General features: G+C 57.3%; 4 protein-coding genes, 1 non-coding gene and 1 pseudogene across 10 annotated transcripts; 2 read left to right on the top strand and 4 right to left on the bottom strand.

Moving 5' to 3' along the window:
• The first annotated feature begins 3207 nt into the window (after positions 1-3207).
• Positions 3208-39461, top strand: PRPSAP2 (phosphoribosyl pyrophosphate synthetase associated protein 2). Of its 5 annotated transcripts, XM_066264404.1 has the most exons (12): positions 3219-3332; positions 14274-14369; positions 14610-14760; positions 15625-15677; positions 18086-18152; positions 21018-21190; positions 23837-23952; positions 27092-27147; positions 29187-29335; positions 31276-31346; positions 33286-33432; positions 38750-39461. In XM_066264404.1, exons 3-12 carry the CDS (start codon positions 14642-14644, stop codon positions 38906-38908), a joined length of 1110 nt encoding a protein of 369 aa, XP_066120501.1. In that variant the 5' UTR covers positions 3219-3332; positions 14274-14369; positions 14610-14641; the 3' UTR covers positions 38909-39461. The 5 variants fall into 5 exon arrangements, with proteins under 5 accessions (XP_066120499.1, XP_066120501.1, XP_066120504.1 ...); XM_066264402.1 differs by lacking the exon at positions 14274-14369 and having other exon boundaries at positions 3208-3332; XM_066264405.1 differs by lacking the exons at positions 3219-3332; positions 14274-14369 and having other exon boundaries at positions 15600-15677.
• LOC136322698 (tubulin alpha-1A chain-like) lies at positions 8442-12564 on the bottom strand (annotated as a pseudogene).
• On the bottom strand, positions 28118-28193 carry TRNAV-GAC (transfer RNA valine (anticodon GAC)). Its single transcript has one exon. It is a non-coding gene; the product is annotated as a tRNA-Val (tRNA).
• A 4432-nt stretch (positions 39462-43893) lies between the features above and the next one.
• On the top strand, positions 43894-106236 carry SLC5A10 (solute carrier family 5 member 10). Of its 2 annotated transcripts, XM_066264401.1 has the most exons (16): positions 43894-43939; positions 44203-44432; positions 50083-50154; positions 50465-50569; positions 50946-51005; positions 52394-52498; positions 56508-56613; positions 56980-57060; positions 58491-58696; positions 63176-63311; positions 96724-96831; positions 100289-100439; positions 105037-105205; positions 105333-105548; positions 105760-105817; positions 105908-106236. In XM_066264401.1, the coding sequence occupies exons 2-16, from the start codon at positions 44283-44285 to the stop codon at positions 106003-106005; spliced, it is 1821 nt and encodes a 606-aa protein (XP_066120498.1). In that variant the 5' UTR covers positions 43894-43939; positions 44203-44282; the 3' UTR covers positions 106006-106236. The 2 variants fall into 2 exon arrangements, with proteins under 2 accessions (XP_066120498.1, XP_066120497.1); XM_066264400.1 differs by lacking the exon at positions 43894-43939 and having other exon boundaries at positions 44163-44432.
• FAM83G (family with sequence similarity 83 member G) lies at positions 58711-89777 on the bottom strand. The gene is made up of 6 exons (XM_066264399.1): positions 89670-89777; positions 88528-89210; positions 73946-74113; positions 65766-65890; positions 63855-65100; positions 58711-59256 (listed from the first exon to the last, which is right to left on the bottom strand). The coding sequence occupies exons 2-6, from the start codon at positions 89062-89064 to the stop codon at positions 58861-58863; spliced, it is 2472 nt and encodes an 823-aa protein (XP_066120496.1). The 5' UTR covers positions 89065-89210; positions 89670-89777; the 3' UTR covers positions 58711-58860.
• Positions 106237-106251: 15 nt separating the features above from the next.
• Positions 106252-137567, bottom strand: GRAP (GRB2 related adaptor protein). Its single transcript, XM_066264397.1, has 5 exons — positions 137385-137567; positions 124907-125004; positions 118249-118371; positions 109989-110157; positions 106252-107559 (listed from the first exon to the last, which is right to left on the bottom strand). Exons 1-5 carry the CDS (start codon positions 137460-137462, stop codon positions 107374-107376), a joined length of 654 nt encoding a protein of 217 aa, XP_066120494.1. The 5' UTR covers positions 137463-137567; the 3' UTR covers positions 106252-107373.
• Positions 137568-137887: the final 320 nt, after the last annotated feature.

Raw genomic sequence — 137887 nt, 5'->3', positions numbered from 1 at the left:
AGCACCCACCCTCTTCAGACCACTCTCATGTACCAAGTCCAAAAAGGAGCTACGATCTTTGAGAGAGCCAACACTCTGATAAGGGGTTATCCCACTTCAGCTGCCAACCGAGCAAACAAGCTATATCAAACCTATTACTCCCAGCTTGAAAAATCAAAACCCTGAACCCCTCCTGCTCAAGGACCAGTCACTTTAAATACCCCTCTCCTTTCACCTGCTCCCCTACGCTTCAAGGTTCAGGGTGACATCCCAGTTGGTCGCCTCCCCTCTAACCTCTGCGACATCACAAACTATTCAACTTTCCGAAGACCATTACAACCATTGAGTTAACTGTCAAGTCTCTCCAGAAGCAAACGGATTATTTCCTAACCCCGTTCGATTCACAGGACCCCCTACTCTTACAGCTTCACAACATAAATGCTCCTATCCCACCACACGACTCTATTCCTGGCTCACTACCCCTTCCACACGGTTGCAATGCTCAGAGCAGGCCTCTGACCATGTCTCCCCCCTAGTGGGGGCTGCACTTTCCTCCACCTTGACCATCTGGAGTTCAGAGATGGATGGAGGAAACCGATCCCTTGTCCATCTATTCTCTAGTCACCTCTCAGTCTGTCTCACCCAATCAGGGTCTTTCTACTGGTGTGGGACCAACACCTATAGGTGCCTCTCAACTAGTTGGATGGGAACCTGTACCCTAGTCTGTCTCACCCCAAATATCATATCAACCTAATCCTTCCCCATGAGCCTCTCCCAGTTCCTAGTACTCTACCCGTCAATCAAAGAACCAGACGAGCCATACAGGTAATCCCTCTTCTTGTTGCCTTAGGAATCTCTACAGGAGCAGGTTTGGGGAGCGGGGGGCACTGGCCACTGCCCTGTCTTATTTCCACTCTCTCTCTCTGAAGACCTCCAAAACTCCCTAGGAGAAATCGCCTCCACTCTAGTAAGACTCTGAGATCAACTTGATTCCCTAGCCGCTGTCACGCTACAAAATGGCCACGGCCTTGATACCTTCATGGCAGAAAAAGGAGGTATTTGTGTCCTTCTAGGGGAAGAGTGTTGCTTCTACCTCAACCAGTCAGGGCTGAATAGAGACATGGCAACCAAATGGAAGGAACGAGCTCAACGAATCCATGAAAAACAAGCCGAATGTTGAGATCAGTGGCTCTGCACAAACTGGATGTCTGACTACTGCTTACCATTTATTGGTCCACTCACTCTCGTATTTGTCATTTTAGCTTTTGGGCCCTGTCTCCTATGCCTATTCTCTAGCTTATTACAGAACCACATGCAGGCCTTCACCAGCCAGAAAATTGGAGAAATCTACCTAGCTCTGCACACCAACCCTGAAACCTGTAAGCTATTTCCTGCCGAGGAAGGAAGAAGGGCATAGCCACCAAATGTGGACTAGCAAAAGCTTTGTTCAGAGCACATCCCAGCGAAGTTCACTGGTCCGTGAGACAGGGGCCCGGAAGTCATACAGCTTCTCCCCGGGGAAGAGTGTGTGTGTGTGTGTGTGTGTGTGTGTGTGTAATTTATAGCGTTGGTAGGGTGGTGGCGGGTTGATATGACGTGGTGAATTTTCATTAGCTGACAGTTGTTCTTTTTCAAAGTGCTCCTGGGCCGTTTCTTTTGACGGGCATGGATGTGGGTGGTCCCAGCCAAAGTCCCCGGACCTGGTTCCTCAGGTGACCCTCCCCCATTGCCAACCAACCTCACAAAACCTATAACTCGCCGGGCAGAAAAATCCGAGCCCCTAGGATTGCACCCCTAAACAGCAGGAAGAAGTTACAGAAGAGAGACCACCGCCCCTATAACCCTACCCTGCCTTCTGCATTCTCGATTTTTTTTTATATGTTATACAAGAGTTGAGAATAATAGGTTTCAGTTCTTCAGGCTACGAACATAAGTCTTATTTCTTTAAGTTTCGATTTATCTTTCCCCGCCATTTTGTATATTCCAACCGTTTGTTCTACTCAATCACCTTTTGACATCTACTTCTATATAAGGCAATAATCCATACTAAGCTAAAACTTCCACATAACTGCCTAACTACTCCTACCAATGACAGGCGGCCGCATGTCCTCCTTCCTCCCCTAAATGCCTTTAAAATTGCTGTACCCACCATAAACTGGGCTGCTGTCCCTTACGAGACAGCCCGGCAGGTTTTCTTTCAATAAAGCCTATTACACTGGTCTTTGGGACTCCGATTGATTCTCTCACATAGGTCAAAAAAATTTGACGAAACTGTGCTTGTAATATTTATTCATTTCATAAAACTCATTAGACACTTGATGAAATATATTTCAATTTCCTCGTATTTGTTGCTTCAGTAAACAAACATTTAACGGTAAAGAGAAAAAGTGCCAAACAACCAAGCTGTCCTTGGAAACATCTTAACGGTTTTATTGTGGGTTTCTGTCAGGTATTATTTAATACGTTTTCATTAATATTTTAAAACTCTTATAACATCATCTAGTTTTGTGTACCTCTTTTATGGTTCTTATTTAACTATTAAATGCATGAAGTAATAAACTTCCTTTTGGTATATCTTTTTTTTTTATATACTTAAACCGGTTACTTGGGCAGAGAACCAGTTGTTAAATTATTTGAATCCCACCACTGGCTCTAATCCCAAATATTATATTCAGAGCACACTCTTCAATCCTCCAGACCCTGCCTCTGGTTTTCACAGCTGCTGCGGGGCTCCAGCGGTCCAGGACCCCAGAGGCGGGGCCGCACCCGCCTCTGGTTGCATCAGAACCGGAGGCCAAGCGTCAAGGTGGTCGCCTCTGTAGGTAGGCCACGCGCACACAGCCCTCCGCCAGGTGCCTCCGCAGACTCAGTTCTTGGCCCCGCCTCCTGCCCATCGAGGCCCCGCCCACAGCCTTCAGCCGGTGCCTCCGCGGACTCAGTTCTTGGCCCCGCCTCCTGCCCTCCTGCCGGCCCTACCCACAACCCTCAGCCTGTGCCTCCGCAGACTCAGTTCTTGGCCCCGCCTTCTACCCGGCCGCGGCCCCGCCCACAGTCCTCACCCAGGTGCCTCCGCAGACTCAGTTCCTGACCCCGCCGAGGCCCCGCCTCCCGCCTGCCCGCGGCCCCGCCCAAATTCCCTCTTAGCCTGGTGCTCCCGCAGACTCAGTTCCTGGCCCCGCCTCCTGCCCGGCCGAGGCCCCGCCCCTGCCCCGCCCACAAAGCCTCGCAGTCGGCGCGGACGCACGCCTTGCGCAAGCCGTCGCCATTTTGCTCGTAGAGACGTCGCTGGGAGACTCGGTCCTCTCTTCCTTCGGCAGCCGAGGCTGCTAGGCCGGGGCTGGGGTCGGGGCCAGGTAGGCGGGGCGGGGGCCTGCGACGAGTGGCGGCGCGGGGCATCGCGGGGCGCAGGTGCCAGGGGCCGGAAGCGTGGGTGGGCGCGAGTCCGAGCGCGGGCCTCGCGCCCCGGCGCCCCTCTCCCCAACCCCCTCCCTCCTCCCCTTACCCTCTCCCTCCTCCCGGGTCTCGGGGTCCGCGGGGCCCCGGCGTGGCGCGCGGCCGGCGGGAGCGGAGCCCGGATGGGAGCACCTGCAGCGGGGCGCCTCGGAACGCCCTCCTCCATCCCGGCCCCCAGCGCTCCGCAGCCCTCGGGCCATGCTGGTCGCGGACGTTTCTGGACTGGCCCCCACGCCCGCAGCCCCCCACCTGCAAACGATCTTTGTGTTCCCCTCGGGCCTCACCCGCAGCGGCAGAGAGAGGACCTCCGTGCAGTTTTTAAGATACTGCACTTTGAGAGATGTTTCCTCCCCCCCCCCCCAAGTACACGACACGGGTGATAAAAGCGTGTTTTCCCGCTGGCGCCGTGCGGGTGTTTAGAAGGAGGAAATGCAGAGGGGAGAGGTGCGGCGTGAGGAAGTGGGCTTTCCGATGTTTAAGAAATTTTAAATTCACAAATAAAAGAATTCAGCCACATTGTGAACCCCACAGTGTAAATCCTACCCTTCTTGTCTGTGTGTGCCCTGCCCTGGATTGGACCGTCGTTATTACCCAGTTCTGATTAGAGAAGACGCAATTCTGTTCTTCTCTTAACATTTCTTTTGTATATGTCCCAGATATTAAAAAAAACAAAACATAGTTTTACTGAACAATTTAGTTTTCATTTAAGTTTTGTTTTACTTAATTACCCTATCACGTCCAGTGTTCCTTCTCAAAAAATCTTGGCACTGACCACTTCTGAGCATGCATATAGCTTTGTCTTTCTTTCTTACCTTGGGGTCCATTCCCAAATGGGAAATACTGGACCAAAGTTAGGTGTTCTTTCTTAGAGCACTGGATAGAAATTGTTTTCCAAATAAGGCGTATTTACAATAGCCTTTTTTTCCCCCCAAAAAAATCTGGGTCTTTGTCCGTTTTCACTAACAACCTCACGCAGAATTCGGTGGGGTTTCAACCCATTTTTATTTTTTTTTACTTTTTGGTGTGTGTGGTGTTGGGACACAGGCTGTGCAGCCTGCTGCTGGAATATAGAGCTGTCTGTACTCTACGGAAGACTGAAAACTAGAGTCACGTCTTCGGCTTAGAGACCCGTCAGCCTCCAGTAGGTTTGTTTCTTCCTCCCGGAGCCCCGCTTCCCCTGCTTGATTGACTTAAGAGTTCAGGGCACTCAGGAAATGTGTTAGCCCGTGAGGAAACGTCCTGGGATCACGGGCATACACGATTATTCAGGTCAGGTTGGACAGTTCTGATTTTATTGCTGGCATAAAAAAGGCAAGGTTTATTTGAGGAATGCCACTAATGAAAACAAATCTTCGTGCTTTTGATAGCTTTCCACTTTGCAGAGTACTTTCCGTTCCGTGGGTTCATCCTTGAAGCTCTGAGGGTATCTTTATTCAACAGACGTTTGTTACTTAACAAACATTGGTGGAGCCTCTGCCACATCCCAGGTGCTGTTCTAGGCACTTGGGTATACAGCAGAGAATAAAATACTTAAGACATCTCTGCTGTTCTGGACCTTAACTTCTGGCGGGGGAAGCTGTTTTTTTACCAAGTGTCTATCTCTTGTCAGGAAGGGGGAAGGCTGAGGCTGGTGAAGCCATGTGACTTGCCCAAGGCTTAGCTAGTAACAACCGGTGACTGGAAGGCAGACTCCAGTCTGCAGGTTCCTACTCTAGCTCTCTTTAGGCAGAAGGTATTTGCATAATGGACTCTTTGGAAGGAAAGCAATGCACTAATGTGTGAGCCTTCTTCATTGGAAATACACCAGTGGTTTTGAAATTGTTGGCATGTCCGAAGCTAGTGGTTTTTCAGTGTGGTTTCATTCAGGAGATCTCCAGATTGTCAAATCTCATTCGGAGAGAAGTGTGATTGGCGTTTTGAAAGGTGCTGGGATTCTCTGAAAAGGGTGATGATAAATCTTTGTTTATTTTTAGTTTCTCTTACCTAGGCTTTCATACATGTGATAAATCTCACATTCTAGAGTAAATTTAGGAAAATGTAAAAGCAACTAATTTATGGGGAGAAGAGTGGGAGTGCTTGCTTTTGTGTGTTTGTGTATGGGTGATTCTAAAGAATCTATTTTTAATTATAGTTGACATATAATTTTTTTAAACTGACTCTTATTTAAATTTAATTTTATTTATTCATTTTTAGAGAGGAGAGAGAGAGGGAGAGAGAGGAGAGAGAGAAGGGGGGAGGAGCTGGAAGCATCAACTCCCATATGTGCCTTGACCAGGCAAGCCTAGGGGTTCAAACCGGCGACCTCAGCATTTCCAGGTTGACGCTTTATCCACTGCGCCACCACAGGTCAGGTGACATATAATTCTTATATTAGTTTAAGACGTATGCCATAGTGATTAGACGTTTATATACCTTATGAAGCGATCACCCCAATGAGCCTAGTACCCATCTGACACCCTACAGTTAGTCCAGTATTATGGACTGTATTTCTTATGCTGTACTTGACACCCCGTGATACTTTAATAACTGATCATACGGACATCTTAGTCCCAGTCACCGTTCTCACCCATTACCCTCCAACCCTTCCCCTCTGGCAACCAGCAATTTGTTCTCTGTGTCTGTGAGTCTGTTTCTGTGTATTTTATTTTTAGATCCCATATGTAAGTGAAATCATATGGTATTTATCCTTCTCTCTGACTTTTAAATTTTTTGGCGGACCCTCCATAGTGTTTCCCCTAGTCTGTACCAATTTACAACCCTATCAGTAGTTCATGAAGATTCCCCTTTTTCCACATCCTTGCCGATATATGTTTATTGATTTATTGATGACAGCCATTCGGACAGAGTGTGAGGTGACATGTCATTGTGGTTTCAGTTTGCACTTCTCTGGGGATGAGTGATGTTAAGCAACTTTCCGCGTTGACCATCAGTATGTTATCTTTGGAGAGATCAGGTTCTTTGCCCATTTTAAAAATTACATTGTTTGGGGGTTTTTTGTATTAAGTTGTATACATTGCTTAAATATTTGGACATTAACCCCTTATTTTATGTATCTTCTCAATTGGTGAGTATCTTCTCAATTCAACTCAAATAGGTTGTCTTTCGGTGTTGTAAATGGTTTTTAGTTCAAAAACTTAGTTTGATAGTCTCATTTGTTTATTTTTAAGTTTCCCTTGCCTAGGAGACATAGCCAAAAAAATGCTGCTAAGAGCATTGTCAGAGTTGATTCCTATGTGTCAGAGTTTACTCCTATGTTTCTAGGAGTTTTATGGTTTCAGGTCTTACATTTAAATCTTTAATCCATTTGAGTTTATTTTTGTATATGGTGTAAGAAAGTGGTTTGATTTCTTTTGGGGGGAGGGAGGTGTGTCTGTACAGTTTTCCTAAAACCATTAATTGAAGAGATTCTACTGCCCTGGCTGGTTAGCTCAGTCTTGTTAAGAGCGTCATCCCAAAAGGACAAGATTGTGGGTTCAATTCCCGGTCAGGGCACACATGGGCATGAATGCACGACTAAGTGGAACAACAAATGGGTGCTTCCCTGCCCCCTCCCCTCTCTCTTCCTTCCTTTACCACTCTCTCTCCCTTCTTCTCTCTGTCTCTTTAAAAATCAATTAAAAAAAACTAAGCCCTGGCCATAGCTCAGTGGGTTTGAGTGTCGTCCCACTGGCGGAGGTTGCTGGTTCCATCCCCGGTCAGGACACATACAGGAACAGCTCAATGTTCCTATCTCTCCCCATGCCTCTCTCCAAAAAAAAAAAAAAGAGAGAGAGAGAGAGAACTGTTCTGTATGTTCTTGCCTTCTTTGTCATACATTAGTTAACCATGTAAGTATGGTTTAAGTTCTGGGCCCTTTATTTGGTTCCATTAATCTGTATGTCTTTTTATGCTAACACCATGCGGGGTTTTTTGTTTTGTTTTGTTTGTTTGTTTTTTTACAGAGACAAAGTGAGAGTCAGACAGAGGGATAGATAGGGACAGACAGACAGGAACGGAGAGAGATGAGAAGCATCAGTCATCAGTTTTTCATTGCGACACCCCAGTTGTTCATTAATTGCTTTCTCATATGCGCCTTGACCGCGGGCCTTCAGCCAACTGAGTAACCCCTTGCTCGAGCCAGCAACCTTAGGTCCAAGCTGGCGAACTTCTACTCAAACCAGATGAGCCTGTGCTCAAGCTGGCGACCTCTGGGTCTCGAACCTGGGTCCTCATTCCGACACTCCATCCACTGCGCCACCGCCTGGTCAGGCCATGTGGTTTTGATTACTGTAGCCTTGTATAATTTGTTATCAAGTAGTGGGATATTTTGAGATATGTTCCCTTTATCCCCACTCTGCTGAGAGTTTTGATCATAAGTGGATGTTAGATTTTGTCATATGCTTTTTCTGCATCTCTTGATACAATCATATGATATTTATCTGTCATTTTGTTTATGTGGCATATCATGTTGATTGATCCAGGGGCATTGAACCAGCCTTGCATCCCTGGAATGAATCCCAGTTGATTGTTGTGTATAACTTTTAATGTATTGCTGAATTTTGTTTGCTAATATCTTCATTGAAGATTTCTGCATCTATGTTCAGCAGAGATATTGGCCTATAATTTTTTCTTGTGTAGTGACTTTGGTTTTGAAATTAGGATAATGCTGGTTGCATAAAATGAGTTTGGGAGTCTTCCCTCTTGATTTTTTGGAATAGTTTGAGAAGGATAGATGTTAGTTCTTCTTTGAATTTTTGGTGAAATTCATCTGTGAAGCCATCTATCTGGTCCAGGGCTTTTGTATATTGGGAGCCTCTTTTTTCTTTATTTTTTTTTTGAACTCAGAGAGTACTTTATTCCACCCATCAGAGAAATGGAGAGGTTGGATCTGTAACAAGGCATCCTGTTTTAAAGCATAGGCCAGTTTGTACTATGTACGAAGTAACTGATAAGACCACAAACAACTTTTCAGTGTTTAAAAGGGATAAGCCTCCTGGCAAAAGCAGCATCTTTGTGATTAATTAACTTTACTATTCCTCTTTTTTATCTTCACCCTCTCCTTCAATAGAATCTATACCATCCTCCTCATAACCCTTCTCAAGGGCAGCCCTGTCCTCCTGGGCTTCAGAAAAGTCCTTCCTCTGGCCGTCACCCATGTACTGGTGAGCAAAGGTCCGCTTGTCGTACATTAGGTCACACTTGCGGTAGCGCGAGCTCAGGCTACAGAAATAGCTGTGGTGTTGCTCAGCGTGCACACAGTTCCCTGTTCTTGGGCCAGGTGTCCACTAGGAACCACAGTGGGTGGCTGGCTAATAATTAAAGCCAACTTAGAACAGTGGAGCACCAGTCCACAAACTGATGGTCCACTTGGTCTTGATGGTGGCAACGGCAGCATTGACATCTTTAGGAGCCAGGTTGCCCTGGTACCACAGGCAGCAGGCCATGTATTTCACCCTCTGGTTGGTTGACGCAAAGCACACATCGGTGATCTCTGCTACAGAAGAGTGTTCATGGCAGAGATGACAGGGGCACATGTGGCCAGAAGGAAGTGAATGTAGGGATGGGGAACCATGTAGGTCTGGAAATCAGTCAGATCGACATTCGTGCCCCAGCAGTTTGAGGGAAGCAGTGGTGGAGGGCACGGTTTGGCGTATCAGCCTCTTCTGGTTAGCATAGCTTAGGCGTTCAGTAGCAAGGTTTCTGCAGTCGGTGTGCATGGCCTCGTCGTCAGCCATGAAGGCACAAAGTGCTCCATGGTGTGGTTGGTGAGGATGGAGTTGTAGGGCTCAGCTGCAGTTGTGGAAACCAGTATGGTTGGGTAAGTGGAGACTTCCTGCCGTTTCAAAGGTGACGATCCATCAGCAGGGAGGTGAACCCAGAACCAGTTACCCCCCCACAGCTGCGGGAAACCAAGAAGCTCTGAAGACCTGTGTATTGGTCAGCCAGTTATTAACAGCACCTTCTTTGCCTCTGACAAGCAGCTCAGGGTGGAGGAGTTGGCAGTAGGTACCAGTGTGAACTTCAGTAATGACTGTGGGTTCCAGGTCTGTAAACACTGGCTATCTCACTGAAGAAAATGTTGAGGAGTCATCCCTCCCTCTCCTCTGTCACACACAAATGGTCTTCTTTTTCTTTAGTGGGATAGAGGGAGGAACAGACATACAGGAAGGGAGAGAGATGAGAAGCATCAACTCATAGTTGCAGCACCTTAGTTGTTCATTGATTGCTTTCTCATATGTGCCTTGACTGCGGGGCTCCAGCTGAGCCAGTGACCCCTTGCTCAAGCCAGTGACCATGGGGTCATGTCTGTGAACCCACACTCAAGCTGGTGAGCCAGCACTTGAGCCAGATGAGCCCATGCTCAAGCCAGTGACCTCAAGGTTTCGAACCAGGGTCCTCAGCATCCCAGGCTGATGCTCTATCAACTGCATCATTGCCTGGTCAGGCTGAAGGTTCAAAACCTGATGGCCATCTCATGCATGTTACTGTATTTGTTTGTAGGTAACTAAAATGTTATGTTTACTCATATGTAGCTTCCATTTACCAAGCATATTGTATGTATGGGGCATTGTGTTTAGTGCTGGACAGAAATTAGTTTACAGTAACTCGGTAACGTCAGTATTCACAGCTGTATGGATGAGGGAAGTGAGGCTAGAGAGGTTTTTTTGTTTGTTTGTTTGTTTGTTTGTTTTTGCATTTTTCTGAAGCTGGAAACAGGGAGAGACAGTCTGACAGACTCCCGCATGCGCCCGACCAGGATCCACCCGGCACGCCCACCAGGGGGCGACGCTCTGCCCACCAGGGGGCGATGCTCTGCCCATCCTGGGCGTCGCCATGTTGCGACCAGAGCCACTCTAGCGCCTGAGGCAGAGGCCACAGAGCCATGCCCAGCGCCCGGGCCATCTTTGCTCCAATGGAGCCTTGGCTGCGGGAGGGGAAGAGAGAGACAGAGAGGAAAGCGCGGCGGAGGGGTGGAGAAGCAAATGGGCGCTTCTCCTGTGTGCCCTGGCCGGGAATCGAACCCGGGTCCTCCGCACGCTAGGCCGACGCTGTACCGCTGAGCCAACCGGCCAGGGCTAGAGAGGTTTTTAATTTTTTTTTTTTTGTATTTCTCTGCAGCTGGAAACGGGGAGAGACAGTCAGACAGACTCCCGCATGCGCCCAACCGGGATCCACCCAGCACGCCCACCAGGGGCGATGCTCTGCCCACCAGGGGGTGATGCTCTGCCCCTCCGGGGCGTCGCTCTGCCAAGACCAGAGCCACTCTAGCGCCTGGGGCAGAGGCCAAGGAGCCATCCCCAGCGCCCGGGCCATCTTTGCTCCAATGGAGCCCTGGCTGCGGGAGGGGAAGAGAGAGACAGAGAGGAAGGAGGGGTGGGGGTGGAGAAGCAAATGGGCGCCTCTCCTGTGTGCCCTGGCCGGGAATCGAACCCGGGTCCCCCGCACACCAGGCCGACGCTCTACTGCTGAGCCAACCGGCCAGGGCCAAGAGAGGTTTTTAAAAGGCTAAGGAAGTAAAGTGTCGACCTGGAATGCTGAGGTTGCCAGTTCAAAACCCTGGGCTTTCCCGGTCAAGGCACATATGGGAGTTGATGCTTCCTGCTCCTCCCCCCTTCTCTCTTTCTATCTCTCTCTCCGTCCTCTAAAAAGAATAGATAAAAATAATTTTTTTAGAAATAAAAGGCTAAGGAATTAGGTAACTTGTACAAGGCACAGTGAGTCAAGGGGCAGCAGTAGCTGAGATGCAAACACGCATTTGCCTCCAAAGCCTGTTTACGAACAAAGTGCGGGAGAATGAGTTTTGTTTTTGTTTCCTTTTCCAGACGTGTATTGGTTGAGAGATGGTGTTAGCACCCACGTGAGATCTCTTCCAGCTCTTGAGTGTTGATTATTAAATACATTATTTCTGTCCTTTATGACAGCCACGCTGCCCTGCACTAGGCTGTAAAGCCGGGTGAGCAAGCGTTTTCTGTGGAGGGCCAGGTAACAGATGCCGTTATACCTACGGTTTGTGGGCAGAGAGTGTGGCTGTGTTCCGTTACACTGTCATTTACGGAAATGACCTTTGGAGGGACCAGTCTGACCCGTAAGCAGCGGTTTGCTGACCCTGCTTCAAGGCTATTTTTTTAAAGCATTTTAATTTTATTTATTTATTTATTTTGTGACAAAGAGAGTCAGAGAGAGGGACAGACAGGAAGGGAGAGAGATGAGAAGCATCAATTCTTTGTTGCAGCACCTTAGTTGTTCGTTGATTGCTTTCTCATATGTGCCTTGACTGGGGGGCTATAGCAGACTGAGTGACCCTTTGCTCGAGCCAGAGACTTTGGGCTCAAGCTAGTGAACCTTGCTCAAACCAGATGAGCCCATGCTCAGGCTGGCGACCTCCGGGGTCTCGAACCTGGGTCCTCTGAATCCCAGTCCGACACTCTATCCACTGCGTCATCGCCCAGTCAGGCTCAAAGCTATCTTTTTAAAGTATAATTTCCATTTTTTCCCCCAGAGAACTTTCCAGTCCTTAAGGACTTACCTTTTTATGTGGGCTTTGGTGGAGGTCAGGGTGCAGCACCCACAGGTCTAGATCCGGGTGGGGTGTCGGTGCGGTCCTTCCCAGCTTCACAAGAACAATGACTGAGACGATTCCTGACCGCCTTACTGTGAAGGGCAAACTCCCACGGTCATGTAGTTTCACTGACAGCTTGGGAAGCGCATTGCATCGAGGCAGTCACTTCAGAAATATCCCCAATGGCGCAGCCTCTACACTGTGTAGAGTCTGCAGTGTATCAGGAACGCAGCGGGCACAGGGGGCACAGTGAGCAGATGCACATGGCCATGCTCTTCTGGCACAACCATTGCTCCTGTTTTTCTTGGTCATCTTGGAAGCCAGGACCCAAGAGCCTGAAGTTACTTTCCATGGTAGACACCAGTGGTCTCCCTGGTCTCTGTAGGGCTTTGGTCAGTTGTGCATGTTTCTGTCTGTAATTCCTAGACTCCAGGTAGAGCCATTGTAATGCTCCGCATTTCCCATTGTGGAACGCCCCTTAAGAGGTGTGCTCTGTGTGGTGCAGTCTCCTGGCCTTCTGGCGTGACTGTAACTCGCACTGCCTTCATCACTCCATGGTTCCCTTGTTGCAGGCACTGCAGGAATGTGCACATGGGCACAGGGAAGCCTGCTCAGGATGGTGACCTGCAAAATTTGGCATATCTGAGTCATAAAATACTGGCAGCAGTTAAAAAGGACATGGGAGGGCTCTTTTTTTTTTTTTTTTTTTGTATTTTTCCGAAGTTAGAAGCAGGGAAGCAGTCAGACAGACTCCCACATGCACCCAACTGGGACCCACCGGCATGCCCACCAGGAGGTGATGCTCTGCCCATCTGGGATGTTGCTCCGTTGTGACGGGAGCCATTCTAGCACCTGAGGCAGAGGCCATGGAGCCATCCTCAGTGCCTGGGGCCAACTTTGCTCCAGTGGAGCCTTGGCTGCGGGAGGGGAAGAGAGAGACAGAGAGGAAGGAGAGGGGGAGGGGTAGAGAAGCAGATGGGCGCTTCTCCTGTGTGCTCTGACCCGGAATCGAACCTGGGACTTCCAAACACTGGGCTGGTGCTCTACTACTGAGCCAACCAGCCAGGGCCGGCAGCTTCTATTTTCTTTTTTTTTTTTTTACAGAGACAGAGAGTCAGAGAGAGGGATAGACAGGGACAGACAGACAGGAACAGAGAGATGAGAAGCATCAATCGTTAGTTTTTCATTGTGCATTGCAACACCTTAGTTCATTGATTGCTTTTTCATATGTGCCTTGACCGCGGGCCTTCAGCAGACCGAGTAACCCTTTGCTCGAGCCAGTGACCTTGGGTCCAAGTTGGTGAGCTTTTGCTCACACCAGATAAACCCGTGCTCAAGCTGGCAACCTCAGGGTCTCGAACCTGGGTCCTTCAGCATCCCAGTCCGACGCTCTATCCACTGCGCCACCACCTGGTCAGGTGGGAGCCTCTGTTTTCTAATGTGAGCTGTCAAGGTATATTGTTTAACAAAAAAGCAAAATTATAGGTAGATTTTCATGATTCCTTTTTATGTTAGAAATGTATTTTTGTATATATATTTTATAGGGGCCCCACATGTGTGAATGTATACAGCACGCCTGATGGTGTCCATACCAAACTAATAAGAACTGGGCTGGTGGGTGTGGCAGAAGTTGGGGCAGAAGTCTGTAGCCTTAGGTATCACGTGTCTGTTTTTTTATTTTACCAGGGGATATTACTTGTGTAATTAAATTTTAAGAATAACAAAAAAGATCTGTCTGGCTTCAGCCCTTCCGTAATCTCCACCAGCCTTCCCTGCGCCACCCCAAGTAAACGGCTGCAGAAATGCAGTGGGCGGGCTGCCACCCCAAGTAAACAGCTACAGAAATGCAGTGGGCGTGCTGCCACCCCAAGTAAACAGCTGCAGAAATGCAGTGGGCGGGCGGGGAAAGCCCCTGCCCATGGCCTGCTGGATTGTTACTGTTGCGTCCGCTGGGCCCCGACTGGAAGGGAAAGGGCGCATTAATGGCCAGTGGGATTAGAACCTCAGCTCCCGTGAGTTTTTGTTTGCACTGTTGCCTGTCACGTGCATGATCACTTGACTTTCCTGTAAAGTTATTATGTGGTTGGCCTTGTGGTCTGGTAGCGGAAAACGAAGATGACAAGGTCAGCTGTAGACATGACTTCAGGCGTCTGAGAGGCAGCTGCACACCCAGGGGAGGTGTTGCGGTGCACAGGTCCTCCAGGAAGAGCTGGGTGTGGACGGGTCACTGAGTTATTGTTTAAGGATCAATCAGTCCGTGTCCTTGCTAATGGCTCTGCCATTTTTCTGTGTGTTAATCCAGGAGGAATTTTGTTGTCAGAGAATAAAAGGAGGTTGTCCATAATTGACTTTAAGCAGCAAACAGTGTAACACTGAGCTCTTCAGCTCCGCCTTTCTTGTAAGTGTATCACTTATTCCCAGTGATCATGAAAACCGATTACATCATGTGATGACATAGTACCATAAGCTTGGAGCCCTAAACTCTTAAGTGGACTTTTTATTTGTCCTTATGTATTTCATGTAAAAGACTCCATTATGATGAAAACTAATTTCCTTCAGCCGAAATCATTTACTATTTTTAAAAAATCCGTTCAGGTGTATCTCCTGTCATAGTTCTTGATGTCTTATGTCCTTCCAGGCTCTGAGAAGGCGAAGACCAAGAAGGCTTTGATGTTTTGTGTGGCGCCACCTGAATTAGAAACCAAGATGAACATAACCAAAGGAGGGCTGGTGTTGTTTTCAGCAAATTCTAATTCGTCGTGTATGGAGCTTTCAAAGAAAATTGCTGAGTGAGTTATAGTCGTCCTGTTTATATCTGTAGTACGTGATGTTTTAATTTGACAGTCGGATTAGCACTGATTATTGAACTTGAAAGAAGACAGTTCATCTGCATTTCATCTGTGCATATTGCGGGCTGGCCTTCCTGTCAGCCATCGAGACACCCTGTGCGTTCATTCCGCATAGCTGACCGAGTGCCTGACGAGTGCTGGGCGTTGTGCTGGGCGCTTCCTATGTAAAGACTATTTGCGTATAAAGAACAGTGACTTGGATACCGTGTAGCGATAGTTGATAGATTATAGTTCAATGAAATTTTAGTTATTTTAGGTCTTGATTTAAATACTGGGGATTAACAGTGAACAGTCAAAATCCTTTCTTCTTACATTGAGATGAATCTAGACAGGAAGCAGTTCAGCAACATAAATAAGACAGTGTCAGGTGGTGGTCAGCACTCTGAAAAGAATGGATGCCCAGAGGCCTTTGACACTGAGGGGCTGGGATGTAGCTTGAGAAACTTGAGTGAGTCACAGAGTGAAGGTCTGTGGGCAGAGCCCTGCCGGCAGAGGGAGCAGTTGGTGCAAAGGCCCTGTGGTGTGCATCAGGAGCCAGTGCCCCAGAAACATGGGTGGTGTGGTAGAGAGCACAGGAAGTGGGCAGTGAGCAGGCAGGGCAAGACCACGTAGACCTTGGGTAGGCATGGGGTGGGGGTTGGGGGGTTAGGTAATAGAGCGACAGAACAAGTTGGTATTGACTTTAAATTTTATAATAAGACTACCTCTATTTATTTTTATAAATTTATGGATCATCCTTAAATAGTAAAGATGTTGAGTCTATTCTATTACCTTTTCAGCTTTCCCCCCCTTTCTCTTCTCTAGGCGGCTGGGGGTGGAAATGGGCAAAGTGCAGGTTTACCAGGAACCTAACCGAGGTGAGCCATCTTTGACGTGCGTAACATTGATCTTTTTGCAGAGTGTGACCCACTGGCTCAGGCCGTCATCTGCTACTGAAACAACTGGATTCAGGGTCTAGGTAGTTCCATTAGCAAGGAAGTCAAGCAGGCAAGTGGGTGAGAGTGGTGTTCTATCTCCACCAAGACCAACTACGTAGTTATAGAGCCCCGAGCAAGCTCCATCTGGGCTCCAGTGCCAGGTCTTAGGCCTCCTGGAATAAAAACTGCCTGGATATAGGAACCAGCTGGTCCGCTGACTGGAAACATTGTCTCAGTTGTTGGTTGAATTCATGCCACCTTCCGCAGGATGAGTATATCCTGTGTGGCCTCAGTACTAATTGGTGGTGGTTCTTTACCTCTCTGTAAGCTGCCATGGGTTAGACTTCGTGAAATCTTATTAAGAAATGCTTTTTGCTAGTGATCTGTCATTGCATAAACATCTCAAGTTGTAAAAGTCATTTATTATTTAACTGTTGTAATTTCTATATTCTAGCACATGATGTTGGGCTGCTTGCAAGAGTTTGAGAGTCAACTTATCCTTAGCAAGTTGTATAACCCTTCCAAACCGCAGATAATTAGGGCTGCTTGAGGATTAAATGGGGTAATTTGTGTGCCTAGCACAGCTCTTGGTACATAGAGGGTGGCCAGTGAGGTCCCTCTCGTTTCCACCGTAGGTTTTGTTGGGTATTCCGTATTCTGTAACTCGGAATAGACTCGGAAGAGGCACGGGCTTGCTCCTCCCGTTTGTTCTGCCTCTTTCCTGTCTCAGCGGCCCCGGGAGGCCTCAGTAGGAACAGAGAATACGCAGAGAGCGTGTGCAGAAGACCCTGCTGCTATGAGAATCGGACGGTGTCCTCTGTCTAGTCTGGAAGGGAGGGCTGGGGAGAGCTAGTGGTGAAGACTCAGGAGGAGCTGGGTCCACCCTGCAGGCTCGTGAGTGAGGGGACAGGAAGTACTTGTATCTGTGTGAAGGGAGGAGGGAACAGCCTACGGATTCCTTCCGTGACCAGACTTTGGAGAACTGAGTTCAGGGGTGATGTGAGGTAGGAGGGCTCAGACAGAGGAGGGCAGGATTCGATTCCAGATCGCTCTGACTGAAGCTCGTTTTCATTCCATGGTGCTGTGTTCCTTTTCAAACATGTATTTCGCTTTTTCTAACATTTTAAATGAAAATATTCAAACATACAGAGAAGTTGAGTGAGTAGTATACAGTTAATATACCAGTGTTTACCACCTAATTCAACAGTCAGCATTTTGCTGTATGAATTTGTATGTGAAGTAAGTTGCAGACATCCAGACTCTTAACCCCAGAATGCTTGGTCATGCACCTCTGAAGAACAAGGACTTTATTCTACTTAAATACCCTGCCGACATCACATTTAAGGATGTTTGATAATTCTTTAATCAACTAATGTCTACTCTATATTTGCAACCCCTTAGTTGTCCTTAAGACCCTTTTGTAGCTGTTTTTTTAAACCAGGTTTCCTGGTTCAAGCACTGTATTTCTAATATCTCTTTCATTTCTTCTCATCTACAATTTCTCACCTTTTCATTTTTCTTCCCTTGACATTGACCTTTTGAAGAGGTTGTCTTGTTCTGTTCCGGGTTTGTCTGATTGTTTCCTTGTGGCTTATCACACACTTTTTGAGAGTAGGGATATTGGACTTAATTTATAATTGCTCTCACATTATTATAATATTTTATGGCTAATAAATTTCTTTTTAAGTTATTACTATTTTTAAATTTTATTATTATAAGTGAGAGGAGGGGAGATAGACTCTCACATGTGCTGAACAGGATCCACCTGGCAACCCCTGTCTGGGGCTGATGCTTGAATCAGCTGAGCTATTTTTAGTGCCTGAGGCTGATGGGGTGACACTTGAACCAATCAAGCCACTAACTGCAGTAGGTTAAAAGAGAGAGAGGGATGAGAGGGAGGGGAAGAGAATCAGATGGTCATTTCTCATGTGTGCCCTAATTGGGAATCAAATCCAGGATGTCTATATGCTGAGCTGATGCTCTATCCACTGAGCCAGCCATCCAGGGCTGCTAATAAATTCTTAATTGTTGCTGGTTGAGGGAATGAGTATATAATTTCCTATAAAGATACTATACTCAGAGTGGTACAGTGCTTACTAGAAGTGAGAAGGGTAGATTTACTGGTTTCAACTCAGAAATGTAATTCTATCTTAAAGATATCATGTAACCATGTTTAAAAAGTATGACTAATGGCAGTATGTTTATTATCTAAAGCTAATCTGTTTTGTAACAGTTTCAGTTTTCATATTTTGTAACATTGGAGAATGTTGAAAATTCTTTGTGTATTTTTAAAAACATAAATTACATACCTTCTTCAGCCCTCTCCTTTTTTTTCCTTTTCCTTCCAGAAACAAGAGTACAAATTCAAGAGTCCGTGAGGGGAAAAGATGTTTTCATCATTCAAACTGTTTCAAAGTAAGAACTAAGCCAATAGAAGTGTTGTTTTTTGGGGGGGTTCCTGTTTGGGCGTGCGTGTTTGAGTAAGAGTTGGCTAGACAGGAAGAATAAGATAGTTTTAAAATTGGTATCTTACTCTGCTAATTTTTCTGACTTAACTGCTGACTGTTGTATGTTCTCTCAGTGTTGCTGAAGAGTGCAAGTAACCAAGCACAGTGGTCCTCCACTTACCACAGGGGACACGTTCCAGGACCCCCAGTGGCTGTCTAAACCTGCAGACAGTACTGACTCCTACAGATGCTCTGTTTTTCCTATGCGTGGCATACACGTCTGTGGTAAAGTGTGATTTATAAATGAGGCCCAGTAAGAGATTAACAGCAATAACTCATAATAAAATGGAGCAATTATGATGACACATTGAAATAAGAGTTACGTGAGTGTGACGTCTGTCTCTCTCTCTGGCAACTGATCTGATCACTCAGATGGCTCGCGGAGTGACTGATGGGCAGTTGTCACATACAGCATGGATTTGCTGGACAGAGGCCTGATTAACGTCCCAGCTGGGGTGGAGCAGGGCAGTAAGAGACTTCATCACACTGCAGAGTAGCGTGCCATCCGGAACTTATAAATTGTTTATTTATGGAGTTTTTCATTTAATATTTTCCTGCCACGGTCGATTGGGGATCACAGGCCACAGAGAGAGAAACGGTGGGGTGGGGTGGGGGCGCTGGGTTGGAGCAGAGACTTTTGATGACAACAGAGCCCCGTCCTCCTCCACGGCGGACTGCAGAACACAGAACAGCTCGTGTTGCCTGGCTCCTGGGTGTTGGCTGTGTCTCCCCAGAGACCAGTGTGGGCCATCTGGACACATGTTCAGAGAGCGTGTGTGTGATCTGAGGGGACAAGTAAGCACTGAAGGCCGAGCTGGACTTAGCATTCAGGACATCAGAAGGATGGCTCTGGAATCCTCCCCATTTTCAAGTCCTTCTATTGATTTCCTTTTTATTTTTACTTTTTTTTTGTATTTTTCCTAAGTTAGAAATGGGGAGGCAGTCAGACAGACTCCTGCATGCGCCCGACCAGGATTCACCCGGCATGCCCATGAGGAGGCGATGCTCTGCCCATCTGGGGCGTTGCTCTGTTGCAGCCAGAGCCATTCTAGTGCCTGAAGTAGAGGCCATGGAGCCATCCTCAGCAACCGGGACAGCTTTGCTCCAGTGGAGCCTTGGCTGCAGGAGGGGAAGAGAGAGACAGAGAGGAAGGAGAGGGGGAGGGGTGGAGAAGCAGATGGGCGCTTCTCCTGTGTGCCCTGGCCGGGAATTGAACTTGGGACTCCCGCACGCCAGGCTGACGCTCTACTACTGAGCCAACCAGCCAGGGCCTGAGTTTTGAGATGTCTTAACAGACAGTTGAGTGGAATCATCAAGTAGCAGTGGAATTTGTTAGGTTGGAGTCGAGAAGCTTGGGCTGGGGCTCTACATGTGAGAGTCTCCAGTATTTCTAAAGCTGTGACATTGGATGAGAAGCCCAAGGGAGGAGGGAGGAAGAGAGGACAAATGAACGCGAGTTAGGACCAGACGTCAGGAGAAGAGAAACCAGCAGAAGATACCAGGAGAGATGGGGAGTCCTGGAAGCAGGGGGTAGGGGGCATAGCTGTGTGTGACCCGCTGTTGGGTGAGTGGGAGAAGGGCTGAGCACTGGCCTTGTGATGTAACCACATGGGGGTCCTGGGTGACCTGGGAGAGAGGCAGACTGGATGAAGTGGAGGTAGTGAGGGCAGACAGCTTTCCTGAGATCTGCCGCGCAGGGGATGTGCCTGCGCGTGTGTGCGTGTGTGTGCGTGCGTGTGCGCGTGCGTGTGCGTGCGTGTGTGTGCGTACATACGTACATATATAAGGTCTGCCGGAAAGTTCTGTCCATTTTTGGAATAAAACAAATTACGAATTTTTCTTACCGTCAATAAACTTTATTAAATAATATAATTGCCATTGTTATTAATGATTTATTGCCAGTGTGAGGGCAATTTGTATATCCCATTTTTGAAAAGTGGGATATTTTTCTTTTATCTTTTGATGCAAAAAATTGAACCAGTGCTTGTTTGATATCTTCTTCATTTTTGAATTTTTTGCCCTTCAAAAAATTTTGTAAGAACAAAAACAAGGGATAGTCGGAGGGTGCTAAGTCCAGGAATATGGTGGATGCGACAAACATGCTTCTGTAGCATTTCTTCCTTGTTGAAATTCGTAAAAATTACAGTGGCGTAAATGAACTTTATCAGTAGCCATGGGTACACTATGGCTTCACACATAAGGCTGACGTGAATCAACTTTGTTTTAGTTAATTTGCTACGTCAGTATGTATATATTAAGTGATAAAAATAGAGAGGCACACATGCGCCAAATAAACGTGCTTACGTGTCGAAACTTGTGATGGAAACGGACAGAACTTTCCGGTAGACCTTACATATGTGCTGATGTGTACGAGCCCAGGGAGTGTGACACATTTATGATGGAGGCTACAGAGGGAAAACTGCTGCAGCGATACCTTGCAGTAGGCAAGAGAAGGTGGGGACCGCTGTGTAATTTGGAGGGCTAATTTCAGAGTCACTTTGGTGTGGAAAATGTGTCCCTCTCCCTCTCTGATGGGCAGGGCAGGTGGACTTCTCAGATGCAGTTGCACGTGGTGGTGGGAGCCTGTGGCAGAAGTAGGATCACTGGCTGGGGGGGAATGAGGGGGGCGCCAGGGGGTAGAGAGCAATGGATCGGTTCCTTCTCATGCCTTGATAAGTCTTGGTAAGGCATGAATTGCTTATACTCTGTTGGAACGGGGAGCTCTTATCAAGTGTCTTACCCTCCTTGCTGGGACTTCTCTCCTGGGCTGCAGGGACGTGAACACCACCATCATGGAGCTCCTGATCATGGTCTATGCGTGTAAGACGTCCTGCGCGAAGAGCATCATTGGCGTGATCCCCTACTTCCCGTACAGCAAGCAGTGCAAGATGAGGAAGAGAGGCTCCATCGTGTCCAAGCTGCTGGCGTCCATGATGTGCAAAGCTGGTAGGGAGGGCAGATGGCTGACCACTCACTGGGAACCTGGGAGTTTTATTTTACCTTAGAAATTGTAAAGCATTTTAAAAGCTAAATTAGAATACTGAGTGGAGTAAAAACGGCGATACAGATTTTGATGTTAGTGCAGAGAATTCTCTCCTGTTCCCAACTCCCCAAAACATAAAAGTAGTGAAAACAGCCTATTTTTTCCTAAGTTCTTTATTTAAAAATATTGAAATGACAAGTTAAAATCATAGTAAGTCATTTTCAAAGGGAGAAAAGGCACTCGGAACAGACAGTTGTAACACAGCAACTTTTTATTTTAGTCTCTTCCCATTTCCCAGGACAGGCTGGTGTACCTCGCAAACCATGTGCGTCATTTCGTGTCGTGCATTTTCAGGTCACATCCTCAGTGTCTCTCCCTTGTTTCTAAATAGTCTTCAGAGCTGTCAGTGTGCCTGTGTGTGCGGCCTGTGTGTATATGATTATAGAAGGCCCAGTCACAGAGCGTTTGCACAGAGAAAAGAATAAAAAGTCCTATAGCGCTACATTTTAACTCACACCCACTGTAGAATAAATTTTCTACTGTAGCATTCCAAAGAATTCAAAACCCAAACCCAGCAACCTCGAGAGCATCCCCCCCGAGACTCTGTGGGGGGTAGCTCACTGGCGGAGCAGGCTGCTGACCTGACCTGGGATGGTTCTTCCTTCTCCTCGAACCCGGCTCCTAGGCGGAATGTTGGGCTTACTTTCCGGCTCTTTTGGAAAGTTTTGCTTTTCAAATTTCTTCTGATTAAACTTTTATAGTGATTATTTCAGATATCCTTTCATGAGCCAATGGGTGAAGGTTCTTCGTTTTTTCTAGTTACAGGTTGTACAGTTTGCTTTAATATCTCAAGACAGTATTTGTTTTAGCTTGGCTTTGCCGTGCATACTAAGGAAACTCTAAGGAGATATAATGTGCTGTAGTATAATTATTAGAAGTATTTCTTTGTTACTATTATCTTTGCTCCTTTAAGACTTCAAATTGATGTGAAAGTCCTGCATCTCTGTGTGAGGAAATCCACCCTGTCTTTCCCTCTGGAACAGGAAGAGTGCAGTTCTCCAGGTTTCTACCTCCCTCCTGTCTCCTTTACTGCTCACACTGAACACTGTTCTTGACATCAGCTGGGGGTCCTACAGTTTAACTAAATCTGGCTCTCTCTACTTGGAGAGAGAGATTAAGGGCTCAGTCCCACAACACTGCCCCACCCCCTTCAGACGCCAGTTTTAAGTTTAGGTCGTCACCTGTGCTTCCAGCCTGTAGTCTGTAGATCTGAAGTTTCCATCACCCCCTTCTTGGGTTTGGTTCATTTGCTAGAGCAGCTCTTAGAACTTAAGGAGATGGTTAACTTCTGTTTACCAGTGTATTATAAGGGTACAGACCAACATCTGGGTGGAGAGATTGTAGGGCATGGTCTGTGAGACTGAGGGTGGAGCTCAGTACCCTCTCCGGATAGACTACTCTTCCCAGTTAGTGCCTCCACCTGGGCATGAACTCGGGAGGTCGAAATCCTTGCTGCTGGGGTGTCATGGAGGCTTCTCATACACACAGTCCTTCATTAACTCCATTTCTTTTTTTTTTGTATTTTTTTTCTGAAGCTAGAAACGGGGAGAGACAGACAGACTCCCGCATGCGCCTCCCACATGCGCCCGACCGGGATCCACCCGGCACGCCCACCAGGGGCGAAGCTCTGCCCACCAGGGGGCGATGCTCTGCCCCTCCGGGGCATCGCTCTGCCGTGACCAGAGCCACTCTAGCACCTGGGGCAGAGGCCAAGAAGCCATCCCCAGCGCCCGGGCCATCCTGCTCCAATGGAGCCTTGGCTGCGGGAGGGGAAGAGAGAGACAGAGAGGAAGGAGGGGGTGGGGGTGGAGAAGCAAATGGACGCCTCTCCTATGTGCCCTGGCCGGGAATCAAACCTGGGTCCCCCGCACGCCAGGCCGACGCTCCACCGCTGAGCCAACTGGCCAGGGCCCATTAACTCCATTTCTGACTCCTCTTCCCTCTCTGGAGGAAGGAGGACGGGCAGAAAACACTAAGCTTCTGAGTGTGGCTTGTCTTCCTGGTGCAGCCCCCGCCCAGCGCCACCGCGTTAGTGCGAGAGACGCTCCTGTGCTCTCATCACTCAGGAAGTCTCAGGTTGTAGGAGCTCTGTGTCAGGAACTGGGGGCAGACTCCAGTGTATGTGTTTTCTGTTATCCTAGTCCCACACTAAAACATCTGAGATAGGAGAAAGATGCCGAATTTGTTTTTTTGGGGGGGAGACAGTGAGGGGGAGAAGCGTCAGGTCATAGTTGCTTTCACTCAGTTGTGCACTGAGCTTCTTCTCCGTGCTTTGACCGCACTGTGTCAGTGCCCCTTGCTCAAGCCAGCGACCCCACGCTGATGCCCTCAGAACAGCAAACTTGGGGTTTCAAACCTGCCACCTCAGCATTCTGGGTTGATGCTTTATCCACTGCACCACCACCCACCAGGCAAAAGATACTGACTTGTTTTGATGAGAACAATTTTTAATAGTAACTTACTATATATAGCATTCTATTTTATACAGTACTCATAGTTCAACTGGTTGTTAAACTCTTTATGTGTTTGTGTCTGCTTTATTTTCAAAGGTCTGACTCATCTTATAACAATGGATTTACACCAGAAGGAAATTCAGGGCTTCTTCAATATTCCTGTTGATAATTTAAGAGCATCTCCCTTCTTGTTACAGTATATTCAGGAAGAGGTGAGCTAGCTCAGACTTCTTATTTTAACATACTCATTAAGGTTGAAAGACATTTCCATGTCCCTGGGCTGTCCATAAAGGAGTAAAACCTGATCTATTCTGCTTAAAGTACCATTTACTTTAGAAATGCAACCCACTATATATTAAAAATCTTTTTTTCTTCTTTTAAGTGAGAGGCAGAGAGACCGAGACATAGACTCCTGCATGCACCCAGACCAGGATCTACCCAGCAACCCCGTCTGGAGCCAGTGCTCTGCTCATTTGGGGCTGCTACTCCGTTGTTCAGCAACCAAGCTATTTTTAGCACCTGAGGCAAGACCATGGAGCCATCCTTAGTGCCCGGAGCCAACTTACTCAAATTTGAACCATGGCTGTGGGAGGGAAAGAGAAAGAGCAAAAAAGGAGAAGGGGAGAGGAAGGGGTGGAAAAGCAGATGGTCACTTCTCCTGTGTGCCCCGACCAAGAATCAAATTCGGGACATCCACATACCGGGCCAACACTACCACTGAGCAAACCAGCCAGCACCTAATTCTGTCTTCTGAACTCCTAGAAGTTGGTCATGGATGTATCTTCAATTATAATTATCAGTAGCACAGATCATTTCAAGTGTTCTACTTTAATGACTCCAGAGTAGACTGATATTTTAATTATTTTCTTAAGGGTTCGTAATATTCTGTTCTTAAAAGAGCACTGGGCTGATTGTCTTTTAACAAATTGGTTTCTTTAGTACATGACTGAGATACAGTAAATAGTTGTTTGTACTAGTTTGGAATTTGACAGTTACCTTGGATTCAGATTTGGATGGGTATCATCGTTGTACTATGAAATGACAACTTCCTGATGACTATAAAAATGTCCTGGCCCTGGCCGGTTGGCTCAGCGGTAGAGCGTCGGCCTGGCGTGCGGGGGACCCGGGTTCGATTCCCGGCCAGGGCACACAGGAGAAGCGCCCATTTGCTTCTCCAACCCTCCCCCCTCCTTCCTCTCTGTCTCTCTCTTCCCCTCCCGCAGCCGAGGCTCCACTGGAGCGAAGATGGCCCGGGCGCTGGGGATGGCTCTGTGGCCTCTGCCCCAGGCGCTAGAGTAGCTCTGGTCGCAACATGGCGACGCCCCGGAGGGGCAGAGCATCGCCCCCTGGTGGGCAGAGCGCCGCCCCATGGTGGGCGTGCCGGGTGGGTCCCGGTCGGGCGCATGCGGGAGTCTGTCTGACTGTCTCTCCCCGTTTCCAGCTTCAGAAAAAGACAAAAAAAAAAAAAAAAAAAGTACTTATATGACATTATCAGTATTTGCTGGCACATAGAAATGAGCTAATCACCTATTAGCCTGGGTCTTTTTTTTTTTTTTTTTATAAGAGAGGAGAGGGAGAGAGGAGAGACAGAGAGAGAAGGGGGAGGAGCTAGAAGCATCAACTCCCATATGTGCCTTGACCAGGCAAGCCCAGGGTTTCGAACCGGTGACCTCAGCATTTCCAGGTCGATGCTTTATCCACTGTGCCACCACAGGTCAGGCTAGCCTGGGTCTTTTCTTAAAAGAGGTCTTTGGGGCTCATACCTTGATAATACTTTTTCCTGGGTAGGTGTTTTCATTTCCACAGGAGAAATATACCTTGAAGTTTTCTCAGCCCTGGTTGGTTAGAACATCGTCCTGAAGCACAGAGGTTGTTGGTGTGATCCCTGGTCAGGGCACATACCAAGAGCAGATGTATGTTCCTGTCTCTCTCTCCCTTCCCCTCTCACTAAAATCAATAAATAAAAAATTGATTTTAGGCCTTGGCTAGTTTGCTCAGTGATAGAGCGTCATCATGGCGTGTGGATGTCCTGTCCCAGTCAGGGCACTCAAGAAAAGTGCCCATCTGCTTCTCCACTGCTCGCCTCTCTCTCTCTCTCTCTCTCTTTTTCTCTTTCTCTCTCTCTTCCTCTTCCTCTCCTGCAGCCATAGCTCGATTAGAATGAGTTGGCCCTGGGTGCTGAGGATGGTTCCATGGCCTCTGTTAGATTCAGGGAGTACTGGGGCTGCCAAAGAGTGTAACTATTGAAGGTACAGGGAGTGCTGCAAAGAGTGTAACTATTGGCCCTGGCCAGTTGGCTCAGCGGTAGAGTGTCGGCCTGGCGTGTGGGGGACCCGGTTTGGTTCCCGGCCAGGGCACATAGGAGAAGCTCCCATTTGCTTCTCCACCCCCCCCCTTCCTCTTTGTCTCTCTCTTCCCCTCCTGCAGCCAAGGCTCCATTGGAGCAAAGATGGCCCGGGCGCTGGGGATGGCTCCTTGGCCTCTGCCCCAGGCGCTAGAGTGGCTCTGGTCGCGGCAGAGCGACGCCCTGGAGGGGCAGAGCGTCGCCCCTGGTGGGCGTGCTGGGTGGATCCCGGTCGGGCGCATGCGGGAGTCTGTCTGACAGTCTCTCCCCGTTTCCAGCTTCAGAAAAATACAAAAAAAAAAAAAAAGAGTGTAACTATTGAAGGAACAGTAAGTGCTGATATGGCTCCTGTGAGGCTGGGAACAAAGAGGGTCAGAGACCCTTATCAGAAGTTTAGGTTTGAAATTCGCCACTAAGCTAAAACCGGCCCCTGTTGCTATGCTTCGTGTGACCTTCCTAGCCAATAGCTAAACTACCACATCTGCTTCTGTACTATGCTTGCTCACTTAGGATATATAAGGGCCTGACTGTAAGCTCCAGATGCGGCTTCCGTTTGCAGCCCCTTGTGGGCATCGTGTCTCTGGACATCTTGGGAGTTCGCCCCTGCGCAGGTTAAACTGGCCAATAAAGTAACATCTTAACTCCTGAAAGTCTCCGACATTTGTTCTCATACCCGGTGGATGCTACAGCCTCCAGGTGCTAAAAAGAGCTTGGTAGCTGAGCAACGGAACAGTGCCCCAGATGGGCAGAGCATCACCCCCTAGTGGGATTGCCAGGTGGATCTCCATTGGAGCGCACACAGGAGTCTGTCTCTCTGCCTCCCCTCCTCTCACTGAATAAAACAAATAAAAGGGAAAAAAAATAAGAAATTTTCTGTTTGGAAAACTTTCACGTGACCAGATGACATTTTTTGAGTTCATTGTACTGTTTCTTTTTATTTGTTGGGTGTTGGGGTGAATAGCCTTGTGGGATCCTAACGGTAATTCCTGACCTCTCATCTGTTCCAGATCCCGGATTACAGGAATGCGGTGATCGTAGCCAAATCTCCAGCCTCAGCCAAGAGGTAGGTGGGAGGCACGGCTGAGTGCCCCTCGGCCCTGTGTAGGGGTCCTGTCCTCAGTCATCCCAGTCTCTGCATTCAGCCTCAGTGGCTCCCACTGGTGCCCTGTTTTTATTTCATGGACTGATAGTTTAAAAGGTTGTCTGCCAGCTCTATTTATTAAGTGTTGATTCCTTTTCCTTCTTTTTCCAACACCCTTCAGTGAGCACCAGTCACATTTCTCAACCAGAGCCTTCCAGGTCGGGAGTCTCAGCATAGCGCTTCCTACTCCCGGATTGGCAGCTGCTTGTTGCTGACCTTCAAATCTGGCACTTCTAATGCTAGCAAATACACTTTGTGGTGTTTACTGTCTTGAACTCAGTAATTTATTAACAGAATTGTATCCAGGCCAGTGGCCACGTACTGGTATGTGTTAAAAGGTGGTATGTGTTTAGGCCAGGGCCTAAAAAAGCTCTTTCGTTTAACAGAACGAAAACACCCTGAGGCATTCAAATGGGGCAGTGCTGACCGATCCCAGGGACCTGGGGGACCTAGGGGAGCCGATGAGTCACGTGGGGCTGGGGTTTCGGACACAGCATTCCCTGGGGGAGCCACTCCCAAGAAGGAAGAGCAAAATCAAATGTAGGAACTAGGAATGAAGTCTTTTTCTTAAACATGCTTTATTTTAAAAATTTTTTTTTTTTTTTTTTAGTGAGATGTGGGGAGGCAGAGATAAACTCCCGCATGTGCCCGACCGAGATCCACCCAGCATGCCCACCAGGGGGCGATGCTCTGCCTATCTGGGGCATTGCTCTGTTGCTCAGCAACCAAGCCATTTTTTTTTTTAGCTCCTGAGGTAGAGACCACAGAGCCATCCATCCTCAGCACCCAGAGGCCAACTCGCTAGAACCAGTTGAGCCATGGCTGCAGGAGGGGAAGACAAAGAAGGGGGGGAGGGGGAGGGGTGGAGAAGCAGATGGGCGCTTCTCCTGTGTGCCCTGGCCGGGAATCGAACCCGGGACTTCCACATGTCAGGCCGACGCTCTACCATTGAGCCAAACGGCCAGGGCCTAAAAAAGCTCTTTTAAAATTACTTTCCACAATTGAATATCGTTGCCCACTGCATCCATCACTGCTGAGTCTTGTGGAATGAAAGAAAGTGTGGGCGCTTTTATCCTGGACCACGACTCCGAATACTGAAGGGCACAGGAGCACTTGCACGCAGTAAGGCGTTGATAAATCAAGGATTGCAGATAGGTAGTTTTCCATTATAAATTAAGAAAGGCATTTAGTATATTAATTAGGGACATTTGTGGTAAACTCGGACCTCGCCCTGTTCTTAGAGCCGACCTCCCAGTGCAGCCAGGGCTGTGCCCACGCACGCTTCCTTCAGGAAGCCTGTCATCTGTCTGACTGCTCCTCTGCTTAAATCACAGCAGCAAAATGACTCATTCGGAATAGAGACATCTTTTTTCTTCTTCTTCTTTTCCCAAGTGAGAGGAGATAGATTCCCACATGTGTCCTGACCCGGATCCACCTGGCAACCCCTGTCTGAGGCCAATGCTCTGCCCATCTGGGGCCATGCTGGCAGCCCAGCTGTTTTTAGCACCTGAGGCAGAGGCTCCATGGAGCCATCCCCAGCTCCCAGGCCACACTGGAGCCAGGCGAGCCATGGCTGTGGGAGGGGAAGAGGGAGACAGACAGTAGGGGGAGGGGTGGAGAAGCAGATGGGCTTTCTCCTGTTCTCCTGTGTGCCCTGACTGGGAATCGAACCCAGGACATCCACACGCTGGGCCAATGCTCTACCACTGAGCCAACCAGTGGGGCCCACCAGAGGGATGTGTTTATTCCATGCAGTCTTCGTACTTTGTCCTGGAGTCTAAGACTCAGGTTATTCTAATACCTTCTTTTCATTAATCTTTTGGGAAACTACATTTTGTGTCCTTTTACTGCTTCTTCCATCTACGTGAACAGAGACAGGGCTGCTTGATGTCTGAACTGTCTCGCGCTCTCCCTCAGGGCCCAGTCCTTTGATGTCTGAACTGTCTTGCGCTCTCCCTCAGGGCCCAGTCCTTTGCTGAGCGCCTCCGGCTGGGGATTGCAGTGATTCACGGAGAGGCGCAGGACGCGGAGTCCGACCTGGTGGACGGCCGGCACTCCCCGCCCGTGGTCAGGAGCGTGGCGGCCATCCACCCCAGCCTGGAGATCCCCAGTAAGTGTGCTGGCCCTCTTTTCTGCTTCTCTCTTTGATTTTAAGGCTGACTTAATTTTTTTCAAATAGGAATTACTTGTTTTTTTGTTTTTGTTTTTTTTGTATTTTTCTGAAGCTGGAAACGGGGAGAGACAGTCAGACAGACTCCCGCATGCGCCCGACCGGGATCCACCCTGCACGCCCACCAGGGGCGAAGCTCTGCCCACCAGGGGGCGATGCTCTGCCCCTCCGGGGCGTCGCTCTGCCGCGACCAGAGCCACTCTAGCGCCTGGGGCAGAGGCCAAGGATCCATCCCCAGCGCCCGGGCCATCTTTGCTCCAATGGAGCCTCGGCTGCGGGAGGGGAAGAGAGAGACAGAGAGGAAGGAGGGGGTGGGGGTGGAGAAGCAGATGGGCGCTTCTCCTATGTGCCCTGGCCGGGAATCGAACCCAGGTCCCCCGCACACCAGGCCGATGCTCTACCGCTGAGCCAACCGGCCAGGGCCGAGTCTTCCACTTTTAATTCTTCCATTTTAAAAAAGATTCTGGCTACTTGGAGTCCCTTGCATTTCCATATGAATTTTATTATCATTCATTTCTGCAAAAGCAGCGGTTGAGACCGGGACAGGACCTGCAGTGACTCTGGGTCCCCCTGGGGGCACTGGCGCCCCAACAGCCTCAGGCTCCCTGACCTGGGAGCAAGGCTGTCTTTGCCTTCAGGTATCTGCAGTATCTCCTCCTGGTGTGGGGTAGTTTTCAGTGTGTGTGCAAGTCTCTCGCCTCCTTAAAAAATTTATTCCTGCCTGACCTGTGGTGGCACAGTGGATAAAGCGTCAACCTGGAAACTCTGAGGTTGCCGGTTCAAAACCCTGGGCTTGCCTGGTCAAGGCACATGTGGGAGTTGATGCTTCCTGCTCCTCCCCCCCCTCTCTTCCCTCTCTATAATGAATAAAAAAAAAAAAAAAAAAAAAAAAAAAAAAAAAAATTTATTCCTAGGTATTTTATTCCTTTAGATACTTTTTAAGTAGAGTTGGATTTTAATTTCTTCTTAGAGTTGCTCAATGCTGGTATGTGGAAACAGTTGAGTTTTGTGTGTTAATATTGTTACCTTTCAACTCTGGTGAGTTTGTATGTTAGCTTGGGTAGTTTTTTTTTGTTTTTTTGTAGTTTTTTTTTGTATTTTCTGTATGTAGAAGCATGTCGTTTGCTAATAGAGATAACTTGACTTCTTCCTGTCCATGTGGCTACATTTTATTTCTTTTCTTGTGTAAGTGCCCTGGTTAGCACACCCAGGCCAGTGTGGAACGGCAGTGAGGACAGTGGACGTCCTCACAGCTCTGTATCACTACGTCCAGACCTGGGCTCGCACAGTGCAGACGTAGGGACACAGTCGTCTGTCCCTGGTCCTAGGAAAACGTGGTCAGTCTCTCACTGAGTCACTGATAGAGCTCTGAGGTTTTCATGGTTGCCATTTTATTTTATTTTATTTTATTTTATTTTATTTTATTTTATTTTATTTTATTTTATTTTTATGATAGAGACAGAGAGAGGGACAGACAGACAGGAAGGGGAGAGAGATGAGAAGCATCAATTTTTTGTTGCAGCACCTTAATTGTTCATTGATTGCTTTCTCATATGTGCCTTGACTGGGTGGGGGGCTGCAGTAGAGCGAGTGACTCCTTGCTCAAGCCAGCAACCTTGGGGTCAAGCCAGTGAGTGACCTTGGTGTCATGTCTATGATCCCACACTCAAGCTGTGATGAGCCTACGCTCAAGCTGGTGATCTCGGGGTGGTGATTTATTCACTGCGCCACCGCCTAGTCAGGCTCATGGTTATTTTTTATCAGTAAGGAGGTGCCTCTGTTTCTAGTTTCTTGGTTCTTTTTATCAGGAGACATTGACTTTTTAAATGCTTTGGCTTTTTAATATAGAAACGTGTGTGTCTGTGTTTTGTCCTGACCAGTGCTGATCCCCAAGGAGAAGCCCCCGATCACCGTTGTGGGCGACGTGGGCGGGAGGATCGCCATCATCGTGGTACGTGAGCCTCTTGCTATCAGTTGTCCTGTTCACCACTGTCACTGTGTTTGCTTGTTGTTAATTGTGTGGGTAGAAGTGTGGTGTCACTGTGTTTACTTGTTGTTAATTGTGTGGGTAGAAGTGTGGTGTCACTGTGTTTACTTGTTGTTAATTATGTGGGTAGAAGTGTGGCCAGGAAGTCTCATTTAAGTTGCAATGTCTTGCACTAAATATTTATGTGGATCCAAAAATTGAAAATTGTTATTCTTAGTTTATTAAGAAATCGCTGCCTGGCCTGGCCTGTGGTGGTGCAGTGGATAAAGCGTCGACCTGGAAATGCTGAGGTTGCCGGTTCGATACCCTGGGCTTGCCTGGTCAAGGCACATATGGGAGTTGACGCTTCCACCTCTTCTCTCTCTCTCTCTCTCTCCTTCTCTAAAAATGAATAAATAAAATAAAATAAAAGAAAAGAAAAGAAAAAGAAATCGCTGCCTGACCAGGCGGTGGCACAGTAGATAGAACATCGGACTGGGATGTGGAGGAACCAGGTTCAAGACCCTGAGGTCCCCATCTTGAGTGCAGGCTCATCTGGTTTGAGCAAAGCTCACCAGCTTGAGCCCAAGGAGTCCCTCGGTCTGCTGTAGCCCCCTGGTCAAGACACATATGAGAAAGCAATCAATGAACAACTAGGGAACTGCAACGAAGAATTGATATTTCTCATCCCTCTCCCTTCCTGTCTGTCTGTTCCTATCTGTCCCTCTCTCTGACTCTCTTTGTCTCTCTCTGTCTCTGCCACAGGAAAAAAAGAAAAAGAAATTGCTGACTGCTTAGTTAACTAAATATTGTGCAGCTGTTTGTCATAACATGAGGAATTGTTTGGTGATCAAAATAGGAAACAAAGTTGCCCTGGCCAGATAGCTCAGTTGGTTGAAGCATTGTCCTGAAGTGCAGAGGTTGTCAGTTCGATCCCTGGTCAGAGCACATCCAGGAACAGATTGATATTCTTGTCTCTCTCTCTCTCCATTCCTCTCTCTAAAAATAAATTTAAAAATTAAAAAAAAAGAAACAAGGCCTGACCTGTGGTGGCGCAGTGGATAAAGCATCGACCTGGAAATGCTGAGGTCGCCGGTTTGAAACCCTGGGCTTGCCTGGTCAGGCACATATGGGAGTTGATGCTTCCAGCTCCTCCCCCGTCTCTCTCTCCTCTCTCTCTCTCTCTCTCTCCTCTCTAAAATGAATAAATAAAAAAAAAAGAAAAAAAAGTGATTATAACTGTTTAAGACACACATCCTGCCACACTTCACAGAACCAGTGCTCAAAAGGAGTACATTTAATGCCTGTATAGTTTAAATAAGAATAAAACGAGAACACAGGGGTCCTCGCCACTCAGCTTAGAAGCAGAACATGGGCGTGCGCTCTGTTAGAGCCTCTGGGCTTTGTCCTGTCTCCCCCCCCTGTTGTCAATTGTCCTGTCCCCCCCCGTTGTCATTGTCCTGTCCCCCCCCTGTTGTCATTGTCCTGTCCCCCCCCCAGTTGTCATGCATGCCCTTTACTGTCCTTACATTCTGCCGTGAGTACATGTATCCCTAAACTCTACATTCTGCGTGTTTTTGATGTTTATATGATGAAGTCTGTGTACTTTGTGACTTTTTACAAAATTGGAGCACCAGCATGGTGCAGGCCCAGTGCTGGATGGAGGGTACAGAGTTGGGGACCCCAGGAACACCACGTGTGGGAGGGAGATGTGACAGCGGTTGTGACAGCCGCAGATTTGCTGGGAGGGGCCCCGAGAGCCCAGTGGGGGTGGTGACAGGGCCGTGCTGTCTGGACGTCTCAAAGCGAAGCAGCAGGTCTTACGGCCCTCACATCGGTCAGACCCCTTCCTTTTCCTGCTTGTCTGAACCCACCTCGCAAAAGGGATGGTGGACGTTGTTGTGCTCAATCTGGGACTTGGCAGGATGACATCATCGACGATGTGGACAGCTTTCTCGCTGCAGCGGAGACCCTGAAGGAGAGAGGGGCATACAAGATCTTCGTGATGGCGACCCATGGCCTGTTGTCTTCAGATGCTCCCCGACTGATCGAAGAATCTGCCATCGACGAGGTAACCGCGCCCGCCTGTGTGTGGGCACAGCTGCCCTGCTGCTCCGGCCCCCGCCTGGTCCGTAGTCACAGGGGGGAGGTGAAGGTGAAGAAGGCACTCTTTTGTGGTTCTGAACGGATTAAATGGGTTGTGTTTGTGTTTCCTTTACTAGAAGCCTCTGTCTTTCCCCCTTAGTAATACTTAATGGTCCTGATAGCTCTCATAAAAGCAGTAGTAGTCTGTGTGACCTGCCCAGGGCTGTGCACACACCCTCCCTGAGCCCTGGCAGGGTCCACGTGGGCGCCCCTTTCAGGGAGATGAGAATTGTGCATCAGAAAAGGTAAGTGACTGGAGACCACTCAGTTCCTAGCCTGGACATTTGGATCTCTCTCCCAGGGCGGCTGCTCGGGACAGGAAGTCTAGAGAGGAAGGCCAACAGGGCTGGAGGGAGGCTGTCCAGGTTTACTGACCCTGCTTTGTGAGGGATTGAGTGTATAAACCACATTTTTATTGTCTCTGAAGGAGAAGAGCTGTCCCATTTAGACCCTGGGTATTGAATCCAAGTATCATAGTTGTACTCTTCACATTGGGTCTCCTTGAGCCTGACCCCAAGGTCATCCCCTTTGATGGGTTCAAGGTTCTTTTTTTTTTTTTTTTTTTTGTTGTTGTATTTTTCTGAAGCTAGACATGGGGAGAGACAGACAGACTCCCGCATGCGCCCGACCGGGATCCACCCGGCACACCCACCAGGGGGCAATGCTCTGCCCATCCGGAGCGTCGCTCTGTTGCGACCAGAGCCACTCTAGCGCCTGGGGCAGAGGCCAAGGAGCCATCCCCAGCGCCCGGGCCATCTTTTTGCTCCAATGGAGCCTTGGCTGCGGGAGGGGAAGAGAGACAGAGAGGAAGGAGGGGGAGGGGTGGAGAAGCAAATGGGCGCTTCTCCTATGTGCCCTGGCCGGGAATCGAACCCGGGACTTCTGCACGCCAGGCCGACGCTCTACCACTGAGCCAACCGGCCAGGGCCTCAAGGTTCTTCAGTACAGACAAGAGGCCAGACTTGCACGGCTCTGATCAGTCCAGCCTCCTCCCTCAGCTGGACAGAAGGGACTAAGAACCCAGAATGACATAATTAATACGGAATTCACATATTAAGTAACGTGAGAGGACTTAAGGCACAGGGCCGCTCTCACCGGTCTGTCCACGGGCACAGAGGGGGTGCTCACAGGCGCTGTGTGTGGGCCAGTTAGAAACCGCCAAGCAGAGGAGGGCGGAGGGGCTGCTGGAGCCAGGCCTCTGAGGCAGAGGGGACACTGGAGGAAAGGCACAGAGGGGACACTGGAGGAAAGGCACAGAGGGGACACTGGAGGAAAGGCACAGAGGGGACACTGGGGGAAAGGCACAGAGGGGACACTGGGGGAAAGGCACAGAGGGGACACTGGAGGAAAGGCACAGAGGGGACACTGGAGGAAAGGCACAGAGGGGACACTGGGGGAAAGGCACAGGGGACACTGGAGGAAAGGCACAGAGGGGACACTGGAGGAAAGGCACAGAGGGGACACTGGGGGAAAGGCACAGAGGGGACACTGGAGGAAAGGCACAGAGGGGACACTGGGGGAAAGGCACAGAGGGGACACTGGGGGAAAGGCACAGAGGGGACACTGGGGGAAAGGCACAGAGGGGACACTGGAGGAAAGGCACAGAGGGGACACTGGGGGAAAGGCACAGAGGGGACACTGGGGGAAAGGCACAGAGGGGACACTGGGGGAAAGGCACAGAGGGGACACTGGGGGAAAGGCACAGAGGGGACACTGGAGGAAAGGCACAGAGGGGACACTGGAGGAAAGGCACAGAGGGGACACTGGGGGAAAGGCACAGAGGGGACACTGGGGGAAAGGCACAGAGGGGACACTGGAGGAAAGGCACAGAGGGGACACTGGAGGAAAGGCACAGAGGGGACACTGGGGGAAAGGCACAGAGGGGACACTGGGGGAAAGGCACAGAGGGGACACTGGGGGAAAGGCACAGAGGGGACACTGGGGAAAAGGCACAGAGGGGACACTGGGGGAAAGGCACAGAGGGGACACTGGGGGAAAGGCACAGAGGGGACACTGGAGGAAAGGCACAGAGGGGACACTGGGGGAAAGGCACAGAGGGGACACTGGGGGAAAGGCACAGAGGGGACACTGGAGGAAAGGCCTAAGTCAGCAGGGCAGGCGAGAGTCACAGTGGAGCACCGAGGGTTGAGGCCGCCCCTGCAGCTTCTCTGCGCCCCTGTGAGCACCGGCACCGGTGTGCAGGCTGGAACGGGGGCAGGAGACCGCGGCTGAACCAGCTCCTGCGTCCACGCTGGTCGGGAGCGAAGGTTTCTCTGTACGCGGACACAGACCGTGGCTGCACAGGAGCTGGCAGGTGAGAACAAGGTGGAGGTCACAGCAGGGTCACAGAAGTGAGAGTCAGAGGAGGAAGAGGCTGACTCCCATCTTCCAGAAGAGGGTGGTGCGTGGGGTTGCGGAGCAGGACCCGAAGTGCTTGTCTTTCTTTTTGTAAATGATTTACTGGGATGACGTGGGCCATAGCGTCCTGCTGGTCTCAGGTGCAGACTCTAGTACGTGGTCTGTACTGCACTGTGTGCCCCCCCAGAGTCTTTCTGTTCTTGAATTGAGAGTTGTCAAATGAAATGTGCAGAAGAGGCCTCTACACGGACAGGACGTGATGCTGCCAGCCGGGGGAGGGGACGAGGAGTGACAGTGACAGCACGGAGGACCTCCTCGGGCAGACTCGAAACACGGGTTAAACTCGGGGCTTTCTGAAAACTGCTGAATTGTACACATCAAGTGGGTGGGTTGGCTGTTCCCAGAATAGAGCACTGTGATTTTCAGTGTTTGAGAGGAAACTGATAGAAAAAATCGGTAGCACTTGATCTGCTTGCACAAAATATTATTAATTTGTTCCCCTTTAAAACAATGGGTGAATTGTGTGGTATATGAATGATGTGTCCATTAATCTGTTATTTTAAAAAATGGTTAGAATAAATTTGGGAAATCCATTTCCCACCGAGGGTGGATATTGAGTAAGAGAAACGGCTCACAAGGGCGCTGCATGGTGTGCTCCGGGAGGCGTGTGCAGCGGGCTCAGGCCCCCGCCCCCGCCCCCGGATCCCGGCACGCAAGCGGTGTGGATGGTGCGGAGGACTCCGTCTGACCCCGGGGAAGGTGTTTCTTTCTCCCCTTTGGGAACTCTTTTCCCTTCACAGGTGACGAACCTTACGTAACCTCGATGTTTCCATTTTTTGCCAGATAATGCCGCGCGCTGGTCTGAGCAGCTTCTGATTGTCCGTCTGTTTCAACAATCTCCTTTCTTTGTGTGCTGCTCTGTTGTTCTTTTGGGTTTTTTGCAAGAGAGAGAGACAGAAAAAGATGAGAAACATCAGCTCTTACTTGCGTCACTTTAGTTGTTCATTGATTGCTTCTCACATGTGCCTTGACTGGGGGGCTCCAGCAGAGACTCGTGCTCAAGCCCTTGACCTCTGGATTTGGAACCTGGGTCCTCAGCATCCCAGATCAGTGCTCTGTCCACTGTGCCACCACCTGATCAGGCTGTGTGTGCTTCTTTGTTATAAATTATCTTGACCCTTATTTTGGAAGTAGGGAATATATACATATTATAAATAATAAAAATTATTCTCCTTCCCTGTTTTCTTAAGAAGACTGAATATTTTAACTTTTTTCATTTGTAGCCGTTGAAAAGTGCTTTTCTCCTTTTTTCATTTTTATCAAATCTTTTAAAAATAATAGCTTTATTGAGGTATAGTTCACATACTATCCAATCCACCCATTTAAATTTTTTATTTATTTATTTATTTTTTTTACAGAGACAGAGAGAGAGTCACAGAGAGGGATAGACAGGGACAGACAGACAGGAACGGAGAGAGATGAGAAGCATCAATCATTAGTTTTTCATTGCGTGTTGCAACACCTTAGTTCATTGATTGCTTTCTCATATGTGCCTTGACCGCGGGCCTTCAGCAGACCGAGTAACCCCTTGCTGGACCAGTGACCTTGGGTCCAAGCTGGTGAGCTTTTGCTCAAACCAGATAAGCCCGCGCTCAAGCTGGCGACCTTGGGGTCTTAAACCCAGGTCTTCTGCATCCCAGTCCAACGCTCTATCCACAGCGCCACCGCCTGGTCAGGCCAATCCACCCATTTAAAGTGTATAACTTGGGCTCTGGTTGGCTGGCTCAGTGCTAGAGTGTTGGCCTGGTGTGTGGAAGTCCCAGGTTCGATTCCCGGCCAGGGCACACAGGAGAAGCGCCCATCTACTTCTCTACCCTTCCCCCTCTCCTTTCTCTCTGTCTCTCTCTCTTTCCCTCCTGCAGCCAAGGCTCCATTGGAGCAAAGTTGGCCCGGGCGCTGGGGATGGCTCTGTGGCCTCTGCCTCAGGCGCTAGAATGGCTCTGGATGCAACAGAGCGGCACCCCAGGATGGGCAGAGCATCGCCCCCTGGTGGGCGTGCCGGCTGGATCCCAGTCGGGCGCATGCAGGAGTCTGTCTCTCTGCCTCCCTGCTTCTCACTTCGGAAAAATACCAAAAAAAAGTGTATAAGTCTGTGGTTTTTAGTACATTCACAGAATTGTACAACCATCACCACAGTCAGTGGTGACGTCATGCTCATTTCTTCTCTGTGCACCCAGCCCTGGGCAACCAGGTCACCTAATCTGCGTTCTGTCTCTCCGTTCACGTAAGGGATGTTGTATGGGGGAATCATGCCATCTGGTCCTTTATGTCTGCTCCTTTCACTGAGCGTAATGCTCATCTGTTTGCAGCCTGGACACTTTGTTCCTTTTGCTGAGTTATGCAGCAGGAACCCACTGTCACCTCCCCATTCATGGGATCTGGGCCGTTTCTGCTTTCTGACTGTCATGCATTAGTGCTGTTAGGGACATTCACATACAAGCTTTTGTGTGAATGTGTGTCTTCACTTCTCCTGGGCAGGGGTGGAACTGCCAGGTCACATGGTACCTTCATGTTTAGACCTTGAAGGAGCTGCCAGACTTTTCCAGCTCCTCTGAGCTGCGCCCGCTCCCACCAGACCAGCAGTGCAGGAGGGTGCCAGCTCCTCTGTGTCCTTGCAACACTTCCGTTCTTTCTGCCCGTAGCTGTCCTGGTGGGTGTGGTCTTAGCAGGTCTTACCCTGAGAGCCAGGTGGCAGACACACTGAAAGCGTGCTGGAGGTCAGGTAGACCCAGTGCCTTCAGAGACTTGAGAAGAGCTGGATCAGATTTTCAGGTCAGACCGGGAAGCGGTGTTTGATGCTCGTGGTTTTCTCTCTTGATTCGAAGGTGGTGGTGACCAATACGATTCCACACGAGATCCAGAAGCTGCAGTGCCCCAAAATCAAAACCGTGGACATCAGCATGATCCTGTCCGAGGCCATCCGCCGGATCCACAACGGGGAGTCCATGTCCTACCTCTTCAGAAACATCGGCCTGGACGACTGAGGAGCCGTCCGGGCAGCGACCCAGGGCCAAACTGGAAGTGGGGGCGGGGACTGGGAGTCTCGCCTTGCCTGGCGCGGCCTTTCCGAGGGGCCGTTTGTGTCGTGTTCCTTTGTGGTTAATACTATGAAGATAGACCAACTTTTTATGTCAATTTGGGTGTTTGTGAGTTTGGGCAATTTTTATAAAAGAAAACCTCTAGTCTCCTCTTAAAATAAGTTAAGATGTTGTTTAACTATTTAAAATGTAACTTGGACCAAGACATTTAAGCTCACAAACAGCCTTTTTCCAAAATTGTTGGGGCCCAAGTGCTTAAGAAATTTAATAGAATAAAACGGTCTACCGTATGATCCTGCCATTGAAAAGCCAGAAAACTAGACTGTCGAATCCAGTAAATGACATTTTTAGAAATGCTTTTATAGACAAGCATATGGAATATGTGATCGTTATTTATTTTCTGCAACAAAATAAGAAATAAAAACTTACTGTGTTTGTGTGTCATTTTTTACACTTTGTGTTTTGGCAATTGTTTTATAATTAAAATAAAATGAAAGCTGAATATACACTTTGTGGAGTTGGAAATGTTCATCACCTTGATTACGTTTTTGCTTCTGCATCTGACTAGCGGTGGTGCGGTGGATAGAGTATCAACCTGGGACACTGAGGTCCCAGGTTTGAAACCCAAGGTCACCGATTTGAGTGTGGGATCATAGACATGATCCCAAGGTCACTGGCTTGAGCAAGGGATCACTGACTTGGCTGAAGCCCCCCAGTCAAGGCACATGAGAGAAGCAATCATTAAAAACAATTAAAGTGAAGCAACTACGAGCTGATGCCTCTCATCTCTTTCCTCCCCTCCCCCCTTCTTGTCTCTTAAAAAGAAAAACTCGGCCCTGGCCAGTTGGCTCAGTGGTAGAGCGTCAGCCTGGCGTGCAGGAGTCCCGGGTTCGATTCCCAGCCAGGGCACACAGGAGAAGCGCCCATCTGCTTCTCCACCCCTCCCCCTCTCCTTCCTCTCTGTCTCTCTCTTCCCCTCCCTCAGCCAAGGCTCCATTGGAGCAAAGTTGGCCCAGGCGCTGGGGATGGCTCCATGTCCTCTGCCTCAGGTGCTAGAATGGCTCTGGTCGCGACAGAGCTACGCCCCGATGGGCAGAGCATCGCCCCCTGATGGGCATGCCGGGTGGATCCCGGTCAGGCACATGCTGGAGTCTGTCTGACTGCCTCCCCGTTTCCAGCTTCGGAAAAATGAAAAAAGAAAAAACAAACTCAAAGTGAGCCTCTCTACTTAGTTGTAGAAAACAGCTTGGAATGGCTCGTGAAGGGAGCGGGAGCAGGGTCCGAGTGCCCCTGGGGCCTGCAGAAAACGTGGTCATTCTCATCACCCACCCCTCAGTCCCATGTCCTCTCCTGAGCAGGCGAGCGCACGCCCACACCCTTCGGAGCTCTGCCGTCGCTGAGACAGTCCTTTGTACGTGACAAGGGGACACGTCTCCATACTTTCTGCAGTTTGCTCTTTCACTTAAATGCATCATCTGTGTCATAAAAGCCACCTCCTCTTAATGATCACAGCATTCCATGATTCACTCGAGGTGGACTTGGAGGCAGTTCCCAATGTTCTGCCACCTTGCCCTTTCTCACCCCTGCTGCCGTGGACACGTGTGTTTCCAGAGGGACAGGCAGGCAGGTGATAGCTAATAGGAAGACCCAGTAGGTCCTGTCTGTGTCTCTTGCAGAAACGGGAGTCACTGATGAGCCAGCCAGCTCGGGAGTGTCATCTACCAGCCGGAGCAGTCAGCTGGGCAGGTGCCCCTCGTGTCTGGTTCTCACCACTCATCCACCTGGTTGAGCGGAGGCACTGAGAAAATAAACCCAGAGATGTCTCTTCTCCCTACGCCCCCCCCCCAGAAAAAGAGAGATGGTTCCAGTCCTCCTGCTTTGGCCCCGGCCAGCCCCTCTCCCACCCAACCCCCACTCCTCCAGATGTTTTTCGTGAGTCTGGGCTGTAACATGAAGAAACAGATACGACTGTGTCACTTAACGACGGGCATAGGTTCTGAGAAGTGCGTTGTAGGTGATGTCATCGTGTAAACATTATAGAGGGCACTTACCTGGAGCCTACCTAGGGTCTGGGGTGTAGACACCGCAGGACACACACTCCGTCCTTGACCGAAATGTTACAAGGCGTGTGACTGTTTGGATCCTTGCACAGAGCTCCTGCGAAGCCCTTGGGTTTTCCAGACTGAAGAGAGGGCCTTTTATCGGGGGGCGCCTAGATAATTTAAGGATAAGGCATGGTCCCCTGAAAGACCAAGGCACGATTAGAGGGGAGGGAACCTCCAGTGCCCCGCCCCCAACCTTCAGGAGAAGAAAGGGGCTAGAGGTGGAGTTCGTCGCCAGTGGCCCATGACTTAGATAATGAAGCCTCCATAAAAACCCTACACAACGAATGGGGTGGGCAAACACACCCGTGTGCCAGGACGGTGACTGTCCCCAGCTCCACGGGGACTGGAGCGCCTGTGCTCAGGGGACCCTTCTGCACCTCTGAACCCTTCCGAACCTCGATGCGCCTCTTTATCTGGCTGTTCGCCTGTGTCCGTCCTCCCTTTTGTAATAACCAGTAATGGTAAAGTGTTCCCCCGAGTCCTGAGAGCGGTTCTAGCAGATGATCAATCCGAAGAGGGAGTTATGGGAGCCCCCCTCCCCCAACTTATAGAGACACTTGGTCAGAATTATGGGAGGCCCAGGGCTTGCAACTGGTGTCTGAAGCCGTGGGGGCGGGGGGACAGTCTTGTGGGACTGAGCCCTTAATTGGTGGAGTCTGGGCTAACTCGGGTAGACGGTGTCAGAATTGAACTGAATTTCAGGACACCCAGTTGGCGTCCAGAGAGATGGAGAATTGGTTGGTGGAGAAAGTGCCACACATTCAGTGTCAGAATGGTGTTTGAAAATCGTGATGTGAGTTCTTTCTCTTGGGATGGACTCTGCTTTCACGGGGTGATATGGTCGGGTTCTCTGCTGGGCGGGCCCCCGGCGTTCCGGTGCCATCCTGGGTGAGCTGGCGGGGAAGTTGTATCTGTGGGTGTGGTCACGGTGGGTCGGATGGGGTGGGGATGTACAATGTGACTGGGCTTGAGTGTGGGATGTCACCCTCGTGTCCTCCAGTGCCACTCTCTCCCTGGCCCCGCCAATCGGCTCCTCCCAACCCACCCCCTTTGTCCAGGAATTTTTATCAGAAGCGGGTGGGAGGTGTTGTCTCTAAATGATTTATTTCCTTCTGAGACCCAGGCTGAGGAAAGGGGACCAAATACTATTGTTTTTCTTTTTTCTTTTTTTAAATGAGAGGAGGGGAGATAGTGGGACAGACTCCCACATGCATCCCAACTGGGATCCACCAGGCAACCCCTGTCTGGAGCCGATGCTTGGACCAACAGAGCTATGCTCAGTGCCTGGGGCTGACGTTCCAACCAGTCAAGCCACTGGCTGTGAGAGGAGAAGAGAGAGAAGAGAGAGAGAAGCAGATGGTCACTTCTCCTGTGTGCCCTGACCAGTGATCGAATCCAAGATGCCTGTATGCGGGGCCAATGCTCTAACCACTGAGCAAACCGGCCAGGGCCTCAACTGCTTCATCTTTAGGGGACAGGTTTAATAAATCAAATCTGGGTCCTTCCAATAGCTTCATAAATGACCTTTTGATTGACGGTACATTTCTAGCAATGGCTTTGGAAGTAAATGCCTTCCGAGGGATTGGTTTGTCGAAGGCAAAGGTATTTGGGTGGGGGGGACGGGCAGTCTCAGCCTTCCTGGCTCTCCTGTAAGCAGCGCCTTGATCTCTTTCCTCTGTCGAGTCCTGTGTGTGAAGGGGTTAGTCATTAACCCCTCTCCCACCGCTTGTTACTGAACAACAGGCTCAGCCGGTTCCCAGGGGCAGCTGCTCACCCATGAACACCTCTGGGAGGGCTGAGTGTCCTGGTTGAACGCCAAGCGCATGGCAAAGCCACAGGCCATTGTCACTGAGCTGCCCGCCTGGCTTGTGCACGCTGACTTTAAGTAGTGAGCAAGTATCGGGGCCGATGGCATCTGATGGAAGCAGAGCTGCCGGCAGGGACGAACTGGGGGTCAGATCTGGCCAGAGCTCAATCCCAGCCTTGCCTCTGAAGGGACTGTGCTACACCCGGTGGCTCAGCCTCCTGGCCTCCATCCCTGTCATGTGTCACCTGAGGTGGTTTGCTCAGCACACAGGGGTCAGTGTGCAAAAAAATAAAGAAAGAAAAGGTCAGCACAGCCCTCAGCCTCAGGCAGATGCTTGCTAGATAGCAGGTCCCTCCGTGGTCCTAAGAAGACCACGGGGACCCGAAAAGATGGTCAAGATGAGGGGCTTGGGCCTGTCTCACCATTCTAGAAAGAGAGGGAGAGAGGAAAAAAAATTGGTGACAAGTCTTTATTGCCCAACATAAGTACATTCAGGGGCCAGGACCGTTGTGGCTGGAAGGACACCGTGTGACGTGAGCATCCCCACTCAGGGTCCTCGGCCATAAAGCATGGACCTGGAACACTGAGGTCACCAATTTGAAACCCTGGGCTTGCCCGGTCAAGGCACAGACGACAAGCAACCAATGAACAACTAAAGTGAAGCAACTACGAGTTGATACTTCTCACTCCCCTCACCTCTCCCTCTCCTCTCTGTAAACTCCGTAAAGAAATGGTAAAAATAAAAATAAGATACTCCCAGCCCAGAGGCTGCAGAATAAGGTCTGCTCAGAGGCCAGGCATCTGTCCCCAACCTCCCAGGCCTCTTTTCTTTATATTTTAAATTGTGTGTGTGTGTGTGTGTGTGTGTGTGTGTGTGTGAGAGAGAGAGAGAGAGAGAGAGAGAGAGAGAGAGAGAGATGGATTTGTTGTTCTACTTATCCATGCACTCATTGGTTGACTCTTGTATGTGCCCTGACCTGGGATCAAACCGCAGCCTTGCAGCGTTGGGACGATGCTCTAACCAACGGGGCTCGTTGGCCAGGGCCCTCCCTGCTCCTTCTCCAGGTCAGGTGATAATGGATCACCGAGCGCTTTCGGGGACCGTTCTGATTGCCTTTGGATCTATCTGCTGAAGTTTACTTTTCCCCAACTTCCCCTGAACTGAAGGAGGCTGCCTTTCTGCTGTCTCCACAGCGGGGGTGGGGCGGGTGGGGGGGGTGCGTGGAGGAAACAGGCTGGACTTTGCAGCGGTGTCCCAGCGCAGGGCCACGCCGTGGGCTGCAGGTGCCATGATCTTGCTGGTTTAATGATCAATTCCTCCCTGCCAGGAAGTCCTCTTGGACCCGGCTTGGCCCCCACCGCGTTCCCTCCGGCTCAGAGAAATCACCGTGGCCGGTGGCGGAACAGGATGGTGGAGCGCAACGACACCGGCGACCCCCTCGCCCCCGGGTCGCACAACGCCACCGGCGACCCCCTCGCCCCAGGGCTGCAGCTGAGTGTGGCCGACATCGTCGTCATTGCCGTGTACTTCGCCGTGAACGTGGCCGTGGGCATATGGGTGAGAGCACTGAGCTGGGGCCTGGAGACCGGGGGCCGTCCCCATGGCAACGACCTCATCTCCCCCCCCCCCCCCCCGCCCCCCGCCCCGCGGCGGACGGCGCACACTGAGCTCCTGCTCCCCGTCCTGGGGTGAATTTGTTGGCGACCTTGACTGACTTCCTTTCTCCCTGTTTGGGCAACTGGTTCTCCACCCACAGAGTGGGAGGAAGAAGGTCTCTCTAAGGGACAGATGTTCTGGGGAGCCCGCTGGGCTTTCCTGGGGCCGGGGCCCTGGGCAGCATGTGTCTACCCGGCCTCCGTCTCCTCCACGCTGGGTGGGCTCACCAAGTGAACATCTACCTGGACAACAAATCACAGGGGTGCCCGGCTGTACCCCAGACCTACTTGCTGGGCCAGGACCCAGAGGTGTGGAGGGGCGCTCCAGGCCTGGGTATCTTATTTTTATTTTTACCATTTCTTTACAGAGTTTACAGAGAGGAGAGGGAGAGGTGAGGGGAGTGAGAAGTATCAACTCGTAGTTGCTTCACTTTAGTTGTTCATTGGTTGCTTGTCGTCTGTGCCTTGACCGGGCAAGCCCAGGGTTTCAAACTGGTGACCTCAGTGTTCCAGGTCCATGCTTTATCCACTGCATCACCACAGGTCAGGCGTGTGTCTTGATTTTCAACAAGCTCCCGGGGGCACCTGTGTTTGCCACCTTGCCTGATTCAAAAGCCAGTTTCTCTCACCCTTGATAAGAAAGAGTCATGCCCTGGCTGGTGGGCCCAGTGGGTAGATCGTCAACCCAACAGGCATATGGACGTCCTGGGTTTGATCCCCGGTCAGTGCACACATGAGAAGCGACCATCTCCTTCTCTCCCTCTTCCCCTCTCGTAGCCAGTGGTTTGATTGGTTCGAGCATTGTTCCCAGGTGCTGAGGATAGCTTGGTTATTCCAAGTGTCAGCCCCAGGTGCTGAGGATAGCTCGGTGGATTTGAGCATTGGCCCCAGATGGGGGTTCCCGGGTGGATTCCAGTCAGGGCACTTGCAGGAGTCTGTCTCTCTATCTTCCTCCCTCTCACTTACAAAAAAAGCGAGAATCACGATCAGAGCCCATCACAGCACCCAGGGGAGTGGTGGAGCACCCAGGGGAGTGGTGGGGCATCCAGGGGAGAGGTGGGGCATCCAGGGGAGAGGTGGGGCACCCAGGGGAGTGGTGGGGCATCCAGGGGAGAGGTGGGGCACCCAGGGGAGAGGTGGGGCATCCAGGGGAGAGGTGGGGCACCCAGGGGAGTGGTGGGGCACCCAAGGGAGAGGCAGGCCCGGCTGGGCAGGCGCCACGCGAGTCACCCGTCCTCCCCCGGCTCAGGCCAGGGCCAGCTGCATGGGCAGGAGAACCAGGCTGCGGGCGGGGGTTGCACGGGGGGCCTCCTGTTAGTCTGTGACGCTGATCCCTGAGGCCTTCCGGACCAGGAAGTCCATGCGGGAGACCAGACAGCTGTGGGTCTGCAGAGGTCAGGCTTCCTGTGATGCACCGGGGGTCCCCAGCCCCGCAGCCTGGAGCCCCGACATGCTGTGGTCTTCATCTCTGGGGAGAAAGAACAGCTCTTCTGATCTCCTTGGGCTCCAGGACTAGCGCTGAGGACTGGGGAGAGGGCAACGACTGTGTCCCCTGCTCTGGACCCTAGAAAATGTCTTAGTTTTCTGGGCCTCAGAGTCTTGATCTATAAGATGGACACAGCACCACCCATGTCCTTTAGTCCCAAGTCCCTGAGGTGGGGGGAGCTCTAAGAGGTCCCCATGGGATGGGACCTTGCTGTTGCTGCTTTCATAGGAGGTTGTGGGGATGGGGGGGTCATCGTGGTGGCTGGAATATTAGTGGTCTTTGTTGTGCTAATTGTAACAGCAATAACAGCAGCAGCAGTAACTGAAGTGGATTCCTTTGTGATTAAAGGGTAATCACAGCCCTGGCTGGGTAGCTCACTTGGTTACAGCGTCATCCCGTTACACCAAGGTTGTGAGTTCGATCCCCAGGTCAGGGGGCACATACACGAATCAACCAATGGCCCTGGCCAGTTGGCTTGGTTGTAGCGCGTTGGCCAGTGTGTGAAAGTCCCGGGTTCAATTCTCAGCCAGGGCACACAGAAGTGCCCATCTGCTTCTCCACCCTTCCTCCTCTCCTTTCTCTCTGTCTCTCTCTTCCCCTCCCGCAGCAAGGCTCCATTGGAGCAAAGATGGCCCGGGCGCGGAGGACGGCTCCATGGCCTCCGCCTCAGGCACTAGAATGGCTCCGGTTACAACAGAGCAACGTCCCAGATGGGCAGAGCATCGCCCCCTGGTGGGCATGCCGAGTGGATCCCGGTGGGGCACATGTGGGAGTCTGTCTCTGCCTCCCCACTTCTCACTTCAGAAAAATACAAAAAAGAAAAAAAAGAATGAACACATCAACAAAAGAAACAACAAATTGATGTTTCTCTCTCTCTTCCTTCCTCTCTTTTCTAAAATCAATTTTTAAAAGTGGTAAATCACAGTGGTGACCATCGGGAAAGTTGGGCTCCAGTTCTGACTCTATACTCCGGCCTCAGTACCCCCCCTCCCAGCATGAATCTGGGCACCCACCTCCCTGGGCTGTTCCAAGGAGCACAAGGGGCCCGTGGACATATCTGGTGCCAGCCATAGCGGGCAATGCTCCTGGGAGAGTTGGGAATTTAGAGGGGGCACGTGTGTGTGTGTGTGTGTGTGTGCGCGCGTGTGTGTGTGCACGGCACAGAATGGGCAGCAGAGGCTTTCTGGATGAGAGGAGGCAAGAAGAAGGCGGAGACGTCAGCGAGAGCTCTTGCAGGAAGTGGGGGTGAGGATGCTTTCCGGGAAGCACGTACCTCTGTAAGGTACCTCGGGCATCTGAGGCCAGGCCCTCTGCTGCCCTGGGATGCGGGCCCATCAGCCCTTGCTGGTCAGGATCCATCTCTCCCAGCTCAGCTTGGCTGTTGCCCAGGCGATGTGAGGTTGTCCCCCACCCCCACCCCCGGGGCCATGCCAGTCCAGCTGCGTTCAGCTGGCAGAGAGCTGTGAGCATATGCGGGAAAGAACGAGGCTAGGTGAGGAGGGTGCAGGAGTTGGGTCCCACAGGGTTGTTAAGTCCTCCTGACCCAGAGGCCGACCACAGCAACCCAGGAGGGCACAGCCCTGCAAAGGTGCCACGACAGTGAGGTTACGAGACAGCCAGGAGACAGCCTTCAAGGAGGTGTTCCTGGAAGAGAGGCTCTGAGCTAAACCTTTATACCCATTAAGGTGCCTATTAACAAGTGACAGAAAACCTGTCCCATCCTGAAAAGTCCAGCAGCGGGGAAGGCTTCAGGTACGGTGTGATCCAGGGGGTCACAGTATCATTGCGGTTCCCTCAGCCTCCGCCGTGTGGAGCTCTGTCCTGAGCCCCGTCTCCCTCAACAAGGAGACAAGATGCCCAGCCTAGTGGGTGAGCCTGGGTTTCATTCTGACTCCAGCACGTACCGGCCAGGCATGCTTCCACCTCTGAAGCCCCGGCTTCCTTGTTGGCGATACGGGGATGGTCAAGGAACCTACTTCATGGGGCTGTTGTGAGGACTAAAAACCTCACCGAGGTAAAGCACCGGAACCGGAACCGGAACCGGAACCAGCTCGGCCACAGAGGGGCTCTCGGTGGGTACTAACTAGGCTTTCACGTGGCGACACAGGCCCCGGAATCCCGGCTTCCTCGCTCGCCTCCCGGGAGGCCAGGAGCAATCCCAGCCACACCCTCTTCACTCAGTGGCTGTCCCTGACCCAGGCCTGACGGCTAAGGAAGGTGATGGGCTCCGGTACCCAGAGGCTGGAGGCTGAGTGGGGACCACTCAAGCCAGTTGCCGAGAAAGAGGAGGCTTGCTTAGGAAGGGAAAGGGGACTAGGAGGCAGTGGGCAGTGCCCACGACGTCCTTGAGAGGTGAGCTGGCAGGTTAGGAAAGAGCGTGGGCGAAGGCGGAGCAGCCCACACAGCCAGCTGGGTGCGTGTGTGTGTGTGTGTGTGTGTGTGTGTGTGTGTGTGGCCGTCCTGGTCAGACTGAGTTTTCAGACCGCACTGCGTTCAGGAGAGCTGACTCGCGGGGGACAGAGAGGAGGGGGGCGCTGGGGCTGGAGACCAGCAGCAGAGAAACCACACCAAAGGGTGTGAATAGCAGGTCTTGAATGTGGGCAGTGGGACAGTGGAAGTCAGGAAGGAAGAGCCTGGAGTCAGAGGTGGATGAAGGTCAGTTGAGGCCCGGGTGCAGAAGGAAATATTGGGCCCCTTAAAAAAAAAGAGAGAGGGCCCTGGCATGATGGCTTGGTTGGTTAGGGCATCGTCCTGAAGCGTAGAGGCTGGTTTGACCCCCGGTCAGGGCATATGTAGGAATAGATTGATGTTCCTCTCTCTCTTTAAAAAAAAGAGAGAGAGAGAGAGAGATAGGGAAAATAAAAATACAGGTTAACTGTATTTTTAAATACATAAAAAATATTATGTACTATTAATGTTAGAATTGCACATAGGAAACCAAACTTGGTGTCATTAGAAAAAAGTGTCAAGTTGGGGTTTTGCAGGGCCCTTCAGAAGTCCGGGCCTAGGGTGCGTGCCTGATGCGCCCGCCGTTAAATCCGCCTCTGACTATAGTGATGGGTATTTTGTGGCCCAGACTCTGACGCTGTGATGTGTATGCTGTGAAAAGGGAACGAAAGATACGTTTGTAAATACACCACCTGTGCTCCTCTCCAAGTTCCTCCTGTTCTCCAGTTCGCTCCTCTCCTTTTCCTCCTTTCTTTCCTTTTTCTTTTCTTTCTTTTTTCTTTTCCTTCCTCCCTCCCTCCCTTCCTTCCTTTCTTCCTTCCCTCCCTCCCTCCCTCCCTCCCTTCCCTCCCTCCCTCCTCCCTCCTTCCCTCCTCCGTTTTTTTCTTTTTTTTAGTGAGAGAGACAGAGAGAGAAGGGGACAGACAGGGACAGAAATGAGAAGCATCAACTCATCGTTGTGGCACCTTAGTTGTTCACTGATTGTTCATACGCACCAGCTGCCTGGTGTGTGTGTGTGTCTCCCTCCCCCAGGCTCAGAGCGCCCCCGGGGGACTGAGCCAGGGTCCCGAGTAGGCTAGAAATAACTGAAGCCCGGGAGAAGCTGACTGCTGAGCCCAGGGGTGGGGGGAGCGAGCTGTGGCTGGGGACCTGGCTGCTGCTGCTGCTTTTTTTTCAAATATTGTTGAGAAAACAGCTGTGTCAGGCTTGCTCTCTGGTTTCCTGGCTGCAAGCTCTGTGAAAAGCTACTGGGTGCTTTCCCTTGGGGGGGGGTTCTCCCAGACCGCTCCCCTGCCACCGGGAGGTGTGGTTCCCTGGCTCCCTTGGCTGCCACCGGGAGGGGCCGTGTTCCTGACCCCTTGCCCTCCACCGCGAAAAGCAGGTTCTCCTCTGTTTATTCGCCCACCCGGCTCTGCGAGCCTCCCATCAACAGGGCCGGCCCGGCGCTTTCTGGCTCCGCAGTTCCTCTACTGTCTGCCCGAATCCAGTGTGAACCGGCCTGGCCCTGGCCACCGGCCTCACCCTGAGCCACGGGGTGATTGTCCAGTGTAGTTTTTGAGGAGCGGCCAGACTTTCCCCAGCCACGCACAAGGATTCGGTTTCTGCTCTGTCTCCGCAGTCCTCCTGTCGAGCCAGCAGGAACACCGTCAGGGGCTACTTCCTGGCCGGCCGGGACATGACCTGGTGGCCGGTGAGTGCACCCCGACTCCTCCCCACCCCCTTCCCATGGGGGCTGCGTCCGGCCTCCGGGTCCACCCGTGCCGGCCTCCCGGAGGTCAGTGCCCCGGCCAGCTCGAGCCGGTGGTGATGGGGCGCAGGCTGAGGCTGCCGGGGGTCCCCCAGCTGGGGGTGTCAGGGTGGGGTGCTGGAGATTGTGTGAAAGGCAGGGGCTCAGGGGTCTGGGTGGCCCACAGCTGACTCTCCTCTCCCTCTGTGAAAGGTGGGGGCTCAGGAGCCTGGGTGGCCCACAGCTGACTCTCCTCTCCCTCTCTGTCCTCCAGATCGGGGCCTCCCTGTTTGCCAGCAGCGAGGGCTCAGGCCTCTTCATTGGACTGGCAGGCTCGGGCGCGGCTGGCGGCCTGGCTGTGGCAGGCTTTGAGTGGAATGTGAGCTCCCAGGGAGCGGGTGCAGGCTGTGCGGAGGGCACAGCCATCTTGGAAGTCCCTGGATGGGGGTCTCCTCGGAGTCCACCCCTCGATGGCCAGGGGCCACCTCCCAGCAAGTGGGGTCAGCCGAGGGCCGCATGTGTTCCATGCAGCACTGTTCCTGGGAAAGTCTGGTCTTAATGCTCAAATGCTGGACAGACCAGCAGGAGCGGGGCTGCTAGCCTTGGTCGGGGCCATCTGGTTACGGAGGTGTGAGGAGGGGAAGGGGCCGCCCTGGGTTCGCACGGCCAGCCAGGCCTCCGGACCCCTGGTCCCACTGGAGCGGGGCTGGTAGGAGCCGAGCCCACTGCCCTCACCCCGTCTCTGTTTCCCGCAGGCCACCTACGTGCTGCTGGCCCTGGCCTGGCTGTTTGTGCCGATCTACCTCTCCTCGGAGGTGAGCCTGCCCCCGGGGCTCCGGGCAGCCTTACCTGGGTCTGGGCCCTGGTTTGACTTGGCAGTGGTGACGGGCAGGGCCCTCTGGCTTCACTCTCAGTTGGTGAACCCTCTGAGCTGTTTGCTATCAGTCCAATTGCTCTTATCAGCCTGCAGAGGCAGGTCCCTGGGACGTCAGCCCAGGCACCTTGTCAGCTGGTTTCCACGGCCCTTGCGTGCTGCTTCCTGGGGGTGATTCCCCATCTACCCGGGTTCAGGGGCTGCACACTTGGGCTGTACATCTGGACAGCATACATGAAGAGCACATCTGGGTGGCTCATCAGGGCGGCACACGGGGCTGGCACACCTGGCTGGCTCACTGGGCAGCACTGTCCTCAGCCCCGCCCACTCCTTTAGCCCCAGCTGAGCAGCCACTGAGTCTCGGGGAATCTCATTTCCTGGCTTTCTCTCCATCTGTCCCCAGCTCTGCCCCTCACAGCCACCTTCCCCACCCGGCTTCGACATAGCTCATGGGCTTTGTCCTAACAGCATCCACACCTGTCCCTCTGTCCCAGCCACGGCCCCTCCAATCCATTCCTCACTTCAGCCTTTCAGGAGCCAGCGTAGGCCGGCTACCCCGCTGCCCCAAACCCTCAGGCTTATGGTGAGAGCCCTTGTGTCCCGGACATCACTGCCCAGTGTGGGCCTGGGCCTTGCCCTGAGGACCCCCCTAGCTGCCCAGTGTGGGCCTGGGCCTTGTCCTGAGGACCCTCCTGGCCGCTCAGTGTGGGCCTGGGCCTTGCCCTGAGGACCCTCCTGGCTGCCCAGTGTGGGCCTGGGCCTTGCCCTGAGGACCCTCCTGGCTGCCCAGTGTGGGCCTGGGCCTTGTCCTGAGGACCCTCCTGGCTGCCCAGTGTGGGCCTGGGCCTTGCCCTGAGGACCCTCCTCATCACTGCTCAGTGTGGGCCTGGGCCTTGTCCTGAGGACCCTCCTGGCCCCGGAGGCTGGGCCTGGGCCTTGTCCTGAGGACCCTCCTCATCACTGCTCAGTGTGGGCCTGGGCCTTGCCCTGAGGACCCTCCTGGCCCCGGAGGCTGGGCCTGGGCCTTGTCCTGAGGACCCTCCTCATCACTGCTCAGTGTGGGCCTGGGCCTTGTCCTGAGGACCCTCCTCATCACTGCCCAGTGTGGGCCTGGGCCTTGCCCTGAGGACCCTCCTGGCCCCGGAGGCTGGGCCTGGGCCTTGTCCTGAGGACCCTCCTCATCACTGCCCAGTGTGGGCCTGGGCCTTGCCCTGAGGACCCTCCTGGCCCCGGAGGCTGGGCCTGGGCCTTGCCCTGAGGACCCTCCTGGCCCTGGAGGCTGAGCGTGGCCCAGCAGAGCACTCAGCCCTGCCCCGCCCGCCTCCCCAGATTGTCACCATGCCCGAGTACATCCAGAAGCGCTATGGGGGCCAGCGGATACGCATGTACCTGTCTGTCCTGTCCCTGCTGCTGTCCGTCTTCACCAAGATCTCGGTGAGCCGCCCCCGCCCCCAGCTTCTCGCCGGCGTCACCGGGAAACGCCCCGCTCCGGGGGCCCCTCCCACGGGCCTGGCACCCTCTCATCCCTGTCTGCCTTGCTTTAACATCTGGGGAGACGGAAGCCCAAAGAAGGGCGATGGCTTGACCTGGGGCCACACAGCGGGTTTGTGACCGCTGGCCCAGGGCCCCCGGACTGGTAGGCTCAGCAGCCGGCAGCATCGGGGGGAAGGGGAACTTAGTTCTGTGACTCCTGATTCACCTGAGGTTCTAACGTCGGGGTTCTCAGGGGGTGCCCAGTATCGGGGGGTGGTGCTGGGGGTCCTGGTCTGCCTCTGGCCAGTCTCCCTGGGCCTGCAGGAGTCAGGTCTGCCGCTAGGGGGCGCCGAGAGCCCTCGTGGTCTGGGCTGAGGTTCAGAGGCTGCAAGGGGCTGACCTGCCTGTCACCTGGGGCTGGTCAGCTCCGTCACTAACTGACCCCCAGCCGTACCCTCCTGGCCTTGGGGTGCCACCACAGCGGGGACTTCCAGGCCTCTCTCCCTGGGGGGGGGGGGCTGACCCTGGTCCCCCTGGGAGGTTCAGAGCATCAGAGCAGGAAGCCCACCAGGACGTCACTCAGGACTTGGATGTTACAATTTACATGTTAGGAAACGAAGGCCCAGGGACGGGATGTGACTTCTCTCAAGCCCTCTGGTGCTTCCTGGCAATGCAGGGCCTGGTTCTCATTCCCCTGGGGCCATCCAGCCCCCTGCTGCTCTGCCTTCTGAGGGCACAGGAGGGAAGCTTGGCACACGGGGTGGCAGGAAGTGCTCAGTGAGACCTGGTCTTCTCCTGATGGGGGAGGAGAAGTCCCCCTGGGCCCTCCCTCCTCAAGTCAGCTCTGGGACCAGCAAAATCCAGACATGCTGGCCACTCTGTGGAGGGAGTGGACACCTTGCTGGTCAGCCGGGAGCTGCGGGCAGGGCTCCCTGGAAATGAGGCCCAGGGAGAGGGGACAGCTCACTGGGGTCTGACCTGGCACCTGGCCTGCTCCTCTGTCCACCTTGGGCGTGGGGACAGTGCGGGGTGGCCCCTCTGCAGACCCCCAGAGCCTTGTCTGGGCCTGGCCTGTGCTGTGCACCCCCAGGACCCCCTGAGGGCTCACAGGCCAGTGTCGCTCCACCTTCTGTACGAGGTGCTCTGAGTGTTGTCAGGGTCCTTCCTTGGGGTCCCCGTTAGAGACCAGAGGGACCTGGCTCTTCAGTTTAGCCTTCTCCACTCGGACTGCCCTCCCCCTCCCCCACTCCACACCGCCCCCCACCCCGGACCGGTCGTCTCCCCTGGAGTTGGGGGGGCAGAACTGAGTGAGACCTTGCCCCGCCCCCCAGGACCGGCACCCCAGGGGGAGGCAGAGGCGTTCGGGGGGGGGGCCAGTGTGGACTGAGTGAGACCTGGCCCCGCCCCCCAGGACTGACACCCCAGGGGGAGGCAGAGGGGTTCACAGGGGGGGCCAGTGTGGACTGAGTGAGACCTGGCCCCGCCCCCCAGGACTGACACCCCAGGGGGAGGCAGAGGGGTTCACAGGGGGGCCAGTGTGGACTGAGTGAGACCTGGCCCCGCCCCCCAGGACTGACACCCCAGGGGGAGGCAGAGGTGATCACAGGGGGGGCAGTGTGGACTGAGTGAGACCTGGCCCCGCCCCCCAGGACTGACACCCCAGGGGGAGGCAGAGGGGTTCACAGGGGGGCCAGTGTGGACTGAGTGAGACCTGGCCCCGCCCCCCAGGACCGGCACCCCAGGGGGAGGCAGAGGTGTTCACAGGGGGGGCCAGTGTGGACTGAGTGAGACCTGGCCCCGCCCCCCAGGACTGACACCCCAGGGGGAGGCAAAGGGGTTCACAGGGGGGCCAGTGTGGACTGAGTGAGACCTGGCCCCGCCCCCCAGGACTGACACCCCAGGGGGAGGCAGAGGTGATCATGGGGGGGGGGCAGTGTGAACTGAGACCTGGCCCCGCCCCCCAGGACCGGCACCCCAGGGGGAGGCAGAGGCATTCACAGGGGGGGCCAGTGTGGACTGAGTGATACCTGGCTCTGCCCCCCAGGACCGGCACCCCAGGGGGAGGCAGAGGCGTTCACAGGGGGGGCCAGTGTGGCCCTCAGAAGGGTGGCATTTGAGTTGGGTTCTAATGGAGGAAGGAATAGTGACAGAGGCCTGGGGATGGGGGCTTGCAGGATGGGTCTGGGGGCGACTGGGTCTGGAGGCCGGGGCTTAAGGGTCTCAAAGTCGGAGGAGCTCCTCCCAGAAGCAGGGAGCCGGGGAGGCTGACTTCCGAACAGTGAGAGGCAGAGGCGGGCGAGGCGGGCCCGTGGAGGCCAGTCTGGTGTAACCAGTCAGCTAGACTTAAAGGGCAGGTGGCCAGAGCCCGCAGGTCAGGCACACAGGCCAGCGCTCTGCTCTGAGGGTAGCTAGGGTCCAGGGAGGGGTCCTTAGCCGTGGCTGGATGACCACCAGGTGGAAGGAGGGGTGCTCCCTAGGGCCCCCCCACACCCCTCACCCCTCACCCCTGGCTCTCTCGCCCGACATCTCCAATCTGACCTTGGCAAGAGCCACCCCCCACCCTGGACCTCAGTTTCTTCTCGGGTCCCATGGGGGCTCCCCCCACCCCCACACACGCTGCCTAAGCCAGGGGCCTGCTAGCACCCTGCCGTCCACGGAGGAGGAGGAGAAGGAAGGGAGGAAGGGAGGAGGAGCCTGGGCCGGGAGGTGCGGGAACACGGGCTTCAGGGGCCATCGGTGTCCACCTGGGCTCCGTGTCCACCTGGGCTCCACGTCCACCTGGGCTCCACGTCCACCTGGGCTCCGCGTCCACCTGGGCTGTGTCCACCTGGGCTCCGTGCCCACCTGGGCTGTGTCCACCTGGGCTCCGTGTCCACCTGGGCTGTGTCCACCTGGGCTCCGTGTCCACCTGGGCTGTGTCCACCTGGGCTCCATGTCCACCTGGGCTGTGTCTACCTGGGCTCCGCGTCCACCTGGGCTCTGCGTCCACCTGGGCTCCGTGTCCCCGAAGCCTGGGGAGGATCAGGGGGTCCACCCGCTTTGCTCCCAGCAGGGTGGCAGCTCTCGGCTGGACCGGGCACGGGGGTAGCAGCTCAAAGGGGGGGTGCCCCCTGGCCTGGCTGCTCCTCCCCACGGCCTCTCCCCGCCTTCTCAGCAGTCAGGAAGCTCTTGGCCAGCACAGAAGGGCAAGTTTGGCGACTTGGGGGGTGGGTGGCAGGTGGGGTCCTTTTCCCAGCCTCCCCCCACACCACCCCCGGTCCCACAGGGCAGGGTTCTGCCCTCCTGCTCCCTGGGCGCCCATCCACAGTGGGGGCGGAGCATGGTCCGGAAAGCCAGGGCTGGGTTTAGTCCAGCCCCTGGGGACCAGCCTCAGCCTAGCACATGGTCCTAACTTGAGTTTCAACCCCAGCAAGAGGCAGACTGCCCATTTCCCCAGCCCCCCGGCACACATCTGTTCTTTTCTCGGGGGGGTTCTAATAGGGAACAGAACAGGAGGTGTCCCCAGACAGATTCAGGCCTGGAGACCGAGGCACGTGCACCTGTTTTCTGAGGCCTACTAGCCTTTGTGCGCCTCCCCCAGGAAGCCCTCCTGGACTACTCCTTACCAGGGACCCCCTGGGAACCAAGGGGACAGGGCTCTGCTTGTCACATCCTGGGCAGAGGCCAGACTCCACAGCAGTGCTGCTCCCTGGTGGACACCTGCCACTAGGACTTCATTAACAACAGCCACCGTCTCCTGCATACGGCCCTCCCAGAGCCAGGACTTCCTTCCTCCCTCACCCAGCCCCTGGCAGGTAGCGGGGAGTCTCCCCTCCTCACCCAGCCCCTGGCAGGTAGCAGGGGAGTCTCCCCTCCTCACCCACGGGCCCCCGGGTTCACTCCGTGAGCTAGCGGCATGGCAGGGGCCCACGCCCAGCTCAGGGCCTGCGGTCACCCCGGGCCTCCACACCAGTCGCCTCTCCCACCCCAGATCGACCTGTACGCGGGGGCCCTCTTTGTGCACATCTGCCTGGGCTGGAACTTCTACCTGTCCACCACCCTTACGCTCCTCATCACCGCCCTGTACACCATCGCAGGTACGGCGCCCAGGCCGGGCCAGGCAGGAAGGGACCCTGGAGCAAGGCGGCCCCGACCCCGACCCCGGGCTGGGTGGACGTGCCCCGGAATCTGAGGGGCTCGCTGAAGCCGAGGGGTGTGAGCAGCAGGCAGAGGACCCCCCGTGCCCACAGCCCGGGACACGGCCGGTGTGCTCAGACAGAGACCTGCCTGCCGTCGGCTCTGCAGGCTCAGACCCTCGGTCGTACCGCTCACCCATCTGGGAAAGGGCAGCGGCCACGTGGCTGCCCCTCCTCCCTGGGGACTCCGGCCCCTCCAGCCCGGGAACTCCAGCCCCTCCCCCCTGGGTACTCCGGCCCCTCCAGCCCCCTCGTCTTCTCCTGCAGGAGGCCTGACCGCTGTGATCTACACAGACGCCCTGCAGACGCTCATCATGGTGGTGGGGGCTGTTGTTCTGACCGTCAGAGGTGAGCACGGTGAGCCCTCTCGGGGCTGTGTGTCAGCGAGGGGGGGAGGGGACCGGCTCATGAGGTCAGCCATGAGGCGGTCAGCCCCCCGCCACCCTTCCCTGGACGGTGGAGGCTGTCATCCGCTCCTCGCCAGCCCACGCCACCCAACGGCACGTTGGCCACTCACTGGCTCCTGGATGACTCGGGTCTGGCGCAGGGCTGACCCAGGAACACGACCAGCCACACCTGCCCTGGCTCGGGGCTGGGGGTGAGGTTAGACCCAGAGCGGAGGTGCAGACACACAACCGGAGACCACAGGCTGCCTGGGTGTCCACTCCGACTGTTCAGGGTGATTGTGTGCCAGGTCCCAGGAAGTGCTTCAGCCCGCTGGACCCAGTCGGGGGGTCAGACAGACCTGCGACCCTGGTCCGGGGACAGGGAGGAAGCCCAGAGGGCTGTCCCACGGGGTCTCTAGACCCCCTCCCTAGATGAACGTGGGCAGAGCTGGGAGGACCCCACAGAGGCTGCACAGAGGCCTCTCGTCTCTGCCAGACCCGACTCTGGGACCCTGTGGCCCGAATTCCTGCCCCTCCTGGTGTGTCTGTCGTTCGCCCTGGGCACTCACCCCAGCCCGGCCTGGGTTCCAGGCAGCAAACGTGCTGGGGACCCCAGAGTCTGGGGCAGGTGGGGGGGCAAGCCCTGGGCTGAGATGGGCTTTCACTGTGTCCACCTCTTCTCAGGCCAGGGGCCTGTGTCCCTAGAACCCGCTGCAGGAGTGACCTAGGCAGCCAGGCCCGGTCCAGTCCGGACAGAGCGGGTCACTGTAGATACAGCAGAAGCCATAGGTGGGCCAGGGCTTGCCCACGGAGGGCCGGTGCTGACCTAGACAGGAGCAGTGTGGCGGGTGACTCTGGTCTGGGCTGAGAGGAAAGACCGCTCCCTGGCTTGAGGCCCAGCCGGCTGACTGGCCGTGTCCTGACTGGATCCCCCGGGCCTTCCCTTTCTCGATGCCGAACCGCGGGCCATTCTCAGCTCCGCCAAAATCACGTCCTCCCGAAGCCCCTGGGTCAGCACTTCTAACACCAAAACTCCTCCGACTTCCTCCTCGGGAGGTCCTTACAGAGGCTGAGGAAAAAATACGCCGAGGGCTTCCTCCGATCGAGGGACAGAAGCCTTGCCCAGAGGCCACAGGACACTGGGATGCCCACGTGCAAAATGCTCGTTTAATAGTATTACTTTAAATACATATAAAATAGCCATTCGAATCGACCTCTTTTCAAAACCCTCTTCCTCCCCGCGCCCTTCCTTCCCCTGGAAAAGCTCGAGTGGGAAAGTCAAGTCTGATGCAGCAGAGCTTCCTTGGGAGGTGGGGGCCGCGGGGGCTGTGGGTCAGGGCCCCCAGCCCCCAACCTGTCTCTCTCCCACCCCGCCCCGCCCTGCCCTGCCAGCTTTCGACCGGATCGGTGGGTACGAGCACCTGGCCGCAGCCTACGCTCAGGCCGTGCCATCCAAGACTATTGCCAACACGACCTGCCACCTGCCACGGGCCGACGCCATGCATATGTTCCGAGACCCCCACACGGCGGACCTCCCGTGGACCGGGATGACCTTCGGTCTGACCATCATGGCCACCTGGTACTGGTGCACTGACCAGGTGGGTGTCCGCATCACCGCCTGCCACCTTCTTGCCTTCCGGTGGGGGTGGGGGCGACACGGAGGGTCCGGGCGGCCCGTCTGCCCATTGGTGGTGCACGGCGAGCCTAGCCTAGGGTGGAGGCCGTGGACAACCTGGCTCCAGGCTTGGAGAGGGACAGGGCGCTAGGGTTCCTTGCGGTCCTGGAGGGCTTGGACCTTCCGTTTAGAATCGGATGAGGCCCACTGGCTGCCGCCCGTCCTGGCCTTCAGGTGCTTCGACTGGGACAGTTTGGAGTAGGGGATTCCAAAGGGACTCGGACGCACTTCAGTGGCCCGGTCATCAGTTAGGAGACCGGCGGTGTTCCGGACCAGCCTTGGGCTCCTGGGATCGGGCAGTGCGTGGGGCGCGGGGCTGCCCTTGGCTGGCCAGTAATGGGACCCCGCTTTCCTGGTCGAGCTCAGGGCGCCCTCCGAGACGGGACAGTACCGCGGGGACCCTGGGCTCCTCGGCGGCCGTGGGCATCCATCTTTATCCCTGGTCCCCGAGGCGGGGACTCCATGGTGGTGGAACTGCTGGTCCTGGGGGGAGAGAGAACAGACAGGGTGATGCCCCAAGGAGCACGGCTGTCCCTTCTTCCCACAGGGCTCTGGCCAGGTGGGCTGCCGGCCGTCAGCGCACCTGACCCTGGACAAGTGTTTTGTGACTCTGTGCCTCAGTTTACCTGTGTGTCCTATGGGAGTAATTCTGCCTTTTGCGGTTGTTGCCCCGCCCCAGCCCCCTCCACTGTAAGCAGGGCTGGACCGGGTTGCCAGGGGCAGTGCCTCCGTCTGGGCCTGGAGTTCTGCTGCGTGTGTGTGTGTGTTTTTTTGGAGTCTGTCTGACTCTGGTCCTTTCTGAGCTGCACACACACCAGGTGGCCTCAGGCCACCACCTCCGCTCTCCAGGTAGAAGCAGGCAGTGGCCCCGCTCTGCTTCCCCAGGGGGACGGCGGGCAGCTCCAGGCAGCACTGGGGTGGGGGCACAGGCCTGGTGACTGTGCCTCTGCCCGTGCCTGGCAGGGCCCCACCATGGGGGTGAGGCAGCCAGGCCCGAGGCCGGCGTAGCCTCGCTGGTCACTGCAGGCCTGTGGGGACAGCCGCCCTGCAGCGTGGGCTCCGTCCCCTGGCTGGACACTGGGGCCCGGAGAGCCGGACGAGACCTGCACCCGCGTGGCTGACTTCTCACAGGGCCGCGGCCTGCCCTGTGACAGGGGGTGCTCGGTGTGCTGACAGACCCTCCCTGGGCCGTGTTGGAATGAGTCAGAAACCCCGAGAGGCGGGGCCTCCGTTTCCCCACTTGGAACATGGTGATCCCTGGTTCCCACATCGGCTCTGCCTCCCGCATGGGCCTCCGTGGAACATGTGACTTCACAGCAGGTGTTTGTCCAGTTTCCCTGGGGGGGCTATGAGCCCAGGGGACTGAGGGGCTCGCTGCGGGCCCGTGCTGGGGGCGGTGCCCGGGCTGCCCGGCTGAGCCAGGTGGTGTCCCTTCACCCGGCACCTCTGGGCAGGATGCCATTCAGATTTCCCCATGACGGCCAAACGGGCCTGGCCGCGAGGTCAGGGCCGCAGGGGCCTCACTGCCTAGGAGAGGGGACTGGGTCCCCAGGGCCACCGGGCGGGGCCCGCAGCCTCGCTCAGCCTTTCCGCCCATCCCCCTTTTGCTTCGTCGGGGTCAGCCTGTTGGGAAGCCAGGCCTTCGTCCAGAGCGCCCGCAAGGCAGGGACTGGTCCACTGGGTCGCCCCCCGTCTGGTCCTCCTGGTCCCACTCTGCTGTCACCCTCACTAGCAGCTGGGGACTCTGGAGGACGCCCGGAGAGCTGATGATACTCAGGCCGGGCCAGGCCGTCCAGTCTGGTCAGCGCGGGCGGCATCTCTGTGTACGAGGGCCGCAGGTGGTTCTCATTCAGACTCTATCTCCCAGCTCATCCACAAGACACAGGCTACACGCTCATTATCGGGAACAAACAAACCAATAAAACAGGCGGCCGGATGGGGCGCCCGCCTCTGGTTCTCCGCCGGACCAGGGCAGCAGAACCGGTCCTGCCGGCCTCCCGGGGCCGGCCACCCCGAGCGCAGAACAAGGCACTAGAATGCACTAGAATACAGCGTTCAGCGACTTAGGGGAAAGGCTCCCCTTCGCCCATCAGGAGTGGCCCTTGGTGCCCGTAATGACGGGATGTCGCGGGGAAGGGGCTACAGAGAAACATGCTTAGACCCCTCCTTGTCCAGACTGGGAAACTGAGGCCCAGAGTTGAGGCAAGGACTTGTCAGCCAAGTCACCAGAAGCTGGCGGAGAAGCAGGACTGATATCTGCGTGTCCTGCCTCGCCGGGGCTGCCCCCCCGCCCCCCTCCCAGCCCCCCCCAGCCCCTGTAACTCCTGGGTCACCGAGAGCCAGCGTGCAAGGGCGGTGCTGGGAGCCGGACATCAAAGCAGTGTGTCTGACTGCTGGTAGCGCCCTACACAGCAGAAGAGCAAAGGGAAGACACTGACATGTACAAGTTACAAATGGCACAACGCTGTGAAGATACTTAAAAAGCACTAAGGCCCTGGCCGGTTGGCTCAGTGGTAGAGCAGCAGCCCCGCATGTGGAAGTCCCGGGTTCGATTCCCGGCCAGGGCACACAGGAGAAGCGCCCATCTGCTTCTCCACCCCTCCCCCTCTCCTTCCTCTCTGTCTCTCTCTTCCCCTCCCGCAGCCAAGGCTCCATTGGAGCAAAGATGGCCCGGGTGCTGAGGATGGCTCTGTGGCCTCTGCCCCAGGTGCTAGAATGGCTCTGGTCGCAACAGAGCGATGCCCTGGAGGGGCAGGGCATCGCCCCCTGGTGGGCATGCCGGGTGGATCGGGGAGCTACCCTCAGGATGGAAAGCCCCTGACCTCTGCCAGGGACACAGAACAGCTGGGGCCAGTGACCCCCACCCCCAGCATGTGCATGAATGTGCCAGCCGCTCTTATGAGGGTGCAGCAGATGGAGGGGTCCCCTGATGCCATTCTAGCCAGGGTCTCCAGCCCTGCCTGTTGCTGGGTGACAGGCTGGGCAGGAACCACACACCTTCCCTACTCGACAGGTGGGAAGACTGAGACCTGGAATGATAGTACCTTGGCCCCAGCTGCTCGACCAACTAGGGAGAGCTCTGCTTCTGGGGACGGGGGGGGGGGGGACGGTCAGGGAGAGCTCTGCTTCTGGGGACAGGGGGGGACGGTCAGGGAGAGCTCTGCTTCTGGGGACGGGGGGGGGACGGTCAGGGAGAGCTCTGCTTCTGGGGACGGGGGCGGGACGGTCAGGGAGAGCTCTGCTTCTCGGGACAGGGGGACGGTCAGGGAGAGCTCTGCTTCTGGGGACGGGGGGGGGGGGACGGTCAGGGAGAGCTCTGCTTCTGGGGATGGGGGGGACGGTCAGGGAGAGCTCTGCTTCTGGGGATGGGGGGGACGGTCAGGGAGAGCTCTGCTTCTGGGGACGGGGGGGACAGTCAGGGAGAGCTCTACTTCTGGGGATGGGGGGGACGGTCAGGGAGAGCTCTGCTTCTGGGGATGGGGGGGACGGTCAGGGAGAGCTCTGCTTCTGGGGACGGGGGGGACGGTCAGGGAGAGCTCTGCTTCTCGGGACAGGGGGACGGTCAGGGAGAGCTCTGCTTCTGGGGATGGGGGGGACGGTCAGGGAGAGCTCTGCTTCTGGGGATGGGGGGGACGGTCAGGGAGAGCTCTGCTTCTGGGGACGGGGGGGGACGGTCAGGGAGAGCTCTGCTTCTGGGGATGGGGGGGATGGTCAGGGAGAGCTCTGCTTCTGGGGACGGGGGCGGGACGGTCAGGGAGAGCTCTGCTTCTCAGGACAGGGGGACGGTCAGGGAGAGCTCTGCTTCTGGGGACGGGGGGGGACGGTCAGGGAGAGCTCTGCTTCTGGGGATGGGGGACGGTCAGGGAGAGCTCTGCTTCTCGGGACAGGGGGACGGTCAGGGAGAGCTCTGCTTCTGGGGACAGGGGGACAGTCAGGGAGAGCTGTGCTTCTGGGGACAGGGGGATGGTCAGGGAGAGCTGTGCTTCTGGGGATGGGGGGGATGGTCAGGGAGAGCTCTGCTTCTGGGGATGGGGGGGATGGTCAGGGAGAGCTCTGCTTCTGGGAATAGGGGGGATGGTCAGGGAGAGCTCTGCTTCCGGGGACAAGGGACGGTCAGGGAGAGCTCTGCTTCTGGGAATGGGGGGGACGGTCAGGGAGAGCTCTGCTTCTGGGGACGGGGGGGACGGTCAGGGAGAGCTCTGCTTCTGGGAATGGGGGGGACGGTCAGGGAGAGCTCTGCTTCTGGGGACGGGGGGGGGGACGGTCAGGGGTCACGCTTGGGCTTCGGGGTCTTGGGTCTGGCTCTGAGTAGGGCAGCACCTCATACCATCACCTCACCGGGCAGAGGTCCTCCCGGGCACCCCGAGTGGGGCCGGGACTCACCCCCCTCACCTGCCCCCAGGTCATCGTGCAGCGGTCGCTGTCTGCCCGCGACCTGAACCACGCCAAGGGGGGCTCCATCCTGGCCAGCTACCTCAAGCTGCTGCCCATGGCCCTGATGATTATGCCGGGCATGATCAGCCGCGCACTGTTCCCAGGTAAGACGGCGCTAGGGGGCTGGGCCGGGGCTGCAGAGGTCACCAGGAAGAGAGGCAAAGGGTGGCGACCAGCAGCTCCCTGGCCTGGGGGTGCAGGGAGGAGAGTGGAGTGGTCCCCAGGGCCGTGACGACGGGACTGACAGAGAGGGCTTGGCCTCAGCCCAGAGGAGGACCAGTGACCGCTGTGTAGGGGGGGGGGGGACGAGTATCTCTCCGCCACGCCCATTTCCTCGTCTGAAAACTGGCACTGACGTCCTACGGCACCGTGGATCTGAACCCTCTGGGTGTGTTAGGTGCATTTCGCTCAGCGCCAGGAGCTGGCACAAGCTGCCTTTGGGGGGTACTGGCTGAAGGTCTCCAGCACCTCCATGTGTGTGGCCCTGGGTGGCTCCGACCCACTCCCCTCCCACCCTGTTCAGTGGCCTCCTGTGTCACAAGGAAGGGGTCTGGGCCAGGGACAAGAGAGCCCAGCAGACGGTTTCTCTGGGTGCTCAGACCAGGTAGAGGGGCTCGGACCCCTGGAGCGAAGGGACCCCAACCCACCTGTGCCTCCTTGTCCATGGAGCTTAAGGCCTGCATCCTCTTCAGAGAGCCTGCTTCCTCCTTCTCCCGACCCTGGGCCCACGGTGGACCACACAGGGGCTCACCAAAGGTCCCGTGGGTCATGTGGGGGGCACTCAGCTGCCGGTGGGGGGGCTGGGCCGGCCCGTTGGCCGCCTGCTCGGAGTGGCGCCTCCGGATAGGGGCTGGGCGCTGCCTCACCTCGAAGTACTCGTCCGACACCGAGGAGGAGGCCACCGAAGGCCGCCGGGGGCCGCGGCCGAGGCCAGAGCTGCCCGAGAGGCTGTCCTGGTCACTGAGGGTCACGTAGTCATCATCATCTTCCTCCTCCTCCCGACCCAGCCCGTTGGGGACCACCACCCCCTCGCCATCGGGGTCACCCTGGGTCGCTGACAGCGGCCGCTGGGGCGGGGCGGGGGCCGGGCCCGGTGTCCTGGGCAGCCCGCAGTCTGTCCTGTTCCGGGGGACCCCCTCTCTCGGGCTCTCGGGGGCCCAGCCCACAGCACTGCTCTCCTGGGCGAGCACAGCGGCCACAGGCACCGTCCGGGGCTTGGGGACAGGGGGCTGTGGCTTGGGGTCCTCCCGGGGGAGGCCGTTCTTGGCCGGGGCCTCGTCCTGTGGGCGGCCAGGCTCCGGGCAGGGGCCGCAGTCCTGGCCCTGCCTCCACAGCTGGGCGCCGGCCTGCGAGGTGTCGCGGATCTTGATGCGGTTGATCTGGCTGGGCTGGGGGTTCCAGATGTTGGGGTCGATGATGTTGATGTAGCCCAGGATGTCGGTGCCCGGCTCGGGGTCCGGCTCCACCCACGTGGGCAGGTACTCGAACATGTTGGCCCGTTCCAGGTGCAGCAGCCCCGGGTGCATGGGCAGGGCTGGCTCGGCGGGGTCTCCGGGCTGCTCGGCCAGGGCCGGGCCCCGCAGCCCCGGCGGCCTCTTGACCTCCTGCTTCTCGGAAGAGACCTTGGCGATCTCCTCCGCGCTCTTGGCCTTGACCAGCGCGTACTTGGGGTTGATGAGCTTCTTGGCCATGGTGCCCGAGGGCGCCAGGGGCACCACCGAGGGCAGGATGATGGGCTCGGGCTCCGGCTCCTTGTCCATGGAGATGCCCTTGAGGCTGACGCCGTGGGACAGGAGGTACAGCTCCTGGAACTGCCGGTCGAACGTCTCCACCACCTGGCCGGACAGCACGGAGATGACGTTCCGGTCCGTCCTCGCGGCCGACCACGTGAAGCTGCAACACAGGGAAGAAGGGGGTGCTGCCTGCTCAGGCGTGTGGGGGGCCGGCTCCCTGCCTCCGGCCCCGGGCCCTCCGCTCGGACATCTGAGAGAGCCACCAGGATGGGATTGCTAAGTGAGGAGGGGGACAGAGGACAGGACACAAGGCCTCGGGGCCAGGGCGGAGTCTGGGTCCGCAGCGAAGTCACTGACACCAAGCCCTCTCCCGCCTTTACGAAACAGCACAGTGCTGCATTCCTCTGGGGGTAACACACCCCGTGAGGGCCACTCACAGAAGGCCCAGAGCAGCCCTGGACGCCTGGTGTCTCTGTTGGCACCACCCACCCTGCGACGCTGGCCCTGGCAGAGCAGGTGCACAGAGCTGGGTGGGTCACGGTTGTCCTCATCAGGGACAACCCCCCCCGTGGTCACACCCCCCACTTGCAGGCGGCTGACACCTCCAGGCGGAAGCGCGGCTCACAAGCAGAAGACCACCTCGCTGCCTCTGGAGACGGGAGGGTGGCGAGCAGGCGTGCCCTGGCCCAGCTCATGCCTCAGCAGTTTTGGGACCAATGAACCGGAATAACCAGGGTGTCATCCCGGGAGGATTAAGGGCAGAAACCTGCTGGGATTCCAGAGCCGCCTCTGCCCCCGGCCCCCCCGGGGAAGCCAGGGAGTCACCTGTAGGAGCCGCACATGGCTCGGTCCCCGTCCACGAACATGAACTTCTGGGCCAGGGCGCCCTTGAACTTGGTGGCCGACCGCGTGAAGAACTCCGTCCCCCCGCTGCTCCGGACCCGCAGATTCTGTGTCGGGGGCGACAGGAAACAGAATTGCAGGGTCACAGCCCCGACCACGCCGAGGGGAAGCCCAGCCACCTCTGCCTGGGGCTTCGTGTGTGGGGGCTTCCAGGGAGCTTGGGTGGGGAAGGGTGGGGTGGTGGGGTCTGGAGAGAGGAGGCGGTGGCGTGGGTGAGCGCTGCAGGGCCCGGGCCCAGGTGGGAAGTGCTGGGATGTGAAACCGAAGAGGGACAAGGTGCAGCGCAGACTGACCGTGGCCGGAAGGCGTCTGCAGAGCAGCCCAGCCCAGGCGGGATGAGCCCCGCGCAGCCAGGCCAGTTTGGGGAAATGCTGTGGTGGTGGGAGCTATTGCAGGGTCCTTGCACCGGAGGGGGATGTGGCCACAATTAAGGAAGGTCCTGGTGAGGGCTGGGGGTCATGTAGGGGGCAGACGGGGGTCTGCCCTAAGCGATGTGGGTCGTGCACTCTGGCAGACTGGTGGTCTTCCCAGGAGGAGTGGCTGGTAGCCTCCCCCTGGGCCTGCATCACGTGGCTCTCAGCGACCTCTGCTGACCTCTGCCGACCGAGGGCAGGGCTCCCGGCAAATTCGGCTGCATCTCCGGGGGGCACACACAGCCTGGTGCCCAGGAGCAGTTCAGAAATGGTCCCGTCTCTCTCCTCACTGGGCCTGCCACACCTCAGGAGCAAGCCAGGGGCCGTGAGAGATTACAGGAGGAACGAGACCCAGAGAGAGAGAGGGAGGGGGGTCTCTTGGGCGCCATGAGCAGTAACATCAAGTCCGAGACCAGCCCACTCCTGCCCTTCTCCGGGCTCGGGCCATGGAGCGCGTTCTGTCCCTGGTTCGAAGTCTCCGAATATCTACAGGCTGGGCTCTGTGGGGCCCCAGTGCCAGCTCCCCTCCCGACAGAATGAGGCTCTCGCCCTGAGGGAGGGGCCGGATGAGCCAGGCTGACGCTGAGCTGCTGAGGGAGTGGCCGGGAGGACTGGGCTCACGGGTGCAGACATCGCCAGGGCAGTGTGCTAGAGACAGGCTCCTGGGTGCCCCGGAGAGCCAGCTCAGGAGAGGAGGCCTGTGGACAAGCCAGGGGGTTCATTCTTTTTTACAGAGACAGAGAGTCAGAGAGAGGGATAGACAGGGACACAGACAGGAAATGGAGAGATGAGAAGCATCAATCATTAGTTTTTCTTTGTGTGTTGCAACACCTTAGTTGTTCATTGATTGCTTTTTCATATGTGCCTTGACCGCGGGCCTTCAGCAGACCGAGTAACCCCTTGCTCGAGCCAGCGACCTTGGGTCCAAGCTGGTGAGCTTTTGCTCAAACCAGATGAGCCTGCGCTCAAGCTGGCAACCCTGGGGTCTCGAACCTGGGTCCTCTGCATCCCAGTCCGACGCTCTATCCACTGCACCACCGCCCGGTCAGGCCAGGGGTTTCATTCTTTTTTTTTTTTTTCTTTTTTTTTTTCATTTTTCTGAAGCTGGAAACCGGGAGAGACAGTCAGACAGACTCCCGCATGCGCCCGACCAGGATCCACCCGGCACGCCCACCAGGGGCGACGCTCTGCCCACCAGGGGGCGATGCTCTGCCCATCCTGGGTGTCGCCATGTTGCGACCAGAGCCACTCTAGCGCCTGGGGCAGAGGCCACAGAGCCATCCCCAGCGCCCGGGCCATCTTTGCTCCAATGGAGCCTCGGCTGCGGGAGGGGAAGAGAGAGACAGAGAGGAAAGCGCGGCGGAGGGGTGGAGAAGCAAATGGGCGCTTCTCCTGTGTGCCCTGGCCGGGAATCGAACCCTGGTCCTCCGCACGCTAGGCCGACGCTCTACCGCTGAGCCAACCGGCCAGGGCAGGGGTTTCATTCTTAACACAGGTTCTAATACATGTAACACCCGCCCAGGGCAGGAAACTCCCTCCGGAGTCTCCTGACAGATCTGCTTGAATGCTCCCTGGGACGGGAGTCTCACTTTCTCCTGAGGGGCTCCACGCCAACTCTTACAACTCCTGTGATTTCTCTGTCCCCTTCTCCCACTCACTGGCCTCCGCGTATGGATGGCCTGCTCGTTCTCCCGCTCACCTCACCGACCCCTGCTGGCATCCGAGCTGCGGACGCAGAGAGCGCTGTGATGAGAATCCCACACTGGAGGGGATGAGGAGTAACCCCAGCCAGGAGGGGCGGGGAGAGGTGGACACGCGAGGGACAGACAGGAGGGTCAGGGTCAGCGTCGGGGTCAGCCCTCCAGACACAGGAGCACAAGGGCCTGGTGGCGTGAGCAGCAGTCTGCTCTAAGGACTTCAGGGGAGATGGGTGGGCAGCGGAGGCTGCAGGTGAGCTGAGCTGGACGCTGAGGTCAGGACCCACCCCCCACCTGCTCTCCAGGGCCTCACTTGGCCTGGGGGGGGTAGCAGGAGCCACAGGAGGACTCGGAGCGGGGAGTCGCGACGTCGAAGTCACACCTCAAGAAGAGGCCGGCGTCCGGCAGGGGACACGTGACTGCACGGGGCACACGCAGGCCCTTTGCCAGGGCAGGGGCAACAGGGAGAAGGAGGGGGCGGGTCTGAGAGCGGAGGTGTTTGCCCTCCGCCCCCACCCGCAGCCTCGGGCGCTCCTGCCCTCTGTCCCCCTGTGACAGCTCCCAGAGCCCTCCGCTGGAGGCCAAGGGGCCGATCTGCACGGACGCCCCGCCTGGCCACGGGGTGAACGGCTGTCTTGCGGTTGGGCCGGGCCCAGAAGGCGGCCAAGCCTCCACGCCCCACGCCAGCTCCGCCGGCCCCCCAGGCTGCTGTGTGCACACAGCCAGCTCAGCAGGAAGCTGGCCGCGGCCCAGGACAATTAATTAGTGCTCGTGACTGTGTACCCAACACAGAGCACGCTCGGGACCAGAAATCGGAGCAAAGATCCTGGAGGCGGTACAAGGCCTTCCTTGTCGCCGGGGCCCAAGCACAGTCAGCTCTACAGCTTCCGCGGGCTCCTGGCCCAGCACCCGGAGAAGGCCCTGGCCTGACCACAGGCCTCCTGGCTGGCTCTCCGGGGCGCCCGGGCGCCTGTCTCGAGCACACGGCCCCCGCAGCGCCTGCCCCCGGGACCTCGGCTCCTTCCGGCATGCCCCCCACTCCTCGCTCTGCCTTGGCTCCGTGCTCCACTCACCAGTGTCTGCCCCCACCCACCCCAAGTCTGGGCGTGATGGAGGGTTCAGAGGTCATCGCCAACACTCGGGGCAACTCGACCCGAGGGAGGTGCCAGGTTTGCCGTGTGGCTCTAAGCACGTCTCTGGCTCTTGGCCTCCCTGTCGGCATGCTGGGGGCGCCTGAGTCTAAGGCCTGCTCGCCTGGGGCTCAGCAGCTCCTGGCAGCTGCCCCTCCTCCTCCCCCTGCCCCTCCCCCTCCCCCACCTCCGATCAGCTCCCAGGACTCTTTTCCGGGGTGGGCCCCACCCCATGGGGCCTGGCCCCGATGAGGTAACGTCTCCGGAGTCAGGACTGGGGTGAGCAGCAGAGGCTCCCACAAAGCCGCATTGTCTCTGGGCCCCATGATACTGCTGGCAGAGGACACAGTGGGCAAGGGAAGGACACCTGGAAGAGTGGCCACTGAGCGGACCCAAGTGGACGCCCTGAGCAAGTCCTCGGGAAATGTGGAGCCTCGGTTTCCTCCTATCTGAAAGGGGGCAGGGATGGGTCCCTGAGCGGGTGTCAGGGGAGGGAGGATGGCCGGGCAGCACGTCACCGGTTCCAAGGGTGGCTTCTGTCCCTCGTGTATGTGGGGCAGATTGGGCTGGACCCTGAGGATGGAGCGAATCTGCAACACTGTGTCCCACACGCCCTGCCAGGCCTCCTGTGCTCATACGGAGATGTGACCTGATCGTGGACCGAGTCCTCCAGAGCTCAGGCCGTCAAACAGGGCTGCAGCGCTGGTGCCAAACACCTCCGTTTCCTCATCTGAGAAATGGGCTGCCCCCTTCCCTCCGCCACAGCTCTGTTGTGAGGACTGAAGGAAGCCACCACGCATGCCGGTGCGGGCCCAGAAGGTGCCTGGCACCCATGGGTGCTCCGTAAATGCAAGGAGACAAAGTGAGCTGTGATTGGGCGCACCAGGGTGTGATCCCTTCCGCTGGGGGTGGGGGCAGGCGGGGGACTAGCACAAAAGACCGGAAAATACCTGGAATATGGCATGGTGGACTCAGTTGTCCATGATGACTGGGCAGGCCCAGAGAGAGGAGGAGTGACTTGCCCACAGTCTCCCAACGGGCGGGTCCAGCCCCCTGGGACTGAGGACAGCCCCCAGCTATACCGTGCCCCCACCCTTTGCAGGGGCCTGCTGGCATCTCCTCGGCCTGAGGAGGCGTGGGGAGGCCCAAAGAGACGTCCTGGCCAGGCCAGGCCAGTGACAGCAAGCTCAGGCCAGGGGCACCGAGCTCAGGACGGAGAAGACCCATGTCCCCATGGGCTGGGTGCCTGGACAGCCTCTGCTCTCCCCTAAAGGGCCTGTTTCACCCCACAGTGGGGGGGTACCAGTGCTCACCCCGACCTTCACCCGGCGGTCGCGAAGCTGGGATGGGAAGCGCCTTTGGGAACCACTTTGGGGACGGGGGCGTGGCCCGGGCTAAGCCAGCCGGCACTGCTGGGACTCTGGGCCAGGCGACTCTCCACGCAGGGGCTGTCCTGTGCGTCGTAAGCTATTTAATAACCTCCCTGACCTGGACCCGCCACATGCCGGCAGTGCCATCCCGTCGTGACCAGTGAAAATGCCATCACTGGACACTGCCCAGTGTCGCCAGCCCGGCAAACACCTCCGCCGTCTGAGCAGCACTGCCCCACGCCCTGAACCCAGCCTGGGCGCCGGTCAGGAGCCGCACGGCGAGGAGGGGCCGGAAGGACGCTGGCCGCCAGGAGGAGGCCGCCTGTCCGGTGCGGCCCCGGAGTGGCCGAGTCCTCGCCTCCCCACCGAGTGCCTTTCTTCCCACAGACGCCCTGACGGGGACGTCTTTGTTCACCGGGAACGGCTCAGCCTTTTGTGCCCAAGCAGCTGCTGGTTTTTCCAGTTCGGCTGCACAGAGCCGACTGGCTCTTCAGCACAGCTGGGTCTCACAGCTCCCGTCCTTACGCCGAGCTCTGAGCCCCGAGCCCCAGAGCCTGGCTCCCACGGGCACCTGGTCTCGCCCCCAAATGTGATTCGGCCGTGAGGCCTGGGTCCTTCTGAAGGCCTGCTGCCTGTTTGTCCCATGGGGCTGTCCTTCCCAAACTCTCCGCCTGGTGGAATGTCAGGGGTCAGGTGCCTGGGAGGGCCGTGAACCTCATCCCTGGGGAGATGCCAGAGCGTGTCCTCTGACCTCCCCGGACAACCAGGATGTGCTGGTGGGAGCTCCCAGCTCAGGAGGCTGGGGAGGTGCTGTCTGGAGCAGGTGCCCGAGGGTGGCCCCCAGCCAGACCGCGGCTCACGGGAGGGAGTGGAGGCCCTTTGGCACGCGGACCAGAGCTGGGGGTCTCATGGGGGAGCTGTGCCTGTCCCCCGTCAAAGGGTGGGAAGGGAGCTCGTCACTGAGTGTCCTGCCCGCCCTCCCCAGGGTCTCCGATACTCTTCACAGCAGCTCTGACAAGTCAACGGCTGTGGTCTCACTTCTCAGGCAAGAAGACTGAGGCCCAGACAGTCTGTGTCTGTCCAAGGCTACAGTGCAGGTGGCACAGCTGGGCTCTGGCCTGGTTCCCAGTGTTGCCCCCTAGACTGGCGCCCGACACTGCCGCGGTCACAAGGATGACCCCACTGTGTGCCTCCCGTACGCTGGGCCTACAGGACCCAAGGACAGGTTGCAGCAGAGCCGGGCAAGGGTGGCAGGTGGCCGAGGGCAAGCCCAGGATGACGGCAAAGGAAGTACTCCCAAGACAGGCCCGGGCCCAGCTGGCCTGCGGGCAGGGAGGTGGGCCGTGTGGGCAGGCCCCAGACTAGGTGACACTTGGCTAGCCTCCAGCCACCCACCCAGGCTGTGGCTCGGAGGCGAGAATGAGGCGGCCAGGGTCACACATTCTTTCCCAGGAAGGCCGTGGCTCCTGGGCAGGTCACCCTGAGGACCCTGCCACCTCCCCTAGTATAAGGAGGTGGTTAGCAGGGCAGGCTGGGCCAGGGCCACCCCCCCCAGGGGGACCTCCCTCTTCTGTAGCCCCAGCCATGGCTTCCTTCTCAAATGGGAGTCAGGGGAAGTCCTCACACTCCTCTCCCCACCCCTGCCCAGGGCCTGGGGTTTATACTAATGTCTTGTTATTACCAGAAGCTGCTCAACTCCCCCTTAGCTCATAAGAGCCTTTTTATGACCATTGTCTCCTCTAATTTCACCCTCAAACAACTCTGTGAGACGTGATTACAGCCATGTGGCACCAGAGGCTTCGGAGAGGCGGGGCCACGCGCCCCAGTAGTCCCAGGGCAGCCCGCCCCGGCAGGTGCAGCCTCGGTCATCAATGTCGGCCCCCAAAGGTCGGTGTGCCCACCTGCCCGGGCCGGTTTCTCACCGCCAGCTTTGAGGTTCTGCCGACTTAGAGGGACGCGGGGACAAGGAGGCCAGTCACCACTTCCCTCCACCTCTGCCTCTGTCCCCATGTGTCTGGGGGGAGGGGACCCCAGTACAGATGGGGGAGGGGACCCTAGTATAGATGGGGGGAGGGGACCCCAGTACAGACGGCCTCAAGGCCCCTTCCGGCTCAGGCCCCCAGCCTGCAGTGCTGAGCCCCCCCCCCCCCCCCCCCGAGCGCCGGCCACGCTCTGGGCCTCCCCGGCTGGGGCTGTCCTGGGAGCCGGTCCTCGGTGCTAAAGACACGGTGGGCAGTGGGGTGAGTGAGCATGAGGCTGGGAGTCGACCCACCACAGAGACCACATACAACGTCCCCACAGCTCGAGGGTGGCCACTCGGAGAGCTCACACCCACTTGAAAAGACTCCCTTGGGATTGGATGGGTGGGGGGCCGGACAGAGTTTGTAAAGGCTGACAAGTGACAGGCACGGGGGCCCAGCCCTTGTGAAGTGGCCTGGGTCTCCCCTTCTCCCGGGGTTTTGCTCGGGTCACAGGCCCAAAGCCCAAGGAATCCACGCCTGTCGGAAGCTGTTCTCAGCCGGAGGGCTCTGGCGCTGGCCTCCCAGTGGCCCTTTCTAACTTTCTAGCCGTGAGTGACACCTGGGTGAGTGCCATTTCCTCATCTGGGGACGGGAACGGCTGGGCTGTCATGCGGAGTGAACACGTTAACCGTGCAGAGTGCCAGCGCCGTAGACGGCTGGTCACAACGCCCGCTGAGCTGTACTCTCCCGGGAACGCGGTGCCGTAGAGCGGGCGCCAAGCGGCGTCGGGGCGGAAGGAGGGCTCCCTCTGCCTCCGAGGCAAAAGCACCGAATGCCGGGGTGTCTGTGCAGAGCAGGCCAGCCACACTGGCCCACACGCCCCTCTGTCGGACCAGTGAGATCCTGGAGCCCAGAGAGGGGAGGCGGTGTGCCCAAGGACACACAGCAAGGCAGTGCTGAGAAGCCAGGCCCACAGTGACCCCTCATCCCTGCTGCAGGGTGTCCCCACCACAAGGACCTTTCTACTCTGTCCATTTTAACTCCACAGCTGTCCAGGAAGCCTTCCCTGACCTCAGCCAGCCCAAGGGACCTTCCCCGGTCGGAGCCAGATCCTACAACCTGTGGGTGGACACTCTAGAGACAGAGTCTGGCTTAAACTTGAGGAAGAACTTCCTGGGAGTCAGGTTCTCCAGATAAGATACGAGCTTCCTGATGCCAGGGGAGTGAGTGCCCTGTCACTGGAGGTGTGGGAGCAAGAACCTGTGAACCAGCAGGGCATGGGGGGCGGCCCTCCGTGTGGGTTCTAGCACCTGCCTGGCAGGCCCTTCCCCCACGTGTGTCTTCTCTCTGCTGGAGGCAGCTAGTGTCCTGTGGCCCTCGGGGTATTCAAGCGGAGGCCAGGCGGCCACCTGGCAGGAGACTCCAGGACCAGTGAACTCTGTGTGCCCGGCCCAAGGCGGGGTCTCTAGGAAGCAGGTGCACCGAGCGTTCGCTGGGTGACGCGCTGGCCGCCCCCGGGCAGCCCACTCACCCGGAGGTGGCCCAGGTGCATGCGGGCCCGCTCGCACATGTGGAGGAAGTACTTGACGTTGCTCTCGTCCAGGATGATGTACACGGCCACCTTCCTTTTGAAGCCGGCGTCCAGCAGGTCTTTAAAGATGTCGACGTCAGTGAACATGTCCATGACCACGGCGATGACCTAGGAGGAGGGACAGAGGCGGCGCGGTCAGGCAGTGCGGCCGCCGGGAGGGGCGGGCAGGCAGGCGCCTTGCGGGACAGCACAGCCCCCTGTGCCCGCTGCCCCTCTCTCTGGGGGCCGCTCCAGCCCTGCTCCCCCGAGAGCCTCCGAACTGGCTGGGACTGGGAGAGTCATGGGCTGGGAGCCTTTCCGGCTCTGAGACTCTAGGCTCGGGATTCCATCCTGAAGACACAAGACTCTCGATTGCTGGCGGCACAGGCAGGGACTCGGTGACAGCAGGAAGCAGGGGAGAAACTCGCTGGACCCGCCTGCCGTTTCCCTAATCCAAGCTTCAGAGAGGCCAGCTGGTCTGGGGGTGGGGGGGGGAGTGTCAGAAAGCCTCAGCAGGAGCTGGGAGGAGCTCGTGCTCCTGGTCTGGGACTCAGAGAGGGTCTGCCCCCCCTCCCTCCCCCAGGGTCTCCCTCCTGGTGAGTGTCAGGGCTCAGCTCAGTGGCCCTGCTTCCGTCTCCTCCTGGCTGCATTCCCGAGCCCAGCAGGTCGCCCACCGCTCTCCACGGCTACCCCACCCCGGGGTGCTGAGCCAGGTGTGTCGACGGCCAGGAGCCAGGGCAGCAGCTGGGACAGCCACTCACTGAGGTCACCCCGTGTGGCCCGGGGTTGCGTGGACTCTGGCAGGCTCCTTTGCTGCCCAAATCAGCACACGGGCTCTTTCTGTCATCTGACGATTTCTGCCCACGGCAGCTGACCTTCCCCTTCCTGGGCCTGGCTCGGGGCAGAGCCCCCGAGGTCAGGGTGCACCTAGCCCAGCCCAGCCCAGCCGTGGCCCAACGCGGTCAGGGACATGCCCGCGGCCTGAGGAGGGCAGAGGTGCAGGACATGGTGGGGCAGTGTGGACAAGCCCGCCGGCCTCGAGGGTGGACATGGTGGGGCAGTGTGGACAAGCCCGCCGGCCTCGAGGGTGGTGAGGACATGGTGGGGCAGTGTGGACAAGCCCGCTGGCCTCGAGGTGTGGACATGGTGGGGCAGTGTGGACAAGCCCGCCGGCCTCGAGGGTGGACATGGTGGGGCAGTGTGGACAAGCCCGCCGGCCTCGAGGGTGGTGAGTAGGCACTTGGAGCTGGTGGGGCTCAGTGCCCGTCCGGCACAGGCCTCTGGTTTCTCCCCTCCCCCGTCCCTGTCCCACTGGGCAGCAGAGGGGAGCCTGCCAGGCAGGGCTCAGGACTGCTGACCCAAATAGACGTCCAGAGCTGGCGCCTCTGCCCTGTCCTTGCTGTGGGAAGCTCCTGACCTCCTGGCGGAGCCGGGGACGGGCTCTGGGTCACACACACGGAGCTGGTGATGCTCAGGCTAGGACCTACGCGGGCTGGGCAGGCCCCCCTCGCTGGGATCCGCAGACACAGGGTGACGCCCAGGGCCTGCGGGCGGTGAGCACGCACATTCCCGGGGGACGCAGCCGGGGTCCTCCCCGCCCGTCGGGGACACCGCTCTGTCCTTGAGGCCTCCCAGAGCTGTCCCAGGGTGGGCAGAGGAAGATGCGGATCCTGCCCACGCAGGGGCTGGGGTCAGCCAGGGAGAGAACCAGAGGAGGGCAGACACTGGCACCAGACGGGGAAGCGCTTTCTGGCCAGAAGTTAGGCAGGGGTCTGTCTTGAGAGGGAGTGACCTCCCCGTCCCACACGTTTAAGGAAAGGCTGGAGACTGCTCGGTGAGGATGCAGTGACGGCACAGATGACACAGTGTCAGAGCTGAGGGGCCACCCAGCCTCGGATTTCACAGTCGAAGGCAACGAGACCCGGAGGTGGGTGGGGTGGCAGCACTTTCTCGCCTGGGACCCCAAAGCCCCAAAGTCACCCCTGGGATCTCCTTGGACGAGCCGCTCCGGCAGGTGAAGAGCCTGACGTGCCGCCTGCCCCCCCAGGAAGGGCGCAGCCCACACGCTTCCCTTGGAGGCAGCCTCCCCCCCCCCCCCGCCCGCCACCGCGGACGGGTCGGGCCTGGTCCCAGGCCCCGCCCGCTGGGGCAGATGGGGGCTTGCCCGGGGCCTGGGACCGGGGGACGTGCCCCAGCAGGGCCGCTGCGTCTTCGTCCCGCTCCACGTCACCCTTGATAGGCACGGTGTCTGGTCCACGGCCATCTGCTGCCGGGCGGGACCTGTCAGGGCCTGCTCCCCACGGCGGATCCCTCCTGGGGTTCCTGGGGTTCCCGGGGTTCCCGGGGCCGGCACAGCTGCCTCCCGGCTTCGAGCTTGGTGCCAGGGGTGGGCAAAGGAAGGCCTGGACTGGCTGCCAGCGATATGGGTGGGGAGGGTGTGCTGGGTGCTCCCCACGGAGGCCCGGACAGCTGGTTCACAGAGCCCCCAGTGCTTTCTGGGTCCTGCCTGCTTTTCCCCGTTTTGTACGTGGGCAAGCCGGGGCCAGAGACGCGAGATCAGAAAACCCAGGGTCCCACACCCTGGCCCAGAGCAGCTTCTGCCCGAGACAGGACAAGCTGCTGCCGGGCCTTGCGCCACGTGAGGGTGTACAGTGGCCCCAACAACCGCCTCCTGGTCAATCCTCACACACGCGCTACAAGCCAGCAGATATTCCTGCCTTACAGACGAGGAGGCTGAGGCACAGAGGGGTTCACTCCCGTGCCTGACTAGCTACTTGGTTTGCCCAGCTTGCCGGTGACGGTGTGAGCCCACAAAGGGCAGAGCGCCCCGCCCCTCGCCCCGCCCCAGAGTCTGGGCCCAGCATGGGGCACAGACTATAAGGAAGGCCTTTGGGAGCTGTTGTCAACCGAGAACAGGACGTAACGGCTTGGGTTACGGGGACGAGGGAACTGGGGACAGGCCACAGCCCCTCCCGAGCCCTCAGCCGGCCGTCCACCAATGGGGGTGTGGCCGGGCTCGCTCAGTCTGGCCAGCTCACACGTCTGAGGCTGGAGCACGAAGCCGCTGGCCCTGCCCAGAGGAAAACCCCAGCCTCTTCCTGCAGCCCCGGGAGGTGCTGGGCAAGGCCAGGACTAAAGCGTGGAGAAGACAGAGGGGAGGCTGGAGTCGGCGGGCTGCCCGCCCTGGCGTGTGTTAGGAGACTGCACATCGTTCACAGGGCAGCAGCCTGGGCCCCAGCTCTGAAGCTTGCTGTCTGACCATGGGCACCGGCTGTGCCTATGGGACCCCTGGACCAACTGCTGGGTCCTGGGCACGGGGGATGGCTGGCATGCACGTGTCCTGCACTCTCGGCCTGGCTCACCGTGGGGCGGACAGGGCGGCCTCAGCCCCACAGCCCGGAGTCTGCACGGGTCCCGCGGCCGGTTCCCCAGGGGTCGTCGTGTCTCACCAGCAGGAAAGCCCCCTCAAAGACGCAGCCACAGAATAGGGGGGCGGCCAAACACCATGCAAACCACACTGGTCCCCGGCTCCAAAGAGTGGCCGGTGGAGGCTGGAGGAGGCTGGTGGAGGCTGGAGGAGGCTGGGCCTGTGGGGGACCGCCGTCCAGGGCTGGGGCGGAGGGGCGCATCGGCAGGGGCTGGTGCCAGCGCCGGGCTAGCGTGCACCTCGTACCCCATGTGCCCCCACGTCCCCCTGGGGGGGTGCGACACGTGCAGGCCCCCCCTCCCCGCAGCCCCACACCTCCCTCTATCTTGCCGCACACGCCATCCAGCAGGTCTGCATCCAGCCGGCCTGGAGGGGGCCCAGACCCCCCAGCCCTCTCCAAGGGGCGGGACAGGCTCTCAGGTCTCCGCCCCGTCCCCCCACTGACCACCTGGCGGATTCAGAATCTCTGAAATATCCTTAGAACGGGTGGACACCCACCTCCGCTGGAGAGAGGCTGACACACTGTGGCCTGGAGAAGGGAGGGGACCAACCCCCGGTCTCACCAGGGGCCAGCAGGGTGGTGGACACGGGTGTCCGGCCCAGGCCCCGACACCCCAGCTCAAGCACCTCCATCACCCAGGGGCTTCCTGCAGGAGGACAGCACTTGAGGGAGGGGTCGGGGTCTGAGCCCCAGCCTTGGATTTCACAAGAAGGTTACGAGACCCGGAGGTGGGTGGGGTGGGGTGGGGTGACCCGCCACCCCCACCAGACATGACCCGAAGCCTGTGACAACAGCGGCTGCCGCTGGCACTGAGGGCATGGCCCAGGGACACTGGGTGAGTGCCCCGCCCATCCTGAGCCCCGGCAAGCACAGAGCCGGACCGGGGTTGGAGCTCCGGGCTCCAGGACGTGGCGTACGGCGTTGGGTGCGCCACGTCCCTCTCTGGGCCTCAGTTCCCTCGTCTGTAAAACGGGGAAGGCGGATGTGCTGCCCAAGGCCGTCCCTGCTGGGGGGTCCTCAGCTCCCTGTGCCCTTCCCGAGCGGCGGCACGGGCTCTATCCAGACTGTCCTGCTTGGGAGCTACGTGACCTCGGGCACGTGCCTTCGTCCCTTGTCGGGACAATGGTGCCCACCCGGCACGGTCTGCTGGAGGGTGAAGCGAATTAATGCAGGGACCCGGCTGGCACAGGACCCAAGAGCCCACACTTAGCAGACGACAGCGGCTGCTTTCCTGAGTCCTCCTCGTGATGCCGACCCGAGCACTCACCAGACCCATAGCAAGCACCCTCCAGGTGGACAGACCGGGGGGGGGGGGGGGGGGGGGGGGGGGGGGGGAGCCACCACCCACCCACCTCCTGCTCCCCTCTGCGCCCGCTGGAAGGCGGCACCTCAAGGGAACAATGCAGGGCACGCCACAGGCTGTCCATACGGTGGAGACCACGGCCATCAAGACATAGGATTCGACGCCCACGTCCAGCCGTGGCAGAACAACACAGCCAGCGCTCAACCGCTTGCCGTAATAATTAAAAACAGACAAGATCTATGAAACCACAGACGGGCGGCACTGCAAGTGTGGTGGTCCCCGAGAGCAGGGGAACGGGGGGCGAGCCGCGGGGCTGCCTGCCCCCCTCCGTCCGGGCTGCGCGTGGCGGGGGCTGGGGGCGGGAACTGCTGGACCCGTCATCTCCTTGGGTTGAGGACACAGGGTCTGCTCAGAATTCGCAGGGCCGCGTACTAGACAGGACAGGGCGGCCAGAGACTGGCAGAGGGTCCCCCGAGCCTTCTGCTGGTGACCGAGCAGCAGGTGCAGGAAGGACGCCACGGAGACCGGGACAGGACTGCCAGGAAGGGGCGGCTGGAACAACGACCAGTTCCTACAGGACCCGGGGCGGCTGGCCTCCCCTTGGCCAGAGTGCAGACCGCTCAGACTCAGGATCCACAGGAGAGCCCTCGGGAGGGTCCAGAGTGGCCGGCACATGCACACAGGCTCCTGATGGGGGCTGCCAGGCCAGACGGCAACCACTTCAGGCTTTACACGCCCTGTGGTCTCTGAAGAAGCTACTCAGCTCTGCTTTCTGCTTTTCATTATTATTTTTATTATTACTATTATTATGATGATGATGATGTTTATTTTACTGGTTTTAGAGAGAGGGAGGAAGGGGGAAAGAGAGAGAGGGAAACAGGGGAACATCGCTCTGTTTCTATATGTGCCCTGACTGGGGATCGAACCAGAAACCTCTGAGCTTCAGGACGACGCTCTAACCAATTGAGCCATCCGGCTGGGCTCAGCTCTGCTTTTCTGCAGAAAAAGCCATGGGCAGCACGGAGACAGCACATCAACAAATGTGTATGTCTATGTTCTGTTATTTACAAAAGCAGGCAGCAGCCCAGATGTGAACCACGGTTTGCCAACTCCGATCCTATACAAAGTCTGCTCTGGTTGCACCTGATACAGCGTAACAGCAAGCCGCGAAAGCATTACATTGTTTCCAAGCAACTTCATTGCGTCTTGGAACCAAGCTCCAACATCTCTCTCTCTCTCTCTCTCTTTTTTTAATACAGAGACAGAGAGTCAGAGAGAGGGATAGATAGGGACAGACAGACAGGAACAGAGAGAGATGAAAAGCATTAATCATTAGTTTTTCCAATTTTAGTATATGTGCTGCTGAAGTGAGCACTAATCATTAGTTTTTCATTGTGACAACTTAGTTGTTCATTGATTGCTTTCTCATATGTGCCTTGACCAGGGGGGCTACAGCAGACCGAGTAACCCCTTGCTCGAGCCAGCGACCTTGGGTCCAAGCTGGTGAGCTCCACTCAAACCAGATGAGCCCGTGCTCAAGCTGGCGACCTCAGGGTCTTGAACCTGGGTCCTCCGCATCCCAGTCCAATGCTCTATCCACTGCGCCACTGCCTGGTCAGGCCAAGCTCCAACATCTTTAAAGAATCAAACTTCAGCACTCCACAACATAACATTGTCTGCTAGCTAATAAAAAATCACCAGACACACAAATAAGAAAATAATGACCCTCATGAGAAAAAAAAATATCAAAATTAGCCCTGAATGAATACAGATGTTAGGTAGAACTGGCATCTCCAGGCATGAAAACAGTTATGACTGTATCCTGTATGTTCAAAAAGTTACTTAGAGTCAGGGAAAAAGTTTTGTTTTTTGGTTTTTTTTTAAGAGAGAGAGAGCTCGAGAGACAGGAAGGGAAAGAGATGAGCAGCATCCACTTGTGGTTGGGGTACTTTAGTTGTTCATTGACTGCTTCTTATATGTGCCTTGATGGTAGGGAGGCTCCAGCTGAGCCACTGACCCCTGGCTCAAGCCAACGACCTTGGGCTCAAGCCAGGAACCTTGGACTACGAGCTAGCAACTCTACACCTACACTCAAGCTGGTGATCCCATGCTCAAGCCGGATGAGCCCGTGCTCAATCCTGCGACCTTGGGGTCTCGAACATCGGCGGTCCGTCTGCCACGCCACCACCAGTCAGGTGGAAGATATTTAAAAAACAAAACAAAACACCAAACTGAACTTCAAGAGGTGAAACGGTTCCACAGTTAAGATGAAAAACACGGGATGGGATTAACAGCTGACCAGACACGAGAGAGAAAAGATGAGTGAACTTGAAGACATAGCAATCAAGAGCCATCCAAAATGACACACAGAGAAGGAGATTGGGAATAAAAACAACAACAGGATCAGAGCCTCAGTGAGCTGTGGTCAACTTCAAAGGCCTAACAGAAGCGTAATTAGAGTCCCCGAGGTGCCCGGCAGAGGGTGGGGGAGAGACGGAAGAGCCTTGGAAAAATAATGGCCAAGCCGTTTCCACACTGAAGACTAGTGTAGGAAGTCCAGCGAGTCCCAAGCGGAAGAGACAGAAAGGAAGCCACACCCAAGCCCATCCTCGTAACCAGGTCGCTTTTCTTTTTTTTCTTTTTTTTTTTTCTTTTTTCTGAAGCTGGAAACAGGGAGAGACAGTCAGACAGACTTCCGCATGCGCCCGACTGGGATCCACCCGGCACGCCCACCAGGGGCGACGCTCTGCCCACCAGGGGGCGATGCTCTGCCCCTCCTGGGCGTCGCCATGTTGCGACCAGGTCGCTTTTCAAATCGGTGATAAAGAGAAAAGTCTTAAAGGCGGCCGGAGGGGAAAAGGACCATCCCACACTGAGGCGCCAAGCTGAGCGGGTGTCCCCTCGGCATCGCTGCAAGCCAGTGGACATCAGAGCAACGCGCAGTGTTAAGGTCCTAAATGGAAAAACTGTGACCCTGGATTCCACACCCAGTGAAAACAGCTTTCAGGCCCAAAGGCGCAGTAAGCGCCTTTTCAGACTTCCGAGCGCTGGGAGACTCCCTCTCCCACAGACCTACACTACAGGGTCACTGCCCCCACTTCCGGTCCACAGGGAGGGCGGAGGCCCCACCAGGTCAGCGGTGGCCCCACCAGGACAGCGGTGGCCTCCGGAGTGGAGGTCTGGCCCCCACCCCTCCCTGGGGATCTGGAACAGAGACGGCAGTTGCTGCTCTCCAGGTCTCCAACCCTCTCCTCCAGCAAAACAGCTGGGGCAGACTGGGCTGTGCTGCCTCAGTTTCCCACATTCCTGACACGGACCTGCTCCCCCACCCCCCGTGCTTGCAGGATTAATGAGGTGCCACCAGGAAGGTTCTGCAGGCACTGAGGATGCTTCCCGGGTGGCCTACGGCTAGGAAGCTGCTGGCCTGGGTGGCCCTACCGGAAGCCTCGGTCGCTCTTCTTGGGAACATTGCATGACCTGAGGTCTCTCCCCCCCAACATTCCTCAGCTCTTGCACCCTCCCCACTCTGGAATATCCTATCGAGACAGAAGCCTCATTAGGGCCAATTAAAGAAGGCTCAGGCCTCCTGAGTACCAAAGGGCCGAGGCAGGACGGGGTCACAAAGCCCATTCTGGACCCGCCCAGAGCCTGGCGAGGAGGAGGCCCCAGCCGGGCGGCGGCGTGGGGCCCTGCCCTTAGTTCGACAGACATCAGCCTCCTCCCAGCCGCTCAGGAATGCCGCAGAGCCCGGGCCGGGGAGCCGCCAGGTGGCCAGGTTCGCCTTGTGGACGGGACAGGAGGACACGCTGGCCCCTCTCCCCGCTGGCCCCTCTCCCCGCCAGCCTCCAGAAGCCGCGAGCCCTCCGAGTGTCCAGGCTTGACGGGTGCAGGGTCCAGCCAGGCCGACCACCCCCATTGTTGTCAGCTGTCGGACTGGAAAACCTCAGGGTCATACACTCACAAGCCTCTAAAACCTGCGCTCCTCCCGGGTCCAAGAGGGACAGACCCTGGAGTTCCTGTGCACCCCGACCGCCCCTCCCAGAAGACTGACCTAGAAAGGACTTGGCCAAGATCACACGGGGAGCCAGGGCAGGGCTGAGGCCCCTTGAGTCCCCTGATGCCCACATCCTCTCTACTGCATTTCATCGAGCCCCTGCTTGCATGCCTCCCGGGCGGGGAGCTCACCACTTCTCAACCCAGACTTCTCCCAGAGAGAGGCCGCCAGGAGATGGGTGAGGACCAAGGTGGAGGGAAGGAGGGCAGAGAGCTGGCATTTACTGAATGCCAGCTCCACGCCAAATACCACACACACCAAGTGCTTTACATACCCCCTTTTGTCCATTTCAATCTCACCGCCACTTGGAGGCAGGTGTTGTCATCACCGTGACAAGAGGAAGACGGGACGGAGGGTCAGGGAGGCCAAGCGACTACCTCAGGCGGCACATTAGATGCCAGCGGAGCTAGGGCTCGGGCGTGTGTCTCGGGTTCCTGAGTCTGTCTGTCTGTCTACTTCCCCATGTGGCACTGAGCCCGGAAGGCCTCAGAGCCTCGGGATCCTTCGGACCCCACGGAGGCGGCGGGCGCAGCCCACCCCGGCCAGGGCCCGCCGGGATCCAGGGGATACATTGTCCTGGTGAACTCAGCGTTCTGTGGGCGCTCACAACTCTGCCTCGAGACAAGTGCCCAAGCCCCACGTGACAGATGAAGAAACTGAGGCCCAAGGTCAGGTAGCAAGAAAGTGGGTGAGCTGGGTGGGTGAGCCTGGGGCCTCTGTCTGCTAGCCCGGGGCGGGGGGGGGGGAGGACTCTTGGCTTTAGCATGAGCCTCTCCAACCAGGGAGACTGGGGTTCTGTGGAGCCCCGCGCAGGCTGGCCACGCCAAACAGCCCGGTGCGACCTTCCGCGGGCCCCGGCCGGCTCTGAGCCTCGGCACTGTGCTCTGTGACGGGAGGATGACACAGGCCCCGCCTCACAGGGCCGAGGGCGGACAGTGCCTGCAGGGGGAAGGCTGTCCTGTCCGCCCGAGAGCTTTGGGAGTGAGGCGTGCACCCAGCCCAGAGGGGCTAGCCCCCCTCCCTGTCCCTGTCAGAGCTGCTCCTGGGGTCCCCCAAGATCTCAAGTAAGATGCAGCCTGTCGGGGAGGAAGCCTTCGCAGAGGACAGGAGCCAACACCCCACCTGGCCGGCGAGGGCCCTGGGCCCTGGGCCCTGGGCTGGGAATGACCAGGGGAGGTGGGAAGACAGCTCCCCGACCCACTGCGTGCTCCTGGGACAGCTGACCGGGCCGCCTGGGGGCCTCTCGAGGTGCGGACGGTGTCCCGGTGCCACCGGCTCAGGGGCAGTGAGAGCCTTCCCTCCCGGGCACCCGGTCCACAACAGTCCCAGTGTGGTCAGACTGCGGTCCTTCGTGCGGAGCCCAGTGTCTGGGAGCCTGATGGGGCCACGGAGAGCGATGACAGTGCTTCCACTGTCCTGGGTCAAGCTGGGGAAGGTCAGAGAGGCCCCGGCACTCCCATGAGGGGCTTGGCTCGGGAGAAACAGCCAAGGTGCCGCTTCTCCTGGGAAAAGGGGCCTCGGAGCCTGCAGATCTGAGTTCCGGTCCCCTGCTGACCCGAGTTCTGGGCCCCTGCTGATCTGGGTTCCGGGCCCCTGCAGACCCGGATTCTGGGCCCTGCTGACCCGAGTTCTGGGCCCTGCTGATCCGGGTTCCGGGCCCTGCAGACCCGGATTCTGGGCCCCTGCTGATCTGGGTTCCGGGCCCTGCTGACCCGGGTTCTGGGCCCCTGCTGATCCGGGTTCCGGGCCCTGCTGACCCGAGTTCTGGGCCCCTGCTGACCCGGGTTCTGGGCCCTGCTGACCCGAGTTCTGGGCCCCTGCTGACCCGGGTTCTGGGCCCTGCTGACCCGAGTTCTGGGCCCCTGCTGACCCGGACTCTGGGCCCCTGCTGACCCGGGTTCCGGGCCCTGCTGACCCGAGTTCCGGGCCCTGCTGATCCGGGTTCCGGGCCCTGCAGACCCGGGTTCTGGGCCCCTGCTGATCCGGGTTCCGGGCCCTGCTGACCCGAGTTCTGGGCCCCTGCTGACCCGGGTTCCGGGTCCTGCTGACCCGGACTCTGGGCCCCTGCTGACCCGGGTTCCGGGCCCTGCTGACCCGGGTTCTGGGCCCTGCTGACCCGAGTTCCGGGCCCAGCCCCTTCCGTTATCAGCGCTGTGATCTCAGACGAGTTATCTGACCTCAGCCCACCAGGCCCCGGGTTTCTTCGTCTGCAGACCTACTGTGTGGAGCCGCTGGGGGGGGGGCTGCAGTGTAGGTCACGTGCCCACCCAGCCCCTGGTCTATCGCTGGCATTTGATCAATGCCTCAAAGCGCTTTTACGCCCCTGGAGCTGAGCCCCCCGGCCAGGATTCCGGTGTGTGGCCGCGAGGCCCCGACTGGAGCAGACGTGGGGGCTTCATCAGGCATCACGAACCCTGGTTCCTGTCCCTTCCTGCTGTGTGGCCCTAGGCAAAAACCTAGACTTCTCTGGGTCTCTGTTCCCAAGCCCTGGCCTGGCTGGAACAAAGTCCGGCTCTCCTTGAGTCCTGGCCATTCTTTCTCCCTCAGCTTCCTCCCCCTCGCTCTGTGCCGTGCCCGGCCCCGGGGGCCTCGCCCCGGGCTGTCAGGCTGGTGAAGGGCTCCGAGCCCAGCCTCCCACACCCCCACGTCTCTCCAGCTCATCCCTTCCCAGGCGTGAGGCTACAGGCCCGCCTCTGGTATGCAGCTGAAACCCCCAGCAGGTGCTTCCCCAGATAAATCACCGGCTCCCGGGGGCAGAGGGCTGGGCAGGACGATCGGGAAGCCGGAGCCCAGGGGGCTGGGAGACGTCTCAGCGAGCACACGCTGCCTGCTCGGAGCCACGCAGCCAGGGGAGGCCTCCGAGGCCCAGGGCCCAGCGTCGTCCTGCCCAGCCCAGCCCAGCCCGGCCAGGCGCCCCGGGGGAGAGTCCGCCGCAGTCACCGGGCAGCCAGGTGTCAAGGCCTGAGGGACATGAACAGTCCTCAGTGCCTGTCCCCTGCTCATTTCATAGATGAGGTGCCTGGGGCTCAGAGGTGCCTGGCTGTGGCAGGTCACACAGGTGGAGGGCAGAACGGGGACCCGACCCCGGGACTCTTGGCTCCTTGGACTGTGGCCTCTTCATTCCACTCTAGTTTTTTGGGGGAAGGGAGACCTGACAGGTACGGTCTCCGTGGCCAGGCGGAGGGGTTGGTGGGCTGGGCTGCCCTGGCTCAGAGACAGCAGCTGCAGGCCGAGTGCCGCACGATCCACCGTCCAGGCGGCTGGACAGCGAGTCCCCCTCCCAGACCTGGGAAGCGGGGGGCCGGGCGCTCTCGCTGCGCTGGTAGCAGTGGGGAGAGGGGAGGAGGAGGGTGAGGGGGTGTGGGGAAGAGAAATGACTTATGGGAAGAGAGAGGGCAGGAAGAGCTCCCAGGCCGGCGGCCAGGCAGAGGGCTCGTCAGCGTTCGTCAGCATCCCTGGGGGTCACGGCCCCGCCCCTTCGAGCCTGGGAAGCCACCAGAGCAGGGGCAGGGGACATGGGAGGGTGGCAAGGAGCTGGGACGAGCTGCCCCTCCCTGCCCCGTTCTAGAGTCTCAGGACAACACAGGCCTGGTCCCTGCCCCTCCACCCGAGGAACCAGCTGGGCGAGTCGGCAGGCCTCAGTCTCTACATCTGAAAAATGGGGCAGATAACACTCCCTGAGATTATAACGTACCGCGCGCTCGATGAACAGTCACCATCATAACAGACGGCTTGAGCATGCACCACGGGGGCCGGGGGTCCCAACGTCGATGTGACAGGGAAGTGGGGGGGGCTGGGAAGCAGGGCTCGGCGGGACCCCCGTGCCGTGGGGTGCGAGCAAGTCCCTGCCTCCTTCGTGTCTCAGTGTCCCACGTGCAGGAGGAGGCGCTGGGCCCCGCCTGCCTCTGAGACCCTCCCTGGGAGGCTCCTGGCTGTCTGAGAGGGTGTCCGTCTCGGCAGGGAGCCCCCTGTCTTAGAGGAGTGGAAGCAGCAGGCCGTGGCGACCCACTGGGGGCGCGAGCTGCAGGGAAGCCTGGACTGTTGGCCCCACAGAGACTGAGGTTCAAAACCTGACGCGGACTTCTTCCTGGCTACGTCACCGGTCAGCCTGCAAGGCTTTTGCCAGGAGCAAATCAAGTTATGGAAGGGCCCCCCGGGAGCAGGTGCAGCAGCTGGGCCTCAGCCCTGGCCACAGACTCACAGGGAGGCTGGCCTCGGGCGTCCCTATCTGGGCCCATCTCTGGGCCAGGCTGTCTGTCTGTCTGTCTGGGGGAGATTAGACTCGGACGGTTGGTTCTCCTGCCAAGCTGGGGTCCAGCGTCCGCCGCCCTCCTCCTCCTGGTGGGGAGGAGAGGAAGGGCCTGGTGGCTCCGGCACGGCTGGTCAAGCCTCCTTGGCCTCAGTTTTCCCAATTTTAAATAGGGGGGCGGAGGCTGTAGGTAAGGGCATCCCTATAGGCCCTCCCAGGGGCCTGGGTCCCATGACCCCAAGTCAGGCACCCACGTGGGGGGTTGGGTGGGTTCTTCAGCTTGGGAGCTTAGGAAGGCCCCTTCCTCCTCCCCCTTCTCCTCCTCCTCCTCCAAGTCTTCCTCAACTCCCTTCACCTGACGGAGCCTCACCACAGCCAGAGACACAGCTTTTGTCCTCACAGCCTTGCTCCCCGGACCAGAAGCCAGAAGCCCCAAGGCTGCCTGGGAGAGGCTGAGAGCCAGGCTTCCCGACACAAGCCCTCTGACTCAGTCAGCCCCCCACCCACCCTCAGGGGCCAGAAACTTCCCGTTTCTGGAAACCTAAGCCCTGGCCGTCTCCTCAGCTCCTGACACACCTCTGGTTTCTCTGGCCCCAGCTGTCCGTCAGCCAGGACGGTCCCCAAAGCCAGCGTCCGGGTCTCAGACCATACGCTGCCCACTCTGGGCCTGGAACGGGGGAGGGGTTAGACTCCACGCGCAATGTACCCAACCCAAGGCCAGGACAGACTGCCCATCACGCGCTGCTCTGCACCACTGAGCCCAGACCTGGCTTCAGAACCCTTCTCAACACAGCCCGACGAGGCAGGCTTCAGCCATCATGTCAGAACGCGCTTTCGGAACCAGGAAAAAGGGCTCTTCCGCTCAGCGGGAAGAAACACCATCTATCTGCTCAAGGTCACGGCCTGTCCAGCCACGCCACGGCTGTGTCCGCAAGTGGTGACAGTATGTGTCAGTGGGTCAGCTGAGTGTGGTCACCCACCCCGGGGACACTGCCCAGCTCGGCAGGGGTCAGGAAAGGGAGGCCAGACAATATGCTGCAGCATTAAACTCAACCCAGGTGGTGGACAACCCTCAGCTGAACTCACTCCGTTCCCAACGCTGAAGACCAAGCCTCCCCCCGCCCCTCTGGCTGAAAGGTTCTGCCCCTGCCCAGCTCGTGGAGAGGCTCAGAGAGGGTGCCTGAGAGGAAGCCACATCCTTCCTTTCCACCCCGACCCCTGCAGCACCTTGTTCTGGGAGCCTGTTCCTCAGGCCCTGGAAGTCAGAAATACCCCACGAGAACACACCAAAGCCCTTTGAGAGGCGGCGGGACCCAGGCACCCTATCCCTCCCAAAGAACAAGGAAGGAACCCCAGAAAAGCAGGAAGTGAGCCAGCCTGGACCCACCGGGACTACGGGGGACTCTCCACACTGGGCTCTGAGGGAGCCACTGAGGTCGGGTGAGGCTGGGAGGGCAGGGCCAGCTTCCTCTGGCGGGTGGGGGGGCTCCAGCCCGGTGGCTGACTCACCTTCTGGGCCTGGCTGATCATCTTGCGCACCACCTCTTTGATGTGGGCCTGCCCGTCGATGGGGGGCTGCATGTAGACGCTGGCCCGCGTCACCCCGCGGTAGGCGATGGTGTCGGGCCAGCCCAGGTCCAGCTGCGGGATGGAGCGGTCTGACTTCTGCGGCCAGTACTCCAGCGAGGGCGGCGGCTCCGGCTCCGCCCGCGTCGGGGCTCCGTCGTCGGCCCCGCCGGCCGTCTCCTCGCCGTCCCTCACTCCTCCGCTGTCCTCGGGCCCCTGGGCGCAGCCCGAGCCCCGGGGGTCCTGCGAGCCGGGGTCGTACACCTCGATGGTCTCCAGGATGCGCCTGAGCTCCAGCTCGGACAGGAAGTCGCGGATGTTCTCCCGCCGCAGCACCTCGTAGAAGGCCTCGGGGCCGCGGGCCGCCAGGGCCTCCAGCGCCAGGCGCTGCTCCTCGCTGTAGAAGAACTCGGGCTTGGACTCGCTGGAGCGCCAGTTGACGTGGCTGTTGTCCAGACACTGCACCTGAGAGAAGGCCATGGTGCCGCCGGGCCAGCGCCTCTGCCCACCGGGGGAGCAGGAGACGGAACTCTCAGCAAAGTCGGGGTCCCAACTCCAGCCGGGCAGGGACGCAGCGGTCGCCGTGGGGCCTCCGGGCCGCGCCTGCTCTTCTGCATATAAGGGTCCTGAAGGAAAGAACAGGCGATAATGCGGGAGGCAGGTCAGAGCGCGCGCAGGACTGGGGCAACAGGGCAGGGCTGAAAAACAGAGGAGGCGGGTGGGACACCTCCCCAGGGCCCGGTGACCTGTATCCGGACCGGCACGGGGCACGCACATCCTAGGAGATTTCTGGAGCTGCCTGAAGTTCTAAGCTACTGGTGCCGGGGCACCGGGGCTGGCAGGGAGCTTCCCACAAGTTTCCAGTAGGGGAAGGCAGGAGACTGAACTCTAACTGGCACTGGCCCTGGCTCAGGGACGCCCTCATTCCCAGGGCTTCCGGGAAGGAAGAGTGGAGAAGGTCTTAAAAAATCCCTGGACGCCAGGGACAGGCAACCCAAGGGGCCCGCCCGGAGGCGGCGAAGGGGAAGCGCGCCCGGGAGTGCTAGGCGCCAGGATCTGGCGTGCGGGGCCGGACACTCGCTTACCGGGTGACCGCGGGCGCGTCGCAGAGCCGGCGAGGGAGCCGCGCGCGCGAAGGCGGAGCGGTGCGCACAGGCGGCGGGCAGGTGAGGAAGTGCCACACCGCCCACCGGCCGCCACCTGAGGTCACGTGCGGCTCGGGGGCGGGGCCGGAAACTGATTCAGCCCGACAGGGACCCGCCTCCTCCGCTGCCCCCAGTCCCAGGTGGCCGGATCGTGTAAAGTTCAGGGACCAAAGTCCGAGGGAGTTCTTGGAACGTTGCGGCCCAGAGAGGGACAGTGTACTTCCCGAGGTCACACAGCAAGTGAACGGCTTAGACATTCCCTCTGTTTTCACTCCCCCCAGGCGTGTTGGTAACCCTGGTCCAACCTATGCCACTGCCACTTCCCAGGGGGGATGGGAAGCCCATAGAGATGGAAATAGAGTTGGGGGTACTCAGCTGGGGGGTCCCCAAGCAGGGGTAGAGCGAGCGCCCTCTGACTCAACCTCAGGAGCCTTCGTGGAGCTTGGTGCGGACAGAGCAGGTGCCCCAGTTTTTCGTGAGAAACACGTGCTTCCCACTGGGAGGGGTCCCGCGCCCCCAGGACTGGTCCTGCAGGGTGAGCATGCCCCACCTATGTTGAGGGCAGTCAGAGCTGCTGTGGGCTGGGGTCAGACCCAGCGCTCTGCCCAGCGTCCCTGGGGCTTGGGACCCGGTTATGGGAGGTGTGGGGACCACATCTGAGAGCAGGCTGCCAGGGCAGGGACCACGAAGCCCATTAAAGCCGGCCAGACAAACAGCCCGCACTCCATTGCACGCCACAGCCGGTCGGTCGGCCAGGCACCGGACCCAGCCCTTCCCCCCTGGCCCCTGGCCCCTACCTGTCGCTGTGATGGGGCTGTCTGAGGACACTGCTCAGGGCTGCTGGGGCTGGAATCCCTGCTCCCCGAGGCCCTCACTACCATCCACCCTCCGCCTGTCAGACCTCACCGAGTCCACTGCTCAGAGCAGTGACCGCTCTCTCCCAACCCCAGGACCCCTTGTGGTCCCCATCACTCACCCCTCAAACCTCAAGTCCTGCAGTCCACCCTGACCCCGGGGTGCGGGAGGCGTCACGTTCTGTCTGAACACAGTGACCCCAAAGACCAGGCCCCTGTACCTCCCTGAACACAGTCCCACAAGTGCCCCCACCCCGTCCTGGGGTGTGAATGCAGGCCTGCACCCTCCTCCCCAGGGAACCCCCTGGGTGAGCGCTGCTGGGAGCTCTCCAGCCTGATTTACAGCCTCTTGGCCGCTGGGGACCCAGCACAGGACCCTATCTGGGCCTCTGCCCCTGCTTTGTTCACCCCAACAAAGGGCCTGGGGCAGGGGGGTCGTGAGGGGAGCTGTGGCTCTCAGCGGGCAAAGGCCCCTAGCCCTCTGACGCCTGCACTTCCCTGCCCATCGCTATTGACACAGGAAGGTGCTTAAAAAAAAACAAACAAAAAAGATCCCAGAGAGCTTGCGAGCAGCCTTTACCGGGCCGGTCCCCCAGCGGTGTCATCTTGTGTGACTGCAGGGCCAGGACATCACAGCAAAGGTCCATGCAGGTGCGACCCAGGGCTTGCTTGGATTTCACCAGTCCGCCTGTGCGTGTGTGTGTGTGTGTGTGTGTGTACACGTGTGTTTGCTCAGATGCACACAGCCTCATCGCGTGTGCACGTTTGTGTAGCCACTGTCACGGTCAAGATGGAGAACTCTGTCACCACCAGGCTCTCTCTCTTCAGCCCCAGGGCCACCGCTGACCTGTTCTCGTCCCTGGGACCCATCCAGGTCAGTTTGGTTTGAGAGCTTGCTCCTCTCTGTGGCTGATGGGTGCCCCGCGGTGTGGACGGACCACCTTGTCTGTAACCATCCCACCTGCTGCAGGACATTTAGATTTCCAGTCTGGGGCCATTATGCACAGAGCTGCTACGAACGCCAAAATGCCTGTTAAATTACGTATATTTTACATCCCCACCAACAGTGCACGGGCGGTTCCGTTTCTCCGCATTCTTGTCAACATGTCGTGTTGGCACTGTAGTTTGATTTTAGCCATCCCTGTAGGCATGTACCCGTCTCTTATTGTGTATAATTTTTTTAAGTTTTTTTTAAAAATTATTTTATTTTATTTATTCATTTTTAGAGAAGAGAGAGAGACAGAGAGAGAGGAGAGAGAGACAGAGAGAGAGAGAAGGGGGGAGGAGCTAGAAGCATCAACTCCCATATGTGCCTTGACCAGGCAAGCCCAGGGTTTCGAACCGGCAGCCTCAGCATTTCCAGGTCGACGCTTTATCCACTGCGCCACCACAGGTCAGGCCATTGTGTATAATTTTTGACTTCCCCAAAATGTAACTGTTGGCCTTACTGATAATATAAACAGTCAATTAAGCCTGACCAGGCAGTGGTGCAGTGGATAGAGTGTTGGACTGGGATGCAGAGGACCCAGGTTCGAGACCCCGAGGTCTCCAGCTTGAGCGCTGGCTCGTCTGGTTTGAGCAAAGTTCACCAGCTTGGACCCAAGGTCACTGGCTTGAGCAAGGAGTTACTCGGTCTGCTGAAGGCCCGCGGTCAAGGCACATATGAGAAAGCAATCAATGAACAACTAAGGTGTCGCAACGAAAAACTGATGATTGATGCTTCTCATCTCTCCGTTCCTGTCTGTCCGTCCCTGTCTATCCCTCTCTCGGACTCTCTCTCTGTAAAAAAAAAAAAAAAAAGAAAAAAAGAAAAAAACAGTCAATTAATACATATTTTGTATATTATATGTATTATATACTGTATTTATTTGTACAATGATGTAGCTAAAGAAAGGAAAATGTTATTAAGAAAAATCCCACCTGACTGGTGCTGGCGCAGTGGATAGAACGTTGACTTGGGACACTGAGGTTCCAGGTTTGAAACTCAGAGGTCACCTGCTTGAGCGTGGGTTCACCAGCTTGAGCCCAAAGGTCGCTGGTTTGAAGCCCAAGGTCTCTGGCTTGAGCAAGGGGGTCACTGGCTCAGCTTGAGCCACCCCCACCCCGGTTAAGGCACGGAGGAGAAAGCAATCAATGAACAACTACAGTGATGCAATTACGAGTTGATGATTCTCATCTCTCTCTTCCTGTCTGTCTCCCTCTCTCTTTCACTCTCACAAAAACAAAACAAAACAAAACAAAAACCTAGGGAAGAGAAAATATGTTTAAAGTATTTATTGAAAGCCTGACCAGGCGGTGGTGCAGGCGATAGAGTGTTGGACTGGGATGTGGAGGACCCAGGTTCAAGACCCCAAGGTCTCCAGCCTGAGCGCGGGCTCATCTGGTTTCAGCAAAGCTCACCAGCTTAGACCCAAGGTCGCTGGCTTGAGCAAGGGGTTACTCGGTCTGCTGTAGCCCCACGGTCAAGGCACATATGAGAAAGCAATCAATGAACAACTAAAGTGCCACAACGAAAAACTGATAATTGAAGCTTCTCATCTCTTTCCGTTCCTGTCTGTCTGTCCCTATCTATCCCTCTCTCTGACTCTCTCTCTGTTTCTGTAAAAAAAAAAAAAAAAATTATTTATTGAAAAAAGTCCATCTGTAATTTCAAACCCATGACCCCGTGTAGTTCAAGGGTCAAGTGTATGATGTGATAAGCTGCAATCTCTGTGCTGCACTTTAGACCCTAGAACTTACTCACCTCGTAGCTGGAAGCTTGTACCCTTTGATCAACATCTCCCCTTTGCCCCTCGCCTCTGGCAAGCGCCACTTTGGTCTCTGTTTCTGCGAGTTTGGCAGTTTAAAATTTTGAATGTAAGTGATGTCCGTCAGCCTTCGTTTGTCTGTGAGGTCCTTCACTCAGCACAATTCCCTCTGGCTTCATCCACGTTGCTGCGGATGGCAGGAGGTCTGGTCTTTCTCACGGCTGAACGCTACCCTGCCCTGTACATAAAATCCTCTGTGTCCAGTTATCTGCTGATGGACAGTTAGCTTGTCTCCATATTTTGACTATTGTGAATAATGAAGATGGGAGTCCAGCAGTCTCTTAGAGGGAGTGGCTTCATTTCCTAAGGATATAGATCACAGGATAGTTTTACTTATATATTTATTTATGTTCTGAGGAAACTCCCTGTGGCCGTGGCTGCTCCGGTTCGCGTTCTCACCAGCGGTGCACCCGGGCTCCCTTCCCTTTGCTCACATCCTCGCCATGCGGTGCGTGTGTCAGCTCTTGTCTTTTTGATGATAGCCACTGATTCGCACTCCCCCGGTGATTAGCGGTTGTGAGCGCTCTTTCCTGTACCCGTGGGCTGTGGGGCCTGATTATTTTGGGGAAAATATCTATTTGGTTCCTCTGTTCACTTTTAAATCAATTTTTTTTTTTTTTTTTTTTTTTTGCTATTGAGTTGTAGGAATTCTTTTTCCCAATCCGTCTCGTTTCACTGGTGGCTCCCTTGGCTGTGGGGAGGCTTTTTCCTTTTATCCCATCCCACCTGTTTACTGTTCTTACCTTTGTTTGCCTTCGCTTTTGGTGTTGAATCCTCCCTCCACCCCACCCCACCCAAAAAGAAAGAAATTGTCTTCAAAAGCAACGTCAAGGAGCTTAGCCCCAGGTCTTCTTCTAGGGGCTGTAAGGTCTCAGGTCTTGCGTGCAGGTGTAAGGGGGTGAGGGCGAGGGGTGACGGGCGGGGAGGTGCTGCGCGTCCCCTGGTCCCTGAGCCCGGTGGCCGCAGGGAGGGAGACTTGGGGGGAGGGGGGGGAGCAGCTCCCATGCTCCCGGGGTGGCCCCTGGCCGGGTGTGGGAGCCAGTGGGGAAGCGCCCAGACCCACAGACGCTGCTGCACGGGCAAACCCAGCAGCCTCTGCCCGGCTCCCCAGCCCTCGCGGTTGGGCACGGCTCGCTCCTGAGTTGGCACATTCGCGGGACATTGTTTAACTGGCGACACCTCTGCTGTGGTCACAAAGGAGGGGTTGTTCTTTCTTGAGGTTCAGCACAAACACGAAGGCAGGCTCCCCGAACCAGCCGCGCTCCGAGGCGGGGCCCCGCGTGCCAGCAGCCGGCAAGGGGCTGGGTGAACTCAGCCAGGATCTCCTGACTCAGGCTTTCTGAGCTATTATACGGCTGTGACTCTTCGTCCGTCCCTCCCGGGAGGGCTGGGCCCTGCAGGCGCCAGAGGCCGCCAGTCCAAGCCCAGAACTTGTTGGGAGGGGCCCGCCAGCTGTCCTCTGAATGCCAGGCCCCAGTGGCCCCAGAGCCCTGCCAGGGGCCCCCTGGGCTTTGACCTTGTTCTGGTTCTGGTTGTGTATCCCAGGAGAATGACTCCTTTTCTGTCCCCGAGTTCTCTCATGGGCCCAGCTGGCCGGGGTGGAGGTGATCGGGCAGGGAAGCTGGATCACGCCGTGCCTGAACTCCTTCCTGGCTCTTTCTGGGCTCCTTTCTCCTTCTCCTTCTTTCCTCCTGTGCCTTTCTCCCTCCTCTCTCCCTTGCTCATTCACTTGTTCATTCGCACATGTTCCCAAAACATCTCTGGGCCCAGCCCTGAACTAGGTGGTGCCTGGGACAGAGATGACTCAAAGCCATTGTCCACCTTCAGAAGCTCCCAGTCTGGTAGGGAAGGTGAAAATATGCAAGCCAACTTGTGTGATCCAACCCTTGGCCCAGGAGCCTCTGGGAGGCAGCGGCTCTGCCCTGGGGGAGAACAGGGAGAGAGTCGGAAAAGTCTCCCAGGACAAGCCCTTTGCCACTGACCGAGGAGCTGGGGACAGACAAGGGCAGGGGTGGGGCACGGGGGAGGGGTGGGGGGCAGGGAGGAGACGTCTGCGGAAGACTGGAGGAGTCAGGGGCCGGGTGTGTGAGAGAAAACACAAACAGGTCAGGGTGGCTGGAGCTCAGGGCCCGCGGGGAGGACCCGGGACCCACGGGCAGGGACGCGGACCGCTGTGGAAAGGCTTTTTTTTCCCAAAGAAGCCACGGGCTCCTCCGGGGAGGCGGCGTTGGGGGGGTTCCTGAGAAGTATGGGGGTCGAGTACAGCTGTCATTTCAGAAGGATGGAGAGGATGGGAGGGAGGCAGGCAGTGAGGAGCTGGTACCCGGGTGTCAGGAGGAGGGGAGGACGAGCCCTGTGGTGCAGAGTGAAGTGGGCAGGGCAGTCCATCCATTGGTCTATCGATGGCAGAGAAGCCATGGGACTGAGGGCTGGGGGAGGGAGGAGGGAGCAGGGGGGGCCATCACTGGACGAAGAGGGGGGAGGGGAGAGATCCGATTGGACACACTGAGTGACTGACGGATGCAGGGAGCAAGCCCCCCCCCCCCCGAAACCCAGGGCTCCAGAGAGGCTGGACAAGACGGGAGGTAGGGTCCTGAGGTGAGGGACGACGCTGCCCCAGCCCTCCTGCCTGGAGGAAGGGGCCGGAGACACACACCTTGCCTCTGTGGGCTGGGCATCGAAGGAGCGACCTTTCAGCAGGGTCGTTTGGGGGGAACAGTGCTTAGCCCAGGAGTTAAGTACCCTTCCGCACAGGGCGCACCGAGGCACGGAAACCCCGGTGCCCGCCACGTGGAAATCTCCCAGTTGCTCCCCACGCCTGTACCGGCCTCTGTGGCCGGCACCTCCGTTCCCGCCCCTCCTGGTCACATCGAGCAGCCCTGTTTCTGAGCTGTCCCTGGGATCGCGTCTCCTCCTCTGCTCTGCGCTCCGCGGGCTTCTGGGGAGCATCTCGGGCGGGGGGACAGGAGCCACAGATGTTTATTTTTTTATTTTTTATATTTTCTGTATTTTTCTGAAGCCGGAAACAGGGAGAGACAGTCAGACAGACTCCCGCATGCGCCCGACCGGGATCCACCCGGCACGCCCACCAGGGGGCGATGCTCTGCCCACCAGGGGGCGACGCTCTGCCCACCAGGGGGCGATGCTCTGCCCCTCCGGGGCGTCGCTCTGCTGCGACCAGAGCCACTCTAGCGCCTGGGGCAGAGGCAGAGATGACGCGGGCTCCGGCCAGGCCTCTGCCCTCGGCCGGGCCTTGCCCACCCCGGGCGCTGGCGTCTGTCTGAAGGGGCGCCACGGCCCGGGTGTGGAACTCAGGGCACCTCTCCCGCACAGATGACGTGGGCTGCGTGGTGCCGTCCGAGTGCCTGCGGGCGTGCGGGGCCGAGATCGGCTGCTCCAACATCGCCTACCCCAAGCTGGTCATGGAGCTGATGCCCGTCGGTGAGGCTCGGGGTGGGGGGTCTGGGTGGAGGACCCACGCGGGCGGGCGGGGGGCTGTGGGGGCCGTTCTGCATCCAGCGGGGTGCCGGCTGACGTTCGGCAGGCTGTTCCGCTCCGCTCCTCGGGGAAGAGAGGAGAGTTGGCACGATGGAGGACACTCACAGGACACTCACCATGCCAGGCCCCCCCTGCGGCTTCCTCCGAGGGGCCTGGCATGCCGTGACCACCCCCGTTTCAGGGACGGGGAAACCGAGACCCAGAGAGGTTCTGTGGCCTGGTCAAGGTCACATGGCAGGTGACCCGTCTGAGCCTGGATAATCTGCCTCCAGAGCTGGTCCCCGTGACCTGTGCTGCGCTGACCTGTCCTGTCCCTTGAGAAGGGGTGCCACTTTCTGTCCTCTCTGGGTCCAGGGGGTGCCCAGCCCTGGTACGACCCGCTTCTCTCCTTGACAGGGCTGTGAGGTAGAGTTATTAGCGGCCCCTTGCAGATAAGGAAACTGAGGCACACAGCAGGGTCGGGGAGCGCTTGTCCGAGGCCATGGGGTGGCTGAGGCACAAACCCAAGTCTGCCTGGCCCCCCACGCCCGCCGCCCCCTCTGCCCAGGGTTCAGGAGCCCAGGCACCTGGTTACCCTTCACCTTCTGCCTCCCTGGAGGGTGAAACTCTGGGGCAGGCTGGGGCCTTTTCCAGGTTTCTCGTGGCAGCCGTGGTCCTGCCCAGGTGACGTGGGGCGACACGGGGTCCCAGTCCCAGGAGGGATGCAACAGAGCAAGGTGTGGGGGGTCCCACCTCAGCAAAAGAAGAGGAGGTTCCCCAAGAGCCTCTGCAGCCCCATCTCACGTCGGAGGTCCTCAGACCCTGTCGTCCCCACCCCACCCCCCCGGCCTCCCCAGTGGGAAGCTCACATGGCCCTGCCTGCCCTCCCCACCTCCCCAGGGAGCCAAGGCCCAGGGGACATTAGTGCACAGATCTGGGATCAGATCTTGGCTCTGCTACTTGTTGGCGGAGGTATTTGGGGCATGTCACTTCCCTGCTCGGAGAGCTGCGATGCGGTGTCCTCGTTCTGTAAACCGGGGGAGAAGCACACCCACCCGCCCCTCAGCCTTCTCCCGGGGACTAAACGGTCTGCGTGGCCCCAGTCTTGGCTGCAGCGTGGGCTTCTCCCCTCTGGGTCCTCCTTCTGTCCTGTTCTCGAGCCACAACCTACCTACCCCCCTCTCTCTCTCTCTCTCTCTCTCTCTCTCTCTATCTTTCGGCCTTCAGCTCCCCCCTGTCTGAAAAAATGGGTGGAGAAGCCCCGAGTGCACCCAGCTCTCCCAGCAGGAAAAGGAGGGCGGAGAAGTGTTTCTGAGAAAACACTTTTCTGAACTCGCTTGCCTCTGGACCCCGCCCCAGGTCAGCCTGACACCTGGACAGTGGAGACCGTGGGCTGCCTGGGAGCCACGCCACCCGGCTGGTGGAGCCTCTGGAAGGGGCCCTGTCAGACTGACCCTTGGGCAGTGGAGACTGTGGGCTGCCTGGGAGCCACGCCACCCGGCCGGTGGAGCCTCTGGAAGGGGCCCTGTCAGATTGACCCTTGGGCAGTGGAGGCTGTGGGCTGCCTGGGAGCCACGCCACCCGGCCGGTGGAGCCTCTGGAAGGGGCCCTGTCAGACTGACCCTTGGGCAGTGGAGGCTGTGGGCTGCCTGGGAGCCACGCCACCCGGCCGGGTGACCCTGCACCTGTGAGGTGGGGCCTCTGGAAGGGGCCCTGTCAGACTGACCCTTGGGCAGTGGAGACCGTGGGCTGCCTGGGAGCCACGCCACCCGGCTGGTGGAGCCTCTGGAAGGGGCCCTGTCAGACTGACCCTTGGGCAGTGGAGACTGGGGGCTGCCTGGGAGCCATGCCACCCAGCCGGGCGACCCTGCACCTGTGAGGTGGAGCCTCTGGAAGGGGCCCTGTCAGACTGACCCTTGGGCAGTGGAGACTGTGGGCTGCCTGGGAGCCACGCCACCCGGCCGGTGGAGCCTCTGGAAGGGGCCCTGTCAGACTGACCCTTGGGCAGTGGAGGCTGTGGGCTGCCTGGGAGCCACGCCACCCGGCCGGGTGACCCTGCACCTGTGAGGTGGGGCCTCTGGAAGGGGCCCTGTCAGACTGACCCTTGGGCAGTGGAGACTGTGGGCTGCCTGGGAGCCACGCCACCCGGCCGGTGGAGCCTCTGGAAGGGGCCCTGTCAGATTGACCCTTGGGCAGTGGAGGCTGTGGGCTGCCTGGGAGCCACGCCACCCGGCCGGTGGAGCCTCTGGAAGGGGCCCTGTCAGACTGACCCTTGGGCAGTGGAGGCTGTGGGCTGCCTGGGAGCCACGCCACCCGGCCGGGTGACCCTGCACCGGTGAGGTGGGGCCTCTGGAAGGGGCCCTGTCAGACTGACCCTTGGGCAGTGGAGACTGTGGGCTGCCTGGGAGCCACGCCACCCGGCCGGTGGAGCCTCTGGAAGGGGCCCTGTCAGACTGACCCTTGGGCAGTGGGCGAGGACAGGCAGGGAGTCCGCGGAAGTTGGGGGGTGGTTGCGGGGGGTGATCAGACACTTGGAGAAAATGGGTAAGAAGAAGCCTTAGAGGCGGACTAGCACCCAGACCCTGTGAGGGGAGGTGGTCAGCCGGAAGCCATGCGGCACTGAGGCCTCCCTCTCTCAGCCCCTCTCTGGCCCGGAGCCTCCTGCACGGCTTGGCACACAGCCTGCCTCACCACCGGCTCCAGGGGGACCCCTCACTCACTCCCAGCCAGTCCGCAGGTGGATGATGCTGTCCCTCGTGGGAAACCATATCACCCCTTACACAGGGCCCACAAGGACGGGAATCCCCCGTGCCCGCTGGAGCCCGCAACACACAGGAAGTCCCCAGAGGCTGGGCCGCTGCTCCCTGCCTGGGGTGTGACCTCCACGCCCGAGAGCCCTACCCCCGGGCCTTCTCACTCCCCAACCTACCCCAGAGTCCAGCCTCTGGCCTGCTGTGCTGTGCATCCCTGGGCACCTGTCTTTCCCTCTCTGAACTTTCACTTCCTCATCTGCCAAATGGGTTAAAAGCCTGCCGTCAAGTGAAGTCATGGGTGCAAATATGCTTTCTCCGCTGCAAAGCTCTGCAGAGACCAGAGGGCTGGTTGTAGCACTGACAGCAACAGCCACCATTAGGAGCTGGAGCTACTGTGGCCAACAACCGCAGGCTCAAGAAGCACATTCAGAAGTCGTCACAGTCGGTCCTGGGCCCCCCTGGCCTCCTGATTTGGGGTCTCTCTGTCACCCCCTCGAACACATCAGCTTCCTCCCTCCCCGTCCTGCGCTAGCAAGGGCCTCGTGGGGGTATAAGGAGCAGCTCTGCCAGGAGGCGCCATGGGGGGGCTTCCCACAGCAGGGGCTCATGGGGGCCAGGGCGGGGCCAGGCCGGGTCCCAGCAGCCCTCTCCCCGTCTCTGGCCCCCAGGCCTGCGGGGACTGATGATCGCGGTGATGATGGCCGCACTCATGTCGTCGCTGACCTCCATCTTTAACAGCAGCAGCACCCTCTTCACCATGGACATCTGGAGGCGGGTGCGGCCTCGTGCGGGCGAGCGGGAGCTGCTGCTGGTGGGACGGTATGGTGGCCGGGCGCGGGCACGGCTGGGAAGTGGGCACCCCCGGCCGCAGGCCGGCCCGGGCGGCCCCCGTGGAGGCGGGCTGCAGGAGAGGAATAGGAGTTTGCCGGCTGGAGAAAGGAGGATGCCAGGAAGGAGGGGGAGGCCAGAGTCTCCTGTCCAGCCCACCTCCCGACTGCTCTCCGGCCACCCCTCCAACAGTCCCAGCCCTCGGAGCCCATGAGGGACCCCGAGCAGCATCTCCCAAGGAGGGCTCCCTCCCCCCCAACTGCCCCAGAGACCTTTCCGACTTCCCCAAGTCTGAGCCCTGAGGCCGAACGCAGGAATGACCATGCTCAGGCCAAAGCTGACCATCCGGCCCCGGTGCCCCTGGCTCCTGGCCCCACGGACCTTCCGCCCATTTCCTGTGAGCTCTGCTGGTCTCTCCTTATCACCTTGATGACCCACCCCCAGAGCCCCCTCTGCAGCCCTTCCTGACACTGCTGACCGAGGAATGAGTCCCTGTCCCCTCAGTGCCTTCCTCGGGGGACTCTAGCCAGGCTGCAGCGAGCACCTGGGCCCCTTCACAGATCCGAGGTGTCTCCCCTGTGCCTCTCTCCACGGGGGGGCAGTCAGTGGCTGTGCCCGCCCGGCCCTCTGTCCTCATGCCCGGAGTCCTTGGGGGTGAACCCAACAGTGTGTGTGTGTCTGACGTTTGGGTCCTCTCCTGGGACACCCTCCCCCACCCAGTCTCCCACTGAACCGTATGGCTCCTACCCTGCTGGGTGAGGGGCCGGACCCCGGTGCACCCTCTGCCCAGGAGCCCATGGTGCCCATGGGCAGGGCGGGGACTCCCCCCACCCCCAGCTCCCAGGCAGCTGTCCCGGTGACGGTGACGCAAAGCCAGCTTCTGTCAGAAGGGCCCTGTTGGGACACGCCAGACAGCAGGCAGGCGTGAGCTCATCTGCAGGCCTGTAGCCTCCAAAACAAGGAGCCTCTCCCTCCTGCTCGCAGGTGCTTCCGTGCGGGCACCGCCCCCGAGCACCGCCCCCCACCCCAGCCTTCCTTGCTGGTCCTGGAGTCCAGGATGCACAGACTTCTTTCTCGGCCTTTCCACGCTCGGCCACCCTGGCAACGGGGACCTGCACGCCTCCCCAGAGCCCTCTCTGGCTTAGGAGGCCGGTGGCCGCCGTGTCTGCCCTGTGACCCCTGTGGCCCCTGCCCACGAATTTCCAGCCTTCCGAGAAGCAGGCTTCTCTCCTGCTCTGAACCCAGAGTCCTGAGCCGGTGCCCCTCTATGCCAGCTCGTCCCCAGCCTCGCCACCATGCCCTTGACCCTCCTTCCCACCCCTGCTACCGAGGCGAGCCCCACCCGCCCCTCCTCGGGCTCTGCCAGCCTCCTCCTGGCACGAGGTGGCCCCTCTCGGGGCCCCAGCTCTCTCAGCTGCAGCCAGCCTGGTGCAGTGCAAGGGCCCAGAGCCAGCGTGCACCTCTACCACGCCTCCCTCCTGAGGCACTGGGGGGACCCCCCCCCCCCGCCCAAACACCTCCAGGCTCCTGCTCCAAACAGCATTGCTCAAGCTGTGTCCTAGGCCATGTGAGGTCTCGGATCCAGGGAGCCTCGGTCTAAGGAGACGGGCTCGTACTGGGGCAGCAGAGAGCTCCCAGGAGCCTGGGGAGGAGGCCCTGCGGGACAGGGACCGGCAGGGGCATGCTGGCACCCCCATGGTCTTATTGGGTTGGGGTAGTGGCCAGAGGAGAGGTCACAGGCCTGGGGGTGCCGGCCCCAGGCCTGCTTCCGTCTTCTGCTCATTTGTCTCCCTCCCCTGCTCCCCTTTCTGTCCCCTCTCCTCTTTATCTTTGCCAACAGTACCCGAGGCCTCCCTGGACCCTTCCTTGAGCTGGGGGTCCAGAGAGATCTCAGAGGACCGCCACCCCAGTCTCAGGCCTTGAGGGCTCCCAACAAGCACAGCTGTAGCTAGGAGCCCCAGAGAGGACCAGTCATCCTGTAGCAATGTGGGGGGGGCAGGGGCGGTTAGGCATCCTGAGCTGGGGGGGGGCAGGGGCGGGAAGGCATCCTGAGCTGGGGGTCAGAAGGGACCTTAGAGGGCGCTGGGGCCAGGGCCTCACTCCAGGCGGGGCTGCAGAGACCCCAGGTGTCCTTGTGTCCCGTGCCCCCCCAACCTCCCACCCCCCACACGGAGAGGCTGAGTCTGAGGTCAGACTTCAGGAGCCCCTGTGATGGGGGCGGGGCTGCAGAGACCCCAGGTGTCGTGTGTGTCCCGAGTCCCCCCCCCAGTCCCCCCCCAGCACTGAGAGGCTGAGTCTGAGGTTGGACTTCAGGAGCCCCTGTGAGGGGGGCGGGGCTGCGGAGACCCCTGGTGTTCTTGTGTCCCGTGTCCCCCCTGCCCCCCCTGCCCCCCCCCCGCACGGAGAGGCTGAGTCTGAGGTTGGACTTCAGGAGCCCCTGTGAGGGGGGTGGGGCTGCAGAGACCCCAGGTGTCCTTGTGTCCCGTGTCCCCCCTGCCCCCCCTGCCCCCCAGTCCCCCCCCCCCCCGCACGGAGAGGCTGAGTCTGAGGTTGGACTTCAGGAGCCCCTGTGATGGGGGCGGGGCTGCAGGGGTGTTAATGGAGCCTGCCTGTGCCTTTGAAGAGGGCAGTGCCCGTGCCTGCCAGGCTAAGGGTTAATTAGTCTTAATCAAGGTGGCACCTCCTTCCTCCACCCTCTCCCTGAGGCCTGAAAAGCAAACAAGGAGGCAGGCAGGGCAGGCGGGAGGACCCCCCCCGCTGCGTCACACAGCCTTGTTCACCCCTGCTGTTCTGTTCAGGGTTCCAGGGGGTCTCACCCACCACCCCCTTTATTCTATTTATTTATTTATTTTGTGGCAGAGACAGAGAGAGTCAGAGAGAGGGACAAATAGGGACAGACAGACAGGAAGGGAAAGAGATGAGAAGCATCAATTCTTCATTGCAGCTCCTTAGTTCATTGATTGATTTCTCGTATGTGCCTTCATGGGGGGCTTGGGAGGGGAGCTACAGCAGACAGAGTGACCCCTTGCTCGAGCCAGTGACCTTGGACTCAAGCTGGTGAGCTTTGCTCAAACCAGATGAGCCTGCGACCTCAGATGAACCTGGGTCTTCCGCATCCCAGCCCGACTCCTTTTTTTTTTTTTTAACATAGAGAGTCAGAGAGAGGAATAGATAGGGACAGACAGACAGGAATGGAGAGAGATGAGAAGCATCAGTCATTAGTTTTTTGTTGCGACACCTTAGTTGTTCATTGATTGCTTTCTCACGGGCCTTGACCACGGGCCTTCAGCAGACCGAGTAACCCCTTGCTCGAGCCAGCAACCCTGGATCCAAGCTGGTGAGCTTTTTTAAATTTTTTATTTTTTTTATTTATTCATTTTAGAGAGGAGAGAGGAGAGAGAGACAGGGGGGAGGAGCTGGAAGGATCAACTCCCATATGTGCCCTGACCAGGCAAGCCCAGGGTTTTCGAGCCGGCGACCTCAGCATTTCCAGGTCGACACCCCATCCACTGCACCACCACGGGCCAGGCCAAGCTGGTGAGCTTTGCACAGCCAGATAAACCCGCATTCAAGCTGGCGACCTCGGGGTCTCGAACCTGGGTCCTTCCACATCCCAGTCTGACGCTCTATTCACTGCGCCACTGCCTGGTCAGGCCCAGCCCGACTTTTTTTTTTTTTTTTTTTTTTTTAATTAATTTATTTATTTTTTACAGAGACAGAGAGAGAGTCAGAGAAAGGGATAGACAGGGTCAGACAGACAGGAACAGAGAGAGATGAGAAGCATCAATCATTAGTTTTTCATTGCGCTTGCAACACCTTAGTTGTTCATTGATTGCTTTCTCATATGTGCCTTGACCACGGGCCTTCAGCAGACCGAGTAACCCCTTGCTGGAGCCAGCGACCTTGGGTTCAAGTTGGTGGGCTTTTCCTTAAACCAGATGAGCCTGACCTCAAGCTGGCGACCTCGGGGTCTCGAACCCGGGTCCTCTGCTTCCCAGTCCAACACTCTATCCACTGCGCCACCGCCTGGTCAGGCCCAGCCGGACTCTTTATCCACTGCGCTGCTGCCTGGTCAGGCAACCCACCACCAATTTTAGGAACGAGGGCTCCTTCATCCCCAGGGCCTTCTCCTTCTGGAAACCCTCCTGGATTGATGCTTCCTCTGGGCTCCCTAAGCCCAGCCCTGAGCACAGGGTGACAGGCTCATCTACTTTCTTTGCTCAACTCTTGAGTCTTGGGCAGTGACCAAGGCCCCTCTCAGCACCAGGTCTGTGCTCCTAGCACAGTGCCCGGTCCTCAGGTAGGCTCTGGTTGCATAGTTTGTTGAATGAACAGGTGGACCATGTCTCTGCTGTGGAGGGGTCCTCACTTAGAGGGGGATGCAGGCAGGAGCTGAAAGGCATCAAAGCAGGATGGGGGTAGAAGGGGCTCACTCTGGCTGATGGAGTTCTCATGGGCAGGGTTTGGGGCAGGCAGGACTGGCCATGACCCTGGAGGAGTGGACCATGGGGCCAGCAGGGCACAGATGCTAGTGTCAGTGAGCCGGGTCCATGGGGGAGGGTGAAGGAAAGGCCCTGCCTGCCCGCAGGCTGGTCATCGTGGTGCTCATCGGCGTGAGTGTGGCCTGGATCCCCGTCCTGCAAGGCTCCAACAGCGGGCAGCTCTTCATCTACATGCAGTCGGTGACTAGCTCCCTGGCCCCCCCGGTGACGGCGGTCTTCGTCCTGGGCGTCTTCTGGCGGCGTGCCAACGAGCAGGTGGGGTGCGGAGGAGAGCTGGGGGGGCAGGCTCCTCGGCCCCCTCCCTGGGCTGGGGGGCAGCCCGTTTGGCTCTCCCTGCTGCCTGAGGCTGGCCCCAGCTGCCCCTGCTCCCTCCTCTCCCCAGGGGGCCTTCTGGGGCCTGATGGCGGGGCTGGCGGTGGGCGCCACAAGGCTGGTCCTGGAGTTCCTGTACCCGGCCCCACCCTGTGGTGACGTGGACACCCGGCCGGCCATCCTCAGCGGCATCCACTACCTGCACTTTGCTGTGGCCCTCTTCGTCTTCAGCGGGGCAGGCGTGGTGGCTGGGAGCCTGCTGACGCCGCCGCCCCAGGGGACGCAGGTAAGCCCTGGCCGAGCCCTGGGCACCTGACCCCTGACCCTCTCTGACTCAAGGATTCTCTAGCTCTGGGCCTCTCCCCCCCCGCCCCCATCTAGCCCTGGGCCCCGGGGGCCTTTCTGAGCTGTCTGCCCGCTTTCCTCACTGACCCCGGATTCTGTCTGGGTCCACTGAGTCCACCCCACCCCCACCCCTGTCCCGCCACACCCTGCAGATCCAGAACCTTACCTGGTGGACTCTAGCTCAGGACCTGCCCCTGGGAGCCAAAACAGGTATGCAGGTGACCCTGGGTCCGCCCTCTCACTCCCACCCCTGGGGCACTGGGTGACCCTCCTCTGTTCCTCTGCTCCCACCCCCTCCAGGTGACACTCGGACACACGCTTTCTGGGCCCGCGTCTGCGGCTTCAATGCCATCCTGCTCCTGTGCGTCAACATCTTCTTCTACGCCTACTTCGCCTGAGGTGTCCCCCACCCTGGGCAGGAGAGCGGGGGTCCACCCTGTTTCTCTGATGAGGACACCACAGCGCAGAGAAGGGTGGCTGCCCTCACGGCTACGTGGCAGGGTCTGTGCTCAGGGACTGGCCCCAGCCGGCACAGCAGGAGCCCTGAAAAATCAGGGAGGAAATGAGGGAAAAAAGAAGGGGATACTTCAAAAAAAAAAATAGTAGTCGCAATGGGAAAGAAAACTCGATTTCTGACCCTCACACTGTGTTCCCGGTTTTATTTTGAGAATGTGGGTCCAGGTTAGGGGCGGCACAATCTTGCCGGAGCTCAGGCCACCCCTGGGCAGAGGGGACGCCCTTCCCGACTCAGACGCAGCCCCCCTCCCGAGGCCGCCCCCATCCTGGCTGTGGCCGCCGCCACCGGAGCCTCCTCTCCCTCCCTCCCTCTCTCCCTCCCTGCCCACTGCCCACTGCCCCTCCGTCACCAGCCTGGCCCTCCACGCCGGTTCGAGCTCCCCTCACTCTTCCTCTGCCCAGAGGTGCCCAGACTCTGCACAGGTTGCTTCGGACCCCCGGCTGGGTGCACGTTCTGGGCGGACACCTTGTCTTTTCTCAAGCTGGGGGCACCCCCGCTCACACTGCACACCCCGTTTCTGGATGCCCCCGGACTTTGAGTTCCAGCTCCGACCCCAGTTCTCACCTGGCCTGTGGCTCCCCCAAGCTCCTCGGGGTCTGGGCAGCACCCCGGGCCTCGAACCAACAAGCCTCTTAGGGGGCTGCGTCCCGGGTTCTCTCCGCCAAGGCCGCCCGGGCCAAGGGGGCAGCTGCCTCCGTTTCTTTCCCCTCTGCGGCCCCTCCCCCAGTGTCCCTCGTGGGTGGGGGTGCGGGGTGCCCGTGGGGCACTGTGGAAAAGGTGGGCTCCACCTGGAGGCTTTGCAGCGAGTCCCAGCCAACAGCACCCTCGCCCCTTACACCTCCAGGGTCCTTTGAAGGGAGGGGCAGGCAGGCCCAGTGGGTGGTCAACCCAAGGTGAACCCACAACCCTTTCTGAGGATGGGGCCACTGAGGGTGACGGTGGGCGGGGCCTCTGCCAGCCCAGCCTGTGATGCCACAAGGCTGCTGACCACTGGAAAGAGGCCGCGGGGGCCCAGGGAGCTGCCCTTGCCTGGCGGGCACCGAGCATCACTCGGCGGTGGGCACCCGGGGTAGCCGGTTCATGTGGAGCGGTAGGGGGCTGGGCTGGGCAGTTCGGGGGCCCGTGCTCCTGGGCCAGGCCCTTGGCGGGGCCCCACGGGACCTGGAGGCGGTGTCCACGGTATCGGTCTGGACTTCAGTGCCCAGCGGACAGACGGCCGGCCAGTCCTGCCCGCAGGGCCCCCGTGGGGTCAGAGGTGCACCTGCTGGACGTAGCTCCGCGGGAAGAAGCCGACGTGCCCGCAGAACCGGCCTCGCCACCAGTGCGGGTCCAGGCGGTCCAGGACCTCGATGAGGTCCCCTCGGCGGAAGCTGAGCTGTGAGGCGTCCTGGGCTGAGAAGTCAAACTGGGCCTGGGCGAAGCAAGCCTGGGGCGCCTGCGAGGGGAAGACGCTGTGAGCGCCCGGGGGGCCCTCCCGGGAGAGGCGGTTCCCGCGGGTCAGAAAGGGGAACAGCTGCAGGGCAGGGTACAGGTTGGACTCGCTGGTGCCTCCGAGGCCAGGGGAATGGCCGCCCCCTGCCTGCCTGCTGCACAGACGCGGTGTCTACGCAGGACATGACTGTCCCGGTGGCTCAGCAGAGACCCGAGTCCCCTTAGCTGAGGGGCTGCAGTGAAGTCCCTGCCCGGCCTGGGGTCTCCTTTCCCTGGCTCTGCCACAGCCAGGATAATTTTTTTTTTTTTTTTGTATTTTTCTGAAGCTGGAAACGGGGAGAGACAGTCAGACAGACTCCCGCATGCGCCCAACCGGGATCCACCCGGCACGCCCACCAGGGGCGACGCTCTGCCCCTCCGGGGCGTCGCTCTGTTGCGACCAGAGCCACTCTAGCGCCTGGGGCAGAGGCCAAGGAGCCATCCCCCGCGCCTGGGCCATCTTTGCTCCAATGGAGCCTCGGCTGCGGGAGGGGAAGAGAGAGACAGAGAGGAAGGAGAGGGGGAGGGGTGGAGAAGCAGATGGACGCTTCTCCTGTGTGCCCTGGCCGGGAATCGAACCCGGGACTTCTGCATGCCAGGCCAACACTCTACCACTGAGCCAACCGGCCAAGGCCGCCAGGATAATTTTTGACGCCAGGCCCTGGGTCCACAAGAACCATAAGAACCACAAGAACCACAGGGCCTTATAAACTGGAAAGCTCTGTGTAGCTGAGAGCACTGTTCACTGCAGCTGCCCCTCGACCAGGCTTTGAGAGAGAGAGAGAGAGAGAGAGAGAGAGAAGAGAGAGAGTCACTTTGAGCTGCTCCTTGCTCGCAGGCCTGGGTTCCCTGTGCTACCTATGCCCCCAAGTGACCTGGGGTAAGTCTCTGCCCTCTGCGGGACTCAGTTTCCCCACCTGCAATGGCATCTGGACAAGAGCTCTCTGTGGGTGGGTCACGGGTCCCAGCCGGGTGCCCTGACAGCTCCCACACCCAAGCACTCTGGCCCTACCTGCCCCAGCAGGATCCCTGCTCTGAGCCTGTGGAATCTTATCCAGCACAGGAGATAGGATCAGTGGACCGGCTGTAATTAGTGGTTCTCGGCCCAGGAAAGAGGAGGCGGTGGCGGCATGGGTCCCAAGAGATTGGAGCCCACAGGGTGGGTGATCTCAGGGCTGGGCCAGAGACAGAGGTGGTGGGTGTCGGGGAGTCCTCAGAGGCCCCCCCCAGCTCCATCCCGGCTCCCTCGCACTCCTCCAGGTCAGAGCTGGCCCAAGCTGCGAGGGGGCGGGGGAGGGGGTGGAGGAGAGCTCACAGCTGATCTGGCCGCCAGGGACAGGCTGAAGAGAACCAGCCTCCCGGTGGGACCCCACCACTGGGGGTCTCCCCTGGCCTGTCAGGTCCCAGGGCTCATCCTACTGGACGTAGAGGAAACGGAGGTCACACATGGCAAGGCCGTTGGGGTCCAGGAACAGGGCCGGACCGGGGACTCCTCTGTCGCCGCAGCCCAGTGGCCCCCTCCCTCCTCAGGCCTTGGCTATGGCCACGCCCCCCCCCCACTGTCCCCTCTGCAGAGCCCAAGTCCCTCCAGGTTGTCTCAGGGTCCTGACCGCCAGCCCCAGACCTTGCCGACAACCCCTGACAGAGGAGCAAAGCACATCAGAGCTAATAACCCCACGAGCTGGTGTCATCATCCTAATGAGAGCCGGTCCCTGGCGCCCCCTGATGAAAGGGCTGCCTGGCAAATTGCTGTTATTGTGAGGACGAGAGGTGGCCAACCCCCCCCCCCCACTCACACACACAACAACACACACACCCTGTATCTGGCCAGAACCTCGCCCACACTGACCCGCACCCCACCCAGGGCCAGCAGGTCGAGGGAGCAGAAAACCAGGACGGAGCCTCCTCGGCTGGTGGCCTGAGATGAGTCCCGTCCCTCTCCAAGCCTCGGTCCCGTCTGGACAATGGGGACAACCAAGCTCCCAGTGCACGGAGCCCACGTGAGTACGTGGCGCTCAGTAGGCCCCATCAGTGTCAGTTCCTTCATTCATTCATCAAACATGTATGGAACACCTACTGTGTGCTGTGCCCTTCGGACCACAAGCCAGAATTTCTCCCCCCATGGCATTTCCGGCCTGTTCCTTCCCTCTCTCTCCCTCCTCTCCTTTCCACCCTGCGGGTCTCACTGCAGTGCCACCAGAATAGACCCTCACGACCTGGGCTGGACCCTCCCTCCACATGGGACTGTGGGGGAAGGAAGGGAGGCCAGGCCCCCGAGTGGAGGGCGCTGACCCCACCGGGAGTCACAGCCCCTGCAGACATGGGGCCGGGGGGAGGCACAGAGAGGCTCACACTGGGCCAGCCCACCGCCCGTCCCCATCTCTGCCCACCTACCTGGAGCAGGGGCTCCTCATCCCGCAGGAAGATCTGCCGCTTCTTGGCGATGGTGGTCGTGTGGTAGAAGTCCACCAGCTCGTTGAGGGAGTTGAACTTCTCCTCCCACAGGAAGTACTTCCCCGAGGCCTCTCGCAGCACCTTGAAGTGCTGCACCTGGTCCCCATAGCTGGTGGAGAGGACCCATGGTCACGGCTACTGGGCCGCAGCAGCCAGGGGGACCACCGCCCGCCCAGCATCGCCCTGGGTCCTCCCTTCTCCCCGCTGTCTGGAGCCCGGCCTTCCCCTCTCCTGGGGACACCCGGGGTCAGGAGAAGGGGCAGGTGGGGAGGACGTGCCAGGCCCCACGGACCTGGCTCGAGGCACGGCCTGGTGTGTACCCCGTGGCAGCGGAGTACGGAGGGAAGTGTGTGGACCCTGGGACCAGGCCACTTTCTCGCTGTGACTTTAGGCAAATCACTCAAATTCTCTGAACCTCGGATTCCTCATAAGAACCCCTCCCTCTGGATAAGTGCTCAGAAAAGGCTGACCCTGGTTTACTTAATTATTATTATTATTTTGGAGAGAGAGAGAGAGATACAGGAAGGGAGAGAGATGAGAAGCATCAACTAACTCATCGTCGCGGCACCTTCGTTGTTCATTGATTGCTTTTTCATGTGTGCCTTGATTGGAGGGGGGGGGGCTCCGGCCAAGCCAGTGACCCCTTGCTCAAGTCAGTGGCCTTGGGCTTCAAGCCAGCAACCTTGCGTCCATGTTGATGATCCCCACGCTCAAGCTGGTGACCTTGGGGTTTCGAACCTGGGACCTCAGCGTCCCAGGTCGACGCTCTGTCCACTGCGCCACCGCCCGGTCAGGCCTGACTGGGGTTTGTTGGCAACACTGAATGGGTGTCTCTGTGAGAGGTGAGCAGACTGCCTGTCCTCTCTGGAACACCGCTCTCGGCCTTGATGCTCTTCCTCCTTCGCTGTCCCCCCCAAGCCCATGCGGTCCCTTCAGCAGCGAATTCTAAGACCACCCGGACTCAGACCAGAGCCTCTCCGTGTGAGAGGAGCTCAGGCATGTGGGGCGCTTTATCTCCCCACCCACACCCTCCTCAGGAACCTTCTATGGCTCCCCATTGCCGTCAGGATAAAATCTTAACAGCTCAGACTCAGGAGTTTTGATTACACGTCCAGCCTCATTTCCGTAATGTAATCTCCGGTGCGATCAGCGAGCCTCTCACCTCCCAGCCTTTGCCCAGCCTTTCAACCCCCCACAAAACGCTCTCGCATGCCACCTGGCTCCGCTGAGGAGACCGCCCACTCTCCCAAACTGGCTGGAGGGGTGGAGCCTGCTCTGGCTTGGACCCTGCAGAGGGACCCGCCACTGCCGCCGGTGCCTTCCCATATGATGCAAATCCCAGGCCAGGACGGGCCATGCAGGGCTGAGGCCAGAGGGAGGGCTGGTGTGGGTCAGCCCACGGACAGCACAAACCACTAGGATCTTACTCCCTGCTGCAGGGGTGGCCAGGCCCACCCCAGGGGTGACCAGGTGGGAAAGAGCCAATTGGGACCTTTGCACAATGGGGAAACTGAGGCCCTGCGTGCAGCCACGACCTGCCCAGAGCCTCAGAGTGACCAAGGCCAGAGCTGGGGCCACATCTGAGCTCCTGCATGCCAGTGTCCCCAGCTGGTTAGCATCATAGAGCAATAGCAATAACTACTGATTCCAGCCGTGACATCAATAATGTCCCAGATCTTGTCATTCCCAGCCCAGTCCCACTTTGTGTTGTTACCTGGGCTGTCACTCCCCGCCCCCCACCCCCGGGGAGGCCCTCCTTCTCCTGTCCCCTCTGCGTGGCACCCTTCCCAGCTCCACAGCTTGCCTGGACAGACACCCCAGCCCCCTTCTCTGGGCCTTCGTGTCCTCACCTGCCCGATGGGAAGGGAGGGTGCATTGATACACTCTCCACAGTGAGGTGAGGGAAGCCTGGGACTCTTGGCTGTGCAAGTGCCACCAAAAGTCTGCCCAGAGCTCCCTGGGCCAGGCTGGGAGCCACAGGGGAACCCCTGGACTTGAGTGCACAAGAGGAGTGTCAACCAAATAGCGGAGCGAGACCAACAGCCAGGTGGGCGAGAAGCCAGGAAACAGGTGTCCCCGTGGACTCACCGTCTGAGCGCCCGGTGCCCTGACTCGGTGCTGGGGGACCCTGAGGGTCGGGTGGCCCCCCCCTCTGGGTTAGGCTGAGTTAAGGGGGTGGGCGACTGAGAAAAGACCTCACCCCCAGACGGCCTCAACTTGGAGCCCTTTGGGGCTTGAACGTTGTCCTCAGCCACCTGGAAAGTGATTCAAAATGAAGCATCCCCTGAATGCCGAGGAGGAGGGACAGAGAGCGGAAGTCTGGGGGCGAGATGCAGGAAAGGGGCCTGAGGCCCAGGTGTTCCGGAACCTTCCAACCTGAGGATTTAAGAATTCCCCAATCTGCCTGACCTGTGGTAGCACAGTGGATAAAGCGTCGACCTGGAAATACTGAGGTCGCCGGTTCGAAACCCTGGGCTTGCCTGGTCAAGGCACATATGGGAGTTGATGCTTCCAGCTCCTCCCCCCTTCTCTCTCTCTCTGTCTCTCTCTCCTCTCTGTCTCTCTCTCTCCTCTCTAAAAATGAATTTAAAAAAAAAAAAAAAGACTAAGCCTTTCCCACCCTTTAAAAAAAAAAAAAAAAGAATTCCCCAATCTGGGAAAAGTGCATGTTTCAGCCCCTAGTCCGTGCAAGGGACTCAGGGGAAAAAAAGAAAAGAAAGGCAGGCCTCATCCCCGCTCCCACTGGTTCACGCTGCTCCCTGATCCGCCGCCGGGAGAGCAGGGCCCAGAGAGGATGGGGGCTGCCCCCAGCCAGGGGCTCCAGTGCAGGAAAGGCTGCCGTGTGCCTCGGGCGTGGGTCCTGCTGCCGTGCTAGCCCCAGGCCTGATCAGGGACTGCCCTGTCTAAGGCCCAGCAGGGCCATGTCCCTCTGATGACCCCAAGGGCTCAGCACTGGGGGTGGGGGGGGTGCAGTCTCTCTCCCCATCCCCGCCCCGACCGGGCCAGCCTGTCTCCTGGACGCCCGGGCCCTCATCTGTGGCTCTCACTAGGAACATTCCTCTCTTCTCCCCCCCGTCTGCTCTTGGCCTTCGCCATCCTTCAGGGAACCTGAGAACCTCTTAACCAGGACTCTGCACACCTCCCACCCCAGGGCCCTAGGACACGAGGTACGTAGGGGGACCGAGTCTGGGAACAGTGACCCCTGGACTGGGAGGGCTGGACGGAGAGCAGACAGCCCTGTTGGAGAGCCCTCCTGGGATGGAGAAGGAGGCAGGTGCAGTTCAGAGGGGCTCTGAACCTGGGCGTGGCCAAAAGAGGGGTACCCCCAGCTGGTGCAGGACAGCGGGCGGAGCCGAGGGCACCTGTGCCTGCAGGATCCTGGCCTGTGCGTGCCCGGCGTCTGTCTCCACTGCGCGTGCGTGCGGGTGTGTGTGGGACTGGGCGTGTGCATCCCTCCCAGCAGAGCGCCTGTATTGTCTCTCTGTGTGTGACCCCCACACCCACCTGCCCAGGGGGCTGAGGGGCTGGGCCGGGCTCCCAGGCTGTCAGAGGAAAAGCCCCAAGGATCAAGTCAGCCCTGATGCTACAGCATCTGGTCCGGCCCGGCAGGTTTTTCTGGCTTGGTGGCAGTAGCAGCAAAGGTGACACTGGCGTCCAAACAGCCTGGGTTAAGGTCAGGAGTCCGAGGAGGCCAGGCTGCTAACTGCCCCCTGGGTGGTCTCTCCATGAGGCATGGCCCTTCTCTAACCTCCCTTGTCCTGTCTCTGAACAGGGAAGGGCAGTACCTGCACATGGAACAGAATCAAAACCCCCTCGGGGTCCTGGCCGGTTGGCTCAGTGGTAGAGCGTCGGCCTGGCGTGCAGGAGTCCAGGGTTCGATTCCCGGCCAGGGCACACAGGAGAAGCGCCCATCTGCTTCTCCACCCCTCCCCCTCTCCTTCCTCTCTGTCTCTCTCTTCCCCTCCTGCAGCCAAGGCTCCATTGGAGCAAAGTTGGCCCTGGCACTGAGGATGGCTCTATAGCCTCTGCGCTCGGGCGCTAGAATGGCTCTGGTTGCAACAGAGCGACGCCCCGGATGGGCAGAGCATCACCCCCTGGTGGGCATGCTGGGTGGATCCTGGTCGAGCGCATGTGGGAGTCTGTCTGACTGCCTCCTGTTTCCAACTTCAGAAAAATACAAAAAAAACCCACAAAAATCCCTGGAAGGGGGCTGGTGGACCCAGACTCCTGCTGGGACTTTGGGTCTCAGGGAAGGTGGGTGGAAGGGTAGATCAAGTCTATCTGGGCGCAGAGGGTCAATGGGCACCAGCTCTGCTCTTCCTTGCTGTGTGAGCTTGGGCAAGTTACTGTACTTCTCTGAGCTTTTAGGTTTCTTTGTTTTTGTTTTTTTACCTGGAATCTCTGTTGCTGGGATCACTTCCTCCCTGTCTCGGTGTGCATAAAATTGTGCCTCCCACCACTCTATTCCTCCTGCTTCATTTTCCCAAGTGCCTTTACCAACTTCCAAGATTTTGTATCATTTACTGACCGTTTATTTTATTGCCTGTCACCCCAGTAGAACACGGGAGCCTAACGAAGGGAACTGTGTCTTGTTTTGTTTGTGGCCGAATCCCAAGCGCCTGGGACCGGGCCTGGGGCGCAGTCGGTGCTCAGGGGCCTCAGAGGCCCAGCAAACCTGCCCCTCGCCCCCTGGGGGGGGCCTCTAGCCCGAAAGGAAGCCCACAGAACACCTCACTGGGGAGCAAGCGTCACCCACAACAGAGGAGCCCACAGCAACCTGGACTGAAGTCGGGGTCAGTGGCTGCACGGCCCAGGACTGCACCCCAGCCAGCTCGGATGGGCTTCTGGATGTGGGACAGGACCAGCCCTCTGCAGACTCATCAAGGCCGGCCGGCCGTGGCCCCGGCTGCTCCGTGAGGCCCACACACCCTGCTTCTGACAGCTTTGTGAGGCTTGGCGTGAGTGTGCAGAAGGCACCGTGCGTCGTGGGGCGAGAGTCCCCACGAGCCACGCTGGCGCAGGCGGAAATGCCCTCACCGGCGAGCCCGTGCACCGCTTTTCTGGATGGCCCTCGGGTCAGCGTCTCCACGTGACACACGGGGACATTACGGTCGAGAGAGAGCGGGGTCTGCCAGGGGCTTCACGGCAGCCCCGGAGCAAAGCCGGGACAGGAGCTGGGCTCTCGCCACCCCCCACACCACGGCCTCCCTTCTCTAACAGCCCTGGACCCGTGGGGGCAGGGCCAGGATGCACCGTGTGGCCCTCGAAGGGTCCGTCCAATGGCAATGGCTACAACTGGCATTTATTAAGCGCTTATTGTACGCCAGGCATCTCGCTCTGCCCGGACATTCGTTTTACAGAGGAAGAGACAGAAGCTCGGGGCAGTGAGCCCGGGGTTAGACCGCGGTCTCCACAAAAGCCAGCGCTCCCCCCACACAGACTGTCCGAGTCTCCGTTTCCTGCTCTGATCACTGCCCAGGTATCCTCCCAAGGACCACGGAAAGGCCTCCACGAGAGACAGCGGACCACGGGTAGGAGCGGGTCCTGGGAGCCCTGACCCAGCTGGCACGAAACTGAAGGTGCAGGATCCCACCCGGCGGGGCTGTGCACGAGCCAGCCTGCAGGGCCCAGGAAGCTGCTGCCAGTTCAACCCCCGGAGGTCCTGGCCAGGGTGCCTTGGGGGAGGTGCTGGGGTCATCCACGTGCCAAGATTTCTCTGAGGGACGCTCCCAGACCCAAGCCTCAGCACTGCCTCCCCTGCTCAAGAACTGCTGCTCCCTAGTACAGCCCGTCTCCCCTCCTGGTCAGATTTGTTGCTGTCCAAAGCCACCTTTCACCGGCCTACCTCTGGGCCTTTGCACATGCTCTCTCCGGGGCCTGGTATATCCTTGCCCCACTTGGTGCACCAAACTGTCACTCATTCTTCAGGTTCCATCTAGTTCAGATGTCACCTCCTTTACCATGTGGCTTGTGCTTGCTGTCACTGAATTTCTCTTACTCATTTCTTCGTGGTGAGCACGCTGGGCCCGGCTAAGTCCGTTTTCCTACCACACTTTCCCTGTCCTGCCCTGCCCTTCCTTGGTGGACGCAGACACCATAATAAATAGGTGGAGATTTGGGGGTTCTGAACCTCTCTTCTTGGGCACAGGCTTGGCTGCACTTACAGAGAGGCGCCAGAAGGGGGCAGTGGGCAGGCTCAGGCCCCCTGATTTGTGAGGAGAGGAGACATAGAGAGGGGTGAGGGGGTGGAGAGGGCCACCACCTCCCCTCAGCTCAAGGTGCCAGAAGCCACTCCTATGTCCCGATACTGCCAGGTAACCTTGGTCTTTGGAACCGATTCCGGGAGCCATTGAAAGCCAGCCCAGCTCAGCTGGTGGGCACCTCTCCCGCCATCTCCTGCTCTTGCAGGGAACTGGGTGGAAGTGGGGGTCGGGCTTGGGAGGAGGGGAGGGGAGACAGGGGTCACTGCAGGTGCCCACAACCATCCCGGTGGGAGCCAGGGCCAAGAACTCACAGGACTCCTCCAGCCCCACACGCCCACAGTGTTCCCATTTTCTTTTCTTTCTTTTTTAAAATGTATTATTTTTAGAGAGAGCAGAGAGAGGCAGTGGGGCAGGAACAGGTATGTGCCTCAACTGGGCAAGCCCAGGGTTTCGAACCGGTGACCTCAGCATACCAGGTCGACACTTGATCCACTGAGCCACCACCGGGTCAGGCTAATGCCACCTCCTCTGGGAGACTGTCCCTGTGTTCATTTGTTTTCTGTCCACTGTCTGTCCAACTAAGACATGAACCCACAAGGGAGGCAACTTGGGTGGTCTCCTGGGCGTTTCCCTGGTTTCTAGGATGTAGCCTGACACGCGGCATGAGGAAACAGGCACAGAGAGGTTCAGCGACATGTCCAAGGTAACACAGCCAGGAAGTGGCAGAGCCAGAATCTGAACCCAAGCAAGCCTGGCCCCCAGCATCCACCCTGAAACCCTGCCTCCGTGCCTTGGTGTGTCCTGTCCCCAGCGGTTCCTTTCTCCCAGATGATAAATCTTTGATGGCCATAGAATAACATCCAGACCCTCAGCTGGTGCTTGAGGCCTTGCAGTCAGCCCAGCCCAAGCCGGCTTTCTAAGCACATCCTGATGCTCGGGGCGGGGGCCACACCTGGGGTTGCATCCGTCCCTAAACCCCACCCCCGGTGGTCACCTGCTTCCAGGAGTTTGCTCGGCAGCTCTCTCTCTCTCTCTCTCTCTCAATGGTGCTCTGTGCCCTCAGTCTGCTAGGTGGCTCCCTCTCTCTCTCTCTCTCTCTCTCTCTCCCTCTCTCTCTCTCCCTGTCTCTCTCTCTCTCTCTCTCTCTCTCACTGCCCTGTCTCCCTCTCTCTCTCTCCCTGTCTCTCTCTCTCTCTCTGGATGGTGCTCTGTGCCCTCAGTCTGCTAGGCGGCTCTTTCTCTCTCTCTCTCTCTCTCTCTCTGGATGGTGCTCTGTGCCCTCAGTCTGCTAGGCGGCTCTTTCTCTCTCTCTCTCTCTCTCTCTCTCTCTCTCTCGATGGTGCTCTGTGCCCTCAGTCTGCTAGGCGGCTCTCTCTCTCTCTCTCTCTGTCTCTCTGTCTCTCTCTCTCTCTCTCGGGATGGTGCTCTGTGCCCTCAGTCTGCTAGGCGGCTCTTTCTCTCTCTCTCTCTCTCTCTCTCTCTCTCTCTCTCTGGATGGTGCTCTGTGCCCTCAGTCTGCTAGGCGGCTCTTTCTCTCTCTCTCTCTCTCTCTCTCTCTCTCTCTCTGGATGGTGCTCTGTGCCCTCAGTCTGCTAGGCGGCTCTTTCTCTCTCTCTCTCTCTCTCTCTCTCTCTCTCTCTCTCGGGATGGTGCTCTGTGCCCTCAGTCTGCTAGGCGGCTCTTTCTCTCTCTCTCTCTCTCTCTCTCTCTCTCTCTGGATGGTGCTCTGTGCCCTCAGTCTGCTAGGCGGCTCTTTCTCTCTCTCTCTCTCTCTCTCTCTCTCTCTCTCTGGATGGTGCTCTGTGCCCTCAGTCTGCTAGGCGGCTCTCTCTCTCTCTCTCTGTCTCTCTCTCTGTCTCTCTCTCTCTCTCTCTCTCTCTCTCGGGATGGTGCTCTGTGCCCTCAGTCTGGGAGCCTGTGTGGGCGTGGAGACTCAGCTCAGCGGCTGTCTGCCTGTCTGCCTCCCCTGCCCTGCCCCGCGTCTGGTCAGCACTCACTTCACAGAGATGGAGAATTCCCCCGGGGAGCTCTCGCTCTCCCGGATCAGGAAGGCTCCCAGGTAGTTCCGTTTCATCAGAATCTCTTCGGCCAGCTGCCTGGAAATCCTGCCCGAGTACCACCTGCGGAGAGAGGGGGCAGGTGAAGGCTGTGGAGAGGCCAGGCTACCTTCTCTGTGCCCGGCGTCTCAACCAGCCAGGGCCAGTAAAATATTTTTTATTTTGTTTTATTTTTTTTATTTAATGAGAAGTGGGGAGGCAGACAGACTCCCGCATGCACCTGACTGGGATCCACCAGGCATGCCCACCAGGGGGCGATGCTCTGCCCATCTGGGGAGTTGCTCTGTTGCAACCAGAGCCATTCTAGTGCCGGAGGTGGAGGCCATGGAGCCATCCTCAGCGCCCAGGGTTAACTCATTCCAGTCGAGCCATGGCTGCAGGAGAGGAAGAGAGAGACAGAGAGGAAGGAGAGGAGGAAGGGTGAAGAAGCAGGTGGGTGCCTCTCCTGTGTGTCCTGACTGGGAATCGAACCTGGGACTTCCATATGCTGGGTCAATGCTCTACCACTGAGCCAACTGGCCAGGGCTAATAAAATCTTTAAACAAAAACAAAAACAGCCTGACCAGGCGGTGGCGCAGTGGATGGAGCATTAAACTGGGATGCCGAGGACCCAGGTTCAAGACCCCGAGGTCACCAGGTTGAGCATGGGCTCATCTGGTTTGAGCAAAGCTCACCAGCTTGGACCCAAGGTCACTGGCTCAAGCAAGGGGTTACTTGGTCTGCTGAAGGCCCGCGGTCAAGGCACATATGAGAAAGCAATCAATGAACAACTAAGGTGTCGCAACACGCAACGGAAAACTAATAATTGATGCTTCTCATCTCTCCGTTCCTGTCTGTCTGTCCCTGTCTATCCCTCTCTCTGTCTCTGTAAAAAAACAACAACAAAAAAACAAAAAAAAAACCCCCAATTCACCAGGCCTTGTGCATCCCCGCTTTGGTGACCTAACTCAGGGAGCCTCCCTTCAGCCCACCCCCCGGTGAGCTTTTCAGTCTTAGATGGTAGATTCTTAAAAGTGAAAATTTTTTTATTTTATTTTATTTATTTATTTATTTATTTTGTATTTTTCTGAAGCTGGAAATGGGGAGAGACAGTCAGACAGACTCCCGCATGAGCCCGACCAGGATCCACCCGGCACGCCCACCAGGGGCAACGCTCTGCCCACCAGGGGGCGATGCTCTGCCCCTCTGGGGCATCGCTCTGCCACAACCAGAGCCACTCTAGCGCCTGGGGCAGAGGCCACAAAGCCATCCTCAGCGCCTGGGCCAACTTTGCTCCAATGGAGCCTTGGCTGCGGGAGGGGAAGAGAGAGACAGAGAGGAAGGAGGGGGGGCGTGGATAAGCAGATGGGCGCTTCTCCTGTGTGCCCTGGCCGGGAATCGAACCCGGGTCCCCTGCACGCCAGGCTGACGCTCTACCGCTGAGCCAACCGGCCAGGGCCTTTTTTTTTTTTATGGAGACAGAGAGAGAGTCAGAGTGAGGGATAGACAGGGACAGACAGACAGGAACGGAGAGATGAGAAGCATCAATCATTAGTTTTTCATTGCATGTTGCAACACCTTAGTTGTTCATTGATTGCTTTCTCATATGTGCCTTGACCGTGGGCCTTCAGCAGACCGAGTAACCCCTTGCTCGAGCCAGCGACCTTGGATTCAAGCTGGCGAGCTTTTTGCTCAAGCCAGATGAGCCCACACTCAAACTGGCAACCTCGGGGTCTCAAACCTGGGTCTTCCGCATCCCAGTCTGATGCACTATCCACTGCGCCACCGCCTGGTCAGGCTTAAAAGTGAAAATTTAAGAAAAAATAATAATAAAGGTGATGACAAAAACAGTCGCAGCTTTGGTCTGGCGAGGAAGGATCTGACCCTGTACCCATTTCACAGATGCACAGACTGAGGCCATGTGGACTTTTTCTCACAGGTATGGAGTTCTTTTTCTTGCTGACCACGCAGAATAGGGTATACAAAAGGTGTCTGATAAGTCGTGCAATATCTCCACTGCCTCCAGGGTCAGGGAGTCAAGGGCTGGGATCCATCTTGGGGCATGGCTCAAGGCGTTCCTACCCCCAACACCAACCCCTGCCTATTTGGGCCTCGCCTACCCAGTGATTATAGACTCTATAATCTTCATATACCATCAGGAAGGTTAACTCTTTCAGCAGACCTACACGAAATTTCTGGTGGGTCACCAGACCTTTGCTCTAAGGTTTCCCTTCCCGGCCCTGGCCGGTTAGCTCAGTGGATAGAGTGTTGGCCCAGCATGTGGACGTCCTGGGTTCTATCCCCGGTCAGGGCACACATGAGAAGTGACTATGTGCTTCTCTTCCCCTCCCTCTCCCCCTTCTTCCTCTCTTTTCCTCCTGTAACCAGTGGCTCGGTTGGTCCGAGAGCCTCAGCCTCAGCCGCTGAGGATAGCTCAGTTGATTGGAGCGTGGAGCCTAGGCCTCAGACCGGGGTTACTGGGTGGATCAAAAAAAACCCCCACGAAAACAGGTTTCTCTTCCTTCTTTCAGCAGATGCTTACTGAATCTGAGCTTGGCCCCGGAGGCAGGCCGGAGGTGGGACGTTTTCTGTGGTCCCGGGCTGAGAGCGGCCCCCTAGCTGAGAGCGGAGGACATCAGGGGCAGTGGCAGATGCTGGTGGTGTCCTGCGGCCCCCCCCCACATCTGCCCCAGGCACCAACCTGGGACTCTGCCCCAGGGCTTTTCCTGGTGACTCACATGCTGGCCCGTGTGCTCAGCTTCCTCAGTGACGACTGAGGGAGCAGGTGGGTGAACGCCCCCCACCCCGTGCCCTGAAAACTCCGGGGTGCCTGTGCTGCCCTCCCCTCCCCACCCCCACCGCTTCCCTAGACTGCTGGCCTGTCCAGCAAGTGTGTCTCTAACACACCCTCTTGGCTCCTCCCCTGCCCACTTCCCACTCCAAAATAAAGTCCTTGTCCTCACGTCCTGTCCAAGGCCCTGCTTCTGTGGGAGCCCACGCCCTCAGCAGTGAGGAGCCAACCAAATGCTGCCCCAGACTGGGAGGGACTCTGGGCCCATCTCGTGGTGGGTATCCCCCAAGGAGGGGAGGCCGTGGAGGGGCTTGCTGAGTGTAGGGGGTCAGGGCGACCAGCTCGAGAGCTCAGCCTGGGCCTCAGGGGTGTGGGAATCCTGGACGGGGGCTCCCTGGCCGGAGGCTGAGCAGGACGTGGAACTCCCGGGCTCCGGGAGTGGGGGGAGCCCAGGGAAGGGAGGTCCTGGCCGGAAGCCCCGGGAAGACGCAGGTACAGAGCCTGCTGCAGGAACAGGGCCCAACATGGCTGCACGTGGGCGTTTCCTGAGGTCCTGGTGTCTCCAGAGAACCCACAAAACCCCAGGAGGCGTCAGCGTGTGGGAGGCCGTCACCCTCAAAGGCTGTGTTGCAACCGCACCCTCCAAGGACACCCGCCCTGCCCCCACCAGGGGGAGCCAGGGCTGCCTGGGGCGCTTCCCCGGGTGTGGGAGGTGCCCACACTGCCCGCTGCCCGGAGCCGGCTCTGTCCCGCCAGCCACACTCCACTCCGGGCCTCCTAGCCCCCTCCCCCGCCATTGTACTGATGTGGAAACTGAGGCCGAGAGAAGGCCAGGGGTTCCCTGGAAGGTGGCACAGCACGTCCTGACCTCGGACGGACGGACTCTCTCCACCGCCCGTCCTGCTGAGCCCAGCCTGGGGCTCACAGCACGGGCTGCACATCCCACTCTGCCTCCTGCCCGCTGCGTGACCCAGGACCAGCCGCTCCACCTCTCTGGGCCGCTGTCTCCTTGTCTGGGAGACCGGGCGGTCCCCAGCTCCCTGGCCCTCAGAGGATGAGGCGGCCACACTCAGTGTTTCCTGCCGCTGCTGCGGCAGGGAGCTGGGTCACTGCCTCCCTCCTACACGTCTCTCCTCAGGCCTGCCGGCCGCCCGCCCTCCCCTCCCCGGCCAAGGTCCACCCTAACGTCCAGGCCCGGCCGACTGCGCCCTTCCTCTGGGCAGCCCTCCTCGACCCCCACTGGCCATGCAGCTGGGTCAGGTGTCTTCCTGGCCCCTGCTCTGGGAGTACCTGGCCTGCAACAAGCCTCCCCCGGGGATCCTTGGGCGGCTGGGGCTGACAGGGGGCTCTCAGGGGGAGGGGGCCTGGTGTAGGCCCAGCAGGGCTCTTTGGGACACCCGCCCCCCCCCCCCGCCCGGTGCTCATCCACACCCTCCACCCCAGCACCCATGGGCTGAGTCAGACACTGAGCTGGAGTTTCCCCACCGCTATTTTGGAACCAGGGCAGGTGTGAGGTTAGCCAAGCACAGAACCGGGCGTGGCCTCAGGTGGGGTGGTCAGGGCCCAGACACGTGGGCAGAGCTGACCTCAAGGACCCCGGGGGCATGGCAGACTGGAGCCCTCCATGACCCCCGACGGCCCTGGTGTCCTCTGGCGTCCACCACCAGCAGCGGCAGTGCCCGCCCTCGCAGGCCTGGCCGGGCAGCACAAACTCTCCTCAGCCTCCCCACCCCCACCCCCGCTCCAGGCTCCTCGGGCCTTCCAGGCCTCCGGTCATTGCCAGGCCTTGCTTCCACCTGGGGACCTCTCCCAACTGGCCGGTGCACAGTCTTGACCGGCAGAAAGATGGAAAGGCCAGAGGGGCAGACAGCTGCCGATGTCCCGCAGCCCAGGGGGACACCGTGGTGCCTGGATGACCGCCTGTGGGGTAGGCTGGGCGGCTGGAAGCCCAGGCAGAGTGGCTGGGGACCTGGGGACCTGGGGCCTGGGGGTCGGGGGTGGGGCCAGGCCTAGAACAGGAAGCTGAAAGTTGTGGCAGCTTTGAAAGGAACCCCAAGACGGCCTGACCAGGCAGTGGCGCAGTGGATAGAGCGTCGACTTGGGACACTGAGGTCCCAGGTTTGAAACCCAGAGGTTGCCGGCTTGAGTGTGTGGTCATCGACATGACCCCGCGGTCACTGGCTTGAGCCCAAGTTTGGAGCCCCCCAACCCTTCACCCCATCAAAGCACGTATGAGAAGCAGTCGGTGAACAACTAAGGTGCTGCAACTATAAGTTGATGCTTCTCATCTCCGTCTCTGTCTCTCTATAAAAAAAGAAAAAAAAAACAAAAAACCCAAAACTCAAAGATAGACACAGAGGAAATACCCTCAGGCTCCACCTGGCCCTGCACCTACCCTGCCCTTTCGCCCACAGCCACACAGACGTCGTTACTCCCAGGCTGCCCCCCGCCCCTGATCAAAGACCCGTGTGGACCCCCCCACCCTGGGCCTGGCACTGGAGGGCCTCCTGACAGTCCCACGGTCCTGGGTGCTCTCTCAATGCTTTCCTTGTTCCCTTCTTCCAGGAACGCCTTTCTCTTTTTCTACTTAGCTAACTCCTACACATCCCTCAAAACCTCACTTGTCACCACCTCTTCCGAGAAGCCTTTCTCGGTTAGTTACCTCAGTGCTGACTGCCTTCCCGTGTTGCCCCTCCTTTCTGTCCTGTCTCTCCCAGAGGACAGGCTGCTCTGACCCCAGCATCTCATCACATGTCTTCCAGAAACATCCGGGGATGACTGAGTAAGCAGCTATGGGGGGGGGGGCTACCTCAGCCATCACGTCAAGCATATATAGTTGGCTTTCCATAGATTCTTGGCCACTGGGGCCTACGCTGGGGCTAGGCCGGTCCCTACCATTCTGGGGGCGGCAGCTTGGACAGCCGCCTGCGGAGAGCCTGTCTGGGACCCTCTGCGGGCCAGCAGGGCCCAGGCCCTGGGCTACCTGGCCCCACACGCAGCCCGCATTCGGCTCTGACCCCAGATTCTGCCTGGCCAGTGTGCACTTTGCCTTGTGCCCCAAAGGCAGAGGCCCCAGCGTCTGCTTCTGGCTCTAGAAACACCAACAGACTGGAGCCTCGGCCCTCGTGCTGAAGGCCTGGGAACGGAGGAACGGAGGGAGAAGGGACCCGCCCGAAGTCACATGGCAGCCGGGGCCCCGCCAGCCACGAGCCGAGGGCCCTCAGGACTGTAGGCTGGGCGGGCCCTGTCTCGGCCTCCACTTTGGGCAAGCACTCATATCTGCACCCCCTGTCCCTGCTTGGAGCAGAGACTGGGGCCCCCCAGGGAGATGGACAGAGGCTGGGAATGAGGAGGCACAGGCCTGAGAGAGACACCCAGCAGCACAGCCAGACCGGGTGGGGACACTCAGCAACAGGGGTGCAGGACCGGGGGCGGGCTGGGGGTGCAGGACCGGGGGCGGGCTGGGGGTGCCTCTAGGTCAGGGGCTGGGGGTGCAGGACCGGGGGCGGGCTGGGGGTGCAGGACCGGGGGCGGGCTGGGGGTGCCTCTAGGTCACGGGCTGGGGGTGCAGGACCGGGGGCGGGCTGGGGGTGCAGGACCGGGGGCGGGCTGGGGGTGCCTCTGGGTCGCGGGGCTGGGGGTGCAGGACCGGGGGCGGGCTGGGGGTGCAGGACCGGGGGCGGGCTGGGGGTGCAGGACTGGGGGCAGGCTGGGGGTGCCTCTGGGTCGCGGGGCTGGGGGTGCAGGACCGGGGGTGGGCTGGGGGTGCAGGACTGGGGGCGGGCTGGGGGTGCCTCTGGGTCGCGGGCTGGGGAGACGGCCACTCACGGGTGGGGCTTGACGCGGATGTAGTTCTTGGGAATAAACCCCTCGGCGCCCCGGAGCTCGGCCTTGTACCAGTTCTGGTCATCCTCCATGTTCAAGATCTGCAGGCGGGAGAGACGGGGCCACTGGGTCACCACCCGGGAGAGACAGCGGTCCCCTGCGGAGGGCCCACGGCTCAAGTGCCCTGGTGGCCTCACCCGAGCTAGCCCTGGGGCCCGTTTCACAGAGGACGGAGGGGGGACGTCTGATTCCACAGTTCAGCTCTGTTCCCTCGCCCCAGGGTAGCCTGTCCCCGGGAGGGTCACAGCTTCCCCTCCTGGGGCTGGAGCTGGGCGTTCAGGCTCCACCACCCAGATCCCCAGGAAACTGTGGGGTCTGGGGGGGGAATCGGGGTGCCTCTGTTCCTGAGCTGGGCCCCCGAGCACGGGGCTTCCAGAGGGCTGGAACACACTAGGGCTGCAGGTCGGAAGTCCCCGGGGAGATCAGGGAGCCTCAGTCTGAGCTCAGCACCTGGTGCTGGTCCCCTCAAGTCACTGGCATTGAAACAGCCTTCAGAGACTGAGTTCAGGGGTGACAATTCAGCCGGAGGTGGTGGCATTCCGGCACTGGGGAACCGATAGGGGAGACCTTTGGGCTGGGTGGAGGCTGAGGCCGGGCCTGCTGGGGTCACAGGGCTTCTCATCCACGACCTGAGACCTCCCTGCAGCCCCTCAGGGGGGCCGAGAGGAACCGAAACAGCCAGGGGGGTGAGAGGCCGCAGGGACGGCGAGAAACTCGGGGCTCCCCTCCCTCCTCTGGGCAAGCTTTCTGCACAACCCCCTGATTCTCGTCAACCCTCTGAAGTCGTCGCCAACGACCATTTCAAAGAGGAGGAAACAGATCCGAGAGGATACGGAGCCCCACTCGCGGGCGGCAGCAAGCCAGGGTGCTGGGGCCGGGGCTGGCGGCTCAGCTGGGCCATGGGCCCCCCGGCCCCCCAGTCCTCACTCTCACTGCACCTTGCACTTGGTCTGTGGGTCCAAGCCGGCTAGTCCTGCAGCCCTGAGGCAGCTCAGTAGGAAGCCAGGAGAATCCCTGAGAAGTGGACTGAGTGGGGAGACCAAGGCGGACAGCTGAGCAGGCTGGCCCCGCGATTTACAGCCCGACGCAGAAGGTCACCTCCCTAGAGACCCCATCTAGGTTGTGTTTCAGCTCCAGGCCTCAGAAAAGCAGTAAAACCCGCTGGGCGATGCCAGTTGCAATGACTGACGACCCCCTGCCCTGATGCTGACCAATCAGGGGACGCCAGCACCCCGAAAGGGGCGTGCCTGAGAAAGCTGATGAGTATTCCATTGAGATCCTTCCCTTAGACCTCCCCTCAACCCCAGCCTTTAAAAACCCTCAAAACAAACGAAGGAAGAGGGTGCTCTCTCCCTCTCTGGGGAGCCCTGTCCCTTTCTCTTCCCCCTCTTCTTCTCCCCTCCCCTACAGGCGTGAGTCTCCTAAACCCTAATGCCCCCCCCCCGTGGGATGGGGAGCGACAGCTCATCCGAGGGCCGACCCCCTGAACCTGTCTCCAGGATCCCCTTCCCTCCGACTCTCTGGGGAACCAGAACAACCCCACCTAGTTGCCTGTTGCTTCTTCTATCCACCGCCCTTCCTTGCTGCAAGAAACATGTTCTCCAAATCACCCGACTCCTGTTGTGAAATCTTTCCTGCAGGAACTCAAGCACCCACGCACGACCAGCCGGCTCGAGGCAGGCCCGCGAAGGACCAGGCCCCCTCTCTGGTAACGGCAAGTCCTAACAGTGGCTCAAGCCCAGTAGGGACATTTGCTGAAAGAAAATATCGGCTATACAGACCAGCATCCCAAGGAGGGGCACTGCAAGAACCAAGGCTCGGGCAGTTTGATGCAGAGGTGTCAGCTCGGTTCAATCTTTCCAAGAATGGCTGGGGTGGGCTCTCTTGGGCCCCCAGGCCTGAGCCCCTATCTGTGCAGGCAGGCACCCCCTTGTCTCTCTGCCAGGTCCTGTTGAGTCCCTTCCTTCCTGCCGCCGTCGCCCGGGCAAGGTCAGCCGCCCCAGGGATGGACGGAAGCAGGTGGCTGACTCAGGAAAACTTTTTGCTGAAAACGAAACAATTTTCCTCATTTATTAGAAAATGAAAGCCACAGATTCAAGGAAGGTGCCCCGGAACCCAGGGCTCTAGACCCCTCTGTCCGCCCCTGACTCTCCGTGGCTTTGCCCCGTCTCATCAGCCGTGAAAGGGGCACGTTTGTAGCCCGTGCTGACGGTGGCAGCGTCTGGTGAACCACTAAGTCCTGTGCGAACACGGGGATGTAATACAGCTCATCTCATCCCTATTTTGTTTCATGTTGTTTTGTTTTGCTTTAAAATTTTTATTTATTTATTCATTTTTAGAGAGAGAGGAGAGACAGAGAAGGGGGAAGGAGCAGGAAGCATCAACTCCCATATGTGCCTTGACCAGGCAAGCCCAGGGTTTTGAACTGGCGACCTCAGCGTTTCCAGGTCGACACTTTATCCACTGCGCCACCACAGGTCAGGCCTTTTGGGTTTTTTTTTCTTTTGTTGTTTCATACTGTTTTGTTTCCCTATTATCTTCACTCCAAAGACCCAGGCATGTTCTCATGGCTTACGGTATATTAGCTGAATTCTTACTGTTAATATGGTTCAAAAGCCCCAGACCCTCTGAGGTGTGGGGATTCCCACAAAAGAGAGAGAGAGAGCCGTTCTTCCCTAGTGAAACCCTCGCCTTCCCCAGAGCCGTGGCCCCTGCTGTGCCCTCCATCCGGGATGCTGTGCTTCTCCACGGTGCCCTGGTCAATGCCATCACCCACCTGCTATGTACTGAGCCACCACTGTGTGCCAGGCGCCATGCCACGTGTTAGCCATACAGCAGGGGGCAAGGAGCTTACACTCTAGCAGGCACAGGGAACCATCAAAGAAGGAAGGAAACGCCTGACCTGTGGTGGCGCAGTGGGATAAAGCGTCGACCTGGAACACTGAGGTCGCCGGTTCGAAACCTTGGGCTTGCCTGGTCAAGGCACATATGGGAGTTGATGCTTCCTGCTCCTCCCCCTTCTCTCTCTCTCTCTGTCTCTCTCTCTCACTCCTCTCTCTCTAAAAAAAATCAATAAATAAAAAATATTTAAAAAAAAAAAAAAAGAAGGAAGGAAACAAGGTAACAATGTCGTGGTAGGTGTCTGAAAAAGTATCCTACAGATGGAGGATGTCTGCTTTGGGGGCAGGGAGATTGGCAACACGGGTCAGATGGGGTGGTAGTCAAGAGACACCTTTCGGACTAGGCAAGTCACAAAGCTCAGCAACGAAAAAGCAAACAACCCAATTAAAAAACGGGGAGAGAGGACCTGAACAGACACTTCTCCCAAGAAGACATACAAATGGCCAACAGATATAGGAAAAGATGCTCATCTTTGCTACTAGAGAAATGCAAATCAAAACTACAGTGAGACACCACCTCACGGCTGTCAGATTGGCTATTATCACAAGACAGGTTGTAAGTGTTGGAGAGGCTGTGGGGACAAAGGAATCCTCATTTCACTGCCGGAGGGAATGTAAACTGGTACAGCCGCTATGGAAGACAGCATGGAGGTTCCTCAGAAAATTTAGGATAGAATTACCCTGTGACCCAGCAATCCCTTTACTGGGTATTTACGCAAAAAACTCGAGAACATTGCTACGTAAAGAAACATGCACCCCCATGTTCATCGCAGGATTATTCACAGCGGCCACGACATGAAAACAACCAAGTGTCCCTTGATAGAGGACTGGATAAAGAAGATGTGGTACATATATACAACGGAATACTACTCAGCCATAAAGAAACGATGACAGAGTGACATTTATGACAACATGGATGGACCTGGAGAACATTATACTGCGTGAAATAAGTAAATCAGAAAAAGCTAAGAACTCTATGATTTCACACATAGGTGGGATATAAAACTGAGACTTGGCCTGACCAGGCGGTGGTGCAGTGGATAGAGTGTAGGACTGGGATGCGGAGGACCCAGGTTCGAGACCCCGAGGTCGCCAGCTTGAGCGCGGGCTCATCTGGTTTGAGCAGAGCTCACCAGCTTGGACTCAAGGTCACTGACTCCAGCAAGGGGTCACTCGGTCTGCTGAAGGCCCGCGGTCAAGGCACATATGAGAAAGCAATCAATGAACAACTAAGGTGTCGCAACACGCAACGAAAAACTAATGATTGATGCTTCTCATCTCTCCGTTCTCCCGTGGACATAGATAAAATGAAGTGCTTACGGTGAGGGAGGGGTTGTAGGGGAGGGGTGTAAAGAGGGACAGACAAATATACGGTGACGGAGGATGATTTGACTTCGGGTGATGACTATACAACATAATCAACCAGTCAAATGCTATAGAGATGTTCACCTGAAACCTATGTCCTCTTATTGATCAATCTCAACCCATTAAATTTAATTTAGAAATTAAAAAGACATGGGGGAGGGGGGATGCATTCGGGGCAACACTAGAATCTATGTAAACACAATAAACTAAAATCAATAAAAAAAAATAAAAGAAATTAAAAAGAGAGAGAGAAAGAAAGTCTATTTAAAAATTAATGCCAGCCTGACCTGTGGTGGCGCAGTGGATAAAGTATCAACCTGGAAACGCTGAGGTTGCCGGTTCAAGACCCTGGGCTTGCCAGGTCAAGGCACATATGGGAGTTGATGCTTCCTGCTCCTCCCCCCTTCTCTCTCTCTCTCTCCTCTCTCTATAATGAATAAATAAAATCTTAAAAAAAAAATTAATGCCAGCCTGACCAGGTGGTGGCACAGTGAATAGAGCGTTGGACTGGGATGCAGAAGGACCCAGGTTCGAGACCCCGAGGTCGCCAGCTTGAGCGCGGGCTCATCTGGTTTGAGCAGAGCTCACCAGCTTGGACTCAAGGTCACTGACTCCAGCAAGGGGTCACTCGGTCTGCTGAAGGCCCGCGGTCAAGGCACATATGAGAAAGCAATCAATGAACAACTAAGGTGTCGCAACACGCAACGAAAAACTAATGATTGATGCTTCTCATCTCTCCGTTCTCCCGTGGACATAGATAAAATGAAGTGCTTACGGTGAGGGAGGGGTTGTAGGGGAGGGGTGTAAAGAGGGACAGACAAATATATGGTGACGGAGGATGATTTGACTTCGGGTGATGACTATACAACATAATCAACCAGTCAAATGCTATAGAGATGTTCACCTGAAACCTATGTCCTCTTATTGATCAATCTCAACCCATTAAATTTAATTTAGAAATTAAAAAGACATGGGGGAGGGGGGATGCATTCGGGGCAACACTAGAATCTATGTAAACACAATAAACTAAAATCAATAAAAAAATAAAAGAAATTAAAAAGAGAGAGAGAAAGAAAGTCTATTTAAAAATTAATGCCAGCCTGACCTGTGGTGGCGCAGTGGATAAAGTATCAACCTGGAAACGCTGAGGTTGCCGGTTCAAGACCCTGGGCTTGCCAGGTCAAGGCACATAGGGGAGTTGATGCTTCCTGCTCCTCCCCCCTTCTCTCTCTCTCTCTCCTCTCTCTATAATGAATAAATAAAATCTTAAAAAAAAATTAATGCCAGCCTGACCAGGTGGTGGCACAGTGAATAGAGCGTTGGACTGGGATGCAGAAGGACCCAGGTTCGAGACCCCGAGGTCGCCAGCTTGAGCGCGGGCTCATCTGGTTTGAGCAGAGCTCACCAGCTTGGACTCAAGGTCACTGACTCCAGCAAGGGGTCACTCGGTCTGCTGAAGGCCCGCGGTCAAGGCACATATGAGAAAGCAATCAATGAACAACTAAGGTGTCGCAACACGCAACGAAAAACTAATGATTGATGCTTCTCATCTCTCCGTTCTCCCATGGACATAGATAAAATGAAGTGCTTACGGTGAGGGAGGGGTTGTAGGGGAGGGGTGTAAAGAGGGACAGACAAATATATGGTGACGGAGGATGATTTGACTTCGGGTGATGACTATACAACATAATCAACCAGTCAAATGCTATAGAGATGTTCACCTGAAACCTATGTCCTCTTATTGATCAATCTCAACCCATTAAATTTAATTTAGAAATTAAAAAGACATGGGGGAGGGGGGATGCATTCGGGGCAACACTAGAATCTATGTAAACACAATAAACTAAAATCAATAAAAAAATAAAAGAAATTAAAAAGAGAGAGAGAAAGAAAGTCTATTTAAAAATTAATGCCAGCCTGACCTGTGGTGGCGCAGTGGATAAAGTATCAACCTGGAAACGCTGAGGTTGCCGGTTCAAGACCCTGGGCTTGCCAGGTCAAGGCACATAGGGGAGTTGATGCTTCCTGCTCCTCCCCCCTTCTCTCTCTCTCTCTCCTCTCTCTATAATGAATAAATAAAATCTTAAAAAAAAATTAATGCCAGCCTGACCAGGTGGTGGCACAGTGAATAGAGCGTTGGACTGGGATGCAGAAGGACCCAGGTTCGAGACCCCGAGGTCGCCAGCTTGAGCGCGGGCTCATCTGGTTTGAGCAAAGAGCTCACCAGCTTGGACCCAAGGTCGCTGGCTTGAGCAAGGGGTTTCTTGGTCTGCTGAAGGCCCGCAGTCAAGGCACGTATGAGAAAGCCATCAATGAACAACTAAGAAGTCGAAACGCACAATGAGAAACTGATGATTGATGCTTCTCATCTCTCTCTGTTCCTGTCTGTCTGTCCCTGTCTATCTCTGCCTCTGTAAAAAAAAAAAAAAAAAAAAAAAATTAATGCCAAAAAAAAAAAAAATCCACCCAACTCTGAACGAAAGGCAGGACTTAACCTTGACCCCCGCACAACCCGGAGAGCACAAGTCCCACCACCTCACGGTCCACCTCCCAAAATCGACAACCATTAGCTTATTAGGACATTTCTTTCTAGCCTTTTTTTCTAGGCACGATTCCAGCACGTGAACGTCAGCTTCTGCTCCACAAAGTTCCTACCTATCGATGACCTGTCTCGAATCGACTCTGCATTCTGTTCCCTGCTGCTTAACTATACTGCGTCCCAAGTGCATTTCCTTGTCATCGGGCAGTCTCCCAAACTAGTCTTTCTTTCTTTCCTTCTTTCTTTGTTTCTTTGTTTCTTTCTTTCTTTCTTTTTCTTTTTGGGACTGTATAATATTCTGTGCTGTCACCGCACAGGTATTCTGGGCTGATTCAACACTGCGAACTCTCACCCACATTCCCTGTCCCCCTCCTCCCCCGGGCTTCCTTCTCTCCCCTCCATGTACTGTCTCCGCCTGATAAACGGCGTCTGGTTTGTGACCCACGTCTGCCACCAGAATACCAGCTGCATGAGCAGTAACTGTGTCTGTTTTCTCCCTGCTGACGTGTGCTTTGGGGCAGAGCCACAGATATCTCTGATTGTGTCTGTTTGCCCAGGAGCAGAGTTCTAGGTCAGAGGACGTGGAGATGTTTAAGGCTTTTTTATATGTTTCCCAAATACCCTTCCCATTGATTATATCACTTTACCTGTCCACCATCCACCCTCAACAACCTTGGAGAGTCTTTTTTTAAAGTAGAATTTTGCTGATCTGGCAAAGGGAAAAAAAGTTACTTGCTTTAAGTGGCAGTTTTTGTGTGTGTGTGTTTGTTTTTGTTTTTTTGGTGAAATGGTGCATATGCTTGTACTGCTTCTTTGGCAATTTTCCTGCTCTTTTCCTTTGCCCATTTTTCTATTATGATGTTTGTGGTTTTCTTGTTGACTCCTAAGAGCTCTTTACATATGAAGGACATTAATACTTTCTTTTACATTTTTGTCATGCCTAGTGTCTTAGTTCCAGCTACCTTTATTTCTTATGCAGTAGACGGCTATAGCCCCTTGCTGCATTCATTCCTGCCCCTTTGTTATCTCTTTAGAACATTCATGGTGAACCCTGGCCAGATAGCTTAGTTGGTTAGAGTGTTGCCCCCACAAGCCAAGGTGGCAAGTTTAATCCCCCCAGTCAGGGCACATACAAGAATCAACCAATGATGGCATGAATAAATAGAACAACAAATCAGTGTTTTTCTTTCTTTCTCTCTCTCTCTCCCTTCTCTCTCTCAAATCAATCAAGAAAGAAAATTTTAAACATCTCTGGTGAAAAATCCTCAGTAAGTATATCTCAGAATTATAATGAAATCCAAATCCTTCAGAGGTCCTGACTCCTGCCTACTTCCCAACCTCACCTTTACCTCTTCTTCTCATTCACGGTTCTTCGACTACAGACCTTTCTTTCTTTTTTTTTTATGTTTATTTTATTGATTGTAGAGAGAAAGAAAGAGAGACAGGAACATTGATCTATTCCTGTATGTACCTTGACCAGGGATCAAACTGGCAACCCCTGTGCTTTGGGACAGTGCTAGTCTAACCCAGTGGTCCCCAACCTTTTTTGGGCCACGGACTGGTTTAATGTCAGAAAATATTTTCACAGACCGGTCTTTAGGGTGGGACAGATAAATGTATCACATGACTGAGGCAAGCGTCAAGAGTGAGTCTTAGACGGATGTAACAGAGGGAATCTGGTCCTTTTTAAAAAATAAAACATCATTCAGACTTAAATATAAATAAAACGGAAATAATGTAAGTTATTTATTCTTTCTCTGCAGACCGGTACCAAATGGCCCATGGACCCGTACAGGTCGGCGGCCCGGGGGTTGGGGACCACTGTTCTAACTAACTGAGCTTTCTGGCCAGTTCTTTTCAATTCTTCAAACAGATTAACACGGTCCTGTCTCCGCGCCTTTGCACCAGCTGTTTATTTACCTGGCAGCTTCCTGTTCATCTCTGAGGTCTCAGCGAAGGTGTCACCTCTTTTGAGAGACTGCCCTGACAGCATTCCATCTCCTGTAAGTTGATTTCTTCAACCCACTTAGCACCTCCTGATGTCACTTACCCTCTGGAATGTCAGCTCCAGAAAAGGCAAGGACTTTGCTTCGCTTTGTTGCTGTATTCTCGCACTTACAACAGTGCCTGGGACAGAGTAGAATCTCAGTGGCTCAACAGAGAGTTGCTAAGAGAGTAGATGTTACAAGTCCTCATCAGGAGGAAAGAATGTGCCTGACCTGTGGTGGTGCAGTGGATAAAGTGTCAACCTGGAAACGCTGAGGTTGCCGGTTCAAAACCCTGGCTTGCCAGGTCAAGGCACATATGGGAGTTGATGCTTCCTGCTCCTCCCCCTTCTCTTTCTCTCTCTCTCCTCTCTATAATGAATAAATAAAATCTTTTTAAAAAAAAAAAAAAGAGGAAAGAATGTAACTATGTGAAGTGATGGATGCAACTAAACTAACTGTGGTGATTATTTCATAACAGACATATGTCAAATCATTATGTTGTACACCTTAAAACAAATACAATCTCATATGTCATTCGTATCTCAATAAAACCAGAAAATGTAGTTCAACAATTGTCTGTAGAATGAATGAAGGAAAAGGCAGCCCCTCCCGCCGCCGACATTCCTCCATCATTTTTTTAGCTTCAAAGGTTCTTGCCTCAGTCTCCACCCAAAGGAGGTACAAGTCCCGCTGGGAGGGTGCCCCAGTTTCTGCTGACACTTTAACCCTTCCTTCCTTCCTTCCTTCCTTCCTTCCTTCCTTCCTTCCTTCCTTCCTTCCTTCCATGTGACCCCATCTTATTGAAAGCCTACTATGTGCCAGGCACTGTTTTATGTCCTGGGGCTCCAACATGATCCCTGCCCTCATGCGTTTCCTCCTTCCCCAGCAGCCAGTACCTCTGTTAGAAGCAAACACACCAGGAATTGGCTGCACTTTAGCAAAGGATAGTGGGAAATAACTAATCCTGGGGGGAAAGGTGGGCAGTGGGGATGTTACAGTCTTTTTTTATTTAATGAGAGGAGGGGAGATAGAGACAAATTCCCACATGCGCCCCAACCTAGATGCACCTGACAGCCCCCGTCAGGGGCCGATGCTTGAATCAACCAAGCTATCCTCAATGCCTGAGGCTGACGCTCCAACCAATCAAGAGGGAAAGAGAGAGAGAAGGGGGACAGGGAGGGAGAGAGAAGCAGATGGTCGCTTCTCCTGCGTGCCCTGACCAGGAATCGAACCTGGGACATCCACATGCCAGGCTAGTGCTCTATCCACTGAGCCAACCAGCCAGGGCCAGGGGATGTTATAACCCTTACAGTTGCCTGGGGAAGCCCCACTGACCCACTCTACCCACCCCGGCCAATCACGCTGAGCCTCGTCTGAGCCTGTCACTCACCCCATTCCTATTTCCTCGCTGTCCCACTCCCTCCCAAGACTCACATCTGGGTTTAGAGACCCCACACTGCTCTCGGATTGGCAAATGAGGCCTCCGAGCTAGGGCTTGGCTCACGGCCCTGGCCGGCTGGCACAGTGGATAGAGTGTGAGCCCCACGTGCGGAAGTCCCGGGTTCCACGTGAGAAACCCCCCCTTCCCCTCTCACAGCTCGATTGGTTTGAGCATTGCCCCCAGGCACTGAGGATAGTGCAGTTGATTTGAGCATCAGCCCCAGTTAGGGAGTTGCCAGGTAGATCCAGGTCAGGGCACATGTGGGAGTCTATCTCCCTTCTTCTCAATTAAAAAAAAAATTTTTTTTGAGAGGGTGACGTGACTAAGCAAGGGTGGTCAGAAAAATATGACATTGCTAGCTACAAAGAACGAAAATCTCAGAGCCTGAAACCAAAGAGTGCAGGCATCTTTTGGAAACTGCAAAAGTTCAATATCCAGCTGCAAATCATTTGACAACCATGGATGCCCACGGCTCAGGACTGAAGGAAGTTAGAGAAAGACTGCAACCCCAAATCTGTACTCCGCAGCTTCCCATCGAGCCCTGTCAGGATTGATTCTGACCGTTTGACTCTGGACCCACAGTGAACGCTCGGTGCTGTGAGGACTTCACAACTTCACCAGCAGTTTCCACAGAACGTGCTTCCTTTTCCAACGATAGAATCAGGACAAGGTGCTGAGACTGCACTTCGAAAACCACCCACCACAGAGCTACTTTCTGTCTCTTCTTTACGTTTATAAAATCAAATAAAAACAATCTTAAAAAAATAATAATAAAAAATAAAATTTTTAAAATAAAAGAGTTGGTTCTCACAGACAGCGCCCAGACGGTCCTGGTGCTGGGCCTGCCCCCGTCCCCATCTGGCCACGTGTCCATGCGCCCCCTCCCCCCGGCAGCAGCTCAAGCGGACACGGGTACTGGCCTCCTGGCACAGAGAAGAGAAGGGTGGTGGTGGCTCCTCAAGGGGACATGGTTCCTTCTGGGAAACATCAGCCTCCCCAACCATCAGCCCAGCCCGGTCAGCGTCCCAGGAGGCAAATCTGACCCTGTGCTAAGTGAGCCATGTCATCTCCCTGGGCCGCAGTCAGTCACCTGTGAAAGGGGGGTCCCAACCCCCTACACTTGAGCAGCTTAGATGGGACTCGGGTATGTTGCTGAGCTTGGGGTGGACGGAGCAGGGTGGGCGGAGGGGAGTTCCTCTCCTTTCTTGTGCTCGGACGCTTCAGGCCGAGAGCAGAGCCCGGGGCTCAACGCGGAGGGACAGCTGGTCAGATGCCCACTGCTCCCGTGCAGAGGAGACTCAGGCCCAGGGAGGGGAGTGACTCTCGCAGGTAGCGGCCGCTCCAGCGCCCAAGGCTCGGTGTGGACACTTCTGAATCCAGCCCCTGAGCACACTGGTAAGCAAGGACATTTCCAGAGAGAGATCCCTCCGGCCCTTCTGCCTGGACCGCTCTTGGGACGCTGCCATGTTCATTAAAAAGGCCCAGGCGGTGGCTCTGGCCGGGTGGCTCAGTGGGTTACAGCACTGTCCCGACGTGCCAAGGTTGTGGGTTTGATCCCCGGTCAGGGCACAGAGGGGAAGCAACCAACGAATGCACGACGAAGGGGAACAACCAGTGCTTCCCTCCCTCTCTTCTCTCTTTAGTCCTTCCTCTCTGTCTTCCTCTCTCTCAAACGAAAAAAAAAGGCCCAGACAAGAAGAAACGGGCTCTGGTCGGACTCCCTTTCCCTTCTCTCCGTGCCACTGGGAAGCCCCTTCTTGACACTTAAATCACAGCTATTTCCACCCCAGTAGATTAACTATGACTTCCCTCAGAACTTCCTCCTCCTCTCTTCCTCTACACCCCCCACCCCCGGCCACCTCTCGTCTCGACACCAGTCTTCTCAGATTCTTCTCTGGAGAACCGGGTGTTGAACCAACTCCTGCCAAGCCTTGTGCCAATATCTCCTTGAATCCTCCCCAGGGCCCCCAAAGGAGGGATCAGTGATGCCCTCCCCACTTTCTACGTGGGGAAACTGAGGCTCAGAGGAAGAGGCGGCTTGTCCCGAGTCACACAGCCGGTCGGTCACTGGAGAAGCTGGGCCTGTCATCCTCCCGAGACCAGACTCTTCGGGGTCGGGCGGGGGTGGGGGCTGCCCCGAGTCCCCGGCTCTGAACCTCCCCCACTCAGCCCACGCCGGCCACCATACCTTCAGTGTGTCCCCCTTGCTGAAGGCCAGCTCGTCACTCTCTGTGGCCTGGAAATTGTACAGAGCCACCGACTCCATGCCGCTGTCCCCGAGCCCCCAGCCGCTGGGCTCAGCGCAGGACTGGCGGCTTCCTGCTTCCTCTGTTGTCGAGGACTGTCTTCCTTTGTTTTGAGAGCGTGTTTGTTCTTTTGAAGCTGAGACTGAAACTGCCCCTGATGGGGCGCGGGGTGGGGGGGTGGGCGAGAAACAGGAAGCAGAGACGTGTCACAGAGCAGGGAGGGTGGGGGAGGCAGCTCGCCCCTACCTGAGACCCCAGAGGCCAGGTACAGCCCGGGGGGTGTCTCCGGGCGGCCCTGGGCGTGGGTCTCTCTCCTTGTGCCCATGTTCCAGATGATAAAAACTGAGGTCTTCCCTCAGGCATTGTGTCTTGTGGTCCCTGCCACCCCCAACACTTTCCCAGAGAGCAAGAGACAGACAGGAAGGGAGAGATGAGAAGCAACCAC

Source organism: Saccopteryx bilineata, chromosome 2, assembly GCF_036850765.1.
Source record: "Saccopteryx bilineata isolate mSacBil1 chromosome 2, mSacBil1_pri_phased_curated, whole genome shotgun sequence".
NCBI lineage: Eukaryota > Metazoa > Chordata > Mammalia > Chiroptera > Emballonuridae > Saccopteryx > Saccopteryx bilineata.
The sequence above is the reverse complement of the archived record's forward strand: the minus strand, read 5'-3'. Positions and strand labels throughout refer to the sequence as shown.

Coding starts and splice junctions, on each gene's coding strand:
- FAM83G (XM_066264399.1), bottom strand. CDS start 89,064: ATGGCCTTCTCTCAGGTGCAGTGTCTGGACAACAGCCACGTCAACTGG. Junction 65,101..65,765: donor GCCATGTGCGGCTCCTACAG/GTGACTCCCTGG, acceptor CCTGTGTTGCAG/CTTCACGTGGTCGGCCGCGA. Junction 59,257..63,854: donor CCATGGACAAGGAGGCACAG/GTGGGTTGGGGT, acceptor CTCTCCCCCCAG/GACCAGCAGTTCCACCACCA.
- SLC5A10 (XM_066264400.1), top strand. CDS start 44,181: ATGATCAATTCCTCCCTGCCAGGAAGTCCTCTTGGACCCGGCTTGGCC. Junction 56,614..56,979: donor CGCCCTGTACACCATCGCAG/GTACGGCGCCCA, acceptor CTTCTCCTGCAG/GAGGCCTGACCGCTGTGATC. Junction 105,818..105,907: donor GCCCCTGGGAGCCAAAACAG/GTATGCAGGTGA, acceptor CACCCCCTCCAG/GTGACACTCGGACACACGCT.
- PRPSAP2 (XM_066264402.1), top strand. CDS start 14,642: ATGTTTTGTGTGGCGCCACCTGAATTAGAAACCAAGATGAACATAACC. Junction 15,678..18,085: donor TTACCAGGAACCTAACCGAG/GTGAGCCATCTT, acceptor TTTTCCTTCCAG/AAACAAGAGTACAAATTCAA. Junction 21,191..23,836: donor GTCCATGATGTGCAAAGCTG/GTAGGGAGGGCA, acceptor TTATTTTCAAAG/GTCTGACTCATCTTATAACA.
- GRAP (XM_066264397.1), bottom strand. CDS start 137,462: ATGGAGTCGGTGGCTCTGTACAATTTCCAGGCCACAGAGAGTGACGAG. Junction 110,158..118,248: donor GAATTCTCCATCTCTGTGAA/GTGAGTGCTGAC, acceptor CCTCTCCACCAG/CTATGGGGACCAGGTGCAGC. Junction 107,560..109,988: donor ATGAGGAGCCCCTGCTCCAG/GTAGGTGGGCAG, acceptor TTCCCCTCGCAG/GCGCCCCAGGCTTGCTTCGC.